At 41.2% G+C, this 144,179-nt stretch overlaps 3 protein-coding genes and 3 long non-coding RNA genes across 18 annotated transcripts in view; 4 read left to right on the forward strand and 2 right to left on the reverse strand.

Moving 5' to 3' along the window:
* Positions 1–456: 456 nt before the first annotated feature.
* Positions 457–11,197, forward strand: LOC308614904 (acyl-coenzyme A thioesterase 1-like). Its single transcript, XM_081229785.1, is given in 5 exon segments — positions 457–805; positions 1,414–2,037; positions 6,920–7,122; positions 9,539–10,108; positions 10,110–11,197. Coding segments are annotated over 4 exon segments (1,395 nt in total). The 5' UTR covers positions 457–805; positions 1,414–1,451; the 3' UTR covers positions 10,146–11,197.
* A 10,614-nt stretch (positions 11,198–21,811) lies between these two features.
* On the forward strand, positions 21,812–61,202 carry ACOT4 (acyl-CoA thioesterase 4). Of its 9 annotated transcripts, none has more exons than XM_081229779.1 (4): positions 54,188–54,575; positions 55,180–55,803; positions 58,003–58,205; positions 60,039–61,202. In XM_081229779.1, exons 2-4 carry the CDS (start codon positions 55,218–55,220, stop codon positions 60,642–60,644), a joined length of 1,395 nt encoding a protein of 464 aa, XP_081085905.1. In that variant the 5' UTR covers positions 54,188–54,575; positions 55,180–55,217; the 3' UTR covers positions 60,645–61,202. The 9 variants fall into 9 exon arrangements, 7 of the variants coding, with proteins under 7 accessions (XP_081085910.1, XP_081085907.1, XP_081085905.1 ...); XM_081229780.1 differs by lacking the exon at positions 54,188–54,575 and adding an exon at positions 54,792–55,044; XM_081229784.1 differs by lacking the exons at positions 54,188–54,575; positions 55,180–55,803 and adding an exon at positions 21,812–22,297.
* On the reverse strand, positions 53,856–54,526 carry LOC308614910. Its single transcript, XR_014015457.1, has 2 exons — positions 54,483–54,526; positions 53,856–54,091 (listed from the first exon to the last, which is right to left on the reverse strand). It is a non-coding gene; the product is annotated as an uncharacterized lncRNA (long non-coding RNA).
* Positions 61,203–90,547: 29,345 nt separating the features above from the next.
* On the forward strand, positions 90,548–116,007 carry LOC308614894 (acyl-coenzyme A thioesterase 6-like). 5 transcript variants are annotated; one of them, XM_081229749.1, is made up of 6 exons: positions 90,548–92,345; positions 93,211–93,413; positions 94,188–94,376; positions 107,119–107,808; positions 109,734–109,936; positions 111,770–111,905. In XM_081229749.1, the coding sequence occupies exons 1-6, from the start codon at positions 91,889–91,891 to the stop codon at positions 111,771–111,773; spliced, it is 1,746 nt and encodes a 581-aa protein (XP_081085875.1). In that variant the 5' UTR covers positions 90,548–91,888; the 3' UTR covers positions 111,774–111,905. The 5 variants fall into 5 exon arrangements, with proteins under 5 accessions (XP_081085875.1, XP_081085877.1, XP_081085876.1 ...); XM_081229748.1 differs by having other exon boundaries at positions 90,554–92,345; positions 107,119–107,770; positions 111,770–116,007; XM_081229751.1 differs by lacking the exons at positions 107,119–107,808; positions 109,734–109,936; positions 111,770–111,905 and adding an exon at positions 98,843–101,686.
* Positions 95,654–107,106, reverse strand: LOC308614909. Its single transcript, XR_014015456.1, has 3 exons — positions 106,954–107,106; positions 96,865–98,312; positions 95,654–95,723 (listed from the first exon to the last, which is right to left on the reverse strand). It is a non-coding gene; the product is annotated as an uncharacterized lncRNA (long non-coding RNA).
* Positions 116,008–132,156: 16,149 nt separating the features above from the next.
* LOC308614938 overlaps positions 132,157–144,179 on the forward strand; it is a 12,631-nt gene continuing 608 nt past the window's right edge. The window contains exons 1-2 of the long non-coding RNA XR_014015464.1: positions 132,157–132,215; positions 140,775–140,813. This is a non-coding gene — a long non-coding RNA (uncharacterized lncRNA). The remainder of the gene's footprint in view (positions 132,216–140,774; positions 140,814–144,179) is intronic.

Genomic DNA, 144,179 nt, shown 5'->3' on the forward strand with positions numbered 1-144,179 from the left:
CTAAAGCTTTCAGCAAAGCCCTTTTATAGGAAGGGTGGAGGGAGCGTGGTTGTTGCAAACTTCTTGATGTTAGATCCTTAAAAAAAAAAAAATTATGTATTTATTTAGTCTGCGCCGGATCCTAGTTGCAGCATGCTTGCGGGATCTAGTTCCCCGACCAGGGATCGAACCCCAGCCCCCTGCATTGGGAGCGGGGAGTCTTACCCACTGGACCACCAGGGATGTCCCAGATCCTTTGTTCTTGAGGTCAGGTCAGGTCAAGGTCAGGTAACGATGTTCTCATAAATCTCCACCAAACAAATGTTATTCTCTGTTCCGGCCTGAAAGGGCAAGGTCCCAAGGCACAACTTTCACCCACAGGGCCGGGTTCCCAGACCCTGCCCAGCCGTCATCACTGAGGGAGCAAGGCGTCCAGGACCCAACTGGCCCTCAGGCTCCTCAGGCCGCCCAAGAGGCGGGGGTCAGGTCCCACAGACTGCGACCCAGGCAGACTACCGCTGCCATTAGGTCGCAGAGACGGGCATGGGGGAGAGGTTCACCACTGCCTCAAGGCCTGGTCCCCACCAGTGGGCAGCCTTGGCAAGGGCTCTGAAGCCCTACAGGACACAGCCCCCAGCCTGTCCTGGGGCTCCCCAGCGCACTTGCTGGCAGGAGGCTGCGGAGGGCCTGGAGGACCCCAGGGAGAAGGCCGTGATCTGATCCACCTCTTACCTCACTCTCCGCTGGAGGTCCACCGCCGGTCGGACAGTTGGCGGAGCAGGACCGCTAATCGCCTCTCTAACCTTCCCGCTTTGGGGTTCTCACGGTAACCGGTCGCCCAGGGTAACTGCGTGCAGCAAAGGCTGCACGCCAAGGGCTGCTCGCTGCCCCGCTCCACCACAGGATCCCGGGAAGGCTCAGGGGCTCGGTCCCGCCGAGGGGCCGGCGCTGCCTCAGCTGCCGTCTGCCTTAGCAGCTGGGCTGGGGGCGGGGGCAGAGACCGGGGTCGCCCCGGTCGGCCCGGAGCCCGCGTCGGAGCCAATCGGGCGGCTGGCTTGCTGGAGGCGGCGGCGGCCGCACGCTCCTACATCATGGAGGCCCCGGCGTCCGGCCGGCGCGCCCTGCCCTATTACTACATTAATTTTGGAGACTGGACACTTCGTTAAGTGCCAGGTTCCTTCAGGGGCAGCCCGGTCCAGCCCACGCTGCACGAGCCAAAGAGCTTCTGAGAGGCAAAACTAGGAAAATTCTTCCCAACGTAAAGTTCCTGTGTGTCTGCTTTCGCTCTTGCTTTTAAAGGTCGGCCACTGATTGGCAGGACGTCGCGGCCCTCCAAAGAGTTATAGCAGGGTGCTCGGCCCCATTAGGCCTTAGGCTGCAGATAGGCAGCCTGTCGCTAGAGGGACTCTAACTAGTTTCTAACTTTCTTCACAGTCCTCTGCAGTTGACCCGAGATCTGAAAAAGGCGAGAAATGGTGGTCTCATTTCCGGCTCTCCTGCGACCCTTCCGACTCTGTCGATGGGACCCGACACCCTGGGCGCGGTTGGCAGGGCCTACAAAGCTGAGGACCGGTGACCCAAACTCTTGGGCCCCTGCCAGGATGGCGGTGACAGTGACGCTGGAGCCCGCGGGCCGCTGCCGCTGGGACGAGCCGGTGCGCATCGCCGTGCGCGGGCTGACCCCGGAGCAGCCGGTCACGCTGCGCGCGTCCCTGCGCGACGAGAAGGACGCGCTCTTCCGAGCCCATGCGCGCTACTGCGCTGACGCCCACGGCCAGCTGGACCTCGAGCGCGCGCCCGCGCTGGGCGGCAGCTTCACGGGCCTCGAGCCCATGGGGCTCCTCTGGGCTCTGGAGCCCGAGAAGCCCTTGCTGCGGCTGGTGAAGCGGGACGTGCAGACGCCCTTCACCGTGGAGCTGGAGGTGCTCAATGGCCACGACCCGGAGGCCGGAGGGCTTCTGGGCCGGGCGGTGCACGAGCGCGACTTCCTGGCGCCGGGGGTGCGGCGCGAGCCCGTGCGCGTGGGCCGGGTGCGCGCCACGCTCTTCTTGCCGCCGGGTAAGCCCCCTTCTTCCCTGTTTATCTTGTCTGTGAGAAAGGCAGTAATTAGGTAGCTCCCAACATTCCGAAGGTCTGTGGGGCCTGAAAATTTCGAGGAGACAAGAATGGAACGTAAGGCTGGCTGGGGAGGTGGCTCTGCTGCTCCAAGACAGAGGTCAGAACGAAGACATCGCAAGGAAAGGGTAAAGATAGTTGTAATTAAAAAAAAAAAAAAAAAAGTATAAGGAGTTTCCAGTTTTTAAAGTTTTCTTTCTAAAGTTTCTCAGTTTTACAACTTTGCTTCTAACTCCCGGAGTATATTAAGATTTAAGAAAATTACCATGCAGGAAGAAGGCCTCTTGCTATCCACTGGAAATCTTCTGAATTATTGGTTTATTTTACCATTACATAAAAAGCAACAGGCCAATGAAAATGTTGAAAGATGCTTATCCTAATTAGGATCAGGGAAATGCAAAGTAAAACTAAACACTACACTCAATACCCTCAAAATTTAGAAGTCTAACATTACCAGTTTTTGACCAGTATGTGGAGGAAGAGGAACTCCCATACACTGCTAAAAGGAACACAATTGGGGCTTCCCTGGTGGCGCAGTGGTTAAGAATCCACCTGCCAATTCAAGGGACATGGGTTCAAGCCCTGGTCCGGGAAGATCCCACATGCCGCCAAGCAACTAAGCCTGTGCACCACAACTACTGAGCCTGCACTCTAGAGCCAGTGAGCCACAACTACTGAAGCCCACGCTCCACAACAAGAGACGCCACCACATTGAGAAGCCCATGCACTGCAAAGAGTAGCTGCTGCTCACCGCAACTAGAGAAAGCCCGCCAGCAGCAACAAAGACCCAACGTAGCCAAAAATAAATAAATAAAATAAATTTAAAAAAAAAAAGAGGAACACAATTATTCATTTACTCTGGAAAAAATTGCTTTTACTTAGAAAGTTGACTGTCATTCTACTCCTGGTGCACCAATAGGTATTTATGTTTGTAAGAGCAAAAACAACTGGAAACAGCCTAAATGTCCATCAGCAATAAAACTGATGAATAAATTGAGGTATATTTATAGCACAAAAGTGATTGAACTGTAGTCACAAAAATCAAGGGACTTCCCCGGTGGTCCAGTGGTTAAGAATCCGCCTTCCAATGCAGGGGACGCGGGTTCGATCCCTGGTGAGGGAACTAAGATCCCACATGCTACAGGGCAACGAAGCCCACATTCCACAGCAACTAAAACCCCACGCAGCCAAAAATAAATAAATATTTTTTTTAAACCAAGAATCAGGGCTTGCCTGGTGGCGCGGTGGTTGAGACTCTGCCTGCCGATGCAGGGGATACGGGTTCGTGCCCCGGTCCGGGAGGATCCCACATGCTGCGGAGCGGCTGGGCCCATGAGCCACGGCCGCTGAGCTTGCGTGTCCGGAGCCTGTGCTCCGCGATGGGAGAGGCCACAGCAGTGAGAGGCCCACGTACCGCAAAACAAAACAAAACAAAAAAACCAAGAATCAAAATGGATGAACCTCAAAAACAGTGTTGACGGAAACATCAAGTCCCCAAAGAACACATTCAGTATCATTACATTCAGATAAAATTCAAAAAATAGGCAAAATAAACAAAATGCCATTTAAGGAATACTTACAGTAGTAAGACTGTAAAGAAAATCAAGGGATTGATAAAATTCAGAATAGTGGAAAGTGAGGGAAGGGGAAGGTACTGACAGGGCTTTGATGGTTAGTACTTAATTATTAAAGTTCTGTGTATAAAGTATTTGCCTTATAAATAGTCCTTAAAATTTGCACATTAAATACAAACTTTTAATGTAAATAGTGAAAATGTGACATAACTAGACTTATACACAGTAGGTAGCTTTTTGAGTCTAGCATAATGTATTTCAGATTCATTTCTGTTGCTCCATATATTGGTAGTTCCTTCTTCTTGTGTCTTAGAAGTTTCCCATTAGACGGATGTGGCAGAGTTTGTTTATTCTTTCGCCAGTTGGAGGACATTTGGGTTTCAAGTCTTTGGAGATTAAGAATAAAGTCACTGGAAACGCTTGCATCCCAGTTTTTGTGTGAACACAAGTTTTCATTTTTCTTGGGTAAATACCAGGCAGTGAGACTGCTGGGTCATAACCTAAGTGTATGTTTAACTTTATAAGAAACTGTAAGCTGTTTTCCAAAGTGATTGTATCATTTTGCATCCCCACTGTTGCCCTTAAAAATAAAAGTTAGTTATTTGACTAACAAAAATGGGTTAATTTGGGAATAGCAGAGAACTGAAAATTGGAACAAGCAAGCTATGGCTAAAACCATAGGCAAGTGCAACAAAGCAAGGAGAAGAACGCTATTTTATAGAGAAAAAGGAGGAAGCTGGGAGGGGTTGTTTTGAACAAAAGTCCATCAGAGAAAAGAGAGTTTGGGATAATGGTGATTTTTCATTGCTGAGTTGCTGAGGTAGTCAGTTTCTTGGAGGGGAGGCCATTTACATCTTTTGCTGTTGGGGCCTGTAGTTGATGGTTCTTTCCTGTTGATGATCTTTCTGTTGTGATCTGTAATTGACAATTCTTCCTATAATTGACATGGAGTGGTACTGCAGGAAAGCTCCCCAATTCTGACTCCATTGTAGTGAGGTTTCCTTTTATTAGTTTTCACATTTCTCCCTTTTAATCACGATCTTTCTCCAAAACCATCAATGATCAAGAGTCAGTGGAGTGGCTTTTTGTCCTTCTGTGTCAGGAAGGACCTTTCCTGGGTGTCATGTCCCTTGTTAGAGGGAAAGTGCACAGAGTGGAAACCTATTGAGGTCACATTTGAGTAACAAGGAGGGGTAGGAGGGAGAACTTTCAGGAACCTTCCATCTATAGTCCATATTTCTCAAGACCCTAAGAACTAGAGATCATCTCTTTTGGTATATATCATTTTTACAGAGGTTTGACAGGAAACAAGTATAGAATCAAAAGTAACATGACAATTCCAAATTGTATGATGATTCTAAACCAGGATCCTAGGCCTGAAGATAGCCAACTGAACAAATATTTATTGGCACTTATTCTGATTTTGGGGAGAAAAGTTCTCCCTACTGAGGCGAACCCAGAGCCATGGATGCCTCCTGGAAGTCCCCGTTTAAAGCAGCCAGGAAAGCAAAATAGACTAGCGAATACAACAAGGGCACAGTCAATCTAAAACAATTAACCAAGTGCATTCAGGAAGGTACAGTGCAGGCGTAAACATGAGGCAACAGCTAATGAACTCTTCATGAAGATAGCAAAACTTCAAAGACATTTTAAAACAGTATTCTTACCTTAAAAGAACTGTTTGTAACCAAATGTGTTAGTGGCACAGCATGTGAGGTTGCAAGTTCAGTTACCCTGAATTTGGATAAGAATTCAGAGTCAGTTAATAGTCCAGATGAAAAGACTAATGTGAATCCTGAGCTTTCTAACAGTACTGGCCCTGACATCTTAGCAAAGCTGTCTGGTCAGATGTCATGTGCTTCAATTCTGGGAACTCTTTACTTTCAGGTCATCCTATGATGTGAGGTTCAGTGAGGGTTTGGTGCTTTGTTTAGATGTGTCATGTAAATGAAGAGTCTGTTCCCTGGAGTTTGGCAGCACAAGGGTTGGTAAGCAGTATTTGAAAGGGGCCTTCCCAGTGGGGTTAAAAAAGTCTTTCTGGAGGTGTCTTTTTCAAGAGGAAATCTCCAGAATACAAGGTATGATGCTTAAGGTCTTCATCTCCTGGGATTGCTCTGTGACAAGATTGCTCTACCAAAGCATGATTTTTTTTTTTTTTTTTTTTTTGCGGTATGCGGGCCTCTCACTGTTGTGGCCTCTCCCGTTGCGGAGCACAGGCTCCGGACGCGCAGGCTCAGCGGCCATGGCTCACGGGCCTGGCCGCTCCGCGGCATGTGGGATCTTCCTGGACCGGGGCACGAACCCGCGTCTCCTGCATCGGCAGGCGGACTCTCAACCACTGCACCACCAGGGAAGCCCCATGATTATTTTTAATGGAAGCAACTAGGTCTTTACAGTATGAAATATACCTCCTTTTATCAGCTGTGAATCAAAAGAGGCAGGGGCCAGGTGCATTGGATGTCTTGTGACTATCTCAAAGGGTGAGAGTTTATGAGTTCCAAAGGGGGTGGATCTGAGATTTAGAAGGACCAACAGCAATGCTTTTGGCCAAGGTATTTGGAGGGTTTGTACGAATTTTGGCAATTGAGTCTTTTTTTAAAAAAAATTATTTATTTATTGGCTGCATAGGGTCTTAGTTGCGGCACTTGGGATCTTTGTTGCGGCATGCAGACTTTGTAGTTGCAGCATGTGGACTGTTAGTTGCGGCATGCATTCGGGATCTAGTTCCCTGACCAGGGATTGAATCCCCGCCCCCTGCATTGGGAACGCGGAGTCTTACCCACTGGGCCACCAGGGAAGTCCTGCCAATCGAGTCTTTGTTGTTGTTGTTGTTTTGGCTGCATTGGGTGTTCATTGCAGGCTCTAGAGCACAGGCTCAGTAGTTGTGGTGCATGGGCTTAGTTGCTCTGTGGCATGTGGGATCTTCCTGGACCAGGGTTTGAACCCATGTCCCCTGCATTGGCAGGTAGATTCTTAACCACTGCGCCACCAGGGAAGTCCCTTTAAATTATTTTTAACCACAAAAATAGTACATGCTCTTTGTAAAAATCTGTGGGGCTTTGAGGCCCCAGGTATAGCGGGGAATGTGGGTTTAGCCTATGCCACAGTCTGGATCTTTGAAGACCAGAGCCGTTCAGCATTTGTGATTGTCAACAGAAAACTCTGACATCACCAAATAGGTAAAAATGGCTTTTGACACCACTGCAAAGAGTTTTAGTATAGTTTAGTTTTGTGTTTTGTTTCTTCCCAAGGACCTGCACCCTTTCCTGGGATTGTGGACATTTCTGGAACTGGACGTGGCCTTCTGGAATATCGAGCTAGTCTGCTGGCTGGGAAGGGTTTTGCTGTGATGGCTCTGGCTTATTATAACTATGAAGACCTCCCCAAGAGCATAGAGAACCTCCACCTGGAGTACTTTGAAGAAGCTATGAATTACCTGCTTAATCACCCTCAGGTTGGAACTTCCTCTAATTTTTATGTTCTGCGTATCAGTTCTCCTTCTCTTAAATGCTCTTGGTTTTCACAGAACTTGACAAATTCATGACAGCCCTTCCCTGCCCCCAACACACACTACCTTTCATAGTCACTTTTCCCAGACAGTTTCCATGCCATTAGATGTTACCGTATTAGATTTCCTGCTAGTAAAGATGTCCTAGTTGGAATCATGGAATTTTAAATTCCAGTATTTTATACTATTTCATTACAAGCCCAAACACATTGAGAACCCTGGGTTTGACACAGGAGGTAGAGGAAAAGGGGAAGGAGATCAGTGTCTCTAGTTTAAATGTTTGTGTTTAATAAACCTCTCCTCCATGTGCCCCTCTGAGAGTGGAGGATTCAGTTTTAAAAGAAGAACCTGGTGACAAAGAACCTAGGTAGTACGGAGCGTTTGGAGGGCTCAGGATATCAGAGGATTAGAGGATAGACCTTGCTTATTTTATAATTCAATCAGAGCTCAAGGGGGATGGAAGCGCTGGAGCTCTTAGAAAATGTGATGGGGTGTAGTGGAACCAGCACAATATGTTTGATAGAGAAAAGTTCAATTTGAGGTTTGATTTTTCCACTGAACTAGCTTCATGACCTTGGGGCCTCTGTTTCTTCCTCTCAAAAGTTGAGATGAGAGTAATATCCCATTCCGAGTATCTTTATGAGAAATAAGTGGCTGAAAACAGTTAAGGGTGCTCTTGTAGAAACCATGACCAAAAAAAAAAAAAGGTGCTGTTGAGAGGTTAATAAAAAGGCATTTGTTAACAGAAGAGTTTGGTAATTGACAAGAAGAGTCCTTTTGGAATAGGGCAAACCCAAATTACCCTGGAGGGGATTGAGTAGAAAATGAAGAAAGAAAATAACTACAAAGTTTCCCACAAGTTTTGCTGTGAAAGGGAGTAGAAAACTGGGGCAGAGTGGATTTAAGCTCAAAGGATTGTTATTAAAATGTAAGAGGTACTAGAGCTTGCGGTACACTGATGGGGATGAGCCAGTAGAGAAGAACGTTATGAAGGAGAGAGAGAAGGGGGAAGTAATTGCAGGAGCAGAGTCCCTGAGGATGAGAATAGATGGGATCCCAAGCACAAGCGGAGGGTGGCCTTGAATTAGAGATACTTTGGAAACAGGAGGGAAGGAGGAGAGCTTGATTCATGTAGAACTAAGTAGACTTGGAGGGGAAAATTGAGGACAAGTTCCTACCTGATAGCTTCTATTTTTAGTGAAGGGGAATAGGAGTTAAAGAGGCTTACAGAGGTAGGAGACAAGGTGGAATGGCCTTTTGGAGAAGTGGAAAGCAAACATCAGGGAAGCAGGATTGAGGGGCAATATGGATGCTTATTTGAAATTTGTGGTCATGACATGAAAGTAAGATCTGTCCGCACGAGCATATATATATTTTTTTAATTAATTAATTTATTTTTGGCTGTGTTGGGCCTTTGTTGCTGCGTGCAGGCTTTCTCTAGTTGTGGCAAGCGGGGGCTACTCCGTTGCGGTGCGCAGGCTTCTTCTCACTGCGGTGGCTTCTCTTGTTGAGGTGCATGGGCTCTAGAGCACAGGTTCAGTAGTTGTGGCGCACGGGCTTAGTTGCTCCGTGGCATGTGGGATCTTACTGGACCAGGGCTCGAACCCGTGCCCCCTACATTGGCAGGTGGATTCTTAACCACTGCACCACTAGGGAAGCACATCAAGCATATATTTTTTTCTCCAGCAGTGTTCATTTGCACAAATGCAGGCCTGGAGGAAGTGAATAACAGGTGCTAACTGAGGTTAGCACTTTTCTGGCGAGTAGGACCAAAGGGAGAGAGGTATTAAGGGAGTTAGGGGTGTTTGCAGGGGAGCGATAATAACGATGAAGCTTGAAATCTAAGCTTGAAATCTAAGCTGGATGAGGTGGGAAGTGAGAAAATGAGAGAGGTACTGATAGGGAAAAAATGGTAGTCAGGGTCTCAAAGAGGTGGGAGTGGGCAGTACTAGAATTGCTAAACTGGAGGTAAACAAGACGGTGATTAGAGAGTAGAATGCTTGAAGCTGAGATTTTGGAGATGATGTACTTATTGATGACTTGGTTTAGGTTATGACAATGGGAGTGTGTGTCTGAGGTTGGGGAGAGAAAAAGATAATGGGAGGTTTGGAGGTCAAGGAACTGAGAGGCCAAAGTATTTAGTTGTCATCCACATGGTTGAAGACCCCAGGAATGGTGATGGAGAAATTGTGGAAAGCAAGGTAGAGAGGAAGGATAAGTCAGTATCCCAAGGCTGCAAACCCTGGTAAGTGGGAGAGCCCAGATCCACGCTCAGTTCTAACCGACTCTCAAGTCCAGGCGCTACTCGCCACACTGCACTGTTCATGGACTCATTCTCCTTTTCCCTTTGGCCTTTTCTCAGGTAAAGGGCCCAGGGGTAGGGCTGCTTGGGATTTCCAAAGGAGGCGAACTCTGCCTCTCCATGGCCTCATTCCTGAAGGGCATCACCGCGGCTGTCATAATCAATGGTTCTGTGGCCAGTGTCGGCGGAACCTTACACTACAAGGGTGAGACACTGCCGCCTGTGGGTGTCACCCGAAGTCGATTCAAGGTGACCAAAGATGGCCTAGCAGACATTTTGGATGTCCTGAACAGCCCTTTGGAAGGACCTGATCAGAAGAGCTTCATTCCTGTGGAAAGGGCTGAGTGTGCCTTCCTGTTCCTTGTGGGTCAGGATGACCACAACTGGAAGAGTGAATTCTATGCTAATGAAGCCTCTAAACGCTTGCAGGCCCATAGTAAGGCGAAGCCCCAGATCGTCTGTTACCCAGGGGCGGGACACTACATTGAGCCTCCTTACTTCCCCATGTGCCGGGCTTCCCTGCACACCTTGGTGGGCAGTCCTGTCATCTGGGGAGGGGAGCCCAGGGCTCATGCCAGGGCCCAGGTGGATGCTTGGCAGCAGCTCCAGACTTTCTTCCACAAACACTTGAGGGGGGGAAAAGGGGACAATCCCCGGAATGCTGTAATCGTTTATCCTGGGAACAGCTGCCACAATTAGTGTATATGTGTAGTTTTTTTCTTTTTAATAATTACTTCAGCATTAAAGTGAATGTACCAAGACATTTTCAAGATATTTATAAATTACATACTTTTTCAGTTGTTTGGGAGGAGTGATTCTACAGAAAACACAACAGATGGAGAAAGCATGCCCTTTAGTGTCTAACAACACATAACTGACAAGGCTTTAGCTCTGAAGGGAAAAGAGTAATGCCTGGTACACAATTGGGGCTCAGTTATTATTTGAATAATTTATTATTGATTTTGTTTAATAATTAATTTATAAATAAATGATTACCTACTGTGGAAGAAAAGCATATAAAATATCAAAAATATTATCAGATCTGAGTTTCTAATTTAAGAATGGAAGTGAACATCTTAGCTGTAATTACTATACTAGTTATAGAACTACTTAGATGAAAAAAATTCCTAAAAATTTTCAAAGCAAGTATGTTTTTAGTTCTTTGATATCTTCTCCTTGAATGAGTGAGCATTCTCCTCATGCAAGTGTATTTTAGGTTATTTTTGTGTCTCCACATATGGACCTTTGTGATCTAGTTATTTGGAAAGCTGGTAAAACATTTAGATGAATTTCATAAGTGACTTTAATAATGATTAGCGTGCAAATAAATGATTCAGTTTTGTACCACTTGATATAAATAGTTCCATATTAAACTTACTAAACTTTTCTAAAGCTTAATGTGTTTAAAATAAAAAACACCTTAATTTGTGATATGGTGTTCCGGTTCCTCAACTTTCTTTTTCAGTAAAGCAATTCCTGACAGGTGTTTTTTCTCGAAATTCAAAAACAGTACAGAACTCTTTTTGTTTTGCCAGCTGTTTTTTTCTTCTATACCATTGTGAGGCAGGTGTCATCTTTATTTTACAGATGAGGAAACTGAGACTCAGTACCTGCATGGTACCTCTAGAGCTGGGGCCCCGGCTCCCCACATCAAGTTTCTTCTCTCTTGAGCCCGTCCATGCCCTGTGCAGGGCAGCAGCTCCAGCCACAGGCAAAGGAAGTGGCTCGTCTTTCTCCTGCCTAAGTTCTCAGGGGAGTTCATGGACTTGCAGTGGGGGGGTAGGGGTATTTCAGGGCACTGATGTTGAAAGAGTAGATCTGGAACCGTGTTTAAACCCTTGACATAGTAGTATGGTTTTGTGGGAGCTGACAGGCAACTCAATGCCTACACTCCTTCCCTTGATTGTTAACAATGTGTATGTGATTTGCCCTCCTCTTCCTCTTTCCTCTCTATCTCTCTTTCTGCTACTTTCTGTAAACAGCGTCTTCCCTGACACTTGAAGGAATCGCGCCATCTATTAAGCTGGAGTGTCAGTCTTCTCTAGATGCTGATCATGAGTGATAAAAGGCAGAAGCAGCAGAAATTTGCGGGCCAATTAATGACGAAGTTAAATTGTAGACCATGTATTTCAAAAGACACAAAGATGATTTCCTCTTTAATTCTCTTGAGTAGGAGGATCTAAGAAAAGGGGAAATAGAGACACCATAGGCACATGTTCTGGAGGGGAGAGTGAAACTACATACTATGATGTGAAGATTAGAAAAGAATTCAGAGTGATAGTGGCTTTTGATATGGGTCTTAACTGATAGGATCTCTTTTTCTCTGAATCTAGAGTGATAAAAATTCATAGAAAACTTGGAAAATAGAGAAAATTATTCACTAGAAAAGGAGTTGTATATAATCCAATCACTAGAAACTAGCACACTTAACATTTTAGAGTATTTACATTTTCCTCTAGGCTTGTTGTTGTGTGTATTGAGTTTTTACTCAATTAAGTGTACATCCGTTTTACCTCAGTATTGTATGATGTTTTTCTTACCATGTTATTATATTCTTCAAATATATGACTTTTTAAAAACAGTGATATGTATTCCATTGATTGGTGCTACAACCCTTCATTTAATCAATCCCCTATTGTTAGCCCTTGACATTGTTGATAGTTTTTCTTTATAAAGTCCGTTCCTATGGTGAAGGGACATATACATGTATAAGTCTTTGTGTTTCACTGATTATTTCTTTAAGAGAGATTCTTTGAAAGGAAATTACTGGGTCAAACTTCTAAACAGTATTATGATCCTTTACTATGCATACCAGAAACAATCAACTACACCATCAAAGACACTGTATGAGACAGCCATGTTGTCAGTACTGGTGTAATGTGTGTGTATAGGTGTGCGTGTGTCTAATTTTTATAATTTTATAGGTTGAAAATAGAATCTCATATTGTTGTGCTTTGTTTGTTGTTGTTGTTGTTAGTGAGGTTGAATATTTCCCTCTCTTATTGGGAAAATATTTGTATTCCTTTTAATCTACATTTCCCATTCCTTTAGAATGTTCACCTGTTTCTTCATGACCTAGAGCAGCATTTCATTATGTATTTCAGAAGTAGATAATTCTAATATATGTTGGCAACATTATATTACCTTGTTATTTGCCATTTAAACTATGTGTATGTGTGTGAATGTATGTGTGTCAGGATTTGCAAGATGGACTTGATGATGGAAGGTGGAAATGATAAGAAATATGTGTACTGGTCTCTGCCTGTACCTTTCTCCCAACTTCCAGCACAGAGCTCCTAAACCCTTGTAAATTCCTAACTGATAAAAGCACTAGTAGCATCTTTTGTTCTATCGAGGCGACTCTGGGTGGGCTCCTGGATGGCTCCTGGATGGGGACTGGTAACCAGAAAGACCAATCCATGATTAGAAGCTTGGAATTTTCAGCCGTCTTGCCCCATTCTCCAGGGGAGAGCAGGGCCAGAAACCGAGTTAATAATTGATCATGCCTATGTGAGGAAGCCGCCAGAAAATCCCAATAGTATGGGGTTTGGAGAGCTTCCAGGTTGCCAAACACTACCACACAGGCAGGGTGATGCACCCCAACTCCACAGGGACAGAAGTTCCTGTAGTCGGGACCCTCTCAGACCTCGCCCCATGCATCTCTTCATCTGGCTGTTCCTCTATATCCTTTGTGATTTCCTTTAATAAGGTAGTTGATGTAAGGGTTTCCCTGAGTTCTGCGAGCTGCTCTAGCAAATTAGTTGAACCTGAGGAGGGGGTTGTGGAAACCTCGGATTTATTGCCAAATCACACAGAACTTGTGGGTACCCTGGGGACCTATTACTTGCAATTGGCAGCTGAGGAGGGGTGAGAGCAGTTTTGTGGGACTGAGCCTTTAACCTCAGGGAACTGACACCATCTCCAGGTAGATAGTGTTAGGACTGAATTAAATTGTAGAACATCCAGATGGTTGTCTCAGAGATATGCCTGGTTTGGAGATAAAAACCTCCACACATGTGGTAACCAGCAGTGTCAGAAGAGCAGTGTTCTGTGTGAGTAGTAAAGGAGACACACAGAAAAGAAAGACACAGGAGGAGAACTGTAGGTTTTTCCTTATATACAGAAGACATTTTAGGAAGTCAAAATAACAGGCTCAGTGGTGGAAAACTCAAGTGTGTTCAAGTATAGTCCATGTTAGAGTATAGGGTACACATAAAATAGCAGTGGGTAAACACTACAAAAGGAGGAGAATGCTATGTGATAGACAGTCTTAAATGTGTTTAATTGTACAGGCAAAGGGAGACCTTAAAGATTGGTAAGAAAGAGGGTGATATAGTTGCCATTGTACTTTAGAAAAAGAATATGGTGTGAAGTACCCACATGGACACTATTGCAGTAGTGAAGGATTCTACTGCAGTGGCTTATGGGAAGAGTGGACCCTTTCTATCTTACACACTTTATGGGATCTCAAAATTTCTTGATACTTTCTAGTTAAACCTAGAAGCTGTAGGGAGGGAGGAGGACTGTTCCTTTTCCTAAAAGAGGTTTCATTCTGAACAGTACTTGGACACCAATTCTGCATGGACATCAGTTTGGATCTGGAGAAGCCCCAGGGTAGGAACTAATCAAACCTCATTTTAGGAGAGGACAGTGCTCTTCAGGCTTCTTCATCCCTTTAGTGGCCATTGACTGGACCACATCTAGCTAATCAGACCCCCTTGACATCCTCTGTTACCTCAACAGTATCCCTTTGTTTGTGCTCTATTTCAATACTTGTTACTATTCGAATATCAACAAAATTTCTACTAGGAATGAATGTGATTTTACCTTATCTCACCTGTGTAGGGGAGGAAAATTTTTACCTATACTCTTTTGGAGTTTCTGACTAGGCTTGAGAATAAAATTGACATAAGACAGGTTAACAAGAGAAAAGAATACTAAGTTTTTTTTTTACATGAACATCAAGGTCTCAACAAGGAAATGAAGACCAGAAGAAGAGGAAAAAACGAAGTATTTATACAGTAGTTTGAAGAGAGTGCAAACTGTGGAAAAGTAAAATATACGGGGAAACTAAAGGAAGATAAATTATTGTGACAGTCATGTGCAGAATTCTCTCAGCCTTGACTCCTATTTCTGGTGATAAGACTGAACTTTCCTCCCGTATAGGGAGGCACCACTCACAAGGGAGTCTCCTCTTCTGCTTTCAAGGAAAAAACGGGGGATAAGTGCCCTTCTTGCACCTGCTGTTTTTCAAGTGCCTTTAGCTCTAGTCAGTATGCCAAAGTGACATATTTTGGGGTGGCATCCGCTGAACCCTTCACCTGAATTGTTTCCACAGTATTTCTCATCCCCACTTGACTTTGAGAACTGAGGATAAACTGAGGGAGAATTTTCATCTTGCTGTGAAATACTGTGTGCTTAATTTCTTCATGTTTCCCAACATGTTTTTTTCTAATGGCAAATTCTGAGTTCAAATCTAAAACACAAGAGTATTCTAAAAGTTAACCTCTAAATTCCTTAACTGGTCCCACTAATAGTCATAATTCTTATTAGTCCCATAATTTCCTTCTGTAAATTCTAAAATATTCCTTTCTTGTTCTAACTTCTAGAAAGCCACCAATACCGTAATGGGTCTCCTCCACTGCTCTCAGGGATGTTGTCAAGTGATTACCCAGCAAACATTACCCCTCCTCCTGGTATAAGACTTCCGGATTTTCATTCAGGAATTGGCCATCCTCTGCAGCTACGGGCATCAGGGAAAGCTAACTCCACCCTGATGGCAAGGGCAATGACGGTCATCCCTGTTGGGTTTAAGTCAATCTCAACATTCCATCCAGGGGAAAGTATGTAATTTAGGTGACATACTTGGAATTCTGAATTTTTTCCCTCCCATTAAACATGAACAGGGCTTCCCTGGTGGTGCAGTGGTTGAGAGTCCGCCTGCTGAGGCAGGAGACACGGGTTCGTGCCCCGGACTGGGAAGATCCCACGTGCCATGGAGCAACTAAGCCCTTGCGCCACAACTACTGAGCCTGCGCTGTACAGCCCACGAGCCACAACTACTAAGCCCGTGTGCCACAACTATTGAAGCCCGTGGCCTAGTGTCTGTGCTCCGAAGCAAGAGAAGCCACCACAAGGAGAAGCCCGTGCACCACAACAAAGAGCAGCCCCTGCTCACCACAACTAGAGAAAGCCCACGTGCAGCAACGAAGTCCCAACACTGCTAAAAATAAATAGATAGATAGATAACCAACAAGGACCTACTGTATAGCACAGGGAACTCTGCTCAATATTCTTTAACAACCTAAATGGGAAAACAGTTTGAAAAAGAATAGATATGTGTATACGTATAACTGAATCACTTTGCTGTACACCTGAAACTAACACAACATTGTTGATCAACTATACTCCAATATAAAATAAAAATTAAAAAAATAATATACAGGGCTTCCCTGGTGGCGCAGTGGTTGAGAGTCTGCCTGCCGATGCAGGGGACACGAGTTCGTGCCCCGGTCCGGGAAGATCCCACATGCCCCGGAGCGGCTGGGCCTGTGAGCCATGGCCGCTGAGCCTGCGCGTCCGGAGCCTGTGCTCCGCAATGGGAGACGCTGCGGCAGTGAGAGGTCCGCGTACCACAAAAAAATAAAAATAAAAATAAAAATAAATAAATAATATACAGAAATCTATTACTGGCTTTCCTGGTGGCACAGTGGTTGAGAATCCACCTGCCAATGCAGGGGTCATGTGTTCGATCTCTGGTCTGGGAAGACCCCACATGCCGCGGAGCAACTAAGCCCATGTGCCACAACTACTGAGCCTGTGAGCCACAACTACTGAGCCCGTGTGCCGCACACTGCAACAAAGAGTAGCTCCCACTCGCCACAACTAGAGAAAGCCCATGTGCAGCAATGAAGACCCAACACAGCCAAAAATAAATAAATTTAATAAATTTAAAAAAAGAAATCTGTTGCTTTTCTATACACTAACAACAAACTATCAGAAAGAGAAATGTAAAAACAATCCCAGTTACAACTGCATCAAAAAGAATAAAATACATGGTAATAAATTTAATCAAAGACATGAAAGACCTATACTCTGAAAACCATAAGACACTGAGGAAATAATTTGAAAATGATAAAAATAAATACAAATACATACAGTGCTCATGGATTGGAAGAATTAATATCTTTATTTTTAAAAATTTTTATTGGAGTACAGTTGACTTACAATGTTGTGTTAGTTTCAGGTACTTTTTTTTTTTTTTTTTTTTTTTTTTTTTTTTGCGGTACGCGGGCCTCTCACGGTTGTGGCCTCTCCCATTGCGGAGCACAGGCTCCGGACGCGCAGGCTCAGCGGCCATGGCTCACGGGCCCAGCTGCTCCGCGGCATGTGGGATCTTCCCGGACCGGGGCACGAACCCGTGTCCCCTGCATTGGCAGGCGGACTCTCAACCACTGCGCCACCAGGGAAGCCCCGCAGGTACTTTTAAAAAAATAATTAATATCCTTAAAATGTCCATACTACCCAAAACAACCTACAGTTCACTGCAATCTATCAAAATATCAATGGCATTTTTCACAAAACTAAAACAAATAATCCTAAACTTTTTATGGAAATACAAAAGACCCTAAATAGCCAAAGCAATGTTGAACAAGTAGAACAAAGGTGGAGGTATCATGCTCCCTGATTTTAAACTAAACTACAAAGCTACAGTCATCAAAACAGCATGGTACTGGCATAAAAATACACACATAGATCAATGAAACAGAAGAGAAAGCCCAGGAATAAACTCATGCTTATGTGGTCAATTTACCTCTGACAGAGGATGCAAGAATATACAGTGGGAAAAGGCAATCTATTCAATAAATGGTATTGGAAAAACTGGTCAGCTACCTGCAGAAGAATCAAACTGGACTACTTTCTCACACCATATACAATAATAAACTCAAAATGGATTAAAGACTTAAACATAAGACCTGAAACCATAAAACTCCTGGAAGAAACCATAGACAGTATGCTCTGTCATTGGTTCCAGCAAATTTTTTTTATATGTCTCTTCACACAAGGGAAACAGAGCAAAAATAAACAAATGGAACTATATCAAAATAAAAAGCTTTTCCACAGAAAAGGAAACTATCAACAAAATGAAAAGGCACCCTATTGAATGGGAGAAGATATTTGCACACAATATATCTGATAAGGGGTTAACAGCCAAAATAGACAAAGAACTCATACAATGCAACATGACAAAAACAAACAGCCTGATTAAAAAAAAATGGGCAGAGGACTTGCATAGACATTTTTCCAAGAAGACATACAGATACCCACCAGGCACATAAAAAAGATGCTCAACATCACTAGCCATCAGGGAAATGAAAATCAAACCCACAATGAGATATCACCTCACACTTGCAGAATGGCTATTATCAAAAAGACAACAAATAACAAGTGCTGGCTTGAATGTAGAGAAAGTAAATCCTCATGTACCATTGGTGGGAATATAAGTTAGTGCAGCTGCTCTGGAAAACAGTATGGAGGTTCCTCAAAAATAAAAACAGAACACCCATATGATCCAGCAATTCCACTTCTGGGTGTTTTTTCCAAAGAAAACAAAAACACTAATTCAAAAAGATATATGTACCCCGATATTCATTGTAGCAGGATTTATAATAAACAAGATATGGAAGCAACCTAAGTGCCCATGAATAGATGAATGGATAAAGAAGATGTGATATATGCATGTATATATGTATACGTATACACACACACACACAATTACTGAGCCATAAAAAAGATTGAAATCTTGTTACTTACAATACATGGATGGACCTAGAGGGTATTTTACTAAGTGAAATATATCAGACAGAGAAAGACAAATACCATATGATTTCACTTATATGTGGAATCTAAAAAACAAAACAAAACAAGACAGAAACAGACTCACAGATACAGAGAAGAAACAGGTGGTTGCCAAGGGGGAGGAGGTAGGTGGTTCAGTGAAAGAGGCGAGGGACATTAAGGTACACACTTCCATTACAAAATACTTGAGTCACAGGGATGAAATGTACAGCATGGGGAATATAGTCAATAATATTGTAATAATTTTGTATGGTGAGAGATGATAACTAGACCTATGTACATTTTGTAACATACAGAAATACTGAGTGCCTACGTTGTGCACCTGGCACTGACATAATGTTGTAGGTCAATTATTCTTCAATGTTTAAAAAATGGGCAAAAGATATGGATACCTCACCAAAGAAGATATATGGATGACAAGCATATGAAAAGATGCTCAACATCATATGTCATTACAGAACTGCAAAGTAAAATTAACAATGAGATATGCCTACATACCTATTAAAATGACTGAACTCTAAAATACTGATAAAATTAAAAGCTGGAGAGAAAATGGAGCAAGAGTAACTCTCATTTGTTGCCGGTGAAAATGCAAACTGGTACAGCCACTTTGGAAGACAGTTACCTATTTCTAACAAAGCTAAACATAGCCTCAGCATATGATCCAACAATCACTCTATTGTATAATACATCCATACAATAGAATGTTACTCAGCAATAAAAAGAAATGACATATCAGCCTTCAGAAAAACATGGAAGAGGCTTAGGTGCATATTGCTAAGTGAAAGAAGCTAATATGAAAATGCTACATACTGTATGACTCCAACTATATGATGTTCTGGCAAAACTACACCTAAAAATATCAATGGTCGCCTGGGGATGGGAGGAGGGGACGAACAGGTGAAGCACACAGAATTTTTAGGTCAATAAGATTATTCTGTATGATACTGTAGTGATGGATACATGACATTATGTATTTGTCAATTTTTACAGGCATACCTCCGAGATATTGCAGGTTTGGCTTCAGACCACTACAATAAAGCAAATCACACAAATTTTTACGCTACCCAGTGCATATAAAAGCTATGTCTACACTGTACTGTAGTCTGTTAAATGTGCAATAGCATTATGTCTTAAAAAAACAATGTATACACCTTAATTAAAAAATAATGCTTAGGGGTAAGACAGGAATAAAGACACAGACCTACTAGAGCGTGGACTTGAGGATATGGGGAGGAGGAAGGGTAAGCTGTGACAAAGTGAGAAAGTGGCATGGACATATATACACTACCAAATGTAAAATAGATAGCTAGTGGGAAGCAGCCGCATAGCACAGGGAGATCAGCTCCGTGCTTTGTGTCCACCTAGAGGGGTGGGATAGGGAGGGTGGGAGGGAGACGCAAGAGGGAAGCTTCCAGGTATGGAAACATACGTATATGTATAACTGATTCACTTTGTTATGAAGCAGCAAGTAACACACCATTGTAAAGCAATTATACTCCAATAAAGATGTTAAAAAATAATAATGCTGTTGAGAAAATAACGTTGATAGACTTGCTGGATGCAGGGTTGCCACAATCCTTCAATTTGTAAAATACTCAATATCTGCAAAGAGCAATAAAAGGAGGTATGCCTATATAACCTAACTTAGACTTCGGTTAATAATAATGTATCAATATTGGTCCATCTACTGTAACAAATATGCCACGCTAACACAAAATATTAATAATAGGGAAAATTGTGTGGGAAGGGAAAGTGGGGATATGGGAATTCTCTATACTTTCTGTTGAATTTCACTGTAAAGTTGAAACTTTTTCAAAAATAATGCCTATTAGTATTTTAAAAATCAAAATTTATCTTAAACAAGTGGTTGTAGTGGGAAAATAATACAAAGTATATAACTTTTTTATTTAAAAAAGCAAACAAACAACAAAAAGAATAGTACCGTAGTGTGTTCACACTCCCATATATGTACGTACTTTAAACATTCAGAATCAAAATCTAGTTGGATGCACTCATTTTTGGGGAAAAGCAGCAAATGAACAGAGACGACTCTATCATTCACACTGTAAACGTTTCAGTATTGCTTACATCTGCTTTGGAAAATGTTTTTTCCTTTAAAAAGAATTTAAAAAGCAGGATGCAAACCTATGGCAAATATCTCATGAGAAACAAAACACTGCATGGGCTCAATCTCTGCCTCTATAAAATCAAACATGACATTTTGCTTCTCAATATTCTTCTAAGACTTTCACATACACTATCACCTTTTATCTCCATATAGGATACTTCCATCACGTTACGCACAAGAACTCTTAAACCCCAAAAGATATAAACTTACTTAAGACTTCAGAACTAGTCAGTGCTGAACTCAGAGGTAGAATTCTAATATATTTCACTGCAATGCTGCTGCTCACTGTTGAGTTCCACGTTTGGAGTTAAGTCATGGTTCTGACAGTTATTAGAGGCTAATCCTCAGCATCTTAACATTTTCCACGCCTCAGTTTCCTCCTTTCCAATATTTGAAAAACACTCCCAGTGTTTTATAAACTTGTTAAATTTTGTATGTACAACAGGTGGGACATTGCTAAAGAGTAGCCATTACTATACTACATATAAAATGCTAGGCATTCCTGAACATTATACCTATATTGCTTCTAACGTGACATTCAAAAGCTTGACATTTAGTATCTACTAAGGCCGAACATTCTTATTCTCTATAATACAGCAATTCCACTCCTAGGTATTCACTCCACTGAAACGCACATACATGTCCATCAAAATGGACACATGTTCACTGAATGCTCAGAGCACTATTCCTGAGAGTCCTAAACTGAGAACTACCAACTGTCCACAGGCAATAAAATCGTCAAATACATTTACGATCACAAAATGAAATACTATTTCGCAGTGATAATGAACAAACTACACCCAACAAAACGATGAATCTCACAAACGTAATGAACGTTGAGCGAAAGCAGACACTAAAAAAGGCACACTGAAGGATTCATCACCATAAAAGGCAGAGCTGGGAAAAACTAGCCCGTTTTGTTGGACTCTGATAGAGCACCTTGGGGAAGGGAAAGTGACTGGAGCAGAAGTGAGGGTGGCTTCTGGAGAAGTGATGATGTTTCTGGATCCTTGTGCTTGGTTACCCCAAGTATGTTCGGGTTGTGAAATTCATTAAAATACACACTTAGAATTTATGCACTTTGTGTGTGTGTATAACTCATTAAAAGGGAAAAAAAAAAGGCTGTCCTTTTCCATGGAGAGGCTGGAATTCTTGGTATTCTGCCTAAAGTCATTCAGCTCTGGTTTCACCACGAATCCATACCCAACAAGTTTCACTCTCACGAGGGAGAGGTTTGAGAAGAGGCGTATACGCGGGCGGGTTGAGCGCCACAGCCGGACAGCAGGACATCCCGGTACGCCCCGCCCTGGGCCTAGAGAACGACCTGGCACTTTTACCTCAGGCAAGTCGGGACCGCAGCAGTGCGCCGGGGATGGCGGTGACAGTGACGCTGGAGCCCGCGGGCCGCTGCCGCTGGGACGAGCCGGTGCGCATCGCCGTGCGCAGCCTGGCCCCGGGGCAGCCGGTCACGCTGCGCGCGTCCCTGCGCGACGAGAAGAACGTGCTCTTCCGAGCCCACGCGCGCTACTGCGCCGACGCCCACGGCCAGCTGGACCTCGAGCGCGCACCCGCCCTGGGCGGCAGCTTCGCGGGGCTCGAGCCCATGGGGCTCCTCTGGGCTCTGGAGCCCGAGAAGCCTTTTTGGCGGTTTCTGAAGCGGGACGTGCAGACGCCCTTCGCCGTGGAGCTGGAGGTGCTCGATGGCCACGACCCTGACGCCCAGCGGCTCCTGGGCCGCGCGGTGCACGAGCGCGACTTCCTGGCGCCCGGGGTGCGGCGCGAGCCCGTGCGCGCGGGCCGGGTGCGCGCCACGCTCTTCCTGCCGCCGGGTAAGGCTGGGGTGCTGGGACCTCGACAGCATGTTCCCTGGACTGCCTTGGTTTCTGATACCGCCTCCCAGGTAGTTTGGCTTGTGAGCACGGTCAGAGAAGCGGATGTTAACTAAATCAGAGACCTGAGAGCCACATTGGAGGCTTTTGATATGTTCCGCACTGTGCTACGCGTTTTGCTTGCATTAATTCATTTAATCTCTATACTATCCCAATGAGGTGGATACTGTTATTATGCAGATAAAAAAAAAGACTGGATGGGATCGGTAGGTTCACTTTGCTATTAATAACTACGCTACAGATCTCTACAGGCATCAGCTGATCGCTTTTACACTAAATGATGACTGTCAAGGAATCTATTGCCATGTCTCCCTTCTGTAGTGTCCTGGGTACACTGGGCCCCTTACCCACTTTTTCATGTTCCTCTCTACCACAGATCACTTTTCAGACTTCACTGCCTTCCTCACCTGAAGCCTTGCCTGGTATTTCTTTTTCTTTCCTCTAAGTAGACATCTGAACCAAAAATAACGAATGCCAAGGGTTGGTGCAACACAATATAAAGCTTTGTTTTGATTCTTAACTCTGTGTCCAGTCCTGTAACAGAACACTGCAATTCAACACTGTCTAAAAGGTGAAATTCCTCCTTCAATGATGCAGTCATTAGACTTTGTTACCCTCCCTTACAACTAAAGATTCTTAGAACCTTGGAGATAACTTGGAACTTGTATCCCTTGTCCATAATGACTCAGGAAGCCGTTTTCTTTGATTCACGGGAACCCACTAAATACTTTAGAAAGCTCTCTAAAAGGAAAGCAATTTCTTTAAATTATATAATACCTTCTCTTTATAATATTACCTTCTCTAGGACCAGGACCTTTCCCAGGGATCATTGACATCTTTGGTGTTGGAGGAGCCCTGTTGGAATATCGGGCCAGCCTTCTGGCTGGCCATGGCTTTGCCACATTGGCTCTAGCTTATTGTGACTTTGAAGATCTTCCCAAGAAATTCGACACCATACACCTGGACTACTTTGAAGAAGCCCTGTGCTACATGCTTCAACACACCCAGGTTCTCCTAATGTCCTTTATCATTCTCTCTAGAACTACCTCCAGAGAGGGTGTCACTTTGCACACACCTGTGCCAGGTGCATTGATGCTGCTCTATTCTTCTTTCACAGAGATTTCTTCTACCCCCCTTTCTCTGTCAGATGGATTAATATTGCAGAATTCACTGGAAAATTCATGTGATATTTTATTTTAGGGAATTATGTAGTAATATTAAAATTTCTTTTGCAAGTGGAGTTTCTAAATTTTTAGCTTTGCATGCTTTTTAATCTTTATTTTTCTGATAGCAGAGTATGTTCTCAGATTTTGATCAAAACTTGTCCACCCATTTCATAAGCTTAGAACCACTCAGTTGGACTCTGAAGTTTTACTTTGTTTCTATAAAGTTAATCATTTGTCAGTATATATTTAGATGGGGTCTGACGAAAGAGTCGCTTCTTGGAACAGAATTTGGTTCCACACAGATGCCCACGAACATTGATGCTTTAATTCAACATGAATGGAGCTCTGAAATTGACAGGCTCCAATGACTCAGCATTCTCTAGTGGATGACTCTGGAAGTTTGCAGCCAATTCCCAAATTTGCCAGTGAGTTTAAGATTTGTTTGCCGTGTGTCCAGCAAGATCTCTACATGGGAAGAAACTCTGTCAGCTGAGGTTGAGTCTCTTGTGGCCAATTCACAAATTAAAGCTAGCAGCATCTCTAGTTGCATTTAGAAAAACATTTTTCTGTTGGGTAGGTTCTTGACTTTTGACTCTTGTCCCTTCTTTTCTTACAGGTAAAGGGCCCTGGCATTGGACTTCTGGGCATTTCTTTAGGGGCTGATATTTGTCTCTCCATGGCCTCATTTTTGAAGAACATCTCAGCCACAGTTTCCATCAATGGATCTGGCTTCAATGGAAACAAAGCCATATACTACAAGGAGAATAGCATTCCACCACTGGGCCATGACCTAAGGAGAATGAAGGTAGCTTTTTCAGGCCTCCTGGACATTGTGGATATAAGGAATGATATTGTAGGGGGATGTGAGAACCCCTGCATGATTCCAATAGAGAAGGCCCAGGGGCCCATCCTCTTCATTGTTGGTCAGGATGACCATAACTGGAGGAGTGAGTTATACGCCCAGATAGCCTCTGAACGGTTACAGGCCCATGGAAAGGAAAAACCCCAGATCATCTCTTACCCTGGGACTGGGCATTACATTGAGCCTCCTTACTTTCCCATGTGCCCAGCTTCCCTACACAAATTACTGGACAAACCTGTGATCTGGGGTGGGGAGCCCAGGGCTCATTCTAAGGCCCAGGTAGATGCTTGGAAGCAAATTCTAACCTTCTTTACCAAACACCTTGGAGCTTGCCCCAAATTGTAATGCCCCAAATTGTAATTGGTCTGTTATTGACAGGAGAGATTCAAGGTCAGATTTTAGTGTTTAATAATCTTATGTGAATCACTTGTCCCCTGGATAACATTAAATTCATGTCATTGGTATTAATGCTATATTTTAGGTAACTTTTTTGAGATTAATTCTGTCATTAATTTTTCTAATGTAACACATGCCTACTGTAGAAGATTCAATTAGAAGTATACAATACTATTTACTACAATACTAGTAAAAAGTATCAACACTATTAAAATTTGTGTTTTCATCTAGATTTTTTAACTTAACACTTTGAGGCACAGATAAAATTTAAAGCTGAACAAATACTGGGCTACCTTTTCCATCACTGGTATCATTTATATCAGGTCCAGGTGCAGATGAAGTTCCTCAGGTATAATTCCTTCAGTATAGCTCCTTGAGTATCTTTCTTCTCAATCTGAAGATCTGTGAACTAAAGAGACAAGTTAGCTGTCCATATACACAGACATCCGGAATACGATGGTAGGCAGGTATAAGATAATTCTTACAGATATTCCTGTTCAATAATGGGGAATATGGGAGGCACACGACACTCACTGGCCCCTAGCCATTCTGAAATCCAGCTGAGAATATGTTGTCAATTCTTCCATTGGTGCTCAGTTTACTCTCTGTGAGTTGTTCTCTGTAGCTCTTGGTTCCACCCTCTGAGTTGAAACCTATATTTCCCATAAGAAAATTAAATTAGCAAAAAAGCCTCCTGGATATGCTTCCTGGATGAAAGAGATGAGGCATCCAAAGATCTCTTTTTGTTTTGCACTGTCTCTGTCTCTTTTAGTTCAAACTCATTGTGCTTCCACCAGAAACATTCTCTTAAGAATTATGTAGGTTTTCTAAAAAATATCAGTGGGGTTCACTTCCTTAGATAATACACCACTACAAATCTGTTTGAGATATGAACTTTTCTGTCTGGGGTTCCTTGGGAGAATGCTGCAGGCAAACATACTTAAGACTCCCATAAATTCTGTTATATAATAGACAGGATCTGTTAGGTACACCTTAAAATCTTTAAAGGACCTTTGTCATTCTAAAGTGTTCTATGAAGCACTACCTTGAATCTTTGAGGTCTTTACAAAGTCTCTCCCACAGACCCACCTTAGGTTTGACTTTGCTCTGAGGTCCTGTCTTAATTACAGAATAATTTACCATCTGGAGAAGCTGGAAAGGAGAAACAGTATTATTGTGAAGCTTGGCAAGTCCTGGTTGCTTCCTATTTAGCAGTTCATTCTTAGCTCACCTCTTCCTCTTGTATATTTTGTCATAGGCAGCAAGGAGAAGCCAGGTGTCACTGTCAGTACTCTGCTGGGAAATCACTTTAGCTAGATCATTGAATTCATTAGGTATATTTACCCTTTTTCACATTACTGCAGGTGTCAGTGTTGCCTCTAGCTTCCAGTAAATTTATTTTACTTTCCTTTAGGTCATCAATAATGGCCTTCATGAGTCCCTTTAGGCTTTCACTAATAGTCTCCCTGGAACCCTTCCAATTTCTACCTGCCACCCAGTCCTAAACCCAGTTGTGATTCCTGTGCATATGAATTTCTCCACAGGCTGCTTGAGCTTCCTCACAGCATGATATCTGGGTTTCAAAAGTGAATGGTCCAAGAGAGGAAGGCAGAAATACATGGCCTTTTTATGACTTAGCTTTGGAAGTCACATATCATTGCTTCAGCTGTACTCTACTGGTTGAGGCAGACACAGAGACATTAGGTGCAAGGAAAATGTGTATAGACTATCTCCTGATAGGGGAATGGCAAGTTTCTAGAAGGGCATGTGAGATGGGAGTTATTTGTCATAATCATCTTTGGAAAATGCAATCTGTCCACAGAATTGTTTGTTATGTAGCAAAAGGCAATGGAACACTTCAGAAAAGAAAGACAAAGATTAAAAAATCTCACCAGCAGGCTTCCCTGGTGGCGCAGTGGTTGAGAGTCTGCCTGCCGATGCAGGGGATGCGGGTTCGTGCCCCGGTCTGGGAAGATCCCACATGCCGCGGAGTGGCTAGGCTTGTGACCCATGGCCGCTGAGCCTGCGCATCCGGAGCCTGTGCTCCGCAACGGGAGAGGCCACAACAGTGAGAGGCCCGCGTACCGCAAAAAAAAAAAATCTTACCAGCAACCACAGAAAAAAGTCAACCTTCAAAGAAGCAGCAGTAAGTCTAACAACTGACTTCTCCACAGCTATGATGGAAATCAGGAACCATTGAAAAACGTTTAAAGTGTCAGAAGAAAACATCTGACAACCTCGAAGCCTATTCTAGCAAAATAGATTCTTTTTTTTTTTTTTTTTTGCAGTACGCAGGCCTCTCACTGTGTGGCCTGTCCCGTTGCGGAGCACAGGCAACGGACGCGCAGGCTCAGCGACCATGGCTCACGGGCCCAGCTGCTCCACAGCATGTGGGATCTTCCCAGACTGGGGCATGAACCTGTGTCCCCTGCATCGGCAGGCGGACTCTCAACCACTACGCCACCAGGGAAGCCCCTCAAAATAGATTCTTAAATATGAAAGTATATATTGTTCATAAAATTGATTGAAAAAAATTTAACAGAATCAAAATAGTCATTTTCAGAAAAATAGAAATTGAGAGAATTAATATAGCATACCTGCAATAAAGGAAAAACTAGGGTGGTCTTCAAGCAGAATGAAGATGACTCATGGTGGAAATATGGAAATGAAGGAAGAAATGGAATATAATGAAAAAGGTTAAATATGCATATAAATATGAATATTTACAAATAACATATTGCGGGGTTCAAAGTACACATAGAAAAAATGCTTGATATAATTTCTGTCCTCTTAAATTTGTTGAGATTGTTTTCTGGCCTAGCATGTGACCTATCCTGGAGAATGTCCCATGTGCACTTGAAAAGAATGTGTACTGTGCTGTTTTGGGGTATAATATCCTATCTATTAGGTCCAACAGGTCCATTGTCTCTTGGACCCTGTGGCTTGTGAAATCCCAGTTCCCCGACCAGGGATTAAACCTGGGCACCCAGCAGTGAAAGCGCTGAGTCCTGGACCATCAGGGAATTCCCCCATTGTCTCATTTAAGATCACTGTTGCCTTATTGATTTTCTATCTTGATGATCTCTGTCCATTGATGTAAGTGGGGTGGTAAAGTCCCCAACTATTATACTATTATTGTAAATTTCTCTCTTTATATCTGTTAATATAGCTTTGTATATTTAAGTACCCCTGTATTGGTTGCATATCCATTAACAAGTGTAATATCCTCTTCTTGTATTGATCCCTTTATCTTTGTCCTTTGTTACAGCCTTTATTTTCAGGTCTAGTTGGTATGGTATGTGTATCACTACCCCAACTCTCTGGTCATTTCCATTTGCATTTGCATGAAATATCTTTTTCCATCCTCTTACCCTCAGTCTGTATGTGTCTTTAGTTCTGAAGTGAGTCTCTTGTAGACAGCATATAGATGGGTCTTGTTTTTTTTTTAATCCAATCAGCTATGTCTTAGGAGCATTTAGTCAATTTGACATTTAAAGTAACTATTGATAGGTATGTACTTCTTGTCATTTTGTTTCTTGTTTTCCAGTTGTTTTTGTATTTCTTCTCTGTTTATTTCTTCTTCTTTTTCTCTCTTTCCTTGTGGTTTGATGATTTTCTTTAGTAGTGTGCTTGTGTTCCTTTCTCTTTCGTTTGTGTGTATCTATTGTAGCTTTTCTCTTAATATATATTTTTAAATTTATTTATTCTTTTTTTTTTGGCTGTGTTGGGTCTTCGTTGCTGCATGCAGGCTTTCTCTAGGTGAGGTGAGCAGGGTCTACTCTTCATTGCAGTGCGCAGTCTTCTCGTTGCAGTGTCTTCTCTTGTTGCAGTTGCTAAGCATGGGCTACAGACACGCGGGCTTCAGTAGTTGTGGTGTGTGGGCTCAGTAGTTGTGGCTCGCGGGCTCTAGAGTGCAGGCTCAGTAGTTGTGGTGCATGGGCTTAGTTGCTCTGTGGCATGTGGGATCTTCCCAGACCAGGGCTCGAACCCATGTCCCTTTATTGGCAGGCGGATTCCCAACCACTGTGCTACCAGGGAAGCCCCTCTATTGTAGGTTTTTGATTTGTGTTTACCACAGCTTTCATATATGATGAACTATACCTAAATCTACTTGTTTTGAACTGGCAGTCATTTAAGTTCAAACACATTCTAAAAAATCTACATTTTTTATTCCCCTCACCCATATTTTGTGTTTTTGATGTCATGTTTTACATTTTCATGTTTATCCCTTAGCTGTTTGTTGTAGTTATAGTTGATTTTACAGTTTATTGTCTTTGAATCTTCATACTAGCTTCTTTAAGTAAGTGGTTAATCTTCAGCTCTTCATATTTTTCTTTCCTAGTGGGATTTTCCCTTTTCTATGGAATCTACTTTTCCACTTAGAGAGGACCCTTTAACATTTCTTTTAGGGTAGGTTTATTATTGAGCAACTTTTTTTCTTTTTGCTTTTCTGAAAAGTTCTTTATTTCTCTAATTCTAAACAATAATCTTGCTGGGTAGAGTATCCTAGGATGAAGATATTTCCCTTCTGGCATTTTAAATATATCATGTCAATCTCTTCTGGCCTGCAGAAAATATCAGCTGATAGCCTTATGCAGTTTCCTTTATATATGACTCTTTGTTTTGTTTCTTGCTGACTTTAGAATTCTCTCCTTAAGTTTTTCCATTTTAATTATATGTCTTAGTGTGGGTCTGTTTAGGTTCATCCCTCTGTGCTTCCTGTACCTGAATATCTGTTTCCTTCTTCAGGTTTGGGGATTTTTCAGCAATAATTTCATCAAATACATTCTAGATCCCCTTCTCTCTCTCTGTCTCTTCTCCTTCTGGAACCGTTATAGTGCAAATTTTGCTATGCTTGATGTTATCCCAAAGATCTCTTAAACTATTTTCATTTTTTAATTGTTTTTTTTAAATGATAGAGCTGGGATTTTATTTTATTTTGGCCACACTGCACGGCTTGCGGGATCTCATTTCCCTGACCAGGGGTTGAACCTGGGCCACGGCAGTGAAAGCCCAGAATCCTAACCACTAGGCCACCAGGCAACACCCATTAAATTTGTTTTTCTATTTGCTCTTCTTCTTTTGAGATTTCCATTATTCTGTCTTCCCAATCACTTATGTGTTTTCTGTATCACTTAATCTGTTATTCACTCCTTCTTATGTGTTTTTTATTCCAGTTAATGAACTCTTCATTTCTGATTGGGCCTTTTTTATATATTCTAGTTCCTTGTTAAAATTCTCACTGTGTTCATCTATCCTTTTCCCTAATTCAGTTAGAATTTTTATTTGACTTTGACTCTTTTATCTGGTAAACACAACTTTCCAAAATCTATGGGATTCAGCAAAAGCAGTTCTAGGAGGGAAGTTTATAGTGATACAGGCCTTCCTGGAGAAACATGAAAAATCTAAAATAAACAACCTAATGTAAAGGAATTAGAAAAAGAACAAACACAGCCCACAGTCAGCAGAAGGAATAAAATGATGAAGATCCCAGAGAAAATAAATAAAATAGAGAACAAAAAAAATAGAAAAGATCAATGAAATGAACCAAGAGCTATTTTTTTGAAAAGATAAACAAAATTAATAATCCTTTAGCCAGGCTCATCAAGAAGAAAAGAGAGAGGATCAAATAAACAAAATAAGAAATGACAGAGGAGAAATAACAACCAATAACCACAAGACAATACCATAAACGGTTATAAGCCAACAAACAGAACAACCTAGAAGGAATGGAAAAATGTCTAGGAATGTCCACTATGCCAACACTGAACCAGGAAGAAAAAGACAACTTGAAAAGACCAATCACTAGTAGTGAAATTGAATTTGTAATTTTAAAAACTCCCAGCAAACAAAAGTCCAGTACTAGATGGCTTCACAGGGGACTTCTATCAAACATATAAAGAACAGTTTATACCTATCCTTCTCAAACTATTCCAAATAATTGAAGAGGACAAAACACTCCCAAAATCATTCTACAGGGCCACCATTACCCTGATTCCAAAACCAGACAATGACAGTACAAAAAAAGAGAATTACAGGCCAATATCTTAGATGAATATAGATGCAAAAATCCTCAATGAAATGTTAGCAAATTGAGTCCAACAATATATAAAAGGATCATATATCCCAGTAAGTGGGATTTATTTTAGGGATGCCAGGATTGTCAAATATTTGCAAATCATCAGTGTGATATAACATTAACAATAAGAAGGATAAAAATCATATGATCATCACAATAGATGCAGAAAAATCATTTGACAAAATTCAATATCCATTCATGACAAAAACTCTCATCAGTGTTGGTATAGAAGGAACATTTCAGAAAATACTAAAGACCATTTATGACAAACCCACAGCTATCATCATACACAACAGTGAAAATCTGAAAGCCCTTCTTCTAAGTTCAGGAACAAGACAAAGATGCCCACTCTTGCCACTTCTTATTTAACATTATGTTGGAAGTCCTAGCCACAGCATCAAAAAAGAAAGAGAAATAAAAGCATCCAAATTGGAAGGAAAGAAGTAAAACTGTCACCATTTGCAGATGACATGATACTATATATAGAAAACTCTTAAGACTACTGAAAATTATTACAATTAATAAATGAATTCAGTAAAGTTGCAGGATACAAGATTAATATACAGAAATATGTTGCTTTTCTATACTCTAATAATGAACAATCAGAAAGAGAAACAAAAAAACAACCCTGCTTAAAATTACATTGAAAAGAATAAATTGCCTGGGAATAAACTTAACCAAGAAGGTGAAGGACCTATACACTAAAAACTATGAAACACTGATGAAGAAAATTGAAGATGATACAAAGAAATGGAAAGATATCTTGTGCTCTTGAATTGAAAGAATTAATAGTTAAAATGGCCATACTCCCCAAAGCAATCTACAGGTTTAATGCAATTCCTATCAAAATACCCAAGACATTTTTCACAGAAGTAGAATCATCCTAAAATTTATATGGAAAAGCAAAAGGTCCTGAATTGCCAAAACAATCTTGAGAAAAAAGAACAAACTTGGAGGTATCATGCTCCCTGTCTTCATACTATACTATCAAGGTACAGTCATCAAAACAGCATGGTACTGGCACAAAAACAGATATATAGATCAATGGAACTGAATAGGGAGCCCAGAAATAAACCTACACACCTATGGCCAATTAACCTATGACAAAGGAAGCAAAAATATACAATGACAAAAAGACAGTCTCTTTAATAAGTGGTGCTGGGACTATTGGACAGCTACATGTAAAACAATGGAATTAGAACATTTCCTCACACAATATTAAAAAAAAACCCTGAAAATAGATTAAAGACTGAAATATAAGACCTGAAACCATAAAACTACTAGAAGAAAACACAGGCAGAACACTCTTTGACATAAATCATAGCAATTTTTTTTGGATCTGTTCCCTAAGGGAAAAGAAATAAGAGCAAAAAGAAGCAAATGGGACCTACCTAAACTTAAAAGGGTTTGCACAGTAAAGAAAACCATCAACAAAACGAAAAGGCAACCTACTGAATGGGAGAATATATTTGCAAATGATATGACCAACAAGGGGGTTATATCCAAAATACATAAACAACTCATACAACGAAATATCAAAAAGAACAAAACCCAATTAAAAAATGGTCAGAAGACCTGAACAGACATTTTTCCAAAGATGATGTATAGATGGCTAACAGGCATATGAAAAGATGCTCAACACTGCTAATCACCAGAGAGGTGCAAAACAAAACCACAATGAGATATCACCTCACACTAGTCAGAATGGCCATCATAAAAAGACTACAAATAGGAAATATTTGTGAGGATGTGGAGGAAAGGGGACCCCTGTACACTGTTGGCGGGAATGTAAATTGGTGCAACCACTATGGAAAGCAGTATGGAGATTCCTCAAAAAATTAAAAATAGTTCTAAATGATCCAGCAATTCCACTCTGGGGTATATATCCAGAAAATATGAAAAAACTATGGTCCAGGATCTATGTTGCATGTCAGTCCAATCTAAAGTCAGATGAGTTGGACTTGCATTTGAAATTGTGACCACTCACAACACCCAGACTGCCTGAGGTTGGGGGGTTTTACACTACTCTCATTTAAAGGTGAAAATTAGATACTATGGCATTAATATTAATGAGATACATTACTAAGAATCTGTGGAGCATGCTGAGAGTTATAACTGGTTTTCTGGTTTTCTGGTTTGATTTTCTTTTTCCTCAGAGTAACATCAAAGCCAAGAAAGATAGTTTTACCTGTATGATACAATGTAAATATGTATCTAGACTGATTTTAAATGTGTTTCTTCATGAATGCTTCATTTGGACCCAGAAAGTCTGTGTCACCTGTGTAAGTTGGGATTATTTGGGCACTTTATATTTTTCTAAAATCATGTTTTGGATCCTGTACACTAATCATAAGTTTCTGTTTAAAAAAATTATTTTAGGGCCTCCCTGGTGGCGCAGTGGTTGAGAGTCCGCCTGCCGATGCAGGGGATACGGGTTCGTGCCCCGGTCTGGGAGGATCCCATATGCCGCGGAGCGGCTGGGCCCGTGAGCCATGGCCGCTGGGCCTGCGCGTCCGGAGCCTGTGCTCCGCAACGGGAGAGGCCACAACAGTGAGAGGCCCGCATACCGCAAAAAGAAAAAAAAAAAAAAAAAAAATTATTTTAAAAAATGAAAACACTAATTTGAAAAGATACATGCACCCCAATGTTCATAGCAGCATTTTTTAAAATAAACTGATTTGTTTTATTTATTTATTTTTGGCTGCATTGGGTCTTCGTTGCTGCGTGTGGGCTTTCTCTAGTTGCGGCGAGCGGGGGCCACTCTTCATTGCGGTGGCTTCCCTTGTTACGAAGCAGGGCTCTAGGTGTGTGGGCTTCAGTAGTTGTGGCTTGCAGGCTCTGGAGCACAGGATCAGCAGTTGTGGCACACGGGCTTAGTGCTCCACGGCATGTGGGATCTACCTGGAACAGGGCTCGAACCCGTGTCCCCTGCATTGGGAGGTGGATTCCTAACCACTGCACCACTAGGGAAGCTCCATAGTAGCATTTTTACAATAGCCAAGATATGGAATCAACCCTGGAATCAACCCATGAACAGTGTCCATGAACAGATGAATGGTTAAAGAAGGGGTGGTATATGTATACAATGGGATACTACTCAGTCATAAAAAAGAATGAAGTTCTGCCACTGAAGCAATGTGGATGTACCTAGAGAATATTATGCTTAATGAAATAAGTCAGACAAAGACAAATACTGTATGTTATCACATATCTGTGGAATCTAAGAAATAAAACAAATGAATGTATATAGCAAGACAGAAACAGACTCACAGATACAGAGAAAAAACTAGTGGTTACCACTGGGGAGAGGAAAGGAGGGAGAGGCAAGATAGGGGCATGGGATTAAGAGATACAAACTACTATGTATAAAATAGATAAGCAACAAGGATATATTGTACAGCACAGGGAATTATAGCCATTCTCTTGTAATAACTTTAAATGGAGTATAATCTATAAAGAAATTGAATCACTATGCTGTAAACCCCTGAAACTAGTGTAACATTGTAAATCAACTACATTTCAATATAGATAGATAAATAAATAAATAAATAAAACAGATAGAATAAATAACATATGTAGGAGGGCACAAATGGATGTGAAGTGTTCCAAGATCATTGCATTTTTCAGAACGTGGTAAAAATACTGATTTATATTAGATATTCATAAACCAACAGAGACATATTACAATAAGCTAATCGACAAGGCAAATGGGATATCTTTTTTTAATCCAAAGGAAGAGAAAAAATCATACAGAACAAGCAGGATGGAAAATATACAATAAAGTTGTATATTTAAACTCAAGTAGATCAGTAATTACACGAAATGTAAATGGACTATATGCTCCAAAAAAGGACAATAAAAAAGGTTGATTATCCTGGGATGTTTAACTCTGTGTTCTTAAAAAAAGGTATTAGGACTTCCCTGCTGGTGCAGTGGTTAAGAACCTGCCTGCCAATGCAGGGGACTCTGGTTCAAGCCGTGGTCCAGGAAGATCCCACATGCCGCGGAGCAACTAAGCCTGTGTGCCACAACTACTGAGCCTGCGCTCTAGAACCTGCGTGCCACAGCTACTGAGACCACGTGCCACAACTACTGAAGCCCATGCGCCTAGAGCCCGTGCTCCGCAACAAGAGAAGCCACTGCAATGAGAAGCCCGCGCACCACAATGAAGAGTAGCCCCCACTCGCCACAACTAGAGAAAGCCCACGTGCAGCAATGAAGACCCAACGTAGCCAAAACTAAATAATTTAAAAACTAAAAAATAGGGCTTCCCTGGTGGAGCAGTGGTTGAGAGTCCGCCTGCCGATGCAGGGGACACGGGTTTGTGCTCCGGTCTGGGAAGATCCCACATGCCGCGGAGCGGCTAGGCCCGTGAGCCATGGCCACTGAGCCTGCGCATCCGGAGCCTGTGCTCCACAACGGGAGAGGCCACAACAGTGAGAGGCCCGCGTACTGCGAAAAAATAAAAAAATAAAAAATAAATAAATGAATAAAAAATTAAAAAATCTTAAAAAACAAAGGTATTAGATCATGTATAGTAGTGATTTCCTGTCAGAAAATTAAAAATGGACACCTTAACCTCAACTGGCAGCAGGGACCATACCATGCAGGATATAAAGTAAAAGTATAAGATAAAAGAATTCTTCTATTTAAACCTTGTTCTAAGATTTTATCATGGATAAATAAAGAAATCCAATCTCATTGAAAATTAGTCAGTTTAACCAATCTGTTTAAGCTCTGTATCTCCTACGTATATTCAAAATTGATTTATATTAGGTATTAATAATATAGCATTCACTTTGTCAAGGTGAAACAAATTTGCTGAGTACCTTGTTGAAAAGAACTCCAAGGTAAGAGAAAGCTTTTATTCTCTATTTCCTTTCCTGGTGTTGCCTTCAGCCATCCAACTTCATTCAAATATTTATTGAAAGCCTACTACGTGTAAGGCAGAGGTCTAAGCTCATGGTAAAGATGAACAAAGATAACAAAGTCTTTGCTGTCAGGAGTATTTATCCTGGTTTGGCAGTCAGAAAATAAAATGATAAATGACATGAAGAATAAAAAGCAGAAAAAGAATACAGCATGATGAGGGAGGTAATATTTTAAATAAACTGGTCAGGGAAGGCATATATGAATAGGTCATCTTTGAGCAGAAACCTGATTGAGGATGAGGGAGAGAGTCGAGCTTCAGGCTGAGGGAATGGTGGAGGCAAAGACCACAGTGGAAGCATGTGCTTGGTCTTAAGCCAAGCGGGTGAGGGAAGGAGGAGTAGAAAAATGAGGTCAGAGGAGTAGCCAGGGGATGTCTCTGATTATGGGAAGACACTGGGGAATTGAAAGTAGGGAATTGGCAAGATCTAAATTAACCTTTAAAAATACCATTCAATGGGTTTCTCTATGGAGAAACTGTAGGCAGTGTTAGCACTGAAGTAGTGAGGCCGATTGGGAGGCTACTGTAGTCATGCAGATGAGAGATAATCATTTTAGAGTAGGGTGCTAGCAGTGCAAGTGGTGAAAAGTGATCAGATGCAGGATACATTCTAAAGTATAGCAGCAGAGTTTGCTGATGGGTGGAATATGGGATGGAAAAAGAGAGCGCAAGAATGACTCCAAGTTTTTGTTTTTGTTTTTTTTTAATTCCTTAAACTAATGGATGAATAGTGATGCCATTTACTGAAACAGAGAACCCTGGGGAAAGAGCAGTCTGGGGAGAAAAAAGTCAAGATTTCTATTTCTGTCATGTTAAATTTTCCTATTGGACATCCAAGTGAAGAGGCCAAATAGGAAGTTAGACCTACAAGTGTGAATCTCAAAGGAGGCATGAGAGCTGGAAATATAAATGTGGGAATCAATAATCAGGAAACTGGAAGATGAGTGATAACAAAAATCTGGGATGTAAGAGGATCAATGTTGATTTTACATTAAAATCCACCATGAATTCTGGCTAACAAAAATACATTAAATACTGACATATAAAAATGTATGGGCTTTTTTTTTTTTCCATGTGAGGTACCTGAATCAATTCTCCCACTGTAAACAACTAATACTCCTGGATAAAATATCTTCTAAAAGCATTTGTCAAGCTGCCAAGAAAGAAAAGTTCTCAGATAAGGGACTGCGTAAAGATGGGAATGCTGATGTAAGCAGAGCAAGGCAACTTGTTTCCTGAGAGCATTTGCTAAATCCCAAATTGATGTATTAATACATTTCATTATACAATATCAAAAAAATCACATTAGTGATTACACACTACTGATCTCATTTTTTTAAAATGTCTAAGTATCAGGAAGCTATCAAGCTCACAGTGGTTGATAGGTTTTCCTAAATTCTCATTTTCTCTCGAAAAGTCAAATTTCATCATTAATGACAAAGTTGTTTTCTTTGAAGCAGCAGGCTAAGTTCACTTTTGGAAAAATGTCTGCCAAATACCCAAGCCTTACTGACAATAGTTAATCAATCATTCTTTCAAGTAAGTTGGTGTTCTGTGAAAAAAGTGGCTAGTTCAGCTCACAACTCAATCACATAGGTGCTTTTACTTAAGATAACTGTCATATTCCTGTTGCAGCAGAAGTGCTTTATGTGTACTTCTCAATTTGTCAAACAATATTTTAAAAACATGTATTTAAGGTAAAGATTTAATAAAACTTTATTAAAATATTTATTAAAACTTTATTAAAGATTTATTTAAAAGATTTAATAAATTTTACAGCTTCATCAAGGAATTCCTAATTGTAACTGGCTTTTTTCTTTTCTTTTTCTTGCTAGTGCATGGTGGTGAGGAATGCATGACTACTGGTACTGTTTGTTATACTGTCTTTATTAATGCTAAAGCAGCAGCAATTTTACCTGTCATTGCTTTTGCAACATCAGTACAAATGTTAACACAGTGAAAAAGGCACATGTCATCTTAGTATTATTATAAAATAGTTTTGATCTGTACTCTGGGGTCTGTAGACCAACTTTGAGAATATTTATCCTAGAGAAACTCTTTGTTTATGTACCAGGGAACAAAAAGAATATTCCTAGCAGTACTGTTTGTACTAGCAAAAAACTGTAAACTATCAAAATGTCTATTAACAATAGAATGGATAAATAAATGGACTATTCATAAGATGAAATATGATGAAGCAGTGAAAATTAATGAACCGCAGTGACCCAACACATAAAATAGATGCGTCTCAGGAAAAATATTGCATAAAAAAAGCAAATCGCAGAAAAATAATTTTTTTTTTAACTATGACACCAAAAGCACAAGCAAAACACTAAATAAGTTGGGTATCTTTAAGATAAAAAACGTTTGCACTTCAAAGGACACTGTCAACAAAGCGAAAGATAACTCACAAAATGGCAAAAATATTTGTAAAATCTATATCTGATAAGGGACTTGTATCTAAAATATACAAAGAGGGACTTCCCTGGTGGTCCAGTGGCTAAGACTCCACAGTCCCAATGCAGGAGGCCTGGGTTCAATCCCTGGTCAGGTAACTAGATCCCACACGCTGCAACTAAGAGTTTGTATGCCGCAACTAAAGATCCAGCATGCCACAACTAAGACCTGGCACAACCAAATAAATAAATATTTTTAAAATAAATAAATAAAATATATAAAGAACTCTTACAACTCAATAATAAAAAGACACATAACCTAATAGGCAATGGTTCTTTTTTTTTTAACACCTTAATTGGAGTATAATTGCTTTACAATGGTGTGTTAGTTTCTGCTTTATAACAAAGTGAATCAGCTATACATATACATATATCCCCATACCTCTTCCCTCTTGCATCTCCTTCCCTCCCACCCTCCCTATCCCACCCATCTAGGTGGTCACAAAGCACCGAGCTGATCTCCCTGTGCTATGTGGTTGCTTCCCACTAGCTATCTATTTTACATTTGGTAGTGTATATATGTCCATGCCACTCTCTCACTTTGTCCCAGCTTACTCTTCCCCGTCCCTATGTCCTCAAGTCCATTTTCTAGTAGGTCTGCATCTTTATTCCCATCCTGCCCCTAGGTTCTTCAGAACCATTTTTTTTTTAAATTCCGTATATATGTGTTAGCATACGGTATTTGTCTTTCTCTTTCTGACTTACTTCACTCTGTATGACAGACTCTAGGTCTATCCACCTCATTACAAATAGCTCAGTTTCGTTTCTTTTTATGGCTGAGTAATATTCCATTGTATATATGTGCCACATCTTCTTTATCCATTCATCCGATGATGGACACTTAGGTTGTTTCCAGCTCCAGGCTATTGTAAATAGAGCTGCAATGAACATTTTGGTACATGTCTCTTTTTGAATTATGGTTTTCTCAGGGTATATGCCTAGTAGTGGGATTGCTGGGTCATATGGTAGTTCTATTTTTAGTTTTTTAAGGAACCTCCATACTGTTCTCCATAGTGGCTGTACCAATTCACATTCCCACCAGCAGTGCAAGAGTGTTCCCTTTTCTCCACACCCTCTCCAGCATTTATTGTTTCTAGATTTCTTGATGATGGCCATTCTGACCGGTGTGAGATGATATCTCATTGTAGTTTTGATTTGCATTTCTATAATGATTAATGATGTTGAGCATTCTTTCATGTGTTTGTTGGCAGTCTGTATATCTTCTTTGGAGAAATGCCTATTTAAGTCTTCTGCCCATTTTTGGATTGGGTTGTTTGTTTTTTTGCTATTGAGCTGCATGAGCTGTTTATAAATTTTGGAGATTAATCCTTTGTCAGTTGCTTCATTTGCAAATATTTTCTCCCATTCTGAGGGTTGTCTTTTGGTCTTGTTTATGGTTTCCTTTGCTGTGCAAAAGCTTTGAAGTTTCATTAGGTCCCATGTGTTTATCTTTGTTTTTATTTCCATTTCTCTAGGAGGTGGGTCCAAAAGGATCTTGCTGTGATTTATGTCATAGAGTGTTCTACCTATGTTTTCCTCTAAGAGTTTGATAGTTTCTGGCCTTACATTTAAGTCTTTAATCCATTTTGAGCTTATTTTTGTGTATGGTGTTAGGGAATGATCTAATCTCAAACTTTTACATGTCCCTGTCCAGTTTTCCCAGCACCACTTATTGAAGAGGCTGTCCTTTCTCCACTGTACATTCCTGCCTCCTTTATCAAAGATAAGTTGGCCATATGTGCGTGGGTTTATCTCTGGGCTTTCTATCCTGATCCACTGATCTATCTTTCTGTTTTTATGCCAGTACCACACTGTCTTGATTACTGTAGCTTTGTAGTATAGTCTGAAGTCAGGGAGCCTGATTCCTCCAGCTCCGTTTTTCGTTCTCAAGATTGCTTTGGCTATTCGGGGTCTTTTGTTTTTCCAAACAAATTTTGAAATTTTTTGTTCTAGTTCTGTGAAAAATGCCAGTGGTAGTTTGATAGGGATTGCATTGAATCTGTAGATTGCTTTGGGTAGTAGAGTCATTTTCACAATATTGATTCTTCCAATCCAGGAGCATGGTATATCTCTCCATCTATTTGTATCATCTTTAATTTCTTTCATCAGTGTCTTATAATTTTCTGCATACAGGTCTTTTGTCTCCTTAGGTAGGTTTATTCCTAGATATTTTATTTTTTTTGTTGCAATGGTAAATGGGAGTGTTTTCTTGATTTCATTTTCAGATTTTTCATCATTAGTGTACAGGAATGCCAGAGATTTCTGTACATTAATTTTGTATCCTGCTACTTTACCAAATTCATTGATTAGCTCTAGTAGTTTTTCGGTAGCATATTTAGGATTCTCTATGTATAGTATCATGTCATCTGCAGACAGTGACAGCTTTACTTCTTCTTTTCCAATTTGGATTCCTTTTTTTTTTTTTTTTTTTTTTTTTTTTTTCTTTTTGCGGTATGCGGGCCTCTCACTGTTGTGGCCTCTCCCGTTGCGGAGCACAGGCTCCGGACGCGCAGGCCCAGCGGCCATGGCTCACGGGCCCAGCCGCTCCGCGGCACATGGGATCCTCCCAGACCGGGGCACGAACCCGTATCCCCTGCATCGGCAGGCGGACTCTCAACCACTGCGCCACCAGGGAGGCCCTTGGATTCCTTTTATTTCCTTTTTTTCTCTGATTGCTGTGGCTAAAACTTCCAAAACTAGGTTGAATAAGAGTGGTGAGAGTGGGCAGCCTTGTCTTGTTCCTGATCTTAGTGGAAATGGTTTCAGTTTTTCACCATTGAGGACAATGTTGGCTGTGGGTTTGTCATATATGGCCTTTATTATGTTGAGGAAAGTTCCCTCTATGCCTACTTTCTGCAGGGTTTTTATCATAAATGGATGTTGAATTTTGTCGAAAGCTTTCTCTGCATCTATTGAGATGATCATATGGTTTTTCTCCTTCAACTTGTTAATATGGTGTATCACATTCATTGATTTGCGTATATTGAAGAATCCTTGCATTCCTGGAATAAACCCCACTTGATCATGGTGTATGATCCTTTTAATGTGCTGTTGGATTCTGTTTGCTAGTATTTTGTTGAGGATTTTTGCATCTATGTTCATCAGTGATATTGGCCTGTAGTTTTCTTTCTTTGTGACATCCTTGCCTGGTTTTGGTATCAAGGTGATGGTGGCCTCGTAGAATGAGTTTGGGAGTGTTCCTTCCTCTGATATTGTTTGGAAGAGTTTGAGAAGGATGGGAGTTAGCTCTTCTCTAAATGTTTGATAGAATTCGCCTGTGAAGCCATCTGGTCCTGGGCTTTTGTTTGATGGAAGATTTTTAATCACAGTTTCAATTTCAGTGCTTGTGATTGGTCTATTCATATTTTCTATTTCTTCCTGAGTCAGTCTTGGCAGGTTGTGCATTTCTAAGAATTTGTCCATCTCTTCCAGGTTGTCCATTTTATGGGCATAGAGTTGCTTGTAGTAATCTCTCATGATCTTTTGTATTTCTGCAGTGTCAGTTGTTACTTCTCCTTTTTCATTTCTAATTCTATTGATTTGAGTCTTCTCCCTTCTTTTCTTGATGAGTCTGGCTAATGGTTTATCAATTTTGTTTATCTTCTCAAAGAACCAGCTTTTAGTTTTATTGATCTTTGCTATCGTTTCCTTCATTTCTTTTTCATTTATTTCTGATCTGATTTTTATGATTTCTTTCCTTCTGCTAACTTTGGGATGTTTTTGTTCTTCTTTCTCTAATTGCTTTAGGTGCAAGGTTAGGTTGTTTATTCGAGATGTTTCCTGTTTCTTAAGGTGGGATTGTATTGCTATAAACTTCCCTCTTAGAACTGCTTTTGCTGCATCCCATAGGTTTTGGGTCGTCGTGTCTCCATTGTCATTTGTTTCTAGGTATTTTTTAATTTCCTCTTTGATTTCTTCAGTGATCATTTCGTTATTAAGTAGTGTATTGTTTAGCCTCCATGTGTTTGTATTTTTTACAGCTCTTTTCCTGTAATTGATATCTAGTCTCATAGCATTGTGGTCAGAAAAGATACTTGATACAATTTCAATTTTCTTAAATTTACCAAGGCTTGATTTGTGACCCAAGATATGATCTATCCTGGAGAATGTTCCATGAGCACTTGAGAAAAATGTGTATTCTGTTGTTTTTGGATGGAATGTCCTATAAATATCAAGTAAGTCCATCTTGTTTAATGTATCATTTAAAGCTTGTGTTTCCTTATTTATTTTCATTTTGGAAGATCTGTCCATTGGTGAAAGTGGGGTGTTAAAGTCCCCTACTATGATTGTGTTACTGTCGATTTCTCCTTTTATGGCTGTTAGTATTTGCCTTATGTATTGAGGTGCTCCTATGTTGGGTGCATAAATATTTACAATTGTTATATCTTCTTCTTGGATCGATCCCTTGATCATTATGTAGTGTCCTTCTTTGTCTCTTCTAGTAGTCTTTATTTTAAAGTCTATTTTGTCTGATATGAGAATTGCTACTCCAGCTTTCTTTTGGTTTCCATTTGCATGGAATATCTTTTTCCATCCCCTTACTTTCAGTCTGTATGTGTCTCTAGGTCTGAAGTGGGTCTCTTGTAGACAGCATATATATGGGTCTTGTTTTTGTATCCATTCAGCCAATCTGTGTCTTTTGGTGGCAGCATTTAGGCCATTTACATTTAAGGTAATTATCGATATGTATGTTCCTGTTCCCATTTTCTTAATTGTTTTGGGTTCGTTATTGTAGGTCTTTTCCTTCGTTGTGTTTCTTGCCTAGAGAAGTTCCTTTAGCATTTGTTGTAAAGCTGGTTTGGTGGTGCTGAACTCTCTCAGCTTTTGCTTGTCTGTAAACGTTTTAATTTCTCCATCAAATCTGAATGAGATCCTTGCTGGGTAGAGTAATCTTGGTTGCAGGTTTTTCTCCTTCATCACTTTAATTATGTCCTGCCACTCCCTTCTGGCTTGTAGAGTTTCTGCTGAGAGATCAGCTGTTATCCTGATGGGGATTCCCTTGTGTGTTATTTGTTGTTTTTGCCTTGCTGCTTTTAATATGATTTCTTTGTGTTTAATTTTTGACAGTTTGATTAATATGTGTCTTGGCGTATTTCTCCTTGGATTTATTCTGTATGGGACTCTCTGTGCTTCCTGGACTTGATTAACTATTTCCTTTCCCATATTAGGGAAGTTTTCAACTATAATCTCTTCAAATATTTTCTCAGTCCCTTTCTTTTTCTCTTCTTCTTCTGGAACCCCTGTAATTCGAATGTTGGTGCGTTTAATGTTGTCCCAGAGGTCTCTGAGACTGTCCTCTGTTCTTTTCATTCTTTTTTCTTTATTTTGCTCTGCAGCAGTTATTTCCACTATTTTATCTTCCACCTCACTTATCCGTTCTTCTGCCTCAGTTATTCTGCTATTGATCCCATCTAGAGTATTTTTTATTTCATGTATTGTGTTTTTAATCGATGCTTGATTCATCTTTAGTTCTTCTAGGTCCTTGTTAACTGTTTCTTGCATTTTGTCTATTCTATTTCCAAGATTTTGGATCTGGGAAATAGAATCTTGGATCATCTTTACCATCATCATTCTGAATTCTTTTTCAGGTAGACTGCCTATTACCTCTTCATTTGTTAGGTCTGGTGGGTTTTTATCTTGTTCCTTCTCCTGCTGTGTGTTTTTCTGTCTTCTCATTTTGCTTATGTTACTGTGTTTGGGGTCTCCTTTTTGCAGGCTGCAGGTTCGTAGTTCCCGTTGTTTTTGGTGTCTGTCCCCAGTGGCTAAGGTTGGTTTAGTGGGTTGTGTAGGCTTCCTGGTGGAAGGTACTAGTGCCTGTGTTCTGGTGAATGAGGCTGGATCTTGTCTTTCTGGTGGGCAGGTCCACGTCTGGTGGTGTGTTTTGGGGTGTCTGCAGACTTTTTATGATTTTAGGCCACCTCTCTGCTAATGGGTGGCGTTGTGTTCCTGTCTTGCTATTTGTTTGGCATAGGGTGTCCAGCACTGTAGCTTGCTGGTCGTTGAGTGAAGCTGGGTGCTGGTGTTGAGATGGAGATCTCTGGAAGATTTTCGCCGTTTGATATTATGTGGAGCTGGGAGGTCTCTTGTGGACCAGTGTCCTGAAGTTGGCTCTCCCACCTCAGAGGCACAGCACTGACTCCTGGCTCCTCAATTTGGGATGATTTGTTGTCTATTCATGTATTCCACAGATGCAGGGTACATCAAGTTGATTGTGGAGCTTTAATCTGCTGCTTCTGAGGCTGCTGGGAGAGGTTTCCCTTTCTCTTCTTTGTTCTCACAGCTCCTGGGTCTCAGCTTTGGATTTGGCCCTGCCTCTGCGTGTAGGTCGCCGGAGGGCGTCTGTTCTTCGCTCAGACAGGACAGGGTTAAAGGAGCAGCCGCTTCGGGGACTCTGGCTCACTCAGGCCGGGCGGGAGGGAGGGGCACGGAGTGCGGGGCGAGGCTGCAGCGGCAGAGTTCGGCGTGACGTTGCACCAGCCCGAGGCGCGCCGTGCGTTCTCCCAGGGAAGCCGCCCCTGGATCCCGGGACCCCGGCAGTGGCGGGCTGCACAGGCTCCCGGAAGGGCAGTGTGGACAGTGACCTGCGCTCGCACACAGGCTTCTTGGCGGCGTCAGCAGCAGCCCCAGCGTCCCACGCCCGTCACTGGGCTCCGCGCTTTCAGTCGTGACTCGCGCCCGTCTGTGGAGCCCCTTTAAGCAGCGCTCTTAATCCCCTCTCCTCGTGCACCAGGAAACCAAGAGGGAAGAAAAAGTCTCTTGCCTCTCCGGCAGCTCCAGAGTTTTCCCGGACTCCCTGCCGGCTAGCTGTGGCACATTAGCCCCCTTCAGGCTGAGTTCTCGCCGCCAGCCCCAGTCCTTTCCCTGCGCTCTGACCGAAGCCCGAGCCTCAGCTTCCAGTGCCGCCCGCCGCAGACAAGCCTCTCGGGCTAGTGAGTGCCGCTCGGCACCGATCCTCTGTGCGGGAATCTCTCCTCTTTGCCCTACCCAGGTATGTGGGGGAGTTTCTTGCCTTTTGGGAGGTCTGGGGTCTTCTGCCAGCATTCAGTAGGTGTTCTGTAGGAGTTGTTCCACGTGTAGCTGTATTTCTGGTGTATCCGTGGGGAGGAAGGTGATCTCCGCGTCTTACTCTTCCGCCATCTTACCCGGAATGGGATGCTTTTTAATACTGATAAATCAAATACTTATAAATTGAATGGAGTTTTTTTTTTTTTTTTTTTTTTGCGGTACGCGGGCCTCTCACTGTTGTGGCCTCTCCCGTTGCCGAGCACAGGCTCTGGACGCGCAGGCTCAGCGGCCATGGCTCACGGGTCCAGCCGCTCCGCGGCATGTGGGATCTTCCTGGACCGGGGCACGAACCTGTGTCCCCTGCATTGGCAGGCGGACTCTCAACCACTGTGCCACCAGGGAAGCCCAAGTCCTATATTTTTAATAATAAAATTCCAGGCCTACAGAATACTGGTCTTCAGGCTTCCCCTTGTGAAATGAACTAATTTGTCCTAACAGTAAAGAAGATTTCTGGCCATAAAGTTCTGTCTGTCTCCTTGATCTGGGGCTGTGCTATTCAGGTGGTCACCATCTCTTGCTGACCAACCTGAGCACTAACTTTAGTGCCAGGGCTCAATTTGTGCTCAGACCCTGGGTCCCTCACAGAAGAGTGAAAGGACATGTTCTCTGAGATGAAATGAATGAAAGAATTAAAAAATTAAATATTAAAACACTGGTTAAGGTTCCTCAAGAAATTAAAATTACCATGTGATCCAGCAATTCCATTTCTGGGTATATACCCAAAGAATTGAAAGCAGAGGCTCATACAGATGTTTGTACGCCCATGCTCATAGCATATTCACAGCAGCCAAAAGGTGGAAGCAACCTAAACGTCCATCGATGGATGAATGGATAAACGAAATGTGGTATATACATACAATAGAATATTATTCAGCTTTAAAAAGGAATAAAATGCTGATACATGCTACATATATGGGTGAGCCTGGAAGACATTATGCAAAGTGAAATAAGCCAGACGCAAAAGGACACATACTGTATGATTCCACTTATCTAAGGTACTTAGAATAGTCAAATAATAGCTACAGAAAGTGGAATAATGATGTCCAAGGGGCTGTGGTGGAGAGGAAGGAATGAGGAGTTGTTTAATAGGTACAGAATTTCAGTTTGGGTGATGAAAAAGGAGATAGGGTTAAAGGTTGCACAACAATGTGAATGTACTTAAAGGTTGCCCAACAATGTGAATGTACTTAGGTAACTATGCATTTCAAAATGGTAAATTTTATCTTTGTATATTACCACAGTTTAAAAAAAACAACCCTGTTTAATTATAAAAGCCATGTGTTTTTTGGTGATAGAAATTCTCCACAAAGAAGAAAATTAAAACTACTCATGATACCCCAAGGCCTAAGAGACAACAGTTTAGGGTAGATTTCTACTAGTCTTTTTTTTTTCTTTAATGTTTATATATATATATATATATATATATATATATATAAGATCTACAAACTGTTCTCTACCTGCTTTCAATGTCATGAAAATTTCCTCATCATATTCTTCTGATACATCATTTTTTTTTTTTTTTGCTTTATAACAAATTTAATCAGTTATACATATGTTTCCATATCCCCTCCCTTTTGCGTCTCCCTCCCACCCCTCCAGGCGGTCACAAAGCACCGAGCTGATCTCCCTGTGCTATGCGGCTGCTTCCCACTAGCTATCTACCTTACGTTTGGTAGTGTATATATGTCCATGCCTCTCTTTCACTTTGTCACAGCTTACCCTTCCCCCTCCCCATATCCTCAAGTCCATTCTCTAGTAGGTCTGTGTCTTTATTCCCGTCTTACCCCTATGTTCTTCATGACATTTTTTTTCTTAAATTCCATATATATGTGTGAGCATACAGTATTTGTCTTTCTCTTTCTGACTTACTTCACTCTGTATGACAGACTCTAGGTCTATCCACCTCATTACAAATAGCTCAATTTCATTTCTTTTTATGGCTGAGTAATATTCCATTGTATATATGTGCCACATCTTCTTTATCCATTCATCCGATGATGGACACTTACGTTGTTTCCATCTCCGGGCCATTGTAAATAGGGCTGCTATGAACATTTTGGTACATGTCTCTTTTTGAATTATGGTTTTCTCAGGGTATATGCCCAGTAGTGGGATTGCTGGGTCATATGGTAGTTCTATTTGTAGTTTTTTAAGGAACCTCCATACCGTTCTCCATAGTGGCTGTACCAATTCACATTCCCACCAGCAGTGCAAGAGTGTTCCCTTTTTTCCACACCCTCTCCAGCATTTATTGTTTGTAGAATTTTTGATGATGGCCATTCTGACTGGTGTGAGATGATATCTCATTGTAGTTTTGATTTGCATTTCTCTAATGAGTAAAGATGTTGAGCAACCTTTCATGTGTTTGTTGGCAGTCTGTATATCTTCTGTGGAGAAATGTCTATTTAGGTCTTCTGCCCATTTTTGGATTGGGTTGTTTGTTTTTTTGTTATAGAGCTGCATGAGCTGCTTATAAATTTTGGAGATTAATCCTTTGTCAGTTGCTTCATTGGCAAATATTTTCTCCCATTCTGAGGGTTGTCTTTTGGTCTTGTTTATGGTTTCCTTTGCTGTGCAAAAGCTCTTAAGTTTCATTAGGTCCCATGTGTTTATTTTTGTCTTTATTTCCATTTCTCTAGGAGGTGGGTCAAAAAGGATCTTGCTGTGATTTATGTCATAGAGTGTTCTGCCTATGTTTTCCTCTAAGAGTTTGATAGTGTCTGGCCTTACATTTAAGTCTTTAATCCATTTTGAGCTTATTTTTGTGTATGGTGTTAGGGAGTGATCTAATCTCATACTTTTACATGTCCCTATCCAGTTTTCCCAGCACCACTTATTGAAGAGACTGTCCTTTCTCCACTGTACATTCCTGCCTCCTTTATCAAAGATGAGGTGACCATATGTCCGTGCGTTTAACTCTGGGCTTTCTATCCTGTTCCATTGATCTATCTTTCTGTTTTTCTGCCAGTACCATACTGTCTTGATTACTGTAGCTTTGTAGTATAGTCTGAAGTCAGGGAGCCTGATTCCTCCAGCTCCATTTTTCGTTCTCAAGATTGCTTTGGCTATTCGGGGTCTTTTGTGTTTCCATACAAATTGTGAAATTTTTTGTTCTAGTTCTGTGAAAAATGCCAGTGGTAGTTTGATAGGGATTGCATTGAATCTGTAGATTGCTTTGGGTAGTAGAGTCATTTTCACAATGTTGATTCTTCCAATCCAAGAACATGGTACATCTCTCCATCTATTTGTATCATCTTTAATTTCTTTCATCAGTGTCTTATAATTTTCTGCATACAGGTCTTTTGTCTCCTTAGGTAGGTTTATTCCTAGATATTTTATTCTTTTTGTTGCAATGGTAAATGGGAGTGTTTCCTTGATTTCACTTTCAGATTTTTCATCATTAGTATATAGGAATGCCAGAGATTTCTGTGCATTAATTTTGTATCCTGCAACTTTATCAAATTCATTGATTAGCTCTAGTAGTTTTCTGGTAGCATCTTTAGGATTCTCTATGTATAGTATCATGTCATCTGCAAACAGTGACAGCTTTACTTCTTCTTTTCCAATTTGGATTCCTTTTATTTCCTTTTCTTCTCTGATTGCTGTGGCTAAAACTTCCAAAACTAGGTTGAATAAGAGTGGTGAGAGTGGGCAACCTTGTCTTGTTCCTGATCTTAGTGGAAATGGTTTCAGTTTTTCACCATTGAGGACGATGCTGGCTGTGGGTTTGTCATATATGGCCTTTATTATGTTGAGGAAAGTTCCCTCTATGCCTACTTTCTGCAGGGTTTTTATCATAAATGGGTGTTGAATTTTGTCGAAAGCTTTCTCTGCATCTATTGAGACGATCATATGGTTTTTCTCCTTCAATTTGTTAATATGGTGTATCACGTTGATTGATTTGCATATATTGAAGAATCCTTGCATTCCTGGAATAAACCCCACTTGATCATGGTGTATGATCCTTTTAATGTGCTGTTGGATTCTGTTTGCTAGTATTTTGTTGAGGATTTTTGCATCTATGTTCATCAGTGATATTGGCCTGTAGTTTTCTTTCTTTGTGACATCCTTGTCTGGTTTTGGTATCAAGGTGATGGTGGCCTCATAGAATGAGTTTGGGAGTGTTCCTCCCTCTGCTATATTTTGGAAGAGTTTCAGAAGGATAGGTGTTAGCTCTTCTCTAAATGCTTGATAGAATTCGCCTGTGAAGCCATCTGGTCCTGGGCTTTTGTTTGTTGGAAGATTTTTTATCACAGTTTCAATTTCAGTGCTTGTGATTGGTCTGTTCATATTTTCTATTTCTTTCTGGTTCAGTCTCGGCAGGTTGTGCATTTCTAAGAATTTGTCCATTTCTTCCAGGTTGTCCATTTTATTGGCATAGAGTTGCTTATAGTAATCTCTCATGATCTTTTCTATTTCTGCAGTGTCAGTTGTTACTTCTCCTTTTTCATTTCTAATTCTATTGATTTGAGTCTTCTCCCTTTTTTTCTTGATGAGTCTGGCTAATGGTTTATCAATTTTGTTTATTTTCTCAAAGAACCAGCTTTTAGTTTTATTGATCTTTGCTATCGTTTCCTTCATTTCTTTTTCATTTATTTCTGATCTGATTTTTATGATTTCTTTCCTTCTGCTAACTTTGGGATGTTTTTGTTCTTCTTTCTCTAATTGCTTTAGGTGCAAGGTTAGGTTGTTTATTCGAGATGTTTCCTGTTTCTTAAGGTGGGATTGTATTGCTATAAACTTCCCTCTTAGAACTGCTTTTGCTGCATCCCATAGGTTTTGGGTCGTCGTGTCTCCATTGTCATTTGTTTCTAGGTATTTTTTAATTTCCTCTTTGATTTCTTCAGTGATCACTTCATTATTAAGTAGTGTATTGTTTAGCCTCCATGTGTTTGTATTTTTTACAGCTCTTTTCCTGTAATTGATATCTAGTCTCATAGCATTGTGGTCAGAAAAGATACTTGATACAATTTCAATTTTCTTAAATTTACCAAGGCTTGATTTGTGACCCAAGATATGATCTATCCTGGAGAATGTTCCATGAGCACTTGAGAAAAATGTGTATTCTGTTGTTTTTGGATGGAATGTCCTATAAATATCAAGTAAGTCCATCTTGTTTAATGTATCATTTAAAGCTTGTGTTTCCTTATTTATTTTCATTTTGGATGATCTGTCCATTGGTGAAACTGGGGTGTTAAAGTCCCCTACTATGATTGTGTTACTGTCGATTTCTCCTTTTAGGGCTGTTAGTATTTGCCTTATGTATTGAGGTGCTCCTATGTTGGGTGCATAAATATTTACAATTGTTACATCTTCTTCTTGGATCGATCCCTTGATCATTATGTAGTGTCCTTCTTTGTCTCTTCTAGTAGTCTTTATTTTAAAGTCTATTTTGTCTGATATGAGAATTGCTACTCCAGCTTTCTTTTGGTCTCCATTTGCATGGAATATCTTTTTCCATCCCCTTACTTTCAGTCTGTATGTGTCTCTAGGTCTGAAGTGGGTCTCTTGTAGACAGCATATATATGGGTCTTGTTTTTGTATCCATTCAGCCAATCTGTGTCTTTTGGTGGGAGCATTTAGGCCATTTACATTTAAGGTAATTATCGATATGTATGTTCCTGTTCCCATTTTCTTAATTGTTTTGGGTTCGTTATTGTAGGTCTTTTCCTTCGTTGTGTTTCTTGCCTAGAGAAGTTCCTTTAGCATTTGTTGTAAAGCTGGTTTGGTGGTGCTGAACTCTCTCAGCTTTTGCTTGTCTGTAAACGTTTTAATTTCTCCATCAAATCTGAATGAGATCCTTGCTGGGTAGAGTAATCTTGGTTGCAGGTTTTTCTCCTTCATCACTTTAATTATGTCCTGCCACTCCCTTCTGGCTTGTAGAGTTTCTGCTGAGAGATCAGCTGTTATCCTGATGGGGATTCCCTTGTGTGTTATTTGTTGTTTTTGCCTTGCTGCTTTTAATATGATTTCTTTGTGTTTAATTTTTGACAGTTTGATTAATATGTGTCTTGGCATATTTCTCCTTGGATTTATTCTGTATGGGACTCTCTGTGCTTCCTGGACTTGATTAACTATTTCCTTTCCCATATTAGGGAAGTTTTCAACTATAATCTCTTCAAATATTTTCTCAGTCCCTTTCTTTTTCTCTTCTTCTTCTGGAACCCCTGTAATTCGAATGTTGGTGCGTTTAATGTTGTCCCAGAGGTCTCTGAGACTGTCCTCTGTTCTTTTCATTCTTTTTTCTTTATTTTGCTCTGCAGCAGTTATTTCCACTATTTTATCTTCCACCTCACTTATCCGTTCTTCTGCCTCAGTTATTCTGCTATTGATCCCATCTAGAGTATTTTTTATTTCATGTATTGTGTTTTTAATCGATGCTTGATTCATCTTTAGTTCTTCTAGGTCCTTGTTAACTGTTTCTTGCATTTTGTCTATTCTATTTCCAAGATTTTGGATCTGGGAAATAGAATCTTGGATCATCTTTACCATCATCATTCTGAATTCTTTTTCAGGTAGACTGCCTATTACCTCTTCAATTGTTAGGTCTGGTGGGTTTTTATCTTGTTCCTTCTCCTGCTGTGTGTTTTTCTGTGTTCTCATTTTGCTTATGTTACTGTGCTTGGGGTCTCCTTTTTGCAGGCTGCAGGTTCGTAGTTCCCGTTGTTTTTGGTGTCTGTCCCCAGTGGCTAAGGTTGGTTTAGTGGGTTGTGTAGGCTTCCTGGTGGAAGGTACTAGTGCCTGTGTTCTGGTGAATGAGGCTGGATCTTGTCTTTCTGGTGGGCAGATCCACGTCTGGTGGTGTGTTTTGGGGTGTCTGCAGACTTTTTATGATTTTAGGCCACCTCTCTGCTAATGGGTGGCGTTGTGTTCCTGTCTTGCTAGTTGTTTGGCATAGGGTGTCCAGCACTGTAGCTTGCTGGTCGTTGAGTGAAGCTGGGTGCTGGTGTTGAGATGGAGATCTCTGGAAGATTTTTGCCGTTTGATATTATGATACATCATTTTTAATGGCTACATCTCTTCTGTTGTATTACTGCATTACAATTAAATTGACCACACCAAATTTATGTTGCTAGTTTCTTTTTCCTCTATTAAAACAACTATATGGTAAACATTGTTATAGCCAAATATTTACACACATTTATGAATGTTTATTTAGGCAAAGTTTCTAGAAGTGGAATTGTGAGTCAAAGAGAATGCATCTTTTAAATATTTTTAACCAGGTTGCTCTGAAAAGGTCATACCACCATATATATCCACCAACAGTATATGAATGTCTGTTTCCCAAATCTTCTCAACTAGGACATCATCATGTGAGAGACAAAGCATAATGGTTCAGAGCACAGGCTCTGGAATTGGATTACAAAGGTATAAATCCCAGCATTTCCACTTTCTAGCTGTGTGATCTTCAGCAAATCAATTCACCTCTCTGGGCCTTAATTTTCTCATAAGGTTCTTGTAAGGATTAAGAGTTAGCTATTATTATTTACCGTCTTTAGCCTGAGTCTCTCGTGCACAAAATACACTGTGAAGTATCCCACAGAACCAGTACAAAAGTAATTAGAGCTAAAGGGAGTTGCGTGATTAATGACCAGCAGGACAGGAGAACATTTGAAACTAGGTAAAAAGTCTTGTCTGGGAAGCTCATGGGGTGGCCTTATTAGGAGCAAAGGCAAACACAGGTTTTGTGGGCTTGAAGCTTATACAATTTGCAGGTTTCTCTAATAGAAAGGATATGAATTCATGAATGTAAAATCAAGTACAAGGCCGCGGAAGGGGCCTGCAGTTAAGTTTGAAGAAAAATTCACCAGTGGATGGAACCCAATGCTTATGAAATAGTGGGAAAAGGTGAGCAGTCCAGGGCGAGAGGGAGATAATGTTTGCCTAAATGGAGCAATATAAGAGTCCAGATAACAAAATAACAACTATTACCTCATTTGGCTGTTTTTACACCCATAAGGAATGAAAGTGAGGTCACACAGCTAGTAAGATGCCAGGCCCCTTAGTTGTGGAATGGTGTGGAAAAATAATCATAATACACAAATAACATATAAGCAAAACACTATGGTGCAAATTTTTTTTTTCATTTTTATTTTTTTGGCCGTGCTGCACAGCATGGAGAACTTCCCTAATAGGGATCGAACTCATGCCCCCTGCATTGGAAGGGCAGTGTCTTAACCACTGGACCGCCAGGGAGGTCCTTTTTTTTTTTTTTTATGGTGCACATTTTAAAAGAAAAGACCTATGATTATTAGCTGGTGTGAATTACTCAACAAAGTGACAAAACTCAATTCCAGTCCACTCCTCTGGCTATTAATGTTACCGAACATAAGTCCCTGTGCCTGATGCACAGTGAGGCCAAACAATACCAAAACGTTGGAGTTTGGAACAGAAAAAGGTTTATTGCAGGGCCATGCAAAGAGATTGGTGGCTCATGCCTTAAAAACCCCAAACTCCCCTAAAGCTTTCAGCAAAGCCCTTTTATAGGAAAGGTGGAGGGGGCGTGGTTGTTGCAAACCTCTTGATGTTAGATCCTTTTTAAAAAAAAAAAATTACGTATTTATTTAGTCTGCGCCGGGTCCTAGTTGCAGCATGCTTGCGGGATCTAGTTCCCCGACCAGGGATCGAACCCCGGCCCCCTGCATTGGGAGCGGGGAGTCTTACCCACTGGACCACCAGGGATGTCCCAGATCCTTTGTTCTTGAGGTCAGGTCAGGTCAAGGTCAGGTCACGATGTTCTCATGAATCTCCACCAAACAAATGTTATTCTCTGTTCCGGCCTGAAAGGGCAAAGTCCCAAGGCACAACTTTCACCCACAGCACCGGGTCCCCAGACCCTGCCCAGCCATCATCACTGAGGGAGCAAGGCGTCCAGGACCCAACTGGCCCTCAGGCTCCTCAAGCCGCCCAAAAGGCGAGGGTCAGGTCCCACAGACTGCGACCCAGGCAGACTACCGCTGCCATTAGGTCACAGAGACGGGCATGGGGGAGAGGTTCACCACTGCCTCAAGGCCTGGGCCCCGCCAGTGGGCAGCCTTGGCAAGGGCTCTGAAGCCCTACAGGACACAGCCCCCAGCCTGTCCTGGGGCTCCCCAGCGCACTTGCTGGCAGGAGGCTGCGGAGGGCCTGGAGGACCCCAGGGAGAAGGCCGTGATCTGATCCACCTCTTACCTCACTCTCCGCTGGAGGACCACCGCCGGTCGGACAGTTGGCGGAGCAGGACCGCTAATCGCCTCTCTAACCTTCCCGCTTTGGGGCTCTCAGGTAACCGGTCGCCCAGGGTAACTGCGTGCAGCAAAGGCTGCAAGCCAAGGGCTGCTCGCTGCCCCGCTCCACCACAGGATCCCGGGCAGGCTCAGGGGCTCAGTCCCGCCGAGGGGCCGGCACTGTCTCAGCTGCCGTGGGCCATAGCAGCTGGGATGGGGGCGGGGGCAGAGACCGGGGTCGCCACGGTTGGCCCGGAGCCCGCGTCGGAGCCAATCGGGCGGCTGGCTGCTGGAGGCGGCGGCGGCCGCACGCTCCTACATCATGGAGGCCCCGGCGTCCGGCCGGCGCGCCCTGCCCTATTACATTAATTTTGGAGACTGGACACTTTGTTAAGTGCCAGGTTCCTTCAGGGGCAGCCCGGTCCAGCCCACGCTGCACGAGCCAAAGAGCTTCTGAGAGGCAAAACTAGGAAAATTCTTCCCAACGTAAAGTTCCTGTGTGTCTGCTTTCGCTCTTGCTTTTAAAGGTCGGCCACTGATTGGCAGGACTTCGCGGCCCTCCAAAGAGTTATAGCAGGGTGCTCGGCCCCATTAGGCCTTAGGCTGCAGATAGGCAGCCTGTCGCTAGAGGGACTCTAACTAGTTTCTAACTTTCTTCACAGTCCTCTGCAGTTGACCCGAGATCTGAAAAAGGCGAGAAATGGTGGTCTCATTTCCGGCTCTCCTGCGACCCTTCCGACTCTGTCGATGGGACCCGACACCCTGGGCGCGGTTGGCAGGGCCTACAAAGCTGAGGACCGGTGACCCAAACTCTTGGGCCCCTGCCAGGATGGCGGTGACAGTGACGCTGGAGCCCGCGGGCCGCTGCCGCTGGGACGAGCCGGTGCGCATCGCCGTGCGCGGCCTGGCCCCGGAGCAGCCCGTCACGCTGCGCGCGTCCCTGCGCGACGAGAAGGACGCGCTCTTCCGAGCCCACGCGCGCTACTGCGCCGACGCCCACGGCCAGCTGGACCTCGAGCGCGCGCCCGCGCTGGGCGGCAGCTTCACGGGCCTCGAGCCCATGGGGCTCCTCTGGGCTCTGGAGCCCGAGAAGCCCTTGCTGCGGCTGGTGAAGCGGGACGTGCAGACGCCCTTCACCGTGGAGCTGGAGGTGCTCGATGGCCACGACCCGGAGACAGGAGGGCTTCTGGGCCGGGCGGTGCACGAGCGCGACTTCCTGGCGCCGGGGGTGCGACGCGAGCCCGTGCGCGTGGGCCGGGTGCGCGCCACGCTCTTCCTGCCGCCAGGTGAGCAGCCCACTTCCCAGGCTGTTGTGGAAAGCCAGGTAGAGTCCTGAGACCCTGGGCGGCCCCTTGCCTGGCTAGGGAACCCCGTGGTTGTGGAACTTCCCTAAATTCGTCCCCAAGCTCCAAAGTCTATCATGAATTCTGGGTGGAAGTTTCTCCTCTAAATTTCAGGGCACTTCCTGGAGGTACTGCCATTCCCTTAGCTATATGCTATAAGTTCATTCAGAGTACTCAGAAAGTGTATTTATGCTGCTATGTGCCAGCCATGCAGCTGTGTCTCAGATACTAATATTAGGCAGTGACTTCTGCTGGTGTGCAGGAGTGATTTTGGCCTTCTTTCACATCAAACTTCAAAGGAAACTAAAACCCAGAGATAGAGTCAGTGTCCCATAATACTAAGAAACAAACAAAAAACTCCCTGAAGGTCCCCTTCCCCCATAATAAACAGTCTGTCAGTGCTTCTCAACCTGGGATGATTCTCTCCCACTCCAGGGTCATTTGGTAATATCTGGAGACATTTTTGATTGTCACAACTGGAGAGGGTGCTATTGGCATCTAGTGGGTAGGTGCTAAACATCCACAATCCACGGGACGGCCCCACAACAGAGAAATATCTTACTCAAAATGTCTATAGTGCTAAGGTTGAGAAACCATAGTCTAAGTAAAAAGAACGTGCTTGGTAGGTAAAAGTGGCCTGTAAACAAGACAACTGACCCCTTCCAACCAAATTCCTGACTGAAACCCCTGCTATATAGAAATGCTGGAGTTGCCACTGCTCACAGAATTCCTAAACTGAATTCTGTGATTATTCTCCAAAAGAGGAGGCCCTGCTTTATTCTTACAGCTCTTCAGCAATTCACAGCCTTAACTAGCACTGCCCACTCAACTGTGAACTCCTGGGTCTGGAATTGGGACTTATACATCTCCATATCTCTGTATGCCTAGAGGCTTACACAGGGATATAATAAGAGCTCAATAAATCATACTGACTGATTCAATAAGAATCTCCTAAAGACTTTAATTTTTTTTTTTTTTTTTTTTTTTTTTTTTTTTCTGCGGTATGTGGGCCTCTCACTGTTGTGGCCTCTCCCGTTGCAGAGCACAGGCTCCGGACGCGCAGGCCCAGCGGCCATGGCTCACGGGCCCAGCCGCTCCGCGGCATATGGGATCCTCCCGGACCGGGGCACGAACCCGTATCCCCTGCATCGGCAGGCGGACTCTCAACCACTGCGCCACCAGGGAGGCCCAAGACTTTAATTTTTTAAAAAATCTTTCAAAAAAAAAACCATCTTTCACTGCCCAGTTGCGATATTTCTATCAAGTCAGTTGTTAACTATTTTAGTATCTACTCTGTGGCCCATTTAAAATTTATTGTTTTCTGACTCAAAGGCTTTTTGTAAATAATGCAGAAAAGTTCAGTTATTTAACAAATATGTGTTAAATCAAGGACTATGCTACAAACAGTAGCTAGCAAATTCAGACATGGGCCTCACTGTACCTACCGCCTAATAGAGGATACCGGCAACTATACTTGGATCTGTAAGTGTGGTAAGTGCTATGATAGGGGAGGTACAGGCCCAGGGTGCTGGTGGGAACATATAAAAAGCTATGTAATTCAACTCAGCCTTGGAGGGCATCTGGGAAGTCTTCCAGGAAGGGAGATCTAAACTTAGATTTGAAGACTGATGAGTCAACCAGTTCAGAAGTGGTGGAGAGGGGAGGAGAATAGTGTACACCATTTCCAGGGGCAAAGAGAGCATAGCACATTTAGGAATGGCGTTCTTTAAGGCTGGAGCAGGGGGTGTAAAGGAGGTGGGGAGTATATTCTAATAATCCCCTGTATATGTAGAGCGCTTTACAGCTGTCAAAGCATTCTCAGTTTTTTGGGGGTTTCTTTGAGGAAAATTTGGTGGAAAATGTACATTTCATCTTATGTTATTTCTAATTTGGTTTATATTATCGTTGTTTTTGGCAAATATATGAAAAATTATGGAGAAAATAAGGCATTTTGTTCCCCCTCCCTTCTCCCCAAAGTGTATTAAAAAAAAAAAAGACAAAGTAAAAAGGGTCCTTTTCCACAAAACTCCCACTCACAACCTTCCTTGCTTTAAAAACTTCTCTTTGCTGACTGCCAAAATCTGAAACCCAAGAATGTCTTTTGAGTGTCTAAAACTCCTTATGATTTGTGGTGCTCTCCAGGCACAGGACCGTTCCCTGGAATCCTCGATCTTTTTGGAAGTGGTGGTGGCCTTTGTGAATACAGGGCCAGCCTCCTGGCTGGACATGGTTTTGCTGTGCTTGCTCTGGCTTATTTCAGATTTGAAGACCTCCCTGAATATTTGAATAACGTGTGCCTGGAGTACTTTGAAGAAGCTGTGGACTTCATGCTGCAGCATCCAAAGGTGGGTTCCGGTGCTCACCTGAATGCAGAGGAGGGGGGGTAGAGCAGACACAGGGCTGGATCCAAAAGCTCTACCAGGACACCCAGGGCTGGAAACATGCCATGAGACACAAAGGCTCCTTCAAAAGTTGTTAGGATTATTATTTTCATTTCTGCCCATCTCTCCCCAATCCCTTAAGACTCAACTGTTTAGTTCCCTTTAGTTCTTGACCAGAATTCAAAGAGCTACACTAAAAAGTTACTAACCTTAAGTTCTGGTTCTGTGTCTACCACCAAGTGGCATTATAATCCTGAATGAGGCAGTTTCCCTCTCTGGAATTCAGTTTTTCTCATTTGTAAGAGTAAGGTAGGGACTTCCCCGGTAGTCCAGTGGTTAAGACTCCGCGCTTCCGCTGCTGGGGATGGGGGTTTGGTCCCTGGTTGGGGAACTAAGATCCCGCAAGCTGTGCAGCACGGCCCCCCAAAAAACCAAAAAGATTAATATAAATGTATAGAGAAAAAAGTTTGACTGTAAAGAGATTTTTGAGACAATTGGTGACATTTGAATAGGGGTTGTGTATTCGATGATATTAAGGAACCATTAATTTTGTTAAGTGTGTTAATGGTATTGTGGTTTTGTAGAGAAAGTTCTTACATGAGACTGGGAAAATTAATTAAAACATTTTGGTATGATTATCAATGGAATACATAGTCTTTGCTACTATCTAGACTTAAAGAAACCCAAACATTCTAATGTTAAGGAGTAAGATGTACTGCAAGGTCTAACTCTGTTAGAATTCAGGGACTGGTCTCAGTAGAGCTGCTAAGACCTAGATGATCATGAACTGTGATGACTGGTTTACTGATGGGATATGAGCCCCCAGGAACAAGAAGGGGCCAATATATACTATCAGTTCTGCCCTTAGACCTAGGCAAGAGGGGCTTCTGCTCTGGACCTTTTGTTTTAGATGACCACTCTCTGGCCTTCCTTTGGCTGCATCCCTGACCACAGGGCGCGGAGTCTGAGGGACCAAGGGAATGTGTCTAGCTGGAACCCATGTGCCCCTCACACCATGCCCTTTGGATCTGGAACCGCAGAATTATCTGCCAACCAGCTCTGATCCTGCTTCCAGGCCCTATGCCTCTTCTCTGGGTCCATTAATGTGAATACACCTAGGCCTTAAACTTATAGGCTGGGGTGTCCAAACGCATGTGTGAGAGGGCCCTTATGGTACATGATGGAGCCAGGCAGGGATGGGAAGAGAAAGAGAGTTGGCCAAGGACCAGGGACTATGGCCAGGGGCTGGCGCTCCCCCCATGCCATGTTCTAGTACAGAACTCCAGGAAGTTCCAAGATATAAAATTTGAACCTGACCTTATAAGTTGTTATGGAGGTATATGTATCAAGGTAGCAGAAAAGAATATACCTTATTTAACTTTCAAATATTTATAACTGTTAAGTATTTAGGTATAGGGTATATGGGCCTCTGTGTGTACTCTTGACCTAGTCGCCATAAATGTTAGTGGAGGGCCTGTGTACCAGGAAATTAATTGATTTGTGTGGGACTTCCATGTCGGTCCAGTGGTTAAGATTCCGTGCTCCCAATGGAGGGGACACGGGTTCAGTCCCTGGTCAGGGAACTAAGATCCCGCATGCTGTGCCAGCACAGCCAACATTAAACAAAATTGATTTGCTTATTAGAAGGTACGTTTGAACTTTGTGGATTGTTGCATAAGAAAGGAAAGCAAATGACATTTGAGAAGGCTGCCTAGACAATGTAAAACCACAGTTTAAGTTCTCCATTTATGAATTCTTGACTTGTTCTCTCTCTCTTTCTTTCTGTCTTTTCATCAGGTGAAAGGCCCTAGTGTTGGGCTTCTTGGCTTCTCCAAAGGAGGTGACCTGTGTCTCTCAATGGCCTCTTTCTTGAAGGGCATCACAGCTACTGTAGTTATTAATGCCTGTGTGGCCAACACAATAGTTCCTCTGCATTACAAGGATATGATTATTCCTAATCTCAGCAGTGACCCAGGAAAATATAAAATCACTGAGTCAGGCGTTTTGAATTTGGTGGATATTTGGAACGACCCACTGGAGAAACCCAACCACCGAAGTCTTATTCCATTGGAAAAGGCCCAGGGACCCTTCCTATTTATCGTTGGCATGGATGATCATAACTGGAAGAGTGAATTCTATGCTCAGATAGCCTCTGAACGGTTACAAGCCCATGGGAAAGACACACCCCAGATAATCTACTACCCAGGAACTGGCCATTGTATTGATCCGCCTTATTTTCCTCTTTGTAGCGCCTCTGTGCATGCAGTTTTGGACCAACCAATATTTTATGGAGGTGAGCCAAAGGCTCACGCAAGGGCACAGGCAGATGCCTGGCAGCAAATCCAAACTTTCTTCCATAAACACCTCAATGGTAAAAAATCTGTCAAGCCCAGCATATTGTAACATTGTAATCATAGACCATATACTGTTAATAAAAATCCTAGTCATACAACATGTATTAGGTTTTCCAGAGAACCTAGGAACCTTTTTGTAACAAAGCAACCATCTCAGCTTCCTTGTCAGGTCCTACTGGATTCTGAGCCTTAGCAACACTACTCTCTTCACTGCTGGGTCCATCCCTTTCTCCCCTGAACTTTCCCCAGTGTATAGGCTTAACTCTGATCTTATCCGTAGGACCAATCTTAACCTTAAGGAGGAAAAATGTAAGAAGTGCCTGCCCAAGTCTCAACTGCTGGCCTAGATTTGGCCTTGTGTTCTGGTTCTGAGGACTGAGCTTTTGTACTGCTAAGAGTCCCATATACTCTTTGGGTCCTGACTGACCATGTCTGAACCTTGGGAACCTGCGCGCTTGAGCTCCTTAAGGACTGGACTCTGCTTCATTCTTGTTTCTGAACCCCACTCTGAAGATTGGGGGCATTGACATACTTAGTATCCTAAGCTTTGCTTTTATTTTATGAATGAGGCCCTAGACTTCGATTTCTTCCTTACAGATAAAGTATCCTTTACAAATTTTGAATTTAAAATTCAAAGGATACTTTACAAAGTAAAATTGAATCCTTTACAAAAAAAATTGCTGTAAGCAAAACAGTTTATTGATATATACTGTTGATAATACTTCCTCTGTATTTAACATCTGAATTCTCAATCTCGGTACTTGGCTACCTAGAGGAATGCCTTGATGCCAATAGATTTTCAGGACTTTATCTTTGGATGTCAGGTTATACCTGACAAATTAGACTTCCTCCTGGCACCATCGGTTCCTATTACCTTCCTACTGGGAAGACTGGGATCAGTCTATCTCAATCCATTGCCTTATACTGGGCACTATCTAGAGTCATGAGACCAGAGCAGAGGGTCTTCCCTGAGTGCAAGAATATTTTTCTGAGACACATCACTTAGCTTGCTGGGCACATACTGTCTTTCACCAATTTGAGTCTATTCAAGCAAATGCCCATTAAAGCTTAATCTAATGAGGAGAAGCGTTCCTTAGAGGTAACTTAATTTTGACCAATTGTTAAAAATACGTGTTGAGTGTATTTATTCACTATGAGTATAATTTTCTGTGATTTGAATCCTTAGAGCCTGTGCTTTAACTCACTCCGAGGTGGTCCTGCTACTCTAGAGATGCCTTTGGGATGTGGTATCATAGGAAGAAGTTATAAGGAAAATGGCTGGGAGGGTGACAGAAGTGAGGGGCGGAAAGGTAACACCAGAAGCTTAAACATGAGGGTGATGACTAAACATATCTGTGTACTAAAGCACTAGGTGTAGGGATGGCCCTACATCCTAATTTCTTCCTTACTGATAAGGTAGCCTTGGAATGCCCTATAATGACTAAGATATTTGGTCACTTTCCCCTCAGAGTTGATTATATATGGCCCCCTGTCTCTAAGATTTCAAAAAGAATTTCAGGTTGTTACAAAGCTACCTAAAATATGGTAAATGTGAATTAAAAGGGAGAAAGAGGGCTTCCCTGGTGGCGCAGTGGTTGAGGGTCCGCCTGCCGATGCAGGGGACACGGGTTCATGCCCCAGTCCGGGAAGATCCCACATGCCGCGGAGCGGCTGGGCCCGAGAGCCATGGCCGCTGAGCCTGTGCGTCCAGAGCCTGTGCTCCGCTAAGGGAGAGGCCACAACAGTGAGAGACCCGCGTACCGCAAAAAAAAAAAAAAAAAAAAAAAAAGGGAGAAAGAGAAAAGGTATCCATAAAATGGAGCCAGAAATGAGGCCAATACAATAATGCTTATTATGAGGCCTATATACGTCCGTTGATTGGGGCACTCGTTCAGTCATTTGTTTTCTAGTGGTTTATGCAGAGAAGGAAAAGTAATCAGTTACACAAAATTTACAGCCTTCATAAAATAAAATCAAAGTTTAGAAATCAGTTTCTCCCAAAGGCTGTCTTACTAAGAAACATTAAATGATGTAAAGGGTAGTACCCTCAAGGTTGCCTCTACAGTAGATATAAATCCCAGGCTCCATCGCTTACTGTGTGACCTTGGGTAAGTTATTAACCTCTCTAAGCCTCGATTTCCTCATCTCTAAAGTGGGGAGAATTATAGTGATAATAATAGAAACTACTTCATTGGGCCGTTGTGATTAAATGAGGTCATCCAAGTAAAGCACATAACATATTTAAACTCTCAAATATTAGCTCTTATTATTTCAGATGAGGAAATTGAGACCCAGGAGGGTTAAGAAATATATCTGGTTGATGAGAGAACTGGGCCAGTCCAGCTCCAAAGTCCTTCATTGACCATTTGGCTCTACAGCCTTCCAACCTGAGGAGATAAGCTCAAATAGTGCAGAGCTGACTGGTGAGGATTACTGAGCTGGAAAGTCAAGGGTAAGTTAGGGTCCCATAATGGAGGCTCCATAAGCCAAATTGGAGAGTTCAGATTTATGTATTTATTTTGGAAACCACCATTTTATTGAGCTCTACTCACCCGCAGAGACCTATTCCAGCAGAGTCTTTTTGCCACAGGCATCACAGACACAGGGGTGTGACCAGCGCTCCCCCCACTGCCCACTATTTGACCCACCCACGAGAGGGAGATGGAGAGTTCAGACTAAGAATAATAAGAAATAAGGGGGCTTCCTTTGTGGCACAGTGGTTGGGGGTCTGCCTGCCGATGCGGGGGACGTGGGTTAGTGCCCTGGTCCAGGAGGATCCCACATGCCGTGGAGCAACTAGGCCCGTGCGCCACAACTACTGAGCCTGCATGTCTGGAGCTTGTGCTCCGCAACAAGAGAGGCCGCGACAGTGAGGGGCCCGCGCACCACGATGAAGAATGGCCCCCGATCGCCGCAACTAGAGGAAGCCCACGCACAGAAACAAAGACCCAACACAGCCAAAAATAAATAAAAAATTTAAAAACTTAGATCATATATTCAAAAAAAATCAGAAAATATAACCTGCCCGGCCTGACTGAGCCAGAGTCCCCGAAGAGGCTGCTCCTTTAACCCTGTCCTGTCTGAGCGAAGAACAGACGACCTCCGGCGACCTACACGCAGAGGCGGGGCCAAATCCAAAGCTGAGACCCAGGAGCTGTGAGAACAAAGAAGAGAAAGGGAAACCTCTCCCAGCAGCCTCAGAAGCAGCGGATTAAAGCTCCACAATCAACTTGATGTACCCTGCATCTGTGGAATACATGAATAGACAACAAATCATCCCAAATTGAGGAGCCAGGAGTCAGTGCTGTGCCTCTGAGGTGGGAGAGCCAACTTCAGGACACTGGTCCACAAGAGACCTCCCAGCTCCACATAATATCAAACGGCGAAAATCTTCCAGAGATCTCCATCTCAACACCAGCACCCAGCTTTACTCAACGACCAGCAAGCTACAGTGCTGGACACCCTATGCCAAACAACTAGCAAGACAGAAACACAACGCCACCCATTAGCAGAGAGGTGGCCTAAAATCATAAAAAGTCCGCAGACACCCCAAAACACACCACCAGACGTGGACCTGCCCACCAGAAAGACAAGATCCAGCCTCATTCACCAGAACACAGGCACTAGTACCTTCCACCAGGAAGCCTACACAACCCACTAAACCAACCTTAGCCACTGGGGACAGACACCAAAAACAACGGGAACTACGAACCTGCAGCCTGCAAAAAGGAGACCCCAAACACAGTAACATAAGCAAAATGAGAAGACAGAAAAACACACAGCAGGAGAAGGAACAAGATAAAAACCCACCAGACCTAACAAATGAAGACGTAATAGGCAGTCTACCTGAAAAAGAATTCAGAATAATGATGGTAAAGATGATCCAAGATTCTATTTCCCAGATCCAAAATCTTGGAAATAGAATAGACAAAATGCAAGAAACAGTTAACAAGGACCTAGAAGAACTAAAGATGAATCAAGCATCGATTAAAAACACAATACATAAAATAAAAAATACTCTAGATGGGATCAATAGCAGAATAACTGAGGCAGAAGAACGGATAAGTGAGGTGGAAGATAAAATAGTGGAAATAACTGCTGCAGAGCAAAATAAAGAAAAAAGAATGAAAAGAACAGAGGACAGTCTCAGAGACCTCTGGGACAACATTAAACGCACCAACATTTGAATTATAGGGGTTCCAGAAGAAGAAGAGAAAAAGAAAGGGACTGAGAAAATATTTGAAGAGATTATAGTTGAAAACTTCCCTAATATGGGAAAGGAAATAGTTAATCAAGTCCAGGAAGCACAGAGAGTCCCATACAGAATAAATCCAAGGAGAAATATGCCAAGACACATATTAATCAAACTGTCAAAAATTAAACACAAAGAAATCATATTAAAAGCAGCAAGGCAAAAACAACAAATAACACACAAGGGAATCCCCATCAGGATAACAGCTGATCTCTCAGCAGAAACTCTACAAGCCAGAAGGGAGTGGCAGGACATAATTAAAGTGATGAAGGAGAAAAACCTGCAACCAAGATTACTCTACCCAGCAAGGATCTCATTCAGATTTGATGGAGAAATTAAAACGTTTACAGACAAGCAAAAGCTGAGAGAGTTCAGCACCACCAAACCAGCTTTACAACAAATGCTAAAGGAACTTCTCTAGGCAAGAAACACAACAGAAGGAAAAAACCTACAATAACGAACCCAAAACAATTAAGAAAATGGGAACAGGAACATACATATCGATAATTACCTTAAATGTAAATGGCCTAAATGCTCCCACCAAAAGACACAGATTGGCTGAATGGATACAAAAACAAGACCCATATATATGCTGTCTACAAGAGACCCACTTCAGACCTAGAGACACATACAGACTGAAAGTAAGGGGATGGAAAAAGATATTCCATGCAAATGGAAACCAAAAGAAAGCTGGAGTAGCAATTCTCATATCAGACAAAATAGACTTTAAAATAAAGACTACTAGAAGAGACAAAGAAGGACACTACCTAATGATCAAGGGATCGATCCAAGAAGAAGATATAACAATTGTAAATATTTATGCACCAAACATAGGAGCACCTCAATACATAAGGCAAATACTAACAGCCCTAAAAGGAGAAATCGACAGTAACACAATCATAGTAGGGGACTTTAACACCCCACTTTCACCAATGGACAGATCTTCCAAAATGAAAATAAATAAGGAAACACAAGCTTTAAATGATACATTAAACAAGATGGACTTAATTGATATTTATAGGACATTCCATCCAAAAACAACAGAATACACATTTTTCTCAAGTGCTCATGGAACATTCTCCAGGATAGATCATATCTTGGGTCACAAATCAAGCCTTGGTAAATTTAAGAAAATTGAAATTGTATCAAGTGTCTTTTCTGACCACAATGCTATGAGACTAGATATCAATTACAGGAAAAGAGCTGTAAAAAATACAAACACATGGAGGCTAAACAATACACTACTTAATAACGAAGTGATCACTGAAGAAATCAAAGAGGAAATTAAAAAATACCTAGAAACAAATGACAATGGAGACACGACGACCCAAAACCTATGGGATGCAGCAAAAGCAGTTCTAAGAGGGAAGTTTATAGCAATACAATCCCACCTTAAGAAACAGGAAACATCTCGAATAAATAACCTAACCTTGCACCTAAACCAATTAGAGAAAGAAGAACAAAAACACCCCAAAGTTAGCAGAAGGAAAGAAATCATAAAAATCAGATCAGAAATAAATGAAAAAGCAATGAAGGAAACGATAGCAAAGATCAATAAAACTAAAAGCTGGTTTTTTAGAAGATAAACAAAATTGATAAACCATTAGCCAGACTCATCAAGAAAAGAAGGGAGAAGACTCAAATCAATAGAATTAGAAATGAAAAAGGAGAAGTAACAACTGACACTGCAGAAATACAAAAGATCATGAGAGATTACTACAAGCAACTCTATGCCCATAAAATGGACAACCCGGAAGAGAGGGACAAATTCTTAGAAATGCACAACCTGCCAAGACTGACTCAGGAAGAAATAGAAAATATGAATAGACCAATCACAAGCACTGAAATTGAAACTGTGATTAAAAATCTTCCATCAAACAAAAGCCCAGGACCAGATGGCTTCACAGGCGAATTCTATCAAACATTTAGAGAAGAGCTAACACCCATCCTTCTCAAACTCTTCCAAACAATATCAGAGGAAGGAACACTCCCAAACTCATTCTACGAGGCCACCATCACCTTGATACCAAAACCAGGCAAGGATGTCACAAAGAAAGAAAACTACAGGCCAATATCACTGATGAACATAGATGCAAAAATCCTCAACAAAATACTAGCAAACAGAATCCAACAGCACATTAAAAGGATCATACACCATGATCAAGTGGGGTTTATTCCAGGAATGCAAGGATTCTTCAATATACGCAAATCAATCAATGTGATACACCATATTAACAAGTTGAAGGAGAAAAACCATATGATCATCTAAATAGATGCAGAGAAAGCTTTCGACAAAATTCAACACCCATTTATGATAAAAACCCTGCAGAAAGTAGGCATAGAGGGAACTTTCCTCAACATCATAAAGGCCATATATGACAAATCCACAGCCAACATTGTCCTCAACGGTGAAAAACTGAAACCATTTCCAGTAAGATCAGGAACAAGACAAGGCTGCCCACTCTCACCACTCTTATTCAACATAGTTTTGGAAGTTTCAGCCACAGCAATCAGAGAAGAAAAGGAAATAAAAGGAATCCAAATTGGAAAAGAAGAAGTAAAGCTGTCACTGTTTGCAGATGACATGATACTATACATAGAGTATCCTAAAGATGCTACCGAAAAACTACTAGAACTAATCAATGAATTTGGTAAAGTAGCAGGATACAAAATTAATGTACAGAAATCTCTGGCATTCCTGTACACTAATGATGAAAAATCTGAAAATGAAATCAAGAAAACACTCCCATTTACCATTGCAACAAAAAGAATAAAATATCTAGGAATAAACCTACCTAAGGAGACAAAAGACCTGTATGCAGAAAATTATAAGACACTGATGAAAGAAATTAAAGATGATACAAATAGATGGAGAGATATACCATGCTCCTGGATTGGAAGAATCAATATTGTGAAAATGACTCTACTACCCAAAGCAATCTACAGATTCAATGCAATCCCTATCAAACTACCACTGGCATTTTTCACAGAACTAGAACAAAAAATTTCAAAATTTGTTTGGAAAAACAAAAGACCCCGAATAGCCAAAGCAATCTTGAGAACGAAAAACGGAGCTGGAGGAATCAGGCTCCTTGACTTCAGACTATACTACAAAGCTACAGTAATCAAGACAGTGTGGTACTGGCATAAAAACAGAAAGATAGATCAGTGGATCAGGATAGAAAGCCCAGAGATAAACCCACGCACATATGGCCAACTTATCTTTGATAAAGGAGGCAGGAATGTACAGTGGAGAAAGGACAGCCTCTTCAATAAGTGGTGCTGGGAAAACTGGACATGGACATGTAAAAGTTTGAGATTAGATCATTCCCTAACACCATACACAAAAATAAGCTCAAAATGGATTAAAGACTTAAATGTAAGGCCAGAAACTATCAAACTCATAGAGGAAAACATAGGTAGAACACTCTATGACATAAATCACAGCAAGATCCTTTTGGACCCACCTCCTAGAGAAATGGAAATAAAAACAAAGATAAACAAATGGGACCTAATGAAACTTCAAAGCTTTTGCACAGCAAAGGAAACCATAAACAAGACCAAAAGAGAACCCTCAGAATGGGAGAAAATATTTGCAAATGAAGCAACTGACAAAGGATTAATCTCCAAAATTTATAAACAGCTCATGCAGCTCAATAGCAAAAAAACAAACAACCCAATCCAAAAATGGGCAGAAGACTTAAATAGGCATTTCTCCAAAGAAGATATACAGACTGCCAACAAACACATGAAAGAATGCTCAACATCATTAATCATTAGAGAAATGCAAATCAAAACTACAATGAGATATCATCTCACACCAGTCAGAATGGCCATCATCAAGAAATCTAGAAACAATAAATGCTGGAGAGGGTGTGGAGAAAAGGGAACACTCTTGCACTGCTGGTGGGAATGTGAATTGGTACAGCCACTATGGAGAACAGTATGGAGGTTCCTTAAAAAACTAAAAATAGAACTACCATATGACCCAGCAATCCCACTACTAGGCATATACCCTGAGAAAACCATAATTCCAAAAGAGACATGTACCAAAATGTTCATTGCAGCTCTATTCACAATAGCCCGGAGCTGGAAACAACCTAAGTGTCCATCATCGGATGAATGGATAAAGAAGATGTGGCACATATATACAATGGAATATTACTCAGCCATAAAAAGAAACGAAACTGAGCTATTTGTAATGAGGTGGATAGACCTAGAGTCTGTCATACAGAGTGAAGTAAGTCAGAAAGAGAAAGACAAATACCGTATGCTAACACATATATACGGAATTTAAAAAAAAAAAGTCATGAAGGACCTAGGGGCAAAACCGGAATAAAGACACAGACCTACTTGAGAATGGACTTGAGGATATGGGGAGGCGGAAGGGTAAGCTGTGACAAAGCGAAAGAGAGGCATGGACATATATACACTACCAAACGTAAGGTAGATAGATAGTGGGAAGCAGCCACAGAGCACAGGGAGATCAGCTCGGTGCTTTGTGACCGCCTGGAGGGGTGGGATGGGGAGGGTGGGAGGGAGGGAGATGCATGAGGGAAGGGATGTGGGAACAGATGTATATGTATGACTGATTCACTTTGTTATAAAGCAGAAACTAATTAAAAAATTAAAAAAAAAAAAAAGAAAATATAACCGAAATTTAGCCCATTGTTCTGCTTTTGTTTGTACACCGAATGCCCTTGAATGTACTTCCATCAGGATGAGAAAGGCCAATGAACCATTTTGAAAGCAAATATTGATACGTGGTTTTGTCAACCACTGATCCTTTAAGAAATATTTGTATAAACCTGTTACAAATTTCAGCAAACTGAAAACCACAAACACTTCTTAATTCTTTCAGAGTATCATGGTTAAGCTATTGTGTACATTCATTTTAAATGGTCTTTGCACACTGGGAAGATAAAAGCTTGTGGAAAGCATTCTGTTTTTTCAGGTGGTACATGCAGAGGATGCACAACATCCAATATTCATGGCCACTATATAATGATGGATGTGGGCAGCAGAAGTCAAAATTATTTGAGTTAGGGATTTCCCTGGTGGCAGAGTGGCTAAGAATCTGCCTGCCAGTGCAGGAGACACGTGTTCAAGCCCTGGTCCGGGAAGATCCCACATGCCGCGGAGCAACTAAGCCCGTGAGCCACAACTACTGAGCCCACGTGCTGGAACTACTGAAGCCCGCATGCCTAGAGACTGTGCTCCGCAACAAGAGAAGCCACCTCGATGAGAAGCCCACACACCACAACGAAGAGTAGCCCGGGCTCTCCGCAACTAGAGAAAGTGCTCGTGAAGCAACGAAGACCCAACTAAGCCATAAATAAATACATAAATAAATAAATTTTAAAAAATTATTTGAGGGCTTCCCTGGTGGTGCAGTGGTTGAGAGTCCGCCTGCCGATGCAGGGGACACGGGTTCGTGCCCCAGTCCGGGAAGATCCCACATGCCGCAGAGCGGCTGGGCCCGTGAGCCATGGCCACTGAGCCTGTGCGTCCGGAGCCTGTGCTCCGCAACGGGAAGAGGCCACAATAGTGAGAGGCCTGCGTACCGCAAAAAAAAAAAAAAAAAAAAAAAAAAATTACTTGAGTTGTTTTCTAAAACTAGGAGTCAGCCATGTATTCTCCAAAGACAGACTTTAAACAAGTACTTTTCTAAAAGGGTTTTTGGTCCAGTAACCATGTGCTTTCAGTAGCAAATATTTTCCATCCATAAATCAGAATACACGATAATTACAATCTTATTTATGGGGTAAGAAGGATAAGATATACATCTGAAAATGAGATTGTTCCAAAGGAAATTCGGGATTACATATCCACACATCTTACTTGACACAGCAGTTTAACAGAATGGTTTTACCTGGGTTAATTAATCTCATTTTATGTGTACATTTTAAGATAGAATTCTACACTGGAAAACAAATTTTAAATTACATATATAAGTACATTCTTCATTGTAAAAGATTCAAGTAATACAGATAAAATTTAAAAACCTCTTAACTCATTACTCAATCGCAGTCTTCTCCCAGAGGTACTTCCTGTTACCAACTTGAAGTGTAGCCTTCCAGAACCATTTTGTATACATGGACGGTTTTATTTTGTAAGTTCTACGCCTTTTTCTTTAAACAAACAAACCATAAATGACATATAATGTAAGTTTTTTTCCCTGCATGTAAAAATATACATTTTTAATAATTATGCCAGGCCACAGGACAATATAGATTATTTCCACAGTGTATACATCTGTACTCTGCCTCATCTGAAACGTTTAAACTTTAATCTCGACAGTCTTTTTTTCTTTTTTAACAGTTTACTAATCCAGGCAAAAATAACCTCAAGCAAGAAAAGGAATGTGGCGGGAGCCTAGTACATGTAGCCTCCAACTAAGTTTACGGAACAGTGTCCCCTGATGGTCAGAGAGGGATTTTAGAGGAGGCGACCGGATGCATTTTCTGTCGGAAATCATTAATTTCTCATTCTCGACACGTCGAAGGGTAGGCTAGGGATAAGCTCCTGCCTCTTCCGGACGGTCCCACTTGGGGATCTCCAAAAGCACAACCGACCCCGGGCCCTCCTAAGTCGCCGCCGCATTTTGTAGCTCTTTACTGAGTGACGGCCAGGAACCAGCCCAGGTCCTCTTGAGCCCCGGCCTGCTTTCTCCCCGCCGGGCCCCGCCACGCCGGGCCCCGCACCTCCCGCTGCACTACGGCCGGCCCCGCCCCTGCTCCTCCCGGCCCCGCCCCGCCTACTGAGCCCGGTTCCCCTTGCGCCCAAGCCACGTCTGTGTGGCTGCGCTCAAAGCCGCGAGGATTCCCCGCACCCAGTGACTGGCGGCCCAGGCCGTGCTCCGAACTCCCGGGACTCCCGTCCAGCTTCAGAAGTCTGTGTCCACATCATCCCTTTCCTCCCAAAAGGCCGCGACCCTGGCCGTCAAGCCCAACACTGGACTAACCAATAAGCTCCTGGGTATTAAAGTGGAAGGCTTAGGCCCCAGGGAGCGGGGCCCTTTGGGGTTCAGTGATCGAGGCCGCCTCTTCCTCTCGCCTGCCGACAATGGGGCGGACGGCAGTGGGGCGGGAGGTGTTGGACCCGACCAGGGACCGATCTCCGAGCTCAGGGCGGCGACTTCAGGGGCGTGGAGCCCATGCGGCTCCTGTGGAGCATAACGCCGGCCGGCTCGGAGGATGCCTCCTCCGCAGGATGCCGAGGGGAGTGATGAAAACCCCCTCAAAGTGGAGGTGACCGTCCACCATGCGCCGTGTCGGCTGCCGGTGCAGCTGAGCCCAGCGCCCGCCGCCGCCCAGGGGCAGCACATTTCTCTCCGCGCCGAGCTCGGCAGTGAGCTGGCCGCCTCCGCGGCTTCCTGCTGCCCCCTGGTGCGTGAGGCCTTTTATGCAGAGAGCCTTGCAGTGGATTTAGGGACTGGACTTCAGAAACTGGCTTGCTTTGCTAGTTAATTTGCCGTCTGAGAATAACGCGAGTGAGTCTCTCTTTTTTTTTAACACGTGATATCGTTTTTTCTGGAAGCATTTCCCCCTAAAAAGACACAGTATTTTAAAGAAAGTTAGCTTTTCATAGGCACTTGTATTTCAATAATCTGGTGAAGCTTTGCATGGTTTTCTATCACATGAGAGTTATTTCTCTGAAGTGCCAGTTATGTTATTCAACAAGATACTATTTTTTTGAATTTTAATTTATTTTTTATACAGCAAGTTCTTATTAGTTATCCATTTTATACATATTACTATATATATGTCAATCCCAATCTCCCAATTCATCACACCACCACCCCCACGCCCACCCCATGCCTCTTTTCCCCTTTAGTGTCCATATGTTTGTTCTCCACATCTGTGTCTCAGTTTCTGCCCTGCAAACCGGTTCATCTGTACCATTTTTCTAGGTTCCACATATATGTGTTAATAAACGATATTTGTTTTTCTCTTTCTGACTTACTTCACTCTGTATGACAGTCTCTAGATTCATCCACGTCTCTACAAAGGACCCAATTTCATTCCTTTTTATGGCTGAGTAATATTCCATTGTATATATGTACCACATCTTCTTTAGCCATTCATCTGTCGATGGGCATTTAGGTTGCTTCCATAATCTGGCTATTGTAAATAGTGCTGCAATGAACATTGGGGTGCATGTGTCTTTTTGAATTATGGTTTTCTCTGGCTATATGCCCAGTAGTGGGATTGCCAGGTCATAAGGTAATTCTATTTTTAGATTTTTAAGGAACCTCCATACTGTTCTCCATAGTGGCTGTATCAATTTACCTTCCCACCAAGAGTGCAAGAGGGTTCCCTTTTCTCCACACCCTCTCCAGCATTTGTTGTTTATAGATCTTCTGATGACGCCCATTCTAACTGGTGTGAGGTGATGCCTCATTATAGTTTTGATTTGCATTTCTCTAATAGTTATAGTGATGTTGAGCAGCTTTTCATGTGCTTCTTGGCCATCTGTATGTCTTCTTTGGAGAAATGTCTATTTAGGTCTTCTGCCCATTTTTGGATTGGGTTGTTTGTTTTTTTTAATATTGAGCTGCATGAGCTGTTTATATATTTTGGAGATTAATCCTTTGTCCATTGATTCGTTTGGAAATATTTTCTCCCATTCTGAGTGTTGTCTTTTTGTCTTGTTTGTAGTTTCCTTTGCTTTGCAAAAGCTTTTAAGTTTCATTAGGTCCCATTTGTTTTCCATTACTCTAGGAGGTGGATCAAAAAAGATCTTGCTGTGATATATGTCAGAGAGTTCTTCCTATGTTTTCCTATAAGAGTTTTATAGTGTCCGGTCTTACATTTAGGTCTCTAATCCATTTTGAGTTTATTTTTGTGTATGGTGTTAGGGAGTGTTCTAATTTCATTCTTTTACATGTAACTGTCCAGTTTTCCCAGCACCACTTATTGAAGAGACTGTCTTTTGTCCCTTGTATGTCCTTGCCTCCTTTGTCATAGATTAGTTGACCATAGGTGCGTGGGTTTGTCTCTGGGCTTTCTATCCTGTTCCATTGATTTAGATTTCTGTTTTTGTGCCAGTACCATATTGTCTTGATTACTGTAGCTTTGTAGTATATTCTGAAGTCAGGGACTCTGATTCCTCCAGCTCCATTTTTTTCCCTCAAGACTGCTTTGGCTATTCGGGATCTTTTGTGTCTCCATGCAAATTTTAAGATTTTTTGATTCTAGTTCTGTAAAAAATGCCATTGGGGGCTTCCCTGGTGGCGCAGTGGTTGAGAGTCCGCCTGCCGATGCAGGGGACAAGGGTTCGTGCCCCGGTCCGGGAAGACCCCACATGCCGCGGAGCGGCTGGGCCCGTGAGCCATGGCCGCTGAGCCTGCGCGTCCGGAGCCTGTGCTCCGCAATGGAAGAGGCCACAACAGTGAGAGGCCCGCGTACCGCAAAAAACAAAACAAAACAAACAAACAAACAGAAACATGAACAAAGATGCAGGAAGCCCCAGTTATTCCACCAGTCACCATGTGACACTGTGGTTGTCAGAGCAGACAGAAGGAAATCGTTCTTGGTGTCATCACTGAGCTATCGGATCAATCAAATATGAAGCCAGACCTATTCCTGATTTTCTATGAAATAAATTTCCTTACATTTTTAAAGGCTTTAATTTTTTTAGCATGTTTAGGTTCACACTAAATTGAGGACAGAAATTTCCCATAGACCCCCTTGCCCCACATATGCACAACCTCCATCAACATCCCACACCAGAACGCTACATTTATTACAACTGATGGTGCTACACTGACCTATTATTATTACCCAAAGTCCCTAGTTTACATTAGGGTTACCTCTTGGTGGTGTACATGCTATGGGTTTGGACAAATGTACTGTAACATGAATCTACCCTTATCGTACCATACAAAATTGTTTCACTGCCCTAAAAATCCTCTGTGCTTCACCTATTCAACCCTCCCTCCCTCCAACCTCTGGCAACCACTGATCTTTTTACTGTCTCCATGTTTTACCTTTTCCAAATGTCACAGAGTTGGAATCATACAGAATGCAGCCTTTTTAGATTGGTGTCTTTCACATAGTAATATGCATTTAAGGCTCCTCCATGTCTTTTCACAGCTTGACAGCTCATTTTCTTTTTATTGCTGAATACTATTCCACTATCTGGAAGTACCAAAGCTTGTTCATCCATTCACCTACTGAAGGACATCTTGGTTGCACCCAAGTTTTGTCACTCTCCTCACATTTTGAAGCAAGTTAGGCACCAGTCTTCACTAGCTCTTATTTAAGCCTTGACTTATGGATCCAGGCTTTTTTCTATGATGTAGCTTTGCCAACTGGAACATCTGCAGTGGCTTCCAAAATTAGCATGGAAAGGAAAGAATATAGGGAATCATGTTTTATGACCAGCCCAGGGGGTATCATTTTTGCCCTCACCCCGCTGGTAGAACTCAGTCATCTAAACCTACAGAACTACAGAGGAGCCTGGGAAATATTATCCTGTTTTCCAGGAAAGAGAAATAAACTGGTACTGTTAATTAATTTAAAACTGTATTCAGGATGGTTGTGGCATTGGGAACCAGTCAGACTCTTCCGCAAACACATCCTAACTGAGCTACAGGCCCCTGGGACACTTAGCCCCAGGTAATACTTGAGACCACACTCAATAAAATGTGAAGAATCTGGTTAGGGAAGCTTTCTACTCGTAAGTATATAGGCTTAAAATCTCCACAATAGACAGGGGATGGGGGTGGGGGAGGTGGATAGGAGAAAGGGCAGCTCTGACCAGGGAGGGGACTATACTAAATAAATATCTCCAGTTTAAGGAGAAAGGAATAAAGTCCTCCTTTTTTAATAGGACAGGGAGGTTGTCCCCAGTGAGTCAGCATGTTCAGTGACCTGAAGTTAAGCCTGATAGTGACATTCACATACCCCACACATTTATATAGAACCTACAGTCACTTCCCATTCAGGAGAAGGCTGCTGGGGCAAAAAACTTCTATAACTGCAGAAGAAACATGCAAGCTACGTAAATCAGTGACTCTAACCCTTCATTTGTGAATATAAATGGACCAAGAGGAAAAACCAACAGCACGAACCATAAGCGCCACATTGAGCAAATAGAACCACTGACCCAAGAATAAACACAGATTATCCAGGGAACCATATACAACTTAGAAAAAACTCTCACTGACATCCTCAGATATGATATTTGAGAATATTTTATCAGAAAACAAGAAAAAGTTGCAAGTTTTAAAAATCAGAGAAAAAGAATTTATTGGAAATTACAAATATGATTGCTGAGATACACAATTCAGTAGATGAGCTGAAAAACAAAATGGACACGACTAATAGCCAAATTAGAGATTCGGAAGGAAGACTTAAAATCTCTCACAATTTGCTAAAGCAAGAGGTGGGAAATGTGTGAGAAAAAATTAAGGCATAGAAGATTGTAACACATACTCTGCTCTACTAGCAGCAATGGTCTTGGTTTTGGATTACCAAATTTACAAAACAGAATAGGCTTCACCCAGCACCAAGTTTACTTAGATTTAAGAATTCAGAATAAGAGAAGACACAGCCACAGTATAAAGTCATTATGCACTCAGGATGCATGTGGTGACACAAGATGAGGCTGAGTATATATAGACAACTTGTGGCTTCAGATTAAAAGGCTCTTTACAGAAATGAAGAAAAAGCCGTTAAAAATGTCCAGTTGGGGCTTCCCTGTTGGCGCAGTGTTTGAGAGTCCGCCTGCCGATGCAGAGGACACGGGTTCGTGCCCCAGTCTGGGAAGATCCCGCATGCCGCGGAGCGGCTGGGCCCGTGAGCCATGGCCGCTGAGCCTGCGTGTCCGGAGCCTGTTCTCCGCAAAGGGAGAGGCCACAACAGTGAGAGGCCCGCGTACCGCAAAAAAAAAACAAAAAAAAGAGAAGTCCAATTGTGTATTGAAGAATTAACACTACCAAACAAGAGGGCTGGTCATTACCCTTGGCTACTAGAAGGTGATCTCTAGGCGTCTGGAATGCCTGAAAGCAGTATCTTTGCTCGGGGGCCTTGGGTCACACTGGATGATTTAGGGTGGGGGCTGCCCACACCTTATTAGGGTAGAGACTGGCCACACCAGAAAGACCAATAGTGTGATTTAGAGCGGGGGCTTTGGGTGTCAGTCCACCTGCAGACTGAAGACTGAGATCAACCATGTGGACAATCAATCAATCATGCCTACGTAATGGAGCCCCAATACAACTGAACAGTGGGGTTCAGGTGAACCTCCTGGTTGTGCAAATTACTGCACATCAAGGCCAGGAGAGTAACACGTCTTGACCTCACAAGAGAAAACAACATAAGCTCCATGTTAGGAACATGCCTGGACTCTGCCCTGTACACATCTTCCCTTGGCTGATTTTCATATGTATCTTTTCTTGTAGTAAGTCATAACCAGGGATATGGTAGCTTTCATTGTGTTCTGTGAGTCCTTCTAGGAAAATTATTGAAACTGTGGGTAGTTTTGGGAACTCTTGCCTCACCCAAACTTACTATTGGTGTCAAAAGTGAGGGTGATCTTTTTAAAGAACTGTTCCCTCTAACTTTGTAGTTCACCCCAAACTCCTTGCACCAATCATAATGAGGTGGATAATTTATCTTTTCTTTGGCTGCCTAGCATCTGATCCCCCTTTCTAAATTAGTCCAGTTTCCTTATTCTTATGAGACTTGCTGGGATACAGAGCCCAACTATCACAACAGAATTTAGAAACAGCATTAAGGCTAGGGATGGGTGCTAGTGACAGAAAATCCCCCCAAAAGTGGGTTAAACAAGATAGAATTAATTTCTCCTTCACAAAAATTGCAGGTAAGGGGCACAGGGCAAGGATTATTTTCTACAGTGTCAGGCACCCAAGCTCTGCTGTCCTTACTAAGTAGCTTCCACATCATGGTATAAGGAAAGCTAGCTGCTCCTGCTCCAGCTATCGTGTACGATTCCAGCCAGCAGGAAGAAGAAAGGGGCAGGGGAAGGGCACACTATCTCCCTTGAGAATACTTTCCCAAACTTTCACATTCTACTTCTGCCTCTATGCTATTGGTCAGAACTTTGTCACATGACCACATCAAGCTGCAAGGGAGGTAGGGAAATATAGTCTTTATTCCTGGTAGTCACGTACTCATAAAATATGCAATCCAGCAAGACGTCAGAATAGTCACAGACATTTATATACCTAACAATATAGTTTTAAATACATAAAGCAAACATTTTAGAAATACGATAAGAAACTTAAAGTTCTACAATAATCATATATGTATTTAAACTCTCAGAAACTGACAGATGTAAGGTAAGCAATAAGTAAATTTCTATATATAATATGAACTACATAAATAATAAATTTGATTAGATAAGATAGAGCAAGAAAGAGAGTAGGAAACTTTGCTCCCAACAGACAGATGATACATATTCTTTTCAAATACTATTGGAATATTTATAGAAGTTGACAATGTACAAAACATTAAAAAATTCAACAAAGTCTCAATAGTAGAAATGATGCAGACTTTATTCTCTAAATACTACACAAGGAAATCAGAAATAAACAAAAAGTTACAATCCACTTGGAGCATTAACACCTTTCTGGGAGAGATGAAAAGTGGAAGTTTAAACACTTGGGAAAACACAGTGGTTGCTAATACCTCTATCTTCTAAAGTCATAGATTTAATTGAAAGGTGATGAAACAAGAAATAAAGACTTAAATATATTATTTAAAATTATTAATGAAACCAAAAGAAGAGCCAAAAATACTAATACATTTATCAAAAACTGGGAGGAAGAAGAAAGAGTAAGTGGAATGTTCATGAGACAGTGAACAATTCTAAAATGCAAAAATTAAGAAATAGAGAAAGAGGGTTTCCTTGGTGGCACAGTGGTTAAGAACCCACCTGCCAATGCAAGGAACACAGGTTTGAGCCATGGTCCGGGAAGATCCCACATGCTGCAGAGCAACTAAGCCCGTGCGCCACAACTACTGGGCCTGCGCTCTAGAGCCCACAAGCCACAACTACTGAGCCCCCATGCCACAATACTGAAACCCGCGCACCTAGAGCCCATGCTCCACAACAAGAGAAGCCACCCAATGAGAAGCCTGCACACCGCAACGAAGAGTAGCCCCCCGCTCTCCACAACCAGAGAAAGCCCGGGCACAGCAACAAAGACCCAATGCAACCATAAATAAATGAATGAATGAATGAATGAATGAAATAGAGAAAGAGGCATAGTGTCTAATATAATGGAGGTAACCATAAAAAGAAGTGAAAACAGAAAATAGAGACAGTTAAAAGAGGTTGCTCAAAGAACATGAGACTTTGTGACAGAGGAGGGGAGGAAAAGAAGACTTCTGATTTGCATTTTAAGTTCTTTCCTATGCTTATACTTATTACAATGTGGAAATTACTTCAGAAAAAATTAAAAATTTCAATTTATACAAAAGCTGTTTCTAAATAACTTGGATTAAAAAGGAGCTAGGGCTTCCCTGGTGGCACAGTGGTTGAGAGTCCACCTGCTGATGCAGGGGACACGGGTTCGTGCCCCAGCCCGGGAAGATCCCATATGCCGTGGAGCGGCTAGGCCTGTGAGCCATGGCAGCTGAGCCTGCGCGTCCGGAGCCTGTGCTCCACAACGGGAGAGGCCACAACACTGAGAGGCCCGCGTACGGCCAAAAAAAAAAGGAGCTAAAGGAAGCTAAAACTATCTTTAAATTATGATGAAACAACAATGAAAATACAGTTAACCCTTGAATATCAAGAGTTTGAACTGCATGGGTCCATTTATACATGGTATTTTTCAATAAACCCACTCTTGGTTGAATCTGTGGATGCAGAATCACAGACAAAGATGGAAAGCCATAACGTTATACTCAGATTTTTGACTGCATGGGGGGGTTGGTACCTCTAAACACTGAGGTGTTCAAGGGTCAACAGTACTGCATATAAAACCATCACACATGTAGCCATATTGGTGTTCAGAGGAAAAGTATAGCCCTAAATAAACTTATTAGTATATAACAAAAACAAAACAGAAGAACTAATCATTCAACTCAATAAATTTTTTAAAATGTAACCTCATCAATGAAAGAAAGAAGGCACTGATAAAAAATAAAAGCAGACACTAAAGACATAGAAACAGGAAGCAACAATACTATGAAAAATGGAGAGGGTAATCAGAGTTAAAGTACAATCAGCCCTCCAAATACATGAGTTCTGCATCTGTGGATTCAATCAACTGCAGGTCAAAACTATTCAGGAAAAAAAATCCCAGAAAGTTCCCAAAAGCTAAACTTGAATTTGCCATGTGCAGGAAACTATTTACATAGCTTTCACATTGTATTTACAACTATTTGTATTATATTAAGAATTATAAATAATCTAGAGATGACTTAAACTATATGGGAGAATATTCATAGGTTATATGCAAATACTATTCCATTTTATATAAGGGCTTGAGCATCTGCAGATTTGGGTATCCTTGGGGGTCCTGAAACCAACTGGATACTGAGGGACAAGTGTATTCTATGGTCTTTGTCATATTTGAGAGAAAGATAAAGATAATAACTGTCCACTCTGTTAACATTTCAAGAGTAGTCATTAAAATAACAGTTACCTTTTCAAAAATTCAAAAGTAACTACTAAGAGAAAAGAATGTTTAATTTACAAATGAATAGAAGAGAACCCAATAAAAAAAAGAAAACCTCATCAAATCCAGAAGAGGGCAAGAAAGAAATACAAAAGAAGCATAGAGAAAGTACCCAATAAAATGGTAGAAATGTCTGAATATATCAGTAATCACAATAATTATCTATGGATCAAACTTCCCTGTTAACATAAGTGGATTGTGAGACAGGATTTTTTTAAAAATTAGCTGTGGCCATTACTTGGAGATACACCAACTACTTAAAAATATATTTTTAAAAATTAAAAAGGGAAAACAGAAAAGGCACATCAGGCAAATACTAACAAAAAATAAACCTTGTGTTGCTGTATTAACATCAGTCCAAATGAGCTCAAAGCGAACACGTATTATTATAGGTAAAGGAGACCATGATGATTTTTTAAAAGTTCAATTCACCAAAAAGATATAGCAACTCTAAACTTGTTGCACTTAATAAGATCACTTCAAAATATAAAGGATAAAAGTATTTGAAGAAAATACAGGAAATTTATCTTCTAAACCTGAGAGCATTTATGTTTGGGTTTTCTCAAAAGCAGATCCTAAAACTACAAAACACTGCTGAATAAAATTAATGAAGACCTAAGAAATGGAAAGACATCCCATTTCATGGATCAAAAGACTTAATATTAAGTCTGAGTTAACTTAGTTAGTCTATGTTAAGATGGCAGTACTCCCTATTATGGGCTGAATTGTGGCTCCCCAAAATTCATATGTTGAAGTTCAAATCCCTAGTACCACAGAATGTGACTGTATTTGAAAATAAGGCCTTTAGAGAGGTAATTAAGGTAAATGAGGTCATATGTGTGGGCCATAGTCCAATATGACTGGTGTCCTTATAATAAGAGGAGATGAGGATACAAATATGTATGAGAAGACACCATATGCAGATACAAGGAGAAGATGGTCATCCATTAGCCAAGGAGAGAGTCCTGGAACAGACTCCTCCCTCATGGCCCCCAGGAAAAAAGAAACTGCTGACACCTCGATCTTGATTTCTAGCCTCCAAAATTGTGAGAAAATAAATTTCTGTTGTTACAGCCACCCTATCTGTGGCTGGCAGACCTGGCAAACTAAAATGCTCTGCAAATTGATCTACAGATTCAATGCAATCTCCATCAAAATTCCAGGTGGCTTCTTTGCATAAACTGATAAGTTGATCTCAAAATTCCTATGGCAACTCAAGAAACCCATAATCTTGACATAAAAGGAATAAAACTGGAAGACTCACAATTCTCAATTTTAAAACTGACTAGAGGGTTTCCCTGGTGGCGCAGAGGTTAAGAATCTGCAGGGGATGCAGGTTCGAGCCCTGGTCTGGGAAGATCCCACATGCCGCGGAGCGGCTAGGCCCGTGAGCCATGGCCACTGAGCCTACGCGTCCGGAGCCTGTGCTCAGCAACGGGAGAGGCCACAACAGTGAGAGGCCCGCGTACCGCAAAAAAAAAAAAAAAAAAAAAAAAAAAACTTACTAGAAAGCAACTGTAATTAAAATAATGTGATACATACATAAGGACAGACAAAAAGATCAATGGAATAGAAATGAGATTCCAGAAATAAATCCTTACATTTACAGTCAGTTGATTTTTTAATTTAATTTTATTTATTTATTTATTTTTATTAGTTTCTGCTTTATAATAAAGTGAATCAGTCATACATATACATCTGTTCCCACATCCCTTCCCTCATGCATCTCCCTCCCTCCCACCCTCCCCATCCCACCCCTCCAGGCGGTCACAAAGCACCGAGCTGATCTCCCTGTGCTCTGCGGCTGCTTCCCACTATCTATCTACCTTACGTTTGGTAGTGTATATATGTCCATGCCTCTCTTTCGCTTTGTCACAGCTTACCCTTCCCCCTCCCCATATCCTCAAGTCCATTCTCAAGTAGGTCTGTGTCTTTATTCCCGTTTTACTCCTAGGTTCTTCATGACATTTTTTTTTAATTCCATATATATGTGTTAGCATACGGTATTTGTCTTTCTCTTTCTGACTTACTTCACTCTGTATGACAGACTCTAGGTCTATCCACCTCATTACAAATAGCTCAGTTTCGTTTCTTTTTATGGCTGAGTAATATTCCATTGTATATATGTGCCACATCTTCTTTATCCATTCATCCGATGATGGACACTTAGGTTGTTTCCAGCTCCAGGCTATTGTGAATAGAGCTGCAATGAACATTTTGGTACATGTCTCTTTTTGAATTATGGTTTTCTCAGGGTATATGCCTAGTAGTGGGATTGCTGGGTCATATGGTAGTTTTATTTTTAGTTTTTTAAGGAACCTCCATACTGTTCTCCATAGTGGCTGTACCAATTCACATTCCCACCAGCAGTGCAAGAGTGTTCCCTTTTCTCCATACCCTCTCCAGCATTTATTGTTTCTAGATTTCTTGATGATGGCCATTCTGACTGGTGTGAGATGATATCTCATTGTAGTTTTGATTTGCATTTCTCTAATGATTAATGATGTTGAGCATTCTTTCATGTGTTTGTTGGCAGTTTGTATATCTTCTTTGGAGAAATGCCTATTTAAGTCTTCTGCCCATTTTTGGATTGGGTTGTTTGTTTTTTTGCCTGACTTCAGACTTTACTACAAAGCTACAGTAATCAAGACAGTGTGGTACTGGCACAAAAACAGAAAGATAGATCAATGGAACAGGATAGAAAGCCCAGAGATAAACCCACGCACATATGGTCAACTTATCTTTGATAAAGGAGGCAGGAATGTACAGTGGAGAAAGGACAGCCTCTTCAATAAGTGGTGCTGGGAAAACTGGACAGGGACATGTAAAAGTATGAGATTAGATCATTCCCTAACACCATATACAAAAATAAGCTCAAAATGGATTAAAGACCTAAATGTAAGGCCAGAAACTATCAAACTCTTAGAGGAAAACATAGGCAGAACACTCTATGACATAAATCACAGCAAGATCCTTTTGGACCCACCTCCTAGAGAAATGGAAATAAAAACAAAGATAAACACATGGGACCTAATGAAACTTCAAAGCTTTTGCACAGCAAAGGAAACCATAAACAAGACCAAAAGAGAACCCTCAGAATGGGAGAAAATATTTGCAAATGAAGCAACTGACAAAGGATTAATCTCCAAAATTTATAAACAGCTCATGCAGCTCAATAGCAAAAAAACAGTCAGTTGATTTTTGACAAGAAAATTCAAGGGAGAAAGAATGGTCTTTTCAACAAACTGTGTTGACACAACAGGATATCCATATGTAAAGAATGAATTTCAATCCTACCTCACAGCAAACACAAAAATTAACTGAAAATGGATCAAAGACATAAATGTAAGAGCTAAAACTACAGAATTCTTAGAAGAAAATATAGAAGTGAATCTCTGTAAACTTGGATTAGATGATGGTTTGATATCAAGGTATAAGCAACAAAAGAAAAAATAAATGAATTGAAAAAATTGAAAACCTTTATGCATCAAAGGATACCATTAAAAAACTGAAAAGACAGCTCACAGAATGGTAAGAAATATTTCCAAATCACATATATGTTAGTGACTTGTATCTAAAATATATAAAGAACTTTTAAAATTCAGTACTAAAAAGCAGCAAGGGAAAAGCAACTAGTAACATACAAGAGAACTCCCATAAAAATGTCAGCTGACTTTTCAGCAGAAATATGCAGACCAGAAGGGAGCAGCATGATATATTTAAAATGATGAAAGGAAAAAACCTACAATCAAGAACACCCAGCAAGGCCATCACTCAGATTTGAAGGAGAAATAAAGAGTTTTTAAGACAAGAAAAAACTACAAAAGTTCAGGACCACTAAACTACTTTAGAAAATAATGTTAAAAAAAAACTTCTCTAAGTAGAAAATAGGCCACAACTAGAAATGTTAAAAGTATGAAAGAAAAAATGTCATTTGTAAAGGCACAGTAAAGGTACAAGTTCAACCACTAATAAAGCAAGGTTAAAAGACAAAGTAGTCAAATCACCTAATATATCCACAGTAGGTAGTTAAGATACACACAAAACAAAAGGATATAAAATATGATGTCACAAACAGTGAACAGTGGGGTGAGGTGGGGAGAGTAAAAATGCAGAGTGGTTAAAATGTGTCTGAAATTAAGAGATCAGAAACTTAAAATAATCACATATATATGTAGATTTCTATAAGTAAACCTCCTGGCCCACACAAACAAAATTCTATAGGAGATACACACACACACAAAAGAAAGGAATCTAAACATAACACTAAATATAGTCATCAAATCACAAGGAAAGAGAGAAAGAAGAAACAAAAAACAACTACAAAAACCAACCAGAACACAATTAACAAAATGGCAGTTAAGTACACACCTATCAATAATTACTTTAAAGGTAAATGGACTAAATGCTCCAATCAGAATACATAGAGTGGCTGAATGGGTAAAAAACAAGGATACAAAGGATCATACAAGATAACTACAATTATATGCCAATAAAATCCTAGGATTTTATTGGCATATAATCCTAGGAAATACAATCTCCCAAGGCTGAATCAGGAAGAAATAGAATATATAAACAGACTGATTACCAATAATGAAATAGAGTCAGTAATAAAAATTTTACCAAATAGTAAACAAAAGTTAACACCTATCATTCTCAAACTATTCCAAAAAATTGAAAAGTTCAAAGTAAAGGTTTCCAAACACATTCTACAGGCCAGTATCACCCTGTTAAAACCAGACAAAGACACCACCAAAAAAAAGAAAATGAAAGCCACTATGGCTGATGAACATAGATGTAAATATCCCAAACAAAATATTAGCAGGCTGAAGTCAATGATACATTAAAAAGATCATACACCACAATCAAGTGGGATTTATCCTAGGGATGCAAGGACAGGTCAGTATCAACAAATCAATCAATGGGATATCCCACATTAATAAACTGAAATAAAAATGACATGATCATCTCAATATATGCAGGAAGACCTTTTCTCTCAACATCCATTTATGATAAAAACTCTCAACAATGTAGGTATAGAGGGAACATACCTCAGCATAACAAAAAACCATATATGACAAGCTGCAGCTAATGCTGCATCATACTCATGTATGATGCAACATCATACTCATGTATAATGTAACATCATACTCAATGTTCAAAAGCCGAAAGCTTTTCTTCTAAGATCAGGATACAAGACAAGGATGCCCACTCTTTCCACTTTTATTCAAAACAGTATTGGAATTCCTAGTTACAGCAATCAGACAAGAAAAAGAAATAAAACGCATCCAAACTGGAAAGAAAGAAGTAAAACTCACTGTTTGCAGATGACATGATACTATATACAGAAAACTGTAAAGACGCCACCAAAAAAACTATTAGAACTTATAATTAAATTCAGTAAAAAAGTTTCAGCATACAAAATAATTTGGGGACTGACATGTACACACTGCCATATTTAAAATAGATAACCAGGACTTCCGTGGTGTCACAGTGGTTAAGAATCCACCTGCCAATGCAGGGGACACGGGTTCAAGCCCTGGTCAGGGAAGATCCCACATGCCACGGAGCAACTAAGCCCTTGCGCCACAACTACTGAGCCTGCACTCTACAGCCCACGAGCCACAACTACTGAGCCCGCGTGCCACAACTACTGAAGCCCGTGGCCTACTGTCTGTGCTCCGAAACAAGAGAAGCCACCGCAAGGAGAAGCCCATGCACCGCAACAAAGAGCAGCCCCTGCTAACCGCAACTAGAGAAAGCCCACGTGCAGCAACAAAGACCCAATGCAGCTAAAAATAAATAAATAAATAGATAGACAGATAGATAGATAACCAACAAGGACTTACTGTAGAGCACAGGGAACTCTGCTCAATATTCTTTAACAACCTAAATGGGAAAACAATTTGAAAAAGAATAGATATATGTATATGTATAACTGAATCACTTTGCTGTACACCTGAAACTAACACAACATTGTTGATCAACTATACTCCAATATAAAATAAAAATTAAAAAATTAATATACAGAAATATGTTGCTGGGCTTCCCTGGTGGCGCAGTGGTTGAGAATCCGCCTGCCAATGCAGAGGACATGCGTTCGATCCCTGGTCTGGGAAGACCCCACATGCTGCGGAGCAACTAAGCCCGTGCACCACAACTACTGAGCCTGTGAGCCACAACTACTGAGCCCGTGTGCTGCACACTGCAACAAAGAGTAGCTCCCACTCACCACAACTAGAGAAAGCCCATGTGCAGCAATGAAGACCCAACACAGCCAAAAATAAATAAATTAAATAAATTAAAAAAAAGAAATCTGTTGCTTTTCTATACACTAACAACAAACTATCAGAAAGAGAAATGTAAAAACAACCCCAGTTACAACTGCATCAAAAAGAATAAAATACATGGTAATAAATTTAATCAAAGACATGAAAGACCTATACTCTGAAAACCATAAGACATTGAGGAAATAAATTGAAAATGATAAAAGTAAATACAAATACATACAGTGCTCATGGATTGGAAGAATTAATATCTTTATTTTTTAAAATTTTTATTGGAGTACAGTTGACTTACAATGTTGTGTTAGTTTCAGGTACATTTAAAAAAATAATTAATATCCTTAAAATGTCCATACTACCCAAAACAATCTACAGATTCACTGCAATCTATCAAAATATCAATGGCATTTTTCACAAAACTAGAACAAATAATCCTAAACTATTTATGGAAATACAAAAGACCCTAAATAGCCAAAGCAATGTTGAACAAGTAGAACAAAGGTGGAGGTATCATGCTCCCTGATTTTAAACTAAACTACAAAGCTACAATCATAAAAACAGCATGGTACTGGCATAAAAATACACACATAGATCAATGAAACAGAAGAGAAAGCCCAGGAATAAACTCATGCTTATGTGGTCAATTTACCTCTGACAGAGGATGCAAGAATATACAGTGGGAAAAGGCAGTCTATTCAATAAATGGTATTGGAAAAACTGGTCAGCTACCTGCAGAAGAATCAAACTGGACTACTTTCTCACACCATATACAATAATAAACTCAAAATGGACTAAAGACTTAAACATAGGACCTGAAACCATAAAACTCCTGTAAGAAACCATAGACAGTATGCTCTTTGTCATTGCCTTTGTCATCAACAAAATGAAAAGGCACCCTATTGAATGGGAGAAGATATTTGCACACAATATATCTGATAAGGGGTTAACAGCCAAAATAGACAAAGAACTCATACAATGCAACATGACAAAAACAAACAGCCTGATTAAAAAAAAATGGGCAGAGGACTTGCATAGACATTTTTCCAAGAAGACATACAGATACCCACCAGGCACATAAAAAAGATGCTCAACATCACTAGCCATCAGGGAAATGAAAATCAAACCCACAATGAGATATCACCTCACACTTGCAGAATGGCTATTATCAAAAAGACAACAAATAACAAGTGCTGGCTTGAATGTAGAGAAAGTAAATCCTCATGTACCATTGGTGGGAATATAAGTTAGTGCAGCTGCTCTGGAAAACAGTATGCAGGTTCCTCAAAAATAAAAGCAGAACACCCATATGATCCAGCAATTCCACTTCTGGGTGTTTTTTCCAAAGAAAACAAAAACACTAATTCAAAAAGATATATGCACCCCAATATTCATTGTAGCAGGATTTATAATAAACAAGATATGGAAGCAACCTAAGTGCCCATGAATAGATGAATGGATAAAGAAGATGTGATATATGCAGGTATATATGTATACGTATACACACACACACATATTACTGAGCCATAAAAAAGATTGAAATCTTGCTACTTACAATACATGGATGGACCAAGAGGATATTTTACTAAGTGAAATATATCAGACAGAGAAAGACAAATACCATATGATTTCACTTATATGTGGAATCTAAAAAACAAAACAAAACAAGACAGAAACAGACTCACAGATACAGAGAAGAAACAGGTGGTTGCCAAGGGGGGAGGAGGTAGGTGGTTCAGTGAAAGAGGCGAGGGACATTAAGGTACACACTTCCATTACAAAATACTTGAGTCACAGGGATGAAATGTACAGCATGGGGAATACAGTCAATAATATTGTAATAACTTTGTATGGTGAGAGATGATAACTAGACCTATGTACATTTTGTAACATACAGAAATACTGAGTGCCTACATTGTGCACCTGGCACTAACATAATGCTGTAGGTCAATTATTCTTCAATGTTTAAAAAATGGGCAAAAGATACGGATACCTCACCAAAGAAGATATATGGATGACAAGCATATGAAAAGATGCTCAACATCATATGTCATTACAGAACTGCAAAGTAAAATTAACAATGAGATACGACTACATACCTATTAAAATGACTGAACTCTAAAATACTGACAAAATTAAATGCTGGAGAGAATATGGAGCAAGAGTAACTCTTATTTGTTGCTGGTGAAAATGCAAAATGGTACAGCCACTTTGGAAGACAGTTACCTATTTCTAACAAAGCTAAACATAGCCTCAGCATATGATCCAACAATCACTCTATTGTATAATACATCCATACAATAGAATGTTACTCAGCAATAAAAAGAAATGACATATCAGGCTTCAGAAAAACATGGAAGAGACTTAGGTACACATTGCTAAGTGAAAGAAGCTAATATGAAAATGCTACATACTGTATGACTCCAACTATATGATGTTCTGGCAAAACTACACCTAAAAATATCACTGGTCGCCTGTGGATGGGAAGAGGGGACGAATAGGTGAAGCACACAGAATTTTTAGGTCAATGAAATTATTCTGAATGATACTGTAGTGATGAATACATGACATTATGCATTTGTCAATTTTTACAGGCATACCTCCGAGATATTGCAGGTTTGGTTTCAGACCACTACAATAAAGCAAATCACACAAATTTTTAGGCTTCCCAGTGCATATAAAAGCTATGTCTACACTGTACTGTAGTCTATTAAATGTGCAATAGCATTATGTCTTAAAAAAACAATGTATACACCTTAATTAAAAAATAATGCTTAGGCGTAAAACAGGAATAAAGACACAGACCTACTAGAGCGTGGACCTGAGGATATGGGGAGGGGGAAGGGTAAGCTGCGACAAAGTGAGAGAGTGGCATGGACATATATACACTACCAAATGTAAAATAGATAGCTAGTGGGAAGCAGCCACATAGCACAGGGAGATCAGCTTGGTGCTTTGTGACCACCTAGAGGGGTGGGATAGGGAGGGTGGGAGGGAGATGCAAAGAGGAAAGAGATATGGGAACATATGTATATGTATAACTGATTCACTTTGTTATGAAGCAGAAACTAACACACACATTGTAAAGCAATTATACTCCAATAAAGATGTTAAAAAATAATAATAACGCTGTTGAGAAAATAACGTTGATAGACTTGCTGGATGCAGGGTTGCCACAATCCTTCAATTTGTAAAATACTCAATATCTGCAAAGAGCAATAAAAGGAGGTATGCCTATATAACCTAACTTAGACTTCGGTTAATAATAATGTATCAATATTGGTCCATCCACTGTAACAAATATGCCACGCTAACACAAAATATTAATAGGGAAAATTGTGTGGGAAGGGAAAGTGGGGATATGGGAATTCTCTATACTTTCTGTTGAATTTCACTGTAAAGTTGAAACTTTTTCAAAACTAATGCCTATTAGTATTTTAAAAATCAAAATTTATCTTAAACAAGTGGTTGTAGTGGGAAAATAATACAAAGTATATAACTTTTTTATTTAAAAAAGCAAACAAACAACAAAAAGAATAGTACCGTAGTGTGTTCACACTCCCATATATGTACGTACTTTAAACATTCAGAATCAAAATCTAGTTGGATGCACTCATTTTTGGGGAAAAGCAGCAAACGAACAGAGACGACTCTATCATTCACACTGTAAACGTTTCAGTATTGCTTACATCTGCTTTGGAAAATGTTTTTTCCTTTAAAAAGAATTTAAAAAGCAGGATGCAAACCTATGGCAAATATCTCATGAGAAACAAAACACTGCATGGGCTCAATCTCTGCCTCTATAAAATCAAACATGACATTTTGCTTCTCAATATTCTTCTAAGACTTTCACATACACTATCACCTTTTATCTCCATATAGGATACTTCCATCACGTTACGCACAAGAACTCTTAAACCCCAAAAGATATAAACTTACTTAAGACTTCAGAACTAGTCAGTGCTGAACTCAGAGGTAGAATTCTAATATATTTCACTGCAATGCTGCTGCTCACTGTTGAGTTCCACGTTTGGAGTTAAGTCATGGTTCTGACAGTTATTAGAGGCTAATCCTCAGCATCTTAACATTTTCCACGCCTCAGTTTCCTCCTTTCCAATATTTGAAAAACACTCCCAGTGTTTTATAAACTTGTTAAATTTTGTATGTACAACAGGTGGGACATTGCTAAAGAGTAGCCATTACTATACTACATATAAAATGCTGGGCATTCCTGAACATTATACCTATATTGCTTCTAACGTGACATTCAAAAGCTTGACATTTAGTATCTACTAAGGCCGAACATTCTTATTCTCTATAATACAGCAATTCCACTCCTAGGTATTCACTCCACTGAAACGCACATACATGTCCATCAAAATGGACACATGTTCACTGAATGCTCAGAGCACTATTCCTGAGAGTCCTAAACTGAGAACTACCAACTGTCCACAGGCAATAAAATCGTCAAATACATTTACGATCACAAAATGAAATACTATTTCGCAGTGATAATGAACAAACTACACCCAACAAAACGATGAATCTCACAAACGTAATGAACGTTGAGCGAAAGCAGACACTAAAAAAGGCACACTGAAGGATTCATCACCATAAAAGGCAGAGCTGGGAAAAACTAGCCCGTTTTGTTGGACTCTGATAGAGCACCTTGGGGAAGGGAAAGTGACTGGAGCAGAAGTGAGGGTGGCTTCTGGAGAAGTGATGATGTTTCTGGATCCTTGTGCTTGGTTACCCCAAGTATGTTCGGGTTGTGAAATTCATTAAAATACACACTTAGAATTTATGCACTTTGTGTGTGTGTATAACTCATTAAAAGTTAGAAAAAAAAAAAAGGTTGTCCTTTTCCATGGAGAGGCTGGAATTCTTGGTATTCTGCCTAAAGTCATTCAGCTCTGGTTTCACCACGAATCCATACCCAACAAATTTCACTCTCACGAGGGAGAGGTTTGAGAAGAGGCGTATACGCGGGCGGGTTGGGCGCCACAGCCGGACAGCAGGACATCCCGGTACGCCCCGCCCTGGGCCTAGAGAACGACCTGGCACTTTTACCTCAGACTAGTCGGGACCGCAGCCGTGCGCCGGGGATGGCGGTGACAGTGACGCTGGAGCCCGCGGGCCGCTGCCGCTGGGACGAGCCGGTGCGCATCGCCGTGCGCGGCCTGGCCCCGGGGCAGCCGGTCACGCTGCGCGCGTCCCTGCGCGACGAGAAGGACGCGCTCTTCCGAGCCCACGCGCGCTACTGCGCCGACGCCCACGGCCAGCTGGACCTCGAGCGCGCACCCGCCCTGGGCGGCAGCTTCGCGGGGCTCGAGCCCATGGGGCTCCTCTGGGCTCTGGAGCCCGAGAAGCCTTTTTGGCGGTTTCTGAAGCGGGACGTGCAGACGCCCTTCGCCGTGGAGCTGGAGGTGCTCGATGGCCACGACCCTGACGCCCAGCGGCTCCTGGGCCGCGCGGTGCACGAGCGCGACTTCCTGGCGCCCGGGGTGCGGCGCGAGCCCGTGCGCGCGGGCCGGGTGCGCGCCACGCTCTTCCTGCCGCCGGGTAAGGCTGGGGTGCTGGGACCTCGACAGCATGTTCCCTGGGCTGCCTTGGTTTCGGACACCGCCTCCCAGGTAGTTTGGCTTGGGAGCACGGTCAGAGAAGCGGATGTTGACTAAATCAGAGACCTGAGAGCCACATTGGAGGCTTTTGATATGTTCCACACTGTGCTACGCGTTTTGCTTGCATTAATTCATTTAATCTCTATACTATCCCAGTGAGGTGGATACTGTTATTATGCAGATAAAAAAAAAGACTGGATGGGATCGGTAGGTTCACTTTGCTATTAATAACTACGCTACAGATCTCTACAGGCATCAGCTGATCGCTTTTACACTAAATGATGACGGTCAAGGAATCTATTGCCATGTCTCCCTTCTGTAGTGTCCTGGGTACACTGGGCCCCTTACCCACTTTTTCATGTTCCTCTCTACCACAGATCACTTTTCAGACTTCACTGCCTTCCTCACCTGAAGCCTTGCCTGGTATTTCTTTTTCTTTCCTCTAAGTAGACATCTGAACCAAAAATAACGAATGCCAAGGGTTGGTGCAACACAATATAAAGCTTTGTTTTGATTCTTAACTCTGTGTCCAGTCCTGTAACAGAACACTGCAATTCAACACTGTCTAAAAGGTGAAATTCCTCCTTCAATGATGCAGTCATTAGACTTTGTTACCCTCCCTTACAACTAAAGATTCTTAGAACCTTGGAGATAACTTGGAACTTGTATCCCTTGTCCATAATGACTCAGGAAGCCGTTTTCTTTGATTCACGGGAACCCACTAAATACTTTAGAAAGCTCTCTAAAAGGAAAGCAATTTCTTTAAATTATATAATACCTTCTCTTTATAATATTACCTTCTCTAGGACCAGGGCCTTTCCCAGGGATCATTGACATCTTTGGTGTTGGAGGAGCCCTGTTGGAATATCGGGCCAGCCTTCTGGCTGGCCATGGCTTTGCCACATTGGCTCTAGCTTATTGTGACTTTGAAGATCTTCCCAAGAAATTCGACACCATACACCTGGACTACTTTGAAGAAGCCCTGTGCTACATGCTTCAACACACCCAGGTTCTCCTTATGTCCTTTATCATTCTCTCTAGAACTACCTCCAGAGAGGGTGTCACTTTGCACACACCTGTGCCAGGTGCATTGATGCTGCTCTATTCTTCTTTCACAGAGATTTCTTCTACCCCCCTTTCTCTGTCAGATGGATTAATATTGCAGAATTCACTGGAAAATTCATGTGATATTTTATTTTAGGGAATTATGTAGTAATATTAAAATTTCTTTTGCAAGTGGAGTTTCTAAATTTTTAGCTTTGCATGCTTTTTAATCTTTATTTTTCTGATAGCAGAGTATGTTCTCAGATTTTGATCAAAACTTGTCCACCCATTTCATAAGCTTAGAACCACTCAGTTGGACTCTGAAGTTTTACTTTGTTTCTATAAAGTTAATCATTTGTCAGTATATATTTAGATGGGGTCTGACGAAAGAGTCGCTTCTTGGAACAGAATTTGGTTCCACACAGATGCCCACGAACATTGATGCTTTAATTCAACATGAATGGAGCTCTGAAATTGACAGGCTCCAATGACTCAGCATTCTCTAGTGGATGACTCTGGAAGTTTGCAGCCAATTCCCAAATTTGCCAGTGAGTTTAAGATTTGTTTGCCGTGTGTCCAGCAAGATCTCTACATGGGAAGAAACTCTGTCAGCTGAGGTTGAGTCTCTTGTGGCCAATTCACAAATTAAAGCTAGCAGCATCTCTAGTTGCATTTAGAAAAACATTTTTCTGTTGGGTAGGTTCTTGACTTTTGACTCTTGTCCCTTCTTTTCTTACAGGTAAAGGGCCCTGGCATTGGACTTCTGGGCATTTCTTTAGGGGCTGATATTTGTCTCTCCATGGCCTCATTTTTGAAGAACATCTCAGCCACAGTTTCCATCAATGGATCTGGCTTCAATGGAAACAAAGCCATATACTACAAGGAGAATAGCATTCCACCACTGGGCCATGACCTAAGGAGAATGAAGGTAGCTTTTTCAGGCCTCCTGGACATTGTGGATATAAGGAATGATATTGTAGGGGGATGTGAGAACCCCTGCATGATTCCAATAGAGAAGGCCCAGGGGCCCATCCTCTTCATTGTTGGTCAGGATGACCATAACTGGAGGAGTGAGTTATACGCCCAGATAGCCTCTGAACGGTTACAGGCCCATGGAAAGGAAAAACCCCAGATCATCTCTTACCCTGGGACTGGGCATTACATTGAGCCTCCTTACTTTCCCATGTGCCCAGCTTCCCTACACAAATTACTGGACAAACCTGTGATCTGGGGTGGGGAGCCCAGGGCTCATTCTAAGGCCCAGGTAGATGCTTGGAAGCAAATTCTAACCTTCTTCACGAAACACCTTGGAGCTTGCCCCAAATTGTAATGCCCCAAATTGTAATTGGTCTGTTATTGACAGGAGAGATTCAAGGTCAGATTTTAGTGTTTAATAATCTTATGTGAATCACTTGTCCCCTGGATAACATTAAATTCATGTCATTGGTATTAATGCTATATTTTAGGTAACTTTTTTGAGATTAATTTTGTCATTAATTTTTCTAATGTAACACATGCCTATTGTAGAAGATTCAACTAGAAGTATACAATACTAAATAGTAAAAAGTATCAACACTATTAAAAGTTGTGTTTTCATCTAGATTTTTTTACTTAACACTTTGAGGCACAGATGAAATTTAAAGCTGAACAAATACTGGGCTACTTTTTCCATCACTGGGAGAGAATGGCCATTCAGTGTTTGCTACTGGTTCAACTACTGGTAGCAGGGTAGAATTTTCATTGGCTAAAATATACAGAGAGGTGTTGATAGAAGGAAAGCCAGACTGACCCTTTTCTCATGGAGATTAGAGAAGAATCCTCTGAGAGAAGTTACGGTAAGAAGGGGAGCATCTGGCTCTGGATGGTTAAGTCAAAACTCTGTTCCAAAGGTGACTGACTATGAGCTATTTTCCTTTTTGCTTCCTGGCTCTAAGAACAGACTTTGGAAAATCATACTGTGACATTCTTAGAGGTATCATCATCCCTTTCTCTGACATCAAGGCTACAAAGTATTGTGTAAGTGTATTTGAAGAGATAATGGCTGAGAATTTTCTAAAGCTGACAAAGACATCAGCCACATATTCCAACAGCACTATGTCTTAGTCAGCTCAGGCTTCTATAACAAAATACCATAGATGGGGTGGCTTAAACAACAGACATTTATTTCTCACAGTTCTGGAGGCTGGGAAGTCCAAGATCAACGTTCTGGCAGATTCAGTTCCTGGTGGCGCCTCTTCCTGGCTTATAGACGGCTGTCTTCTTCCTGTGTCCTTACCTGGCAGGGAGAGAGAGGGAGCTCCAGTTTCTCTTCCTCATTTCATAAGGACACTAATCCCATCATGGGGGCTTCACTCTCATGACCTCATTTAAACCTAACAACCTCCCAAAGGTTCTACCTTCAAATACCATCACATTGGGGTTTCGGATTTCAACATACGAGTTTTGAGGGGACACATTCAGTTCATAACAACCATAAACCTCAAGCAAGTTAACCATATTTAACACATCACAGAAAAATTGTTTGTGGCAGTTTTATAACATAGAATTCATTAACATAAATTCTTTGACATTTCTGCCACCAAGAGGTGGGAGATCTATGTCCCCTCCCCTCAAATCTGGATGGGTTTCTGACTGCCTCAGTTAGTAGAGTACAGCAGAATTGATGCTTTATGATTTCAGAAGGTAGGTCGTAAAGGCCATGAAGGTGATCCCACCTTGTTTGCTGGGAACACCTACTCTTGGAGCCCTGAGCCACCCTAAGAAGTTTTACAACGTTGAGGCTGTGATGCTGTGAGGAAGCCCCAAATACACGGAGAGGCCAACTGTAAGCTCTTCCTGTAATAGTCCCAAATGAGCTCAACCTTTGAGTCATCTCAGCCCAATTACAGGGATGTGACTGAAAAAACCTCAAGATGATTCAAGCCCCCAGCCATTTGAATCTTCCCACTGTGCCACCAGGGAAGCCCCAAAATATTGTTTTATGTGACTGTGTTTTGGGGGGCATTTCAGTTATCTATTGCTTTGTAACAAACCACCCCAAAACACAGTGGCTTAAAACATTAACCATTCTCGGACTTCCCTGGTAGCACAGTGGTTAAGAATCCGCCTGCCAATGCGGGGGACACGGATTCAAGCCCTGGTCCGGGAAGATCCCACATGCCGCAGAGCAACTAAGCCCGTGTGCCACAACTACTAAGGCTGTGCGCCACAACTACTGAAACCCGTGCCTAGAGCCCGTGCTCCACAACAAGAGAAGCCACAACATTGAGAAGCCTGCGCACCACAACAAGGAGTAGCCCCCGCTCTCTGCAACTAGAGAAAAGCCCAGGCACAGCAAAGAAGACCCAATGCAGCCCAAAATAAATAAATAAATTTATTTTTTAAAAAAACATTAACCATTAATTTTTCTCACTCACATGGCAGGCAAGTTGGTATTGGCTGTCAGCTAAGATCTCAGGCAGGGCTATGGTTCACAGGGTCTCAGTTCTCTCCTTGTGGGCCTTTACAATGGCTAATTGGGCTGGGTTCCAAGAGTGAGCATCCCAACGTAGCAAAGCTGAATTGTATGGCATGTTTTTGACCTAGTCTTGGAAGCTACACAGCATCACGCTTGCTGTACACTAATGGTCAAGGCAATCACAAAGACCCACCAAGTTCAAGGAAAACATAGAGTCCACCTCTCAAAAGGAGAGTGGAAAGATTCTAGAAGAGAAGGTGGAATGGGAAACATTGTAACCACCTTTGGAAAATCTGCCTTCTAGCCACAAAGGTTCACATTCCTCCCACCTGTAAAATATGGTCATCCCTCCTTTAAAGCCTGCTCCCGCCCAAAGTCTCATTCCATTATAGCATCATGCTCAGGCTCAAGGTCTAAGATTGTATCATTTATATCAGGTCCAGGTACAGATGAAGTTCCTCAGGTATAATTCCTTCAGTATAGCTTCTTGAGTATCTTTCTTCTCAATCTGAAGATCTGTGAACTAAAGAGACAAGTTAGCTGTCCACACACACAGACATCCAGAATACGATGGTAGGCAGGTATAAGATAATTCTTACAGATATTCCTGTTCAATAATGGGGAATATGGGAGGCACACGACACTCACTGGCCCCTAGCCATTCTGAAATCCAGCTGAGAACATGTTGCCAATTCTTCCATTGGTGCTCAGTTTACTCTCTGTGAGTTGTTCTCTGTAGCTCTTGGTTCCACCCTCTGAGTTGAAACCTATATTTCCCATAAGAAAATTAAATTAGCAAAAAAGCCTCCTGGATCTGCTTCCTGGATGAAAAAGATGAGGCATCCAAAGATCTCTTTTTATTTTGCACTGTCTCTGTCTCTTTTAGTTCAAACTCATTGTGCTTCCACCAGAAACATTCTCTTAAGAATTATGTAGGTTTTCTAAAAAATATCAGTGGGGTTCACTTCCTTAGACAATACACCACTACAAATCTGTTTGAGATAGGAACTTTTCTATCTGGGGCTCCTTGGAAGAATGCTGCAGGCAAACATCCTTAAGATTCCCATAAATTCTGTTATATAATAGACAGGATCTGTTAGGTACACCTTAAAATCTTTAGAGGACCTTTGTCATTCTGAAATGTTCTATGAAGCACTACCTTGAATCTTTGAGGTCTTTACAAAGTCTCTCCCACAGACCCACCCTAGGTTTGACTTTGCTTTGAGGTTCTGTCTTAATTACAGAATAATTTACCATCTGGAGAAGCTGGAAAGGAGAAACAGTATTATTGTCAAGCTTGGCAAGTCCTGGTTGCTTCCTATTTAGCAGTTCATTCTTAGCTCACCTCTTCCTCTTGTATATTTTGTCATAGGCAGCAAGGAGAAGCCAGGTGTCACTGTCAGTACTCTGCTGGGAAATCACTTTAGCTAGATCATTGAATTCATTAGGTATATTTACCCTCTTTCACATTACTGCAGGTGTCAGTGTTGCCTCTAGCTTCCAGGAAATTTATTTTACTTTCCTTTAGGTCATCAATAATGGCCTTCATGAGTCCCTTTAGGCTTTCACTAATAGTCTCCCTCGAACCCTTTCAATTTCTACCTGCCACCTAGTCCTAAAGCCAAGTTGTGATTCCTGTGCATATGAATTTCTCCACAGGCTGCTTGAGCTTCCTCACAGCATGATATCTGGGTTTCAAAAGTGAATGGTCCAAGAGAGGAAGGCAGAAATACATGGCCTTTTTATGACTTAGCTTTGGAAGTCACATATCATTGCTTCAGCTGTACTCTACTGGTTGAGGCAGACACAGAGACATTAGGTGCAAGGAAAATGTGTATAGACTATCTCCTGATAGGGGAATGGCAAGTTTCTAGAAGGGCATGTGAGATGGGAGTTATTTGTCATAATCATCTTTGGAAAATGCAATCTGCCCACAGAATTGTTTGTTATGTAGCAAAAGGCAATGGAACACTGCAGAAAAGAAAGACAAAGATTAAAAAATCTTACCAGCAACCACAGAAATAAGTCAACCTTCAAAGAAGCAGCAGTAAGTCTAACAACTGACTTCTCCACAGCTATGATGGAAATCAGGAACCATTGAAAAACGTTTAAAGTGTCGAAAGAAAACCTCTGACAACCTCGAAGCCTATTCTAGCAAAATTGATTCTTAAATATGAAAGTATATATTGTTCATAAAATTGATTGAAAAAAAATTAACAGAATCAAAATAGTCATTTTCAGAAAAATAGAAATTGAGAGAATTAATATAGCATACCTGCAATAAAGGAAAAACTAGGGTGGTCTTCAAGCAGAATGAAGATGACTCAAGGTGGAAATATGGAAATGAAGGAAGAAATGGAATATAATGAAAAAGGTTAAATATGCATATAAATATTTACAAATAACATATTGCGGGGTTTAAAATACACATAGAAAAAATGCTTGATTTAATTTCTTTCCTCTTAAATTTGTTGAGATTGTTTTCTGGCCTAGCATGTGACCTATCCTGGAAAATGTTCCATGTGCACTTTGAAAAGAATGTGTACTGTGCTGTTTTGAGGTGTAATATCCTATCTATTAGGTCCAACAGGTCCATTCTCTCTTGGACCCTAAGGCTTGTGAAATCCCAGTTCCACGACCAGGGATTAAACCTGGGCACCCAGCAGTGAAAACACTGAGTCCTGGACCATCAGGGAATTCCCCCATTGTCTCATTTAAGATCACTGTTGCCTTATTGATTTTCTATCTGGATGATCTGTCCACTGATGTAAGTGGGTTGGTAAAGTCCCCAACTATTATAGTATTATTGAAATTTCTCTCTTTATATCTGTTAATATAGCTTTGTATATTTAAGTACCCCTGTATTGGTTGCATATACATTAACGAGTGTAATATCCTCTTCTTGTATTGATTCCTTTATCTTTGCCTTTGTTACAGCCTTTATGTTCAGGTCTAGTTGGTGTGGTATGTGTGTCACTACCCCAACTTTCTGGTCATTTCCATTTGCATTTGCATGAAATATCTTTTTCCATCCTCTTACCCTCAGTCTGTATGTGTCTTTAGTTCTGAAGTGGGTCTCTTGTAGACAGCATATAGATGGGTCTTGGTTTTTTTTTAATCCAATCAGCTATGTCTTAGGAGCATTTAGTCAATTTGACATTTAAAGTAACTATTGATAGGTATGTACTTATTGTCATTTTGTTTCTTGTTTTTCAGTTGTTTTTGTATTTCTTCTCTGTTTATTTCTTCTTCTTTTTCTTTCTTTCCTTGTGGTTTGATGATTTTCTTTAGTAGTGTGCTTGTGTTCCTTTCTCTTTAGTTTGTGTGTATCTATTGTAGCTTTTCTCTTAATATATATTTTTAAATTTATTTATTCTTTTTTTTTTTGGCTGTGTTGGGTCTTCGTTGCTGCATGCAGGCTTTCTCTAGGTGAGGTGAGCAGGGTCTACTCTTCATTGCAGTGCGCAGTCTTCTTGTTGCAGTGTCTTCTCTTGTTGCAGTTGCTAAGCATGGGCTACAGACACGCGGGCTTCACTAGTTGTGGTGTGTGGGCTCAGTAGTTGTGGCTCGCGGGCTCTAGAGTGCAGGCTCAGTAGTTGTGGTGCATGGGCTTAGTTGCTCTGTGGCATGTGGGATCTTCCCAGACCAGGGCTCGAACCCCTGTCCCTTTATTGGCAGGTGGATTCCCAACCACTGTGCTACCAGGGAAGCCCCTCTATTGTAGGTTTTTGATTTGTGTTTACCACAGCTTTCATATATGATGAACTATATCTAAATCTACTTGTTTTGAACTGGCAGTTATTTAAGTTCAAACACATTCTAAAAGATCTACATTTTTTATTCCCCTCACCCATATTTTGTGTTTTTGATATCATGTTTTACATTTTCATGTTTATCCCTTAACTGTTCATTGTAGTTATAGTTGATTTTACAGTTTATTATCTTTGAATCTTCATACTAGCTTCTTTAAGTAAGTGGTTAATCTTCAGCTCTTACTTCATATTTTCCTCTCCTAGTGGGATTTTCCCTTTCCTATGGAATCTTACTTCTTTCCACTTAGAGAGGACCCTTTAACATTTCTTTTAGGGTAGGTTTATTATTGATGAACTCTTTTTCTTGTTGCTTTTCTGAAAAGTTATTTCTCTAATTCTAAACGATAATCTTGCTGGGTAGAGTATCCTAGGATGAAGATTTTTCCCTTCTGGCATTTTAAATATTTCATGTCAATCTCTTCTGGCCTGCAGAAAAAATCGGCTAATGGCCTTATGCAGTTTCCTTTATATATGACTCTTTGGTGTTTTTCTTGCTGACTTTAGAATTCTCTCTTTAAGTTTTTCCATTTTAATTATGATATGTCTTAGTGTGGGTCTGTTTAGGTTCATCCCTCTGTGCTTCCTGTACCTGAATATCTGTTTCCTTCTTCAGGTTTGGGGATTTTTCAGCAATAATTTCATCAAATACATTCTAGATCCCCTTCTCCCTCTCCCTCTCTTCTCCATCTGGAACCCCCATAATGCAAATTTTGGTATGCTTGATGTTATCCCAAAGATCTCTTAAACTATTTTCATTTTTTTAATTGTTTTTTTTTAAGTGATAGAGCTGGGATTTTATTTTATTTTGGCCACACCGCACGGCTTGCGGGATCTCACTTCCCTGACCAGGGGTTGAACCTGGGCCATGGCAGTGAAAGCCCAGAATCCTAACCACTAGGCCACCAGGGAACACCCATTAAATTTGTTTTTCTATTTGCTCTTCTTCTTTGGTGATTTCCATTATTCTGTCTTCCCAATCACTTATGTGTTTTCTTGTGTGTGTGTGTTTTTTTTTTTTTTTTGCGGTACGCAGGCCTCTCACTGTTGTGGTCTCTCCCATTGTGGAGCACAGGCTCCGGACCGCAGGCTCAGCGGCCATGGCTCACGGGCCCAGCCGCTCTGCGGCATGTGGGATCTTCCCAGACCGGGACACGAACCCATGTTCCCTGCATCAGCAGGCAGATTCTTAACCACTGCGCCACCAGGGAAGCCCCTTCTTGTGTGTTTTTTATTCCAGTTAATGAACTCTTCATTTCTCATTGGGTCTTTTTTATATATTCTAGTTCCTTGTTAAAATTCTCACTGTGTTCATCTATCCTTTTCCCTAATTCAGTTAGAATTTTTATTTGACTTTGACTCTTTTATCTGGTAAACACAACTTTCCAAAATCTATGGGATTCAGCAAAAGCAGTTCTAGGAGGGAAGTTTATAAGTGATACAGGCCTTCCTGGAGAAACATGAAAAATCTAAAATAAACAACCTAATGTAAAGGAATTAGAAAAAGAAAAAACACAGCTACAGTCAGCAGAAGGAATAAAATGATGAAGATCCCAGAGAAAATAAATAAAATAGAGAACAAAAAAAATAGAAAAGATCAATGAAATGAACCAAGAGCTATTTTTTTGAAAAGATAAACAAAATTAATAATCCTTTAGCCAGGCTCATCAAGAAGAAAAGAGAGAGGATCAAATAAACAAAATAAGAAATGACAGAGGAGAAATAACAACCAATAACCATAAGACAATACCATAAACGGTTACAAGCCAACAAACAGAACAACCTAGAAGGAATGGAAAAATGTCTAGAAATGTCCACTATGCCAAGACTGAATCAGGAAGAAAAAGACAACTTGAAAAGACCAATCACTAGTAGTGAAATTGAATTTGTAATTTTAAAAACTCCCAGCAAACAAAAGTCCAGTACCAGATGATTTCACAGGGGACTTCTATCAAACATATAAAGAACAGTTTATACCTATCCTTCTCAAACTATTCCAAATAATTGAAGAGGACAAAACACTCCCAAAATCATTCTACAGGGCCACCATTACCCTGATTCCAAAACCAGACAATGACAGTACAAAAAAAGAGAATTACAGGCCAATATCTTAGATGAATATAGATGCAAAAATCCTCAATGAAATGTTACAAATTGAATCCAACAGTATGTAAAAGGATCATATATCCCAGTAAGTGGGATTTATTTTAGGGATGCCAGGATTGTCAAATATTTGCAAATCATCAGTGTGATATACTACATTAACAATAAGAAGGATAAAAATCATATGATCATCACAATAGATGCAGAAAAATCATTTGACAAAATTCAATATCCATTCATGACAAAAACTCTCATCAGTGTTGGTATAGAAGGAACATTTCAGAAAATAATAAAGACCATTTATGACAAACCCACAGCTATCATCATATGCAACAGTGAAAATCTGAAAGCCTTTCTTCTAAATTCAGGAACAAGACAAGGATGCCCACTCTTGCCACTTCTTATTTAACATTATGTTGGAAGTCCTAGCCACAGCATCAAAAAAGAAAGAGAAATAAAAGCATCCAAATTGGAAGGAAAGAAGTAAAACTGTCACCATTTGCAGATGACATGATACTATATATAGAAAACTCTTAAAACTACTGAAAATTATTACAATTAATAAATGAATTCAGTAAAGTTGCAGGATACAAGATTAATATACAGAAATATGTTGCTTTTCTATACTCTAATAATGAACAATCAGAAAGAGAAACAAAAAAACAACCCTGCTTAAAATTACATTGAAAAGAATAAATTGCCTGGGAATAAACTTAACCAAGAAGGTGAAGGACCTATACACTAAAAACTATGAAACACTGATGAAGAAAATTGAAGATGATACAAAGAAATGGAAAGATATCTTGTGCTCTTGAATTGAAAGAATTAATAGTTAAAATGGCCATACTCCCCAAAGCAATCTACAGGTTTAATGCAATTCCTATCAAAATACCCAAGACATTTTTCACAGAAGTAGAATCATCCTAAAATTTATATGGAAAAGCAAAAGGTCCTGAATTGCCAAAACAATCTTGAGAAAAAAGAACAAACTTGGAGGTATCATGCTCCCTGTCTTCATACTATACTATCAAGGTACAGTCATCAAAACAGCATGGTACTGGCACAAAAACAGATATATAGATCAATGGAACTGAATAGGGAGCCCAGAAATAAACCTACACACCTATGGCCAATTAACCTATGACAAAGGAAGCAAAAATATACAATGACAAAAAGACAGTCTCTTCAATAAGTGGTGCTGGGACTATTGGACAGCTACATGTAAAACAATGGAATTAGAACATTTCCTCACACAATATTAAAAAAAAAAACCCTGAAAATAGATTAAAGACTGAAATATAAGACCTGAAACCATAAAACTACTAGAAGAAAACACAGGCAGAACACTCTTTGACATGAATCATAGCAATATTTTTTTGGATCTGTTCCCTAAGGGAAAAGAAATAAGAGCAAAAAGAAGCAAATGGGACCTACCTAAACTTAAAAGGGTTTGCACAGTAAAGAAAACCATCAACAAAACAAAAAGGCAACCTACTGAATGGGAGAATATATTTGCAAATGATATGACCAACAAGGGGGTTATATCCAAAATACATAAACAACTCATACAACGAAATATCAAAAAGAACAAAACCCAATTAAAAAATGGTCAGAAGACCTGAACAGACATTTTTCCAAAGATGATGTATAGATGGCTAACAGGCATATGAAAAGATGCTCAACACTGCTAATCACCAGAGAGGTGCAAATCAAAACCACAATGAGATATCACCTCACACTAGTCAGAATGGCCATCATAAAAAGACTACAAATAGGAAATATTTGTGAGGATGTGGAGGAAAGGGGACCCCTGTACACTGTTGGCGGGAATGTAAATTGGTGCAACCACTATGGAAAGCAGTATGGAGATTCCTCAAAAAATTAAAAATAGTTCTAAATGATCCAGCAATTCCACTCTGGGGTATATATCCAGAAAATATGAAAAAACTATGGTCCAGGATCTATGTTGCATGTCAGTCCAATCTAAAGTCAGATGAGTTGGACTTGCATTTGAAATTGTGACCACTCACAACACCCAGACTGCCTGAGGTTGGGGGGTTTTACACTACTCTCATTTAAAGGTGAAAATTAGATACTATGGCATTAATATTAATGAGATACATTACTAAGAATCTGTGGAGCATGCTGAGAGTTATAACTGGTTTTCTGGTTTTCTGGTTTGATTTTCTTTTTCCTCAGAGTAACATCAAAGCCAAGAAAGATAGTTTTACCTGTATGATACAATGTAAATATGTATCTAGACTGATTTTAAATGTGTTTCTTCATGAATGCTTCATTTGGACCCAGAAAGTCTGTGTCACCTGTATAAGTTGGGATTATTTGGGCACTTTGTATTTTTCTAAAAACATGTTTTGGATCCTGTACACTAATCATAAGTTTCTGTTTAAAAAAATTATTTTAAAAAATGAAAACACTAATTTGAAAAGATACATGCACCCCAATGTTCATAGCAGCATTTTTTAAAATAAATTGATTTGTTTTATTTATTTATTTTTGGCTGCATTGGGTTTTTGTTGCTGCGTGTGGGCTTTCTCTAGTTGCGGCGAGCAGGGGCTACTCTTCATTGCGGTGGCTTCCCTTGTTGCGAAGCAGGGCTCTAGGCGTGTGGGCTTCAGTAGTTGTGGCAGAGGAGGTAAGCCCACGTGCCACAACTACTGAGTCTGCGCTCTAGAACCCGCGTGCCACAACTACTGAGCCTGCGCTCTAGAACCCGCGTGCCACAACTACTGAGCCTGCGCTCCCACAACTACTGAGCCTGCGCTCTAGAACCCGTGTGCCACAACTACCGACCCCGCGTGTCTAGAGCCTGTGCTCCTCAACAAGAGAAGGCGCCGCAATGAGAAGCCCGCACACCGCGACGAAGAGTAGCCCCTGATCGCCGCAACCAGAGAAATCCCACACGCCACAACGAAGACCCAACACAGCCAAAAGTTAATTAATTTAAAAAAGAAGAAAACAAAACAAACAAACAAAAAAAACACGGACACTGCCAGTGATCAGATTTGTGAGTTGAAGAACAAAACTCTTACTGAGCACCTACTACAGTATCAGTGCAGTGTCAGGCCATGTGTTTGCCCATTTAACCATCACAATAAATCCTTCACAGATAAGGAAAGTGGATTCAGAGGCTTAATTATGTAGCTTGCTAAGGATCACCACGCTGTTAAGGAGCAGGATCAGACTGGAACCCAGGAAGTTCTCTCTCCAGAAACATCTCCCTGCTCTGGAAGCCATCGTAGGTATCCTTAGCTCTAGGAAAAAGGCTCAGTAAAGGACTGAAGGTTAAGGGTAGGATTAGGACTATGTTTCCAGTGATCCCCTGAATTACAATCGCCTGGGATGCTTTTCAATACTGATAAATCAAATATTTATAAATCGAATGGAATTTTGTGTGTGTGTGTGTGTGGTACGCGGGCCTCTCACTGTTGTGGCCTCTCCCGTTGCGGAGCACAGGCTCCGGACGCGCAGGCTCAGCGGCCATAGCTCACGGCCTAGCCGCTCCGCGGCATGTGGGATCTTCCCGGACCGGGGCACGAACCCGTGTCCCCTGCATCGGCAGGCGGACTCTCAACCACTGCGCCACCAGGGAAGCCCTGGAATATTTATAAATGGAGTATTTCCTGCCATATCAATAAACAAAGGATGTCACAGTCATCAACGATTGCAACCCTCCAACGTGAGCCGGTGAGCCCTGAGGAAACTCAGGGCTGAAAGGAATATCTGCCATCTAGCAGCCATCAGACTGCAGCCACTTCCTGCAATGAGCCCTGAGGAAACTCAGGATGTGAAAATACAGGGTACTGGCCCCAGACAGCTGAGGTGCATATCAAAGGAATGATTTCAGTGAGCCCAGACTCTTGCATCTTCCCATACATAGAAAAAGCACTAAATTCCTTAACTTGAGATATCTGGTTTTCTTTAATTAACAATAATCTTTTGACTTCCCGACTACCTTCCCTTGGTTGCAAAACTCATATATCCTGGCTCCTGCCCCCCCACACCCCCACCCCACCCCCGTCTCCTTGGAGCAGTTTCTCAGAGTTATCTGAAATGCTGTCTCTCGGGCTGCAGTCTTCATTTTGCCCCAAATAAACCCCAAATAAAACTTAACTCACAACTCTTCACGCTGTGCATTTTTTAAAGTCAACAATACTCAAGCTTCTTGGAACTGCCCGGTATCTTTCCCAATCCTTTAGCTGTCAGCAATCTTTGTACTTCTATTTCGACACTCGCCATATTGGACCGCAGGATTAATAATTACCATAAAACTCTTATTTTAGCAGATACTCTTCCAGGCAGGCAGTAGTGGATTGCACAAACTCCAGGAGACCTCACAAAGGTTCAGCAAGGGTACCTTCGGCCGCCCAACGGGAGCAGCGCAAACATTCCAATTGCGACTGCCTCCCAGGGAGGTGGAGAGACGCCAGGCCCTGCCCTTGACTCAGCCGGGCCGCCCCTTCTCCGCTGGGATCCGGATGGCGGCGATGGTGACGCTGGAGCCTGCGGGCCGCTGCCGCTGGGACGAGCCGGTGCGCATCGCCGTGCGCGGCCTGGTCCCGGAGCAGCCCGTCACGCTGCGCGCGTCCCTGCGCGACGAGAAGGACGCGCTCTTCCGAGCCCACGCGCGCTACTGCGCCGACGCCCACGGCCAGCTGGACCTCGAGCGCGCGCCCGCGCTGGGCGGCAGCTTCACAGGCCTCGAGCCCATGGGGCTTCTCTGGGCTTTAGAGCCCGAGAAGCCCTTGCTGCGGCTGGTGAAGCGGGACGTGCAGACGCCCTTCACCGTGGAGCTGGAGGTGCTCGATGGCCACGACCCGGAGACAGGAGGGCTCCTGGGCCGGGCGGTGCACGAGCGCGACTTCCTGGCGCCGGGGGTGCGACGCGAGCCCGTGCGCGTGGGCCGGGTGCGCGCCACGCTCTTCCTGCCGCCAGGTGAGCAGCCCACTTCCCAGGCTGTTGTGGAAAGCCAGGTAGAGTCCTGAGACCCTGGGCGGCCCCTTGCCTGGCTAGGGAACCCCGTGGTTGTGGAACTTCCCTAAATTCGTCCCCAAGCTCCAAAGTCTATCATGAATTCTGGGTGGAAGTTTCTCCTCTAAATTTCAGGGCACTTCCTGGAGGTACTGCCATTCCCTTAGCTATATGCTATAAGTTCATTCAGAGTACTCAGAAAGTGTATTTATGCTGCTATGTGCCAGCCATGCAGCTGTGTCTCAGATACTAATATTAGGCAGTGACTTCTGCTGGTGTGCAGGAGTGATTTTGGCCTTCTTTCACATCAAACTTCAAAGGAAACTAAAACCCAGAGATAGAGTCAGTGTCCCATAATACTAAGAAACAAACAAAAAACTCCCTGAAGGTCCCCTTCCCCCATAATAAACAGTCTGTCAGTGCTTCTCAACCTGGGATGATTCTCTCCCACTCCAGGGTCATTTGGTAATATCTGGAGACATTTTTGATTGTCACAACTGGAGAGGGTGCTATTGGCATCTAGTGGGTAGGTGCTAAACATCCACAATCCACGGGACGGCCCCACAACAGAGAAATATCTTACTCAAAATGTCTATAGTGCTAAGGTTGAGAAACCATAGTCTAAGTAAAAAGAACGTGCTTGGTAGGTAAAAGTGGCCTGTAAACAAGACAACTGACCCCTTCCAACCAAATTCCTGACTGAAACCCCTGCTATATAGAAATGCTGGAGTTGCCACTGCTCACAGAATTCCTAAACTGAATTCTGTGATTATTCTCCAAAAGAGGAGGCCCTGCTTTATTCTTACAGCTCTTCAGCAATTCACAGCCTTAACTAGCACTGCCCACTCAACTGTGAACTCCTGGGTCTGGAATTGGGACTTATACATCTCCATATCTCTGTATGCCTAGAGGCTTACACAGGGATATAATAAGAGCTCAATAAATCATACTGACTGATTCAATAAGAATCTCCTAAAGACTTTAATTTTTTAAAAAATCTTTCAAAAAAAAAACCATCTTTCACTGCCCAGTTGCGATATTTCTATCAAGTCAGTTGTTAACTATTTTAGTATCTACTCTGTGGCCCATTTAAAATTTATTGTTTTCTGACTCAAAGGCTTTTTGTAAATAATGCAGAAAAGTTCAGTTATTTAACAAATATGTGTTAAATCAAGGACTATGCTACAAACAGTAGCTAGCAAATTCAGACATGGGCCTCACTGTACCTACCGCCTAATAGAGGATACCGGCAACTATACTTGGATCTGTAAGTGTGGTAAGTGCTATGATAGGGGAGGTACAGGCCCAGGGTGCTGGTGGGAACATATAAAAAGCTATGTAATTCAACTCAGCCTTGGAGGGCATCTGGGAAGTCTTCCAGGAAGGGAGATCTAAACTTAGATTTGAAGACTGATGAGTCAACCAGTTCAGAAGTGGTGGAGAGGGGAGGAGAATAGTGTACACCATTTCCAGGGCCAAAGAGAGCATAGCACATTTAGGAATGGCGTTCTTTAAGGCTGGAGCAGGGGGTGTAAAGGAGGTGGGGAGTATATTCTAATAATCCCCTGTATATGTAGAGCGCTTTACAGCTGTCAAAGCATTCTCAGTTTTTTGGGGGTTTCTTTGAGGAAAATTTGGTGGAAAATGTACATTTCATCTTATGTTATTTCTAATTTGGTTTATATTATCGTTGTTTTTGGCAAATATATGAAAAATTATGGAGAAAATAAGGCATTTTGTTCCCCCTCCCTTCTCCCCAAAGTGTATTAAAAAAAAAAAAGACAAAGTAAAAAGGGTCCTTTTCCACCAAACTCCCACCCACAACCTTCCTTGCTTTAAAAACTTCTCTTTGCTGACTGCCAAAATCTGAAACCCAAGAATGTCTTTTGAGTGTCTAAAACTCCTTATGATTTGTGGTGCTCTCCAGGCACAGGACCGTTCCCTGGAATCCTCGATCTTTTTGGAAGTGGTGGTGGCCTTTGTGAATACAGGGCCAGCCTCCTGGCTGGACATGGTTTTGCTGTGCTTGCTCTGGCTTATTTCAGATATGAAGACCTCCCTGAATATTTGCATAACGTGTGCCTGGAGTACTTTGAAGAAGCTGTGGACTTCATGCTGCAGCATCCAAAGGTGGGTTCCGGTGCTCACCTGAATGCAGAGGAGAGCGGGTAGAGCAGACACAGGGCTGGATCCAAAAGCCCTACCAGGACACCCAGGGCTGGAAACATGCCATGAGACACAAAGGCTCCTTCAAAAGTTGTTAGGATTATTATTTTCATTTCTTCCCATCTCTCCCCAATCCCTTAAGACTCAACTGTTTAGTTCCCTTTAGTTCTTGACCAGAATTCAAAGAGCCACACTAAAAAGTTACTAACCTTAAGTTCTGGTTCTGTGTCTACCACCAAGTGGCATTATAATCCTGAATGAGGCAGTTTCCCTCTCTGGAATTCAGTTTATCTCATTTGTAAGAGTAAGGTAGGGACTTCCCCGGTAGTCCAGTGGTTAAGACTCCGTGCTTCCGCTGCTGGGGATGGGGGTTTGGTCCCTGGTTGGGGAACTAAGATCCCGCAAGCTGTGCAGCACGGCCCCCCAAAAAAACAAAAAGATTAATATAAATGTATAGAGAAAAAAGTTTGACTGTAAAGAGATTTTTGAGACAATTGGTGACATTTGAATAGGGGTTGTGTATTCGATGATATTAAGGAACCATTAATTTTGTTAAGTGTGTTAATGGTATTGTGGTTTTGTAGAGAAAGTTCTTACATGAGACTGGGAAAATTAATTAAAACATTTTGGTATGATTATCAATGGAATACATAGTCTTTGCTACTATCTAGACTTAAAGAAACCCAAACATTCTAATGTTAAGGAGTAAGATGTACTGCAAGGTCTAACTCTGTTAGAATTCAGGGACTGGTCTCAGTAGAGCTGCTAAGACCTAGATGATCATGAACTGTGATGACTGGTTTACTGATGGGATATGAGCCCCCAGGAACAAGAAGGGGCCAATATATACTATCAGTTCTGCCCTTAGACCTAGGCAAGAGGGGCTTCTGCTCTGGACCTTTTGTTTTAGATGACCACTCTCTGGCCTTCCTTTGGCTGCATCCCTGACCACAGGGTGCGGAGTCTGAGGGACCAAGGGAATGTGTCTAGCTGGAACCCATGTGCCCCTCACACCATGCCCTTTGGATCTGGAACCGCAGAATTATCTGCCAACCAGCTCTGATCCTGCTTCCAGGCCCTATGCCTCTTCTCTGGGTCCATTAATGTGAATACACCTAGGCCTTAAACTTATAGGCTGGGGTGTCCAAACGCATGTGTGAGAGGGCCCTTATGGTACATGATGGAGCCAGGCAGGGATGGGAAGAGAAAGAGAGTTGGCCAAGGACCAGGGACTATGGCCAGGGGCTGGCGCTCCCCCCATGCCATGTTCTAGTACAGAACTCCAGGAAGTTCCAAGATATAAAATTTGAACCTGACCTTATAAGTTGTTATGGAGGTATATGTATCAAGGTAGCAGAAAAGAATATACCTTATTTAACTTTCAACTATTTATAACTGTTAAGTATTTAGGTATAGGGTATATGGGCCTCTGTGTGTACTCTTGACCTAGTCGCCATAAATGTTAGTGGAGGGCCTGTGTACCAGGAAATTAATTGATTTGTGTGGGACTTCCATGTCGGTCCAGTGGTTAAGATTCCGTGCTCCCAATGGAGGGGACACGGGTTCAGTCCCTGGTCAGGGAACTAAGATCCCGCATGCTGTGCCAGCACAGCCAACATTAAACAAAATTGATTTGCTTATTAGAAGGTACGTTTGAACTTTGTGGATTGTTGCATAAGAAAGGAAAGCAAATGACATTTGAGAAGGCTGCCTAGACAATGTAAAACCACAGTTTAAGTTCTCCATTTATGAATTCTTGACTTGTTCTCTCTCTCTTTCTTTCTGTCTTTTCATCAGGTGAAAGGCCCTAGTGTTGGGCTTCTTGGCTTCTCCAAAGGAGGTGACCTGTGTCTCTCAATGGCCTCTTTCTTGAAGGGCATCACAGCTACTGTAGTTATTAATGCCTGTGTGGCCAACACAATAGTTCCTCTGCATTACAAGGATATGATTATTCCTAATCTCAGCAGTGACCCAGGAAAATATAAAATCACTGAGTCAGGCGTTTTGAATTTGGTGGATATTTGGAACGACCCACTGGAGAAACCCAACCACCGAAGTCTTATTCCATTGGAAAAGGCCCAGGGACCCTTCCTATTTATCGTTGGCATGGATGATCATAACTGGAAGAGTGAATTCTATGCTCAGATAGCCTCTGAACGGTTACAAGCCCATGGGAAAGACACACCCCAGATAATCTACTACCCAGGAACTGGCCATTGTATTGATCCGCCTTATTTTCCTCTTTGTAGCGCCTCTGTGCATGCAGTTTTGGACCAACCAATATTTTATGGAGGTGAGCCAAAGGCTCACGCAAGGGCACAGGCAGATGCCTGGCAACAAATCCAAACTTTCTTCCATAAACACCTCAATGGTAAAAAATCTGTCAAGCCCAGCAAATTGTAACATTGTAATCATAGACCATATACTGTTAATAAAAATCCTAGTCATACAACATGTATTAGGTTTTCCAGAGAACCTAGGAACCTTTTTGTAACAAAGCAACCATCTCAGCTTCCTTGTCAGGTCCTACTGGATTCTGAGCCTTAGCAACACTACTCTCTTCACTGCTGGGTCCATCCCTTTCTCCCCTGAACTTTTCCCAGTGTATAGGCTTAACTCTGATCTTATCTGTAGGACCAATCTTAACCTTAAGCAGGAAAAATGTAAGAAGTGCCTGCCCAAGTCTCAACTGCTGGCCTAGATTTGGCCTTGTGTTCTGGTTCTGAGGACTGAGGTTTTGTACTGCTAAGAGTCTCATATACTCTTTGGGTCCTAACCGACCATGTCTGAACCTTGGGAACCTGCGCGCTTGAGCTCCTTAAGGACTGGACTCTGCTTCATTCTTGTTTCTGAACCCCACTCTGAAGATTGGGGGCATTGACATACTTAGTATCCTAAGCTTTGCTTTTATTTTATGAATGAGGCCTAGACTTCAATTTCTTCTTTACTGATAAAGTATCCTTTACAAATTTTGAATTTAAAATTCAAAGGATACTTTACAAAGTAAAATTGAATCCTTTACAAAAATAATTGCTGTAAGCAGAACAGTTTATTGATATATACTGTTGATATACTTCCTCTGTATTTACCATCTGAATTCTCAATCTCGGTACTTGGCTACCTAGAGGAATGCCTTGATGCCAATAGATTTTCAGGACTTAATCTTTGGATGTCAGGTTATACCTGACAAATTAGACTTCCTCCTGGCACCATCAGTTCCTATTACCTTCCTACTGGGAAGGACTGGGATCAGTCTATCTCAATCCATTGCCTTATACTGGGCACTATCTAGAGTCATGAGACCAGAGCAGAGGGTCTTCCCTGAGTGTAGGAATATTTTTCTGAGACACATCACTTGGCTTGCTGGGCACATACTGTCTTTCACCAATTTGAGTCTATTCAAGCAAATGCCCATTAGATTTTAATCTAATGAGGAGAAGGGTTCCTTAGAGGTAACTTAATTTTGACCAGTTGTTAAAAATACATGTTGAGTGTATTTATTCACTATGAGTATAATTTTCTATGATTTGAATCCTTAGAGCCTGTGCTTTAACTCACTCCGAGGTGGTCCTGCTACTCTAGAGATGCCTTTGGGATGGGGTATCATAGGAAGAAGTTATAAGGAAAATGGCTGGCGGGGTGAGAGAAGTGAGGGGCGGAAAGGTAACACCAGGAATTTAAACATGAGGGTGATGACTAAACATATCTGTGTACTAAAGCACTAGGTGTAGGGATGGCCCTACATCCTAATTTCTTCCTTACTAATAAAGTAGCCTTGGAATGCCTTATACTGACTAAGATATTTGGTCACTTTCCCCTCAGAGTTGATTATATATGGCCCCCTGTCTCTAAGATTTCAAAAAGAATTTTAGGTTGTTACAAAGCTACCTAAAATATGGTAAATGTGAATTAAAAGGGAAAAAGAGAAAAGGTAACCATAAAATGGAGCCAGAAATGAGGCCAATACAATAGTGCTTATTATGAGGCCTATATATTTGCCTTCATTGGGCCACTCATTCAGTCATTTGTTTTCTAGTGGTTTATTCAGAGAAGGAAAGCTAATCAGTTACACAAAATTTACAACCTTCATAAAATAAAATCAAAGCTTAGAAATCAGTTTCTCCCAAAGGCTGTCTTACTAAGAAACATTAAATGATGTAAAGGGTAGTACCCTCAAGGTTGCCTCTAACAGTAGATATAAATCCCAGGCTCCATCGCTTACTGTGTGACCTTGGGTAAGTTATTAACGTCTCTAAGCCTCGATTTCCTCATCTCTAAAGTGGGGAGAATTATAGTGATAATAATAGAAACTACTTCATTGGGCCATTGTGATTAAATTAGGTCATCCAAGTAAGGCACGTAACATATTTAAACTCTCAAATATTAGCTCTTATTATTTCAGATGAGGAAATTGAGACCCAGGAGGGTTAAGAAATATATCTGGTTGATGAGAGAACTGGGCCAGTCCAGCTCCAAAGTCCTTCATTGACCATTTGGCTCTACAGCCTTCCAACCTGCGGAGATAAGCTCAAATAGTGCAGAGCTGACTGGTGAGGATTACTGAGCTGGAAAGTCAAGGGTAAGTTAGGGTCCCATAATGGAGGTTCCATAAGCCAAATTGGAGAGTTCAGATTTATGTATTTATTTTGGAAACCACCATTTTATTGAGCTCTCCTCACCCGCAGAGACCTATTCCAGCAGAGTCTTTTTGCCACAGGCATCACAGACACAGGGGTGTGACCAGCGCTTCCCCCACTGCCCACTATTCGACCCACCCATGAGAGGGAGATGGAGAGTTCAGACTTAAAATAATAAGAAATAAGGAACCATTTTTTAACATATTGATTTTTGTTTTTCAATGACAGTAATTTTTCCTTGATGCTTAATGGCTCAAGGAAGTTGAAGCCTAAAGGAAACTTAGTTGTAGACACTTAAAAACAACAACAGCAACAAAAAACAAATCAGGGGCTTCCCTGGTGGCGCAGTGGTTGAGAATCTGCCTGCCAATGCAGGGGACACGGGCTCGAGCCCTGGTCTGGGAAGATCCCACATGCCGTGGAGCAACTAGGCCCATGCCCCACAACTACTGAGCCTGCGTGTCTGGAGCTTGTGCTCTGCAACAAGAGAGGCTGCAACAGTGAGAGGCCCGCGCACCGCGATGAAGAGTGGCCCCCGCTTGCCACAACTAGAGAAAGCCCATGCACAGAAACGAAGACCCAACACAGCCAAAAATAAATAAATAAAATTTAAAAAAATTGGATCATATATTAAAAAACAATCAGAAAATATAACCGAAATTCTGCCCATTGTTCTGCTTTTGTTTGTACGCCTAATGCCCTTGAATGTACTTCCATCAGGATGAGAAAGGCCAATGAACCATTTTGAAAGCAAATATTGATACATGGTTTTGTCAACCACTGATTCTTTAAGAAATATTTGTATAAACCTGTTACAAATTTCAGCAAACTGAAAACCACAAACACTTCTTAATTCTTTCAGAGTATCATGGTTAAGCTATTGTGTACATTCATTTTAAATGGTCTTTGCACACTGGGAAGAAGATAAAAGCTTGTGGAAAGCATTCTGTTTTTTCAGGTGGTACATGCAGAGGATGCACAACATCCAATATTCATGGTCACTATAATGATGGATGTGGGCAGCAGAAGTCAAAATTATTTGAGTTAGGGATTTCCCTGGTGGCACAGTGGCTAAGAATCCGCCTGCCAGTGCAGGAGACACGGGTTCAAGCCCTGGTCCGGGAAGATCCCACATGCCGCGGAGCATCTAAGCCTGTGAGCCACAACTACTGAGCCCACGTGCTGCAACTACTGAGGCCCGCGTGCCTAGAGCCTGTGCTCCGCAATAAGAGAAGCCACTGCGATGAGAAGCCCACACACCGCAACGAAGAGTAGCCCTGGCTCGTCGCAACTAGAGAAAGTGCTCGTGAAGCAAGGAAGACCCAACATAGCCATAAATAAATAAATAAATTTATTAAAAAAAATAAATTTCCGGAGCCTGTGCTCCGCAACGGGAGAGGCCACAACAGTGAGAGATCCGCGTACAGCAAAAAAAAAAATAAAATAAATAAAGTTGTTTTCTAAAACTGGGAGTCAGCCATGTATTCTCCAAAGACAGAGAGACTTTAAACAAGTACTTTTCAAAAAGACAGGGTTGTTGGTCCAGTATCCATGTGCTTTCAGTGGCAAATATTTTCCATCCATAAATCAGAATACATGATAATTACAATCTTATTTATGGGGTAAGAGGGATAAGATATATATCTGAAAATGAGATTGTTCCAAAGGGAATTCAGGATTACATATCCACACATCTTACTTGACACAGCAGTTTAATAAAATGGTTTTACCTGGGTTAATTAACCTCATTTTACATGTACACTTTAAGATAGAATTCTATACCGGAAAACAAATTTTAAATTACATATATAAGTACATTCTTCATTGTAAAAGATTCAAGTAATACAGATAAAATTTAAGAACCTCTTAACTCATTACTCAATCGCAGTCTTCTCCCAGAGGTATTTACTGTTACCAACTTGAAGTGTAGCCTTCCAGAACCATTTTGTATACATGGACGGTTTTATTTTGTGAGTTCTACGCCTTTTTCTTTAAACAAACAAACCGTAAATGTCATATAATGTAAGTTTTTTTCCCTGCATGTAAAAATATACATTTTTAATAATTATGCCAGGCCACAGGACAATATAGATTATTTCCACAGTGTATATACATCTGTACTCTGCCTCATCTGAAACGTTTAAACTTTAATCTCGACAGTCGTTTTTTCTTTTTTTCTTTTTTAACAGTCTTTATTAATCCAGGCAAAAATAACCTCAAGCAAGAAAAGGAATGTGGCGGGAGCCTAGTACATGTAGCCTCCAACTAAGTTTACGGAACAGTGTCCCCTGATGGCCAGAGAGGGATTTTAGAGAAGGCGACCGGATGCATTTTCTGTTCGAAATCATTAATTTCTCATTCTCGACACGTCGAAGGGTAGGCTAGGGATAAGCTCCTGCCTCTTCCGGACGGTCCCACTTGGGGATCTCCAAAAGCACAACCGACCCCGGGCCCTCCTAAGTCGCCGCATTTTGTAGCTCTTTACTGAGTGACGGCCAGGAACCAGCCCAGGTCCTCTTGAGCCCCGGCCTGCTTTCTCCCCGCCGGGCCCCGCCACGCCGGGCCCCGCACCTCCTGCTGCACTACGGCCGGCCCCGCCCCTGCTCCTCCCGGCCCCGCCCCGCCTACTGAGCCCGGTTCCCCTTGCGCCCAAGCCACGTCTGTGTGGCTGCGCTCAAAGCCGCGAAGATCCCAGCACCCAGTGACTGGCGGCCCAGGCCGTGCTCCGAACTCCCGGGACTCCCGTCCAGCTTCAGAAGTCTGTGTCCACATCATCCCTTTCCTCCCAAAAGGCCGCGACCCTGGCCGTCAAGCCCAAGACTGGACTAACCAAAAACCTACTGGGTATTAAAGTGGAAGGCTTAGGCCCCAGGGAGCGGGGCCCTTTGGGGTTCAGTGATCGAGGCCGCCTCTTCCTCTCGCCTGCCGACAATGAGGCGGACGGCAGTGGGGCGGGAGGTGTTGGACCCGGCTAGGGACCGATCTCCGAGCTCAGGGCGGCGACTTCAGGGGCGTGGAGCCCATGCGGCTCCGGTGGAGCCTAACGCCGGCCGGCTCGGAGGATGCCTCCTCCGCAGGATGCCGAGGGGAGTGATGAAACCCCCCTCAAAGTGGAGGTGACCGTCCACCATGCGCCGTGTCGGCTGCCGGTGCAGCTGAGCCCGGCGCCCGCCGCCGCCCAGGAGCAGCACATTTCTCTCCGCGCCGAGCTCTGCAGTGAGTTGGCCGCCTCCGCGGCTTCCTGCTGCCCCCTGGTGCGTGAGGCCTTTTATGCAGAGAGCCTTGCGGTGGATTTAGGGACTGGACTTAAGAAAGTGGCTTGCTTTGCTAATTTGTCGTCTGAGAATAACGCGAGTGTCTCTCTCTCTTTTTTTTTTTTTTAGCACATGATACCGTTTATTCTGGAAGCATTTTCCCCTAAAAAGACACAGTTTTTTTAAAGAAAATTAGCTCTTCACAGACACTTGTATTTCAATAATCTGGTGAAGTTTTGCATGGTTTTCTATCACATGAGAGTTATTTCTCTGAAGTGCCAGTTATGTTATTCAACAAGATACTATTTTTTGAATTTTATTTTATTTATTTTTTATACAGCAAGTTCTTATTAGTTATCCATTTTATACATATTACTATATATATGTCAATCCCAATCTCCCAATTCATCACACAACCCCCCACGCCCACCCCATGCCTCTTTCCCCCTTTGGTGTCCATATGTTTGTTCTCCACATCTGTGTCTCAGTTTCTGCCCTGCAAACCGGTTCATCTGTACCATTTTTCTAGGTTCCACATATATGTGTTAATAAACGATATTTGTTTTTCTCTTTCTGACTTACTTCACTCTGTATGACAGTCTCTAGATTCATCCACGTCTCTACAAAGGACCCAATTTCATTCCTTTTTATGGCTGAGTAATATTCCATTGTATATATGTACATCTTCTTTAGCCATTCATCTGTCGATGGGCATTTAGGTTGCTTCCATAATCTGGCTATCGTAAATAGTGCTGCAATGAACATTGGGGTGCATGTGTCTTTTTGAATTATGGTTTTCTCTGGCTATATGCCCAGTAGTGGGATTGCGGGGTCATAAGGTAATTCTATTTTTAGATTTTTAAGGAACCTCCATACTGTTCTCCATAGTGGCTGTATCAATTTACATTCCCACCAACAGTGCAAGAGGGTTCCCTTTTCTCCACACCCTCTCCAGCATTTGTTGTTTATAGATCTTCTGATGATGCCCATTCTAACTGGTGTGAGGTGATGCCTCATTATAGTTTTGATTTGCATTTCTCTAATAGTTATAGTGATGTTGAGCAGCTTTTCATGTGCTTCTTGTCCATCTGTATGTCTTCTTTGGAGAAATGTCTATTTAGGTCTTCTGCCCATTTTTGGATTGGGTTGTTTGTTTTTTTTTTAATATTGAGCTGCATGAGCTGTTTATATATTTTGGAGATTAATCCTTTGTTCGTTTGGAAATATTTTCTCCCATTCTGAGTGTTGTCTTTTTGTCTTGTTTGTAGTTTCCTTTGCTTTGCAAAAGCTTTTAAGTTTCATTAGGTCCCATTTGTTTTCCATTACTCTAGGAGGTGTATCAAAAAAGATCTTGCTGTGATATATGTCAGAGAGTTCTTCCTATGTTTTCCTATAAGAGTTTTATAGTGTCCGGTCTTACATTTAGGTCTCTAATACATTTTGAGTTTATTTTTGTGATGGTGTTAGGGAGTGTTCTAATTTCATTCTTTTACATGTAACTGTCCAGTTTTCCCAGCACCACTTATTGAAGAGACTGTCTTTTCTCCCTTGTATATCCTTGCCTCCTTTGTCATAGATTAGTTGACCGTAGGTGCATGGGTGTGTCTCTGGGCTTTCTATCCTGTTCCATTGATCTATATTTCTGTTTTTGTGCCAGTACCATATTGTCTTGATTACTGTAGCTTTGTAGTATATTCAGAAGTCAGGGACTCTGATTCCTCCAGCTCCATTTTTTTCCCTCAAGACTGCTTTGGCTATTTGGGGTCTTTTGTGTCTCCATGCAAATTTTAAGATTTTTTGATTCTAGTTCTGTAAAAAATGCCATTGGGGGCTTCCCTGGTGGTGCAGTGGTTGAGAGTCCGCCTGCCGATGCAGGGGACATGGGTTTGTGCCCTGGTCTGGGAAGATACCACATGCCGCGGAGTGGCTGGGCCCGTGAGCCATGGCTGCTGAGCCTGCGCGTCCAGAGCCTGTGCTCCGCAACAGGAGAGTCCACAACAGTGAGAGGCCCACGTACCGCAAAAAAAAAAAAAAAAAGCCATTGGTAATTTGATAGGGATTGCATTGAATCTGTAGATTGCTTCGGGTACTAGAGTCATTTTCACAATATTGATTCTTCCAATCCAAGAACATGGTATATCTCTCCACCTATTTGTGTTCATCTTTAATTTCTTTCTTCAGTGTCTTATACTTTTCTACATACAGGTCTTTTGTCTCCCTAGGTAGGTTTGTTCCTAGGTATTTTATTCTTTTTGTTGCAATGGTAAATAGGAGTGTTTCCTTAATTTCTCTTTCAGATTTTTCATCATTAGTGTATAGGAATGCAAGAGATTTCTGTGCATTAATTTTGTAACCTGCAACTTTACCAGATTCATTGATTAGCTCTAGTAGTTTTCTGGTGGCATCTTTAGGGTTCTCTATGTAGAGTATCATGTCATCTGCAAACAGTGATACTTTTGCTTCTTCTTTTCCAATTTGTATTCCTTTTATCTCTCTTTCTTCTCTGATTGCTGTGGCTAGGACTTCCAAAACTATGTTGAATAATAGTGGTAAGAGTGGACAGCCTTGTCTTGTTCCTGATCTTAGAGAAAATGCTTTCAGTTTTTCACCATTGAGGATGATGTTTGCTGTGGGTTTGTCATATATGGCCTTTATTATGTTGAGGTAGTTTCCCTCTATGCCCACTTTCTGGAGAGTTTTTATCATAAATGGGTGTTGAATTTTGTCAAAAGCTTTTTCTGCATCTATTGAGATGATCATATGGTTTCTATTCTTCAATTTGTTAATATGGTGTATCACATTGGTTGATTTGCATATATTGAAGAATCCTTGCATCCCTGGGATAAATCCCACTTGATCATGGTATATGATCCTTTTAATGTGTTGTTGGATTCTGTTTGCTAGTATATTGTTGAGGATTTTTGCATCTATATTCATCAGTGATATTGGTCTGTAATTTTCTTTTTTGGCAGTATCTCTGTCTGGTTTTGGTATCAGGGTGATGGTGGCCTCTTAGAATGAGATTAGGAGTGTTCCTTCCTCTGCAATTTTTTGGAAGAGTTTGAGAAGGACGGACATTAGCTCTTCTCTAAATGTTTGATAGAATTCACCTGTGAAGCCCTCTGGTCCTGCACTTTTGTTTGTTGGAAGATATTTAATCACAATTTCAATTTCATTACTTGTGATTGGCCTGTTCATATTTTCTATTTCTTCCTGGTTCAGTCTTGGAAGGTTTTACCTTTCTAAGAATTTGTCCATTTCTTCCAGGTTGTCCATTTTGTTGGCATAGAGTTGCTTGTAGTAGTCTCTTAGGATGCTTTGTATTTCTGCTGTGTCTGTTGTAACTTCTTCTTTTTCATTTCTAATTTTATTGATTTGAGTCCTGTCTCTCTTTTTCTTGATGAGTCTTGCTAATGGTTTATCAATTTTGTTTATCTTCTCAAAGAACCAGCTTTAGTTTTATTGATCTTTGCTATTGTTTTCTTTGTTTCTATTTCATTTATTTCTGCTCTGATCTTTATGATTTCTTTCCTTCTGCTAACTTTGGGTTTTGTTTGTTCTTCTTTCTCTAGTTCCTTTAGGTGTAAGGTTAGATTGTTTGAGATGTTTCTTGTTTCTTGAGGTTGCTATAAACTGCCCTCTTAGAACTGCTTTTGCTGCATCCCATAGGTTTTTGATCATTGTGTTTTCATTGTCATTTGTCTCTAGGTATTTTTTGATTTCCTCTTTGATTTCTTCAGTGATCTCTTGGTTATTTAGTAACATATTGTTTAGCCTCCATGTGTTTGTGTTTTTTTATGTTTTTTTCCCTGTAATTGATTTCTAATCTCATAGAGTTGTGGTCAGAAAAGATGCTTTATATGCATTTCAATTTTCTTACTTAAATTTACTGAGGCTTGATTTGTGACCCAAGATGTGATCTATCCTGGAGAATGTTCCATGTGCACTTGAGAAGAAAGTGTAATCTGCTGTTTTTGGATGGAATGTCCTATAAATATCAATTAAATCTATCTGGTCTATTGTGTCATTTAAAGCTTGTGTTTCCTTATTGATTTTCTGTTTGGATGATCTGTCCATTGGTGTAAGTGAGGTGTTAAAGTCCCCCACTATGATTGTGTTACTGTCGATTTCCTCTTTTATAGCTGTTAGCGGTTGCCTTATGTATTGAGGTGCTCCTGTGTTGCATGCATATATATTTATAATTGTTATATCTTCTTCTTGGATTGATCCCTTGATCATTATGTAGCGTCCTTCCTTGTCTCTTGTAACATTCTTTATTTTAAAGTCTATTTTACCTGATATGAGTATTGCTACTCCAGCTTTCTTTTGATTTCCATTTGCATGGAATATCTTTTTCCATCCCCTCACTTTCAGTCCGTATGTGTTCCTAGGTCTGAAGTGGGTCTCTTGTAGACAGCATATATATGGGTCTTGTTTTTGTATCCATTCAGCAAGCCTGTGTCTTTTGGTTGGAGCATTTAATCCATTCACGTTTAAGTTAATTATCGATATGTATGTTCCTATGACCATTTTCTTAATTGTTTTTATAGGTCCTTTTCTTCTCTTGTGTTTCCCACTTAGAGAAATTCCTTTAGCATTTGTTGTAGAGCTGGTTTGGTGGTGCTGAATTCTCTTAGCTTTTGCTTGTCTGTAAAGCTTTTGATTTCTCCATCGAATCTGAATGAGATCCTTGTGGGGTAGAGTAATCTTGGTTGTAGGTTCTTCCCTTTCATCACTTTAAATATGTCATGCCACTCCCTTCTGGCTTGTAGAGTTTCTGCTGAGAAATCAGCTGTTAACCTTATGGGTGTTCCCTTGTATGTTATTTGTCGTTTTTCCCTTGCTGCTTTCAACAATTTTTCTTTGTCTTTAATGTTTGCCAATTTGATTACTATGTGTCTTGGTGTGTTCCTCCTTGGGTTTATCCTGTATGAGACGCTCTGTACTTCCTGGACTTGGGTGGCTATTTCCTTTCCCATGTTAGGGAAGTGTTCGACTATAATCTCTTTAAATATTTTCATGGGTCCTTTCTCTTTCTCTTCTCCTTCTGGGACCCCTATAATGTGAATGTTGTTGCGTTGAATGTTGTCCCAGGGGCCTCTTAGGCTGTCTTCATTTCTTTTCATTCATTTTCCTTTATTCTGTTCCGCAGCAGTGAATTCCATCATTCTGTCTTCCAGATCACTTATCCGTTCTTCTGCCTCATTTATTCTGCTATTGATTCCTTCTAGTGTATTTTTCATTTCAGTTATTGTATTGTTCATCTCTGTTTGTTCTTTAATTCTTCTAGGTCTTTGTGAAACATTTCTTGCATCTTCTCAATCTTTGCCTCCATTCTTTTTCCGAGGTCCTGGATCATCATCACTGTCATTATTCTGAATTCTTTTTCTGGAAGGTTGCCTATCTCCACTTCATTTAGTTCTTTTTCTGGGGTTTTATCTTGTTCCTTCATCTGGTACATAGCCCTCTGCCTTTTCATCATGTCTATCTTTCTGTGAATGTGGTTTTTGTTCCACAGGCTGCAGCATTGTAGTTCTTCTTGCTTCTGCTGTCTGCCCTCTGGTGGATGAGGCTATCTAAGAGGCTTGTGCAAGCTTCCTGATGGGAGGGACTGGTGGTGGGTAGAGCTGGCTGTTGCTCTGGTGGGCAGAGCTCAGTAAAACTTTAATCCACTTGACTGTTGATGGGTGGGGCTGGGTTCCCTCCCTGTTGGTTGTTTGGCCTGAGGTGACCCAACACTGGAACCTACCCAGACTCTTTGGTGGGGCTAATGGTGGACTCTGGGAGGGCTCATACCAAGGAGTACTTCTCAGAACTTCTGCTGCCAGTGTGCTTGTCCACACGGTGAGACAAAGCCACACCCCGCCTCTGCAGGATACCCTCCAACACTTGCAGGTAGATCTGGTTCAGTCTCCTATGGAGTCACTGCTCCTTCCCCTGGGTTCTGATGCACACACTACTTTGTGTGTGCCCTCCAAGAGTGGAGTCTCTGTTTCCCCCAGTCCTGTGGAAGTCCTGTAATCAAATCCCGCTAGCCTTCAAAGGCTGATTCTCTAGGAATTCCCCCTCCCGTTGCCAGACCCCTGGTTGGGAAGCCTGATGTGGGGCTCAGAACCTTTACTCCAGTGGGTGGACTTGTGTGGTATAAGTGTTCTGCAGTTTGTGAGTCACCCACCCAGCAGTTATGGGATTTGATATTATTGTGATTGTGCCCCTCCTACCATCTCATTGTGGCTTCTCCTTTGTATTTGGATATGGGGTATCTTTTTTGGTAAGTTCCAGTGTCCTCCTGTCGATGATTGTTCAGCAGTTAGTTGTGATTCCAGTGCTCTCACAAGAGGGAGTGAGAGCACGTTCTTCTACTCTGCCATCTTGAACCAATCGCACATGAGTGTCTTAATTCCTTTATTTTGTCTCCTAGACATCAGGTGGGACACTCATTCCCCTAAGTGGTGGCCGGGATTTAAATTTAATCTGCTTGCATACCTCTCTTCTGCCAGCTGCCCATCCTAACTCCCAGTGCTGGAGAATCTATTCCTTGAGAGCATACACTTTGCAAGTTTGCTCTTACTAAGCCTAAAATTGCTGTACAGTTTCTAGCATTACATGCTTGTTTGCCTACCTCTGCTAGGCAGAGCTTTGTGTTAACTTTTCTCGTTATCAATTCTTGTTAAAAAATGGCGAGAGCAGTGGATACAAACCTTATCTGTCCAGCCCCAAAGTGACTGAAGGCACACTATATATTGCTCACTCTTTTACACTGCCTTCATGTTAAGATAAAGATGACTTTTTGTTGTTATCTGACATATTCTTATACCTTGGAGACCTCCACCATGATGAGAAAACTGTTGTGTTGCTCATTTCATAGATCAAAGAACAGCTTTTTTATAATATGAATGAGGAAACCAAGGACCAAAGTGTTTTAACCAAATCACACAGCTAGGTGATGCTGAAATCAGGGTGCAGTCAACTCTTTGAGCTCTAACTCTGACCTTTATAAACACAGGCTGAATGAGTGAATCAATGAGTAAAATAGTTGGGTTTTTAAAAGCCCAGTCTGGCTTATCCCCTACTCTCACCCTCAGGATCCTCAGGAACAACTAACTAATCTTTTATTTATTTTTTTTTCTTTTCTTTTTTTAGTATTTTGGCTGCGCCTTGCAGCTTGCGGGATCTCAGTTCCCCAACCAGGGATCAAACCCAGGCCACGACAGTGACAGCACTGAATCCTAACCACTTAGGCCACTGGGGAACTCCCTAAGAATCTTTTAAATGAGAGATTTAACATTTTCGTGGCTGGGGTTTGGGGGCGAGTAGGTAAGAGTTTTTTGAAATAGCCTATAAGGTCCTAGCAAATTTTCATACTGGGGATTAAATTAATGAATTGAAACAAAATAAACAAAATTCTGAGTTATTTTAATGTGATAAGCAGGTTAGTATTTTGAAGCCTATGGTTGGAAAACTCTATTGCCAGAATGATTTGAGGGTCTGTACATTGTGTCTTTTTCATGGTTTGCTTTAGGCTTTCTGGAGCTAATCTTGAATCTAGAAATGCTTGAGATTTATCTAATTTTTAAAAAAGCAGTTCAAGATAAGCTGAGATATCTAAATGTTAAGAAAACCACCTTGTATATATCACTACCGTAATATGTACACCCTAGATTACATTTTGGCAGCTAGATGTGCCTAACTTGTTTCTAGATTTGAGAACTTAGAAATGGCCTCCGGTACAGGAATTTTAGGCCTCTTAGTTTGGTGTCTATCCTCATGTTCTTGCCTTTTCTTCTGTACTTATATAGATTTATCTAGCACTTTTAATTGGAATAACACAGAGGTATATATCAGAAAAATACGGGCCTCCCTGGTGGCGCAGTGGTTGAGAGTCCGCCTGCCGATGCAGGGGATACGGGTTCGTGCCCCGGTCTGGGAGGATCCCATATGCCGCGGAGCGGCTGGGCCCGTGAGCCATGGCCGCTGGGCCTGTGCGTCCGGAGCCTGTGCTCCGCAACGGGAGAGGCCACAACAGTGAGAGGCCCGCATACCGCAAAAAGAAAAAAAAAAAAAAAAAAAAAAAGAAAAATACTAGGAGGCAATTGGCTGGGAAATTCCTCTTGGAGTGGTGAATGAATAACATAATCTCCAGTAGTGTTTTTTTTTTTTTTTTTGGCTGTGTTGGGTCTTCGTTGCTGCGTGCAGGCTCTTCTCTAGTTGTGGCGAGCGGGGGCTACTCTTCGTTGCGGTGCTCAGGCTTCTCATTGCGGTGGCTTCTCTTGTTGAGGAGCACGGGCTCTAGGCACGCGGGCTTCAGTAGTTGTGGCTCGTGGGCTCTAGAGTGCAGGCTCAGTAGTTGTGGTGCACGGGCTTAGCTGCTCCGTGGCATGTGGGATCTTCCCGGACCAGGGCTCGAACCTGTGTCCCCTGCATTGGCAGGCGGATTCTCAACCACTGCGCCACCAGGGAAGCCCCAGTAGGGGTGTTGAGAGAGAAATAACAGACCAATGTTAGGGGGACTATTAGTTTGACATTTTACTACCTTTCCACACGTACTGTTCACTTTATATTACACCTTTGTTAGACCTTTAAAATAGTTAAAACCTTGTTTAATTACAGATTTTGGTCACTCTGTTTCTTGTTTGTTGAGAAGTCAAAGTGCCTTTTAAAGCTGGATTTTTTTAAATGAGGTATTATATTTTCATAACTCAAAGTCTGCAGAACTATTTACTTAGATTTACCAGGACTTACACTTCAAACCAAAACACTTTCCATTTCTTTGGTGCTAATTTTCATATTTTTTCCATTTCCCAGTGATTTTCTCATGGGGGGAAACTATAAAACCATTTGTACATTTACAGCTTCAAAATAGTCTATTTGTCTATTTCAACCACAATAATCCTATTTCAACCAAATCGGATGTTTTCTTTTCCAAGCAGATAGGCAAATATTTTAAAAAGACAAAGAAAAGAATACATCATACAACTAGACTCTGATTTAGAAAATGTTAGCTGGATATCATAGTTCATTAAATGTTCTGTCATCTAATCCAAGATTAATCCCCTTTCCTGGTTTATAGGAGATGGTCCTTTTCCTGGTTTGATTGACATGGTTGGTGATGGAGGGCTACATGAATCTTAAGCGAGTCTCCTGGCTTGTCAAGGATTTGCTGTGTTTTGGTTATGAAGATCTACCTCCAATCATGAAATATTTAAATTTAGATTACTTTGAGGAGGCAGCTACATTTGTGCAAAGTCACCCAAAGGTGAGTGGAATGGTGGAGTGAAATGTGTTTAAAATGAACTCATTAGGCAAATCAAAACCATCTCACACCTGCCGGAATGGCTGTCATCAAAAAGATAAGAAACAATAAGTGTTGTCGAGAATGTGGAGAAAAGGGAACCCTCATGTTCTTTTGGTGGGAATGTAAATTGGTACAGCCACTATGGAAAACAGTATAGAGGTTCCTTAAAAAACTGAAATAGAACTACCATACGATCCAGCAACTTCACTTCTATATATTTTTCTGAAGAAAATAAAAACACTAATTTGAAAAAATATATGGACAACTATGTTCATTGCAACACTGTTTACAATAGACAAGATGCGGAAGTGATGTAACTGCCCATCAATAGATGAATGGATAAAGAAGATGTGGTATAAATATACAGTGGAATATTAACTATAAAAGAGAATGAAATTGCGGGACTTCCTTGGTGGTCCAGTGGTTAAGACTCCATGCTCCCAATGCAGGAAGCCCAGGTTTGATCCCTGGTCAGGGACCTAGATCCTGCATACTGCAACTAAGGGTCCACGTGCCACAGCTAAAAGATCCCACAGACCACAACAAAGATCCCGCACGCGGCAAAGATCCCACGTGATGCAACTAAGACCTGGCGCAGTCAAATAAATAAATAAATATTTTTTAAAAAAGAATGAAATTACCATTTTTAACGACATGGATGGACCTAGAGGGTATTATGCTAAATGAAATAAATCAGAGAAAGACAAATACTGTATGATTTCACTTATACATGGAATCTAAAAAAACAAAACAAATGAACAAACATAACAAAACAGAAACACAGTCATAGATACAGAGAAAAAATAGGTGGTTGCCAAAAGGAAGAGGTGTTGGGGTAGGAGAGAAATAGGTGAGGACGATTGAAAGGTAAAAACTTCCAGTTGCAAAATAAATGAGTTACAGTTGTGAAATGTACAGTGTGGGGAATATAGTCAATAATTACACCTTTGTATGATGACAGATCGTAACTAGACTTATTGTGATGATCATTTTGAAATGTATGGAAATATTGAATCAGTATGATGTGTAACAGGAACTAACATAGTGTTGTAGGTAAAATATACTTCAAAAACAAACAAACTCATAGAAAAAGAGATCAGAGTTTTGGTTACCAGAGGCAGGGAGTGGGGTGGAAGAGAATTGGATGAAAGTGGTCAACAGGTACAAACTTGCAGTTTTAAGATAACTAAGTACTAGGGACATAATGTACAACATGATAAATATAATGAACACTGCTGAATGTTATATATGAAAGTTGTTAAGAGAGTAAATCCTAAGAGTTTTCATTACAGGAAAAAAATTTTTTTGTTTAATTTTGTATCTATATGAGATGACAGATGTTCACTAAACTTATTGTGATAATCATTTCATGATGTATGTAAGTCAAACCATTATGCTGTAAACCTGAAACTTATACAGTGCTGTATGTCAATTATATCTCACTAAAACTGGAAGAAAAAAAAAAGACAGAAACAGGCTCATAGATACAGAGAACAAACTGGTAGTTGCCAGAGGGGAGAGGGGACAGGTGAAATGAGGGAAGCAGATTAAGAGGTACAAACTTTCAGTTCTAAAATAAACAAGTCGTGGGGATGTAATGTACATCATAGGGAAAGTAGTCAATAATATCGTAATAACTCTGTATGGTGATCATTTCATAATATATAAAAATATCAAATCACTGTGTTATATACCTGAAGCTAATATTATATTTCACTTATAATTCAATTTAAACATTCTTAATAAAATAAAATGAACTCATTAGGGTTCTGTTTTATATACAGTAGTGTGTATATGTTAATCCCATACTCCTAATTTATCCCTCTCCCCCTTTCCCCTTTGGTGAACATAAGTTTGTTTTCTACATCTGTGAGTCTATTTGTTTTGTAAATAAGTTCATATGTATCTTTTTTTTAGAATCCACATATGTGATATTATATGATATTTGTCTTTGACTTACTTCATTTAGTATGATAAATAATCTCTATGTCCATCCATGTTGCTGAAAATGGCACTATTTCATTCTTTTTATGGCTGAGTAATATTCCATTGTATGTATGTATCACATCTTTATCCATTCATCTGGCAATGGACATTTACGTTGCTTCCATGTCTTGGCTATTGTAAATAGTCCTGCTATGAACATTGGGGTGCATGTATCTTTTTGATTTAGAGCTTTTGTCTTTTCCAGATATATGCCCAGGAGTGGGATTGCAAGACCATATAGTAACTCTATTTTTGGTTTCTTTAGGAACCTCCATACTGTTCTCCATAGTGGCTGCACCAATTTACATTCCCACCAACAGTAGAGGAGGGGTCCTTTTTCTCCAGAGGTTTTCTGAATTTGGGGAAATGGTTTCAATAAGATTTTGTTTTGTTTTGTTTTGTTTGCTGTACCCGGGCCTCTCACTGTTGTGGCCTCTCCCGTTGAGGAGCACAGGCTCCAGACACACAGGCTCAGCGGCCATGGCTCATGGGCCCAGCCGCTCCGCGGCATGTGGGATCTTCCCGGACCGGGGCACGAACCCGTGTCCCCTGCATTGGCAGGCGGACTCTCGACCACTGTGCCACCAGGGAAGCCCTCAATAAGATTTTTAACCTTTCTCTCAACTTTCTTTTACCCAGGCCTGCAGCAAGAGCAAGTGGACCCAAAGCTATATTCTCTGGTGAATAGCTTTTTGAATCTATTTTGTCATTTTGCAGGATTTAAAAAAACAAAGGAAGGATCCCAGTTACATAATTCTTTTTTACTGTGTGACTGTTTTTAACCTTTGAGTATCTGAAACTCAAAATGTACTTGATGGGAAATGTATCAAGATATTGTGAGTTCATTTGCAGAGACAAGCAGACTTCTGTTTATGTAGTGGTAAATAGTTTATATGGTTTTAAATAAAACATATTTATGGTCAAAGTTTACTGCTGCAATGACAAAAAGGAAGTAGAAGTAATGTTCTGAGCAAGCATGAAGATAAAATTGATTCATTAATGATATTTCATTATTAATACCAACTCCTTATGGTATAATCCATAGTTTTGAGTAAAAGGACTACTCTGCTGGATTATGAGATATGTTTAAGGATTAGATGCCAATTACAGTCACATCAACAAAACTGGTAGAGACTGTGGCAGATGAAGAAGAATCCTAGTTTGCAGAGCTGTGGAGATGTGGAGATCTGAAAAGAAATGAAAAAAACCTACAAGAACAAAAGTTGGATATGTTATGAATATACACTTTTTTCTTCAGTAAAAATTTTACTTTTTCCTATTTTTAGGAATTGATTAAATTACCTTTTTCAAAGTGAAATTTATTTCTTATTTCAAAATTTAAAACAGGCACATTATAGAACAATCAGAAAACAGACAAGCAAAATGAACCTTGTATTAGTCGGCTCAGGTTGCAAGTAATAAAATACCATAGACTGGGTGCTTAACAGAAGTTTGTTTTCTCACAGTTTTGGAGGCTGGAAGTCCAAGATCAGGGAGCAGACAGGGTTGGTTTTTGGTGAGGCCTCTGTTCTTGTCTTGCAGATGACCACTTTCTCATTGTGTCCTCACGTGGCCTTTCCTTTCTGCACACCAGTCCTGGTGTCTGTTCCTATAGGACACCAGTCCCATTGGGTTAGGGCCCCACTCTTATGGCCTCATTTAACCTTAATTACCTCCTTGAAGACTCCGTCTCCAAATACAGTCACACTGGGGCTTAGGGCTTCAACATACGAATTTTGAGGGGACACAATTCAGTCCATAAAAAACATTTAAAACCTCCCAATATCCTTATTTTTAATTGCATGTAACGTTTATATATTTATTTTTTATAAATTTATTTATTTCTGGCTGCATTGGGTCTTGGTTGCTGCATGCGGGCTCTCTCAAGTTGCAGCGAGCGGGGTCTACTCTTTGTTGCGGTGCGCGGGATTCTCATTGTGGTGGCTTCTCGTTGCGGAGCACGGGCCCTAGGCGCATGGGCTCAGTAGTTGTGGCTCGCGGGGTCTAGAGCTCAGGCTCAGTAGTTGTGGCGCATGGGTTTAGTTGTTCCGCGGCATGTGGGATCTTCCCAGACCAGGGATCGAACCTGTGTCCCCTGCACTGGCAGGAGGATTCTTAACCACTGCACCACCAGGGAACCCCCTCATAATATCCTTAATAATACCAATTCTCTGTTGTTGACATTTGGGTTTGCTTTTCGCTGTTAAACTTTGAACAAATATCTCTGTGCATATGCCTGATTATTTCTTCAGGATGAAGTCCTAGAAGTGGAACTGCTGGGTCACAGAGGTGCAAAAGTTTTTAAAGCTTTAAAATTGCTAACAGCCTGCGGAAAGGCTGTATCAATTACAAACAGCAGTGTATGTATGCGTCCCCACTTCGCCATACCCCTAGCAACTCTGGACATTTTTACAGTTTTTGGCTAATTTGATAGTTGGGGGTAAAAAGACACCTCGGTTATGTAAAACCAGCATTTCATGCTTCAGCCGCCTCAGGCTGCCTGAAGGGGCTGGGAGAAGCTAACTGAAGAAACGCAGCCGTGTCTGGGTATCCTCAGTCGGACAACTAGGTAAATTACAGCAGGGAGTCAAGAGAACGGGAAGGGCAATCTGCAAAGGAAGGGAATTTTTAAAGTTCCTTTATGGGGTGTGGCAGTTGTTACAGGGAGGTTTCAAAGTTTTAAACTTTAAGCCGGTACGTCACTTCAGATTAGCTGAAATTACTTTCACAAGGGAAAAAGACATCTCCCAACCACTCCGCGAGGTTATGCTCTCGACCCCTCTGCGCCACCCATTGCTGCGCTTGCAGTCCCTGGGAAGCTTGCGACCGCGGAGCGGGAAGACCCCGGCGTACGCCGCGCGGTCCCACAATGCCCTGCTTGCGCCACACTGAGGGCGGAGAGAAAAGACCGCTGCCGGGGTAGGGCTCCAAGGAGAGCTCCAAGAGGTGCGCATGCGCACTGACCCCGGCGGGCCCTAGCAACCAGAGCAGTGACAGTAGCAACCGCCGGAATGGTGAGTACCCTCTAGGCCTCGGAGCCAAAGCTGAGAGAAGATTGGAAGTGGAAAAGGGTAACTGGAGGGTTGAGGATGGCGGAGGTCCTCAAACAGCGGAAGGGAGCCGGTAGCGGATGCTGGCTCGGTATAGATTCTGAGGCCTGAGGCGAAAGAGAAGCCCTGGCACCGGGTGGTGTGGGGCTGATTGGAGGTTGGGCTAATCTCTGCCGGAGACTCTGGCAGAGAAAAGGGAGGGCAAAGAGCAGAGGGCAAAAAGCGAAGAGCGGAGTAGAATGGGAAAGGTGATGGAAGGGGGAGTGTGAATAAGGATATCTTTTTACATGGAAGTAATCCGCCCCCCCGCCCCGGCGAGATAGAGGGTGAGGTTGGTTACAAGAGGACTGTGTGTAACACTGATTGCCGCAGTATTTGTAACCTGTGATACGTCCAGGTTGCCCTCTGAATGACTGTCAGTTCAGTTATTAGTAACATTGTAACATTATAAATAAAACCCTCTCTAACACAGCATATTAAGGTAGTGTTTCTCAAATTTCAGCATGCATGAGTATGATTTTGGCCTAAGTTGGAGTGCAGATTATGAATGTTTAATTAATTGGGGGGGATTCAGGAATGTGCATTTCAAATGATTCTAAAATTGGAGGGCTCCCACAACACTTTGAGAAATACCGCTATCTTAGACTTGAAATCTGCCGGCGGGCTATCTAATCAAAGCTCTTTATGAAGTAATGGTTTTACCTAGTGATGCTCCTCAACTCCTACATAAAGTGAGCACTCTCGTGCTTACATACTTGGTAGATCCAACTAGTAGTTGAAAAAGGGATGTTGTTGGTTAGTTACAGACCCAGCCAAAGCTATTTAGCAAAGTATGTGATTGTCCTGCCTGATGGAAATTTTTTTTTTGATGTTGGGGGTAGGAGTTTATTAATTTATTTATTATTATTTTTGCTGTGTTGGGTCTTCGTTTCTGTGAGAGGACTTTCTCTAGTTGTGGCAAGCGGGGGCCACTCTTCATCGCGGTGCGCGGGCCTCTCACTATCGCGGCCTCTCTTGTTGCGGAGCACAGGCTCCAGACGCACAGGCTCAGTAGTTGTGGCTCACGGGCCTAGTTGCTCCGTGGCATGTGGGATCCTCCCAGAACAGGGCTCGAACCCGTGTCCCCTGCATTAGCAGGCAGATTCTCAACCACTGCGCCACCAGGGAAGCCCCTGATGGAAATATTTATAAAGAATAAGTTTAAATAGTTTTCTTCATTTTGTGATTCCATTGCTATATAAGTGGGCAGAAATTGAGCCCAGGAAATTGAAATGATGAGGAAATCATGCCTGACCTCAACCACGAGATTAAATGCTACTCTTTTTTTAAAAAAAATAAATTTATTTGTTTTATGGCTTTTCTCTAGTTGTGGGGAGCAGAAGCTTTCTCTTCCTTACGGTGCGCAAGCTTCTCACTGCGGTGGCTTCTCTTGTTGTGGAACATGGGCTCTAGGCGCACGGGCTTCAGCAGTTGTGGCTCGCTGGCTCTAGAGTGCAGGCTCAGTAGTTGTGGCTTGCGGGCTCTAGAGTGCGGGCTCAGTAGTTGTGGTGCATGGGCTTAGTTGCTCTGCGGCATGTGGGATCTTCCCGGACCAGGGCTCAAACCCGTGTCCCCTGCATTGGCACGGATTCTTAACCACTATGCCACCAGGGAAGTCCCTAAATCCTACTCTTTTAAAAGCAGTTTTCCCCTCTGCCTTCCTTACTTTATTCCATAGGCATTTAGCTGAAAACCAAGGAAAGTAAAAAATTCTTGAACCTAAATTTATATTTAGGTGAAGAAATAACTAGCCCTAAATAATTCTGCAAGTATGAACCATGAGAATTATTGAAAATCTTCAAATAGAGAATCAGAACTAGTAATTAGATGAAGCTAGCTGAGGCTGCAAACTTGTAGTTCTGGGGCCCTCTAGAAATACAGTCCCACATAGTTGTTTTTTTTTTTTTTTGGCTGTGTTGGGCGTTCGTTTCTGTGCAAGGGCTTTGTCTAGTTGTGGCAAGCGGGGGCCACTGTTCATCGCGGTGCATGGGCCTCTCACTATCGTGACCTCTCTTGTTGCGGAGCACAAGCTCCAGACACGCAGGCTCAGTAGTTGTGGCTCATGGGCCTAGTTGCTCCACGGCATGTGGGATCTTCCCAGACCAGGGTTCGAACCCGTGTCCTCTTCATTGGCAGGCAGATTCTCAACCACTGCGCGACCAGGGAAGCCCCCCCACATAGTTTTTTAACTTAAAAAAATTAGCTTCCAGTGTCTTAAAAATGATCATATTTTACATCAAAACGCAGATTTCTGGCTCCTCTGAAAAATCAGAAATACCATATTTCACTACCGGACACATCTTTTTTCATATTTTTGTACTACTGAAATATGATGGTGTGATATAATTGGCAGCATCTTTTCTTTCTTAATGGTACATAAAATAAGGGTGTTACTTTCAATTAACAGAGTTTTCATATTTGGAGAAATGTGATATTAGGGTAACTCTTGTTCCAAGTCCACCTGCCAAGTTTTCTAGAACCAGGTAGAGGTTATCCTCTTTACATGGCCAGCTTTACACATTAATGATGTCTATTGGTCCTTTAGGCATTTCAAGTTTTGACTCCCACTAGTTCCACTGTAGGGGAACTAGTGACCTTATAAACCAATTTATAGATAATTAGATTGCTTCCAACTTGGAAGTGTTCTTATAGGTGTCTTTTTTTGGACCCATGCAAGGATTTCTGTGGGAAGTATATCCAGGAATGACACTGTGGGGTCCTAGAGTCTATGAGTACTTAATTTCTCTAGGCACTGTCAGATTGCTTTCCAGAATGGCTATACTAGTTCTTACTTACTTCAGTAATGCATGAGAGTTCCTATTTCTCTACATTCTCACTAACTTTCTAACTTTTGCCAATTTGAGGATGTATTTTAGTATCCCATTGTTTTACTCTGCATTTCTCTGATTTTCATTGAGTTCAAATACCTCACTATTAGTCATCTGGCTTTCAGTTTCTGTGAATTTTCTGTTTACATTTTTAACCAACTTTTCCCTTTTTTGGTTGTTTGGTTTTGAATTTTAGGAGTTCCTTGTATATTCTAGATAGTAGTCCTTTGTTGTTTTTACATTGAAAATATCATCTCTTAATTTTTCTAAGTTGTCAACAGAGTTCTTCATTTGCTATACTCTATCTGTTCTAGTATTTGTTAGTTTATTCTATTGTGTTTTCTACACAGATGATCATCTGCACATAGTGTTTTATTTCCTACTTTAATCATTCCAATTTGTACTTCTTTTTATTGTAATATTGATAAAGATCTCTTGTACTATGTTAAACAGTAGTAGTGATAGTAGATAGGCATCCTTGATGTGTTCGGGATCTTAGAGAGAATACTTTTTTCTTTTTTATTGACGTATAGTTGATTTACAATGTTGTGTTTTCTGGTGTACAGCAAAGTGATTCAGTTATACATATTTAAATATATATATTCTTGGGGCCTCCCTGGTGGCGCAGTGGTTGAGAGTCCGCCTGCCGATGCAGGGGATACGGGTTCGTGCCCCGGTCTGGGAGGATCCCATATGCCGCGGAGCGGCTGGGCCCGTGAGCCATGGCCGCTGGGCCTGCGCGTCCGGAGCCTGTGCTCCGCAACGGGAGAGGCCACAGCAGTGAGAGGCCCGCATACCGCAAAAAGAAAAAAAAAAAAAAATATATATATATATATATATATATATATATATATTCTTTTTCATATTCTTTTCCATTATAGCTTATTACAAAATATTGAATATAGTTCCCTGTCTATACAGTAGGACCTTGTTGTTTATATATATATTTTTGCTATTTGAATTATCAATTTTTTAAATTTATTTTTTTATTGAAGTATAATTGATTCACAATGTTGGGTTATTTCAAGTGTACAGCAAAGTGATTCAGTCATATATATATATTTATATTCTTGTTCATATTCTTTTCCATTATAGCTTATTACAAAATATCGAATATAGTTCCCTGTGCTATACAGTAGGTCCTTGTTGTTTATCTGGTTTTTGTTTTGTTTTGTTTTGCGGTACGCGGGCCTCTCACCGTTGTGGCCTCTCCCGTTGCGGAGCACAGGCTCCGGACGCGCAGGCTCAGCGGCCATGGCTCACGGGCCCAGCCGCCCTGCGGCATGTGGGATCCTCCCGGACCGGGGCACGAACCCGTGTCCCCTGCATCGGCAGGCGGACTCTCAACCACAGCGCCCCAGGGAAGCCGCTACCCATTTTTTGATTGTGTTGTTTGGGTTTTTTTGTTTGTTTGTTTTGTTTTGTTCGTTACTGACTTGTATGAGCTATTTGTATATTTTGGAAATTAGCCCTTGTCAGTCACATCATTTACAAATATTTTCTCCCAGTCCATAGGTTGTCTTTTCATTTTATTTATGGTTTCCTTTGCTGTGCAAAGCTTTTAAGTTTGATTAGGTCCCTTTTGTTTATTTTTGCTTTCATTTCTATTGCCTTGGGAGACTGACCTAAGAAAACATTGCTACAATTCATGTCAGAGAATGTTTTGCCTATGTTCTCTTCTAGGAGTTTGAGAATGCTTTTCATGTTGCATTCCCATTTTGGCCCACGTTGACCACGTTTTTTAAAATAAATCCTCCATACACATATACACACATCCTGATACTCTTTACCAAGCTCAGCTTTTTCTTTTTCCTTAGTAATTGTCACCTTCTAATATACTATATGATTTATATCTATTTATTTATTATATTATTTACCATCTGTCTCCTGCCGATAGGTGTAAATTCCATGAAGGCAGGGATCTTTGTTTTGTACACTGATATATCCTCAGCAAGTGAAAGAATGTTCGGTACATAGGAGGTAATCAATAAATATTTTATGAAATGAATGAATTGCTCCCTTAACTGTGGTGTTTATTGAAGCTTTTTGATGTGTAGCTTTTATCAAGTAAGAAATTTCACTTTAACCCTTAGTTGAGAGCTTTTACTATCAGCTGTAAAACTTTATCAACTGCTCTTTCTGCACTTACTGAAATAAATGTGATTTTCTCCCTTTAATCCATTAATAAGTGATTTATATTTATAGACTTTTCTGTTGTTAAACAATCCTTATGATCCTGGCATAAGCCATTTTTGGTCATGATCATTATACACCATTGGCTTTGGAGATCTAATGTTGTATCTAGGATTTTCAAATCTGTTTTGAAAAGTAAAGAGGGCTCCTTATCTGGTTATGGCATCAAGGTTATTCTGGCCTCGTAAAATACGTTGGAGACTTTCCCTCTTTTTTCTGATTTCTGAAACAACTTGTATAACAAGTAATATCTGTTCCCTGAAAGCTTGGTAGAACTTGTAATTTATCTAGGCTTGGGGTTTTAGGGGAGGAGGGTGAGGGTAAATCTCTGATTATCTTTTTTTTTTTTTTTTTTTTTGCGGTACGTGGGCCTCTCACTGTTGGGGCCTCTCCCATTGCGGAGCACAGGCTCCGGACGCACAGGCTCAGCGGCCATGGCTCACGGGCCCAGCCGCTCTGCGGCATGTGGGATCTTCCTGGACCGGGGCACGAACCCGTGTCCCCTGCATCGGCAGGCGGACTCTGAACCACTACGCCACCAGGGAAGCCCTGATTATCTTTTTTTTTTTTTTTTTTTTTTTTAAGCAATGTGTTTTTATTTATTTATTTATTTTATAGTGTTTACTTTTACTTGTTGACAGTTTGCTTTATTTATTTATGGCTGTGTTGGGTCTTCGTTTCTGTGCGAGGGCTTTCTCTAGTTGTGGCAAGCGGGGGCCACTCTTCATCGCGGTGCGCGGGCCTCTCACTATTGCGGCCTCTCTTGTTGCAGAGCACAGGCTCCAGACGCGCAGGCTCAGCAATTGTGGCTCACAAGCCCAGTTGCTCCGCGGCATGTGGGATCTTCCCAGACCAGGGCTCGAACCCGTGTCCCCTGCATTGGCAGGCAGACTCTCAACCACTGCGCCACCAGGGAAGCCCCCCCTGATTATCTTTTTAATGTTTTAAATAGTAATTAGTCTATTCAAATTTTCTGATTCTTCTTGTGAGTTTTGGCACTTTTGTTTTTTCTAGAAATGCATACTTTGTCTAGGTTTTCAAACTTATTACCATATATTTGCTTATAATATTTTATTTTTAAAATCTCTGTGATGGGACTTCCTTGGTGGCACAGGGGTTAAGTATCTGCCTGCCAATGCAGGGGACCCAGGTTCGAGACCTGGTCTGAGAAGATCCCACATGCTGCGAAGCAACTAAACCCGTGCACCACAACTACTGAGGCTGTGCTCTAGAGCCCGTGAGCCCACATGCCACAACTACTGAAGCCCGCGTGCCTAGAGCCCGTGCTCCACAACAAGAGTAGCCACCGCGATGAGAAGCCCGCACACTGCAATGATGTGTAGCCCCCGCTCGCCACAACTAGAGAAAGCCCACGTGCAGCAATGAAGACCCAATGCAGTAAAAAAATAAATAAATAAATAAATAAAATCTCTGTGATATCTGTTATTTCCCCTTATTTATTCTATATTTTAAATTTGTATATCTCTCTTTTTAGCTCAGTTGAGCTTGCCAGAGACTTCAGAACCCACTTTTAGTTTAGTTAATCTTTTTTCCTCTCGTTCTGTTTTTCATTGATTTCTTCCTTTGTATCTCCTTCTGCCTTCATGATGTACTTTTTCAAACATCTTGAATGCTTAACTTATTTGTTTTCTATCTCTTGTTCTCTCTTATATTTTTAAAATTTATTTTATTCAAGTATAGTTGATTTACAGTGTTGTGTTAACTTCTGCCATACAGCAAAGTGATTCAGTTATATATATATGTGTGTGTGTGTATATATATATATATATATATACATATATATATATACACACACACACATATATATATATACATTCTTTTTCATATTCTTTTCCATTATGGTTTATCATAGGGTATTGAATATCATTCCCTGTTCTTATTTTCTTTTAATTTAATTTAATTTATTTATTTTTGGCTGTGTTGGGTCTTCGTTGCTGTGTGCAGGCTTTCTCTAGTTGCGGCGAGTGGGGGCTACTCTTTGTTGTGGTGCACAGGCTTCTTATTGCGGTGGCTTCTCTTGTTGCAGAGCATGGGCTCTAGTCGCGCAGGCTTCAGTAGTTGTGGCTCGCGGGCTCTAGAGCGCAGGCTCAGTAGTTGTGGAGCATGGGCTTAGTTGCTCCCCAGCATGTGGGATCTTCCTGGACCAGGACTCAAACTCATGTCCCCTGCATTGGCACGTGGATTCTCAACCACTGCGCCACCAGGGAAGTCCCTCTCTTATTTTTTTTTCTTTTTTTTCCCTCTCTTATTTTAAAATTAATGTATTTGAAGCATAAGTTTCCTTTTAAGTGTTATATTCCTCAAATATTGACATTCTTTGTCTTTAATTTTATTATTTTACTTAAATTTAAATTCTATTTTTAACTCAAGTGCTACTTATTAGTGTATCTTTATTTCATAGACATAATTCCTTTTGTTATTGTTTAGGGCTCTCTCTTTTTTTTAACGAGTTCCAGCAATGATTCAAAGAATGTCTTCCTTTTCTTACCTTAAAAAATTTTTAATATCATATAAATTGAATCTAAGATACTATTGATTATAAGGTGCGACATTATTTTTTGTTCTACTAAGAAAGAAAAATAAGAAGTTAGAGTTAAACTATGGCATAATTTCCTATCACTTAGAATTTTTATTTTGTACTTATTAACAGAGTTATTTTAAATGTATTTAGGCATATAGATTTTTATCATATGTTATCCTTTGATAAACATAAAAATGCATATCGTATGTATATTAAATAAGAAGGTTAATTTTTTAAAATTTATTAATTTATTTATTTTTGGCTGCGTTGGGTCTTCATTGCTGTGTGCGGGCTTTCTCTAGTTGCGGCGAGCAGGGGCTACTCTTCATTGCGGTACGCAGGCTTCTCATTAGAGTGGCTTCCCTTGTTGTGGAGCATGGGCTCTAGGTGCGTGGGCTTCAGTAGTTGTGGCTCGCGGGTTTTAGAGCGCAGGATCAGTAGTTGTGGCACACGGGCTTAGTTGCTCCGCGGCATGTGGGATCTTCCCAGACCAGGGCTCAAACCTGTGTCCCTTGCACTGGCAGGCGGATTCTTAACCACTGCACTACTAAGGAAGTCCAAGATGGTTAATATTTTTCTAAAACTTCATCAGTGCTACCTGGCTGCAGCAATTATAAATTGTTCCTGGTTGTAAAATGTATCCAAATTTCAAAGATATTAAAATATAAAAGAAGATATAAATCTTAGAATCAATGAAATAAGATATATTTTAATATCAGTGTTGAAAGCTATATGTTTTTTGTAAACCAAGTGGGAGTGAAGTATCTGACATTACATCACGATTTCCTTAATTTCTCTGAGAGGTATTTAAATGAGTATTTCTGATTTCAGGAAATTAAAACACTCTTTTTGCATATAAAGTCTCAAAAAAAGAAGTTAATCTTTTTAACGGTAGATGCCAGGGCTAATAATTATTGCATGAAAATTGAGTCAACACATCATACCAATAAAGACAGCTTTGTTTTTTCTCTTTTTAAGGCAAAAGCAACAACAATCAAAGAAGCCCTAGCCAGATGGGTAAGTTATGAGTTTTTACTTCTTCTAGAAACCACATAAGGAGAATTTTTGGATAATTATTTAAATATGACCATTCAATACAAGGGATCTTTGTGGTATTGGAACTGTTTAGCTATCTTGACGGTGTTAGTGGATACATGAGCCTACACATGTGATAAAATTGTATAGAACTTAATACACACATGCAAACACATTCACAGTCGTATGTACAAATGAGTACAAATAAAATTGGGAAAATCTGATTAAAATCAGTGGATTGCATCAATATCAATATCCTGGTTGTGATATTATACTATAGTTTTGAAAACTGTTACTATTGGGGGAAACTGGGCAAAGTGTATAAGGGATCTCTCTGTATTATTTTTTATAATTGCACATAAATTTTCAAGTGTCTCAATAAAAATTTCAATTAAAAAATCTGACCACTGGAAAATTTAAATATGGAAAAGCTGATTCATCTGTTACTGTAATGGCTGGAATCTCTGTTACAGTACATTTTCTTTTTCAACTTTATCATCATTAAACTACATGTTATTTTCAGGTGATAGATTGATATGTGTTGTGGATTATCTAGGTTTTAGACAAATGATGGTTTTAGCCTCTTGGAGGTTAGAACAGGGACAGTCAATGTGGACAAACGAAAATCATGCATAGACAACTGAAAAAACATTGAATAAAAATACTAAAATGATGCTTAACATCACTGATCATCAGGGAAATGCAAATCAAAACTGCAGTGAGATATCATCTCACACCCGTTAAAATGGCTATCATCAAAAATACGAGAGAAAAGTGTTGGTGAGGATGCGGAGAAAAGAAACTCTTTTGCACTTTGGTGGGGATGTAAATGTAAATTGGTACAGTGCTATGGTAAATACTATGGAGGTTCCTCAAAAATTAAAAGTAGATCTACCATGTGATCCAGCAGTCCCACTTCTGCATATATATCTGAAGGAAATGAAATCACTATCTCAAAGAGATACGTGTATCCCCATGTTCATTGCAGCGTTATTCACAATAGCCAAGATATGAAAACAACCTAAATGCCTATCAATGGATGAATGGATGAAGAAAATGTATATTTGTATACAATGGAATATTATTCAGCCATAAAAAGAAGGAAATCCTGCCATTTGCAACAACGTGGAAGGACCTTGAGTGCATTATGCTAAATGACATAAGTCAGGTAGCTAAAGACAAATACTGTATGATCTCACTTACATGTGGAATCTAAAAAAGCCGAACTCATAGAAACAGATTAGAATGGTGATGGCCAGAGTTGAGTGGAGGAAATGGGGAGAAGTTGGTCAAAGGGTATAAACTTCCAGTTATAAGATCAATAAGTTCTGGGGATCTAATGTACAGCATATTTAATAATACTGTATTGTGTACTTGAAATTTGCTAAGAGAGTAGATTTTTTTAAAAAATAAATTTATTTATTTATTTATTTTTGGCTGAGTAGGGTCTTTGTTGCTGCACGCCAGCTTTCTCTAGTTGCAGCCAGCGGGGACTACTCTTCATTGTGGTGCGTGGGTTTCTCATTGTGGTGGCTTCTCTTGCTGTGGAGCATGGGCTCTAGCCGCGTGGGCTTCAGTAGTTGTGGCACGTGGGCTCAGTAGTTGTGGCTTGTGGGCTCTAGAGCACAGGCTAAGTAGTTGTGGCGCACGGGCTTAGTTGCTCCACGGCATGTGGGATCTTCCTGGACCAGGGCTCGGACCCGTGTCCCCTGCATTGACAGGTAGATTCTTAACCACTGCACCACCAGGGAAGTCTGGAGAGTAGATCGTAAATGTTCTCAGCACACCAAAAAATAATTATATGAGGTGCTGGATGTGTTAACTAACCTTTTTCTGGTAATCATTTTGCAATGTATACATGTATCAAAGCATCACAGGGTATACCTTAAACATAAACAATGTTATATCTCAATAAATCTGTAAAAAATAGTGATCATTTTGTAATGTATAGAAATATTGAATCACTATGTTGTACACTGGGAATTAACTTAGTATTATAGGTCAATTATATTTCAACAAACAAATTCATAGAAAAAGGCATCAGATTTGTGGTAACCAGAGCCAAGGAGTAGGGGTAGGGGGAATTGGATGAAGATGGTCAATAGGTACAAGCTTCCAGTTACAAGGTAAATAAGTACTAGGGATGTAATGTACGACATGATTAATATAATTAACACTGCTGTATGTTATATATGAAAGTTAAGAGAGTAAATCCTGAGTTCTCATCACAAGGAAAAATTTTTTTCTTTTTCTTTTATTTTGTATCTGTATGAGATGATGAATGTTCACTAAACTTATTGTGGTAATCATTTCATGATTTTGTGAGTCAAATTGTTATGCTGTATATATTAAACTTATTCAGTGCTATATGTCATTATATCTGGAAAAAATACACAATACATACACAAAATACATTTTTAAAAAGCATATAGTAATATTAGAGAAGAAACTGCATTGTAAAAAATGCATTAAATATAAACAAATATTTTGAATATAACATTCTATAAAGTTTGAACAGTTGTATTTCAGCATTATAGATCAAATTTCCATAGAGTATAGAGATGGCTCCTCAATTTCTATGCCCAGTGATAACATATTTGACTATGTTATCACTTGTTTTTTTGTATAATAATGTATCTTTTGCTTTTGTAGCTGGGCTTTAAATAAAAACTCTTTCAAGAAACTTGGTGTCTAGGGAAAATAGACAAAATGGGTAGGATAATGAAATGTTTGAATTTTTATTTTAGTACTTATAAACTTCTTTGTACTCTAATTACATTAAAAAATCTTTCTGCTTAGTTAGTGAAAGATCTGTTTTGTTTAATAAAAAAGTGTGGAGTAGGCTTAGTATTAGATTTGATTTCCTTCCATCAGATTTTAGGATTTTGTTTTATTTATTTATAATAACAAGTGGTTGGTTTTTTGCTTTGGTTTGTAGGTTCTATTTCTAGATTACATTATGGCCATAAATCTTTGACTTTAAGATTATTTGAAGACATCATGCTCATTCTTGCACTCATTAATGCAACATTTATTAAGGATCTACTTGGTGTCAGTCTCCCATCTCCTAACCTATAAAGTATGGCACAAAAAAAAATACTGAGTGATTGTGTATTAGATCTCTTTCAACTGATTATATATTTTCTGTTATTGATGTGTTATGATTTGACTTTTTAAAAATAAGCTTCTTTTGTGTCTAATATCAGGTTATAGAAAATGTAGGAAAGCAAGAAAATGGTCCCTGAGCTGTAGGATCTTCTTGTTTTGTTGGAGAGATAGAGCTAACTCTAAGTATTGAGGTACTTAGAAACTATTATTAGGCAACATATCCTGGTAATTAAAATTTAA

Source organism: Mesoplodon bidens (genome assembly GCF_964165515.1).
Source record: "Mesoplodon bidens genome assembly, chromosome: 3".
In the NCBI taxonomy this organism is placed as follows: Eukaryota; Metazoa; Chordata; class Mammalia; order Artiodactyla; family Ziphiidae; genus Mesoplodon; species Mesoplodon bidens.

Coding starts and splice junctions, on each gene's coding strand:
- ACOT4 (XM_081229779.1), top strand. CDS start 55,218: ATGGTGGTCTCATTTCCGGCTCTCCTGCGACCCTTCCGACTCTGTCGA. Junction 55,804..58,002: donor CACGCTCTTCCTGCCGCCAG/GTGAGCAGCCCA, acceptor GGTGCTCTCCAG/GCACAGGACCGTTCCCTGGA. Junction 58,206..60,038: donor TCATGCTGCAGCATCCAAAG/GTGGGTTCCGGT, acceptor TCTTTTCATCAG/GTGAAAGGCCCTAGTGTTGG.
- LOC308614894 (XM_081229748.1), top strand. CDS start 91,889: ATGGCGGTGACAGTGACGCTGGAGCCCGCGGGCCGCTGCCGCTGGGAC. Junction 92,346..93,210: donor CACGCTCTTCCTGCCGCCGG/GTAAGGCTGGGG, acceptor TACCTTCTCTAG/GACCAGGGCCTTTCCCAGGG. Junction 93,414..94,187: donor ACATGCTTCAACACACCCAG/GTTCTCCTTATG, acceptor CTTTTCTTACAG/GTAAAGGGCCCTGGCATTGG.